This window comes from Manis pentadactyla, chromosome X (assembly GCF_030020395.1).
Source record: "Manis pentadactyla isolate mManPen7 chromosome X, mManPen7.hap1, whole genome shotgun sequence".
In the NCBI taxonomy this organism is placed as follows: Eukaryota; Metazoa; Chordata; class Mammalia; order Pholidota; family Manidae; genus Manis; species Manis pentadactyla.
In genome coordinates, this window is record NC_080038.1 from 24,738,664 (window position 1) to 24,882,842 (window position 144,179).

The 144,179-nt window shown below is 38.3% G+C and overlaps 1 protein-coding gene and 1 pseudogene across 6 annotated transcripts; one reads left to right on the top strand and one right to left on the bottom strand.

Moving 5' to 3' along the window:
* Window positions 1-18,739: 18,739 nt before the first annotated feature.
* Window positions 18,740-92,627, bottom strand: TAB3 (TGF-beta activated kinase 1 (MAP3K7) binding protein 3). 6 transcript variants are annotated; one of them, XM_036917963.2, is made up of 10 exons: window positions 92,394-92,611; window positions 67,208-67,317; window positions 64,667-64,787; window positions 55,289-55,480; window positions 50,020-51,475; window positions 49,010-49,170; window positions 36,017-36,110; window positions 32,928-33,011; window positions 26,403-26,504; window positions 18,740-22,889 (listed from the first exon to the last, which is right to left on the bottom strand). In XM_036917963.2, exons 4-10 carry the CDS (start codon window positions 55,388-55,390, stop codon window positions 22,741-22,743), a joined length of 2,148 nt encoding a protein of 715 aa, XP_036773858.1. In that variant the 5' UTR covers window positions 55,391-55,480; window positions 64,667-64,787; window positions 67,208-67,317; window positions 92,394-92,611; the 3' UTR covers window positions 18,740-22,740. The 6 variants fall into 6 exon arrangements, with proteins under 6 accessions (XP_036773858.1, XP_036773857.1, XP_036773855.1 ...); XM_036917962.2 differs by lacking the exon at window positions 92,394-92,611 and adding an exon at window positions 91,174-92,380; XM_036917960.2 differs by lacking the exon at window positions 67,208-67,317.
* An 8,559-nt stretch (window positions 92,628-101,186) lies between these two features.
* LOC118928586 (tRNA 2'-phosphotransferase 1-like) lies at window positions 101,187-110,605 on the top strand (annotated as a pseudogene).
* Window positions 110,606-144,179: the final 33,574 nt, after the last annotated feature.

The following is a 144,179-nucleotide window of genomic DNA, read 5'->3' on the forward strand; positions in this document are numbered from 1 at the left end:
GACACGGGGCTCCCTCAGAGGAGACCTAGACACCAGAGATGAGATCAGCAGATGCTTTTGTCAAAATAGCCATTTGTGAGAGTTACATCGAACTTGGGAACATGAAAAAGTAGTACATTGGCAAATCCTAAGTCCACACAGTTGAGTCATCTGCTGCCAAAGCTTACCTGATCCCACTTCTATAAACAGTCAATCATTTTTAGTTAGCTTTAGAATTCTAAACCATGGCTGAAATCCATGGTTTTAAAACCAGTTTTGTATGTGTGTGAAACAGTTCAAGAGAACATAAAAAGTAAACACATTTGAAGTTATGATAGCACTCAAGATGCATACACACACACACACTCTTTTATACCTACAATACACATTGCTTCATTTATTTCATTTCCATTTTCCCTGGGAGTATTTCCAACTGGGGAAGTAAGGCGTGGTCTATAAGAATTTTTATCAGGGCATAAACAATGATTCTGGGGGAAAAGTGGAAATCTAAGCAGACAGGGTCTATCTTTCTGTGTCCTGTATTTATTTTATGAATGGACAAAGATTCACATCCCAAACAGCACAAGGATATGTCATTTTTTTATTCAGGTATAATTGTCATACAACATTATATAAGTTTCAGGTATACACCATAGTGATTTGATTTTATATATATAGTGAAATGTTCCCCACAATAAGTACCATTAGCATCTGTCACCATACATAGTTACAGAATTTTTTTGTTGAGAACTTTTAAGATCTGCTCTCTTAGCAACTTTCAAATATGCACTAGAGTATTTTTAACAATAGTTGCTATTCTCAATGTTACATCTCCAGGACTTGTTTTATTTTATAACTGGTATTTTGTACCTTTGACTCCCTTTACCCATTTGGCCCACCCCCAACCCTCCACCCTCCACTTCTGGCAACAATCAATCTGTACTCTGTATCTATGACTGATAGGTTGGTTGGTTCCCGATTCCACAAGAAAGTGAGATCAACAATATTTGTCTTCTCTGACTTATTTCACTTTGCCTTAACACCCTCAAGGTCCATATATTGTCAAAAATGGCAAGATTTCACTCTTTATTATGGCTGAATAATATTCCACTGTGTGTGTATATATAAATATACATATATATGCATGCCATGTTTTTGTCATCCATTCATCTATTACTGGACACTTAGGTTGTTTCCATGTCTTGGCTATTGTGAATAATGCTGCAGTGAACATGGGGATGCAGATATATCTTTAAATTAGTTTTTTCATTTTCTTAGGATAAATACCCAGAGGTGGAATATCTGGATCATATGGTATTTCTATTTTTAATTTTTTGAGGAACATTCATACTGTTTTCCATAGTACCTGCACCAATTGACATTCCTACCAACAGTGGATGAGGGTTTCCTTTTCTCTATATCTTCTTCAACACTTATCTCTTGTCTTTTTGGTAATAGCAATTCTAACCATTGTGAGGTGATATCCCACTGTGGTTTTGATTTGCATTTGATAATGAATGATGTTGAGCATCTTTTCATGTGTCTGATGGCCATCTGTATATCTTTGAAAAAAATGTCTGTTCAGACCTTCTGGCCTGAATTGGATTGTTTTAATTTTTAATTGGATTGTTTGGCTTTTTGCTATTGTGCTGTAATAGTTCTTTACATATTTTGGCTATTAACCCCTACTGGATATATAAATAGTTTCTTGATTTGCAAATCGTTTTTCCTCTTCAGTAGGTTGCCTTTTCATTGTGTGGATAATTTTTTTTTGCTGTGCAGAAGCTTTTTAGTTTGATGTAGTCCCACTTGTTCAATTTGACTTTTGTTGCCTTTGCTTTTGGTGTTAGATCCAAATCACAAAGACTGATGTCAGGGAGCTTACTGCCTACATCATCTACTAGTTTTATACTTTCAGGTGTTACATACCTGAACGAGTTAATTTTTGTGTATGGTGTAAGATAGTGATCCAATTTCATTCTTTTGCATGTGGCTGTCCAGTTTTCCCAATACCATTTATTGAAGAGACTGTCCTTTCCCCCATTGTGTATTCTTGCTTCCTTTGTCACAAATTAATTGACCATATATGCATGGGTTTATTTCTGGACTCTCTGTTCAGTTCCATTGGTCTGTGTGTCTGTTTTTATGCCAATATCATACAGTTATGATTACTATAGCTTTGTAACATAATTTGAAATCAGAACATGACAAAGATCCACATTCCTAACATCACAGGTACATGTGAATTTGAATGCCATAGTTTTTAAAGAAATAAAGGGTGTTTTTTTCACTTTTTAAGTTTATTTTGCTTTTATGGTTTTATTGAAATATATTTGACATACGACATTGTATAAGTTTAGGTATACAACATGTTCATTTGATACATTTAAATATAGTAATATGATTGCCATTGTGGTGATAATTAGCAACTCTCATGTTGCATAATTATCCTTTCTTTCTAGTGGTTGGACTAATGCCATATTAAAAAAAAAAACTCCTAACAACTGAGAAAGGATTGACAAAATAGTTAATTTTGGTATGTTGGTGAGAAAATCTCCAAAATTAGTTTTAAAAATCAAAGTAGAAATTAGATTATGATTCCATTTTGTATTAATATGAGGTTTACTTGGATCTAATTAAGATTTTTGAAAGTCAGCATTACAGAGCAGTCTTTTATAGATAAGTTTGTAGGAACATTGTAAAAACTAGAAGATCCAACCTGGAAGCAGAATTCAATGACTCACTTTGGAGAGTAGGGTTATGGTTTGGGTACCTAAGATAATTTGATGTCTTTATAAGACTTTGATATCATTTTTAAAGTTCTTTTATTTTGGAATAATGGTAGACTCACAAGAAATAACAGAATAGTTCATAGAGTCCCTATCGAGTCCCTTCACCCAGCTTCCCCACAATGGTGACATCTTGTATAACCATAGTGTATTACCATGATAATCATGTTATATTACTAATGTTTTGAGTTCAGTTGAGACTTTCAGCAGAGGAAACAGATTGGCCAAATAATTTCATCTCACATGTAATGTCTTCTGGCTCCAACTGAAGAAGATTGCATAGAAAATAAGTGGTGACATGCTCATATAATGACCTTTAATCATGTAAGGGTTTATAATTTATGTATGCAAGAGAACCCTTCAGTAGTTAGAACGTATTTTGTTTAAGCTTCATGTGCTTTAACTTTAACAGTGCATAATGGTTAGCTGATCAAACTTTGATTCTCTTCAATTTCATATATCCTCAAAATTTTAGTTGAATGTATTCTAAATTCAGTTGCCTATAATTAATGTGGCAATCCTTAAGTCATAAGACATTCAATTCTGTAGAATAAATTGTGCTATTCTAAGAGATGATGTGGCAGTTTAAAAGCTAATGATACTCCTACAGGTTAATATCTCAATATAAATAATCATTATATTCACGACTTGATATCTGCTTAATTAAAGTATATATAAATATTTTGGCAATGCAGCCTATCCACAAGGATCGATGAACAGAGCTAAGGTTTCTAGTATCTTACTTTAGGTTTATAATCTACTCTACAGACATCTTAAATTCACCTTCCAGGCATGCTAAAACTTCAGTGATATGGGCTAGCAAAATAGAAGGGAAGCTGGTTCTAGGGAAGCATATTTTGCATTTTTAAACATTTTCCACAACTGATCCTTTAAACATGTTGGTTTGGTCTGTGCATCTGTTTTTCAGGGGGAAAAGAAAAACATAATCTGAAGGGAAAAGTCCCCAATTCAGAGCCCATCATTTGTTTTACCTTTATATCTCCAAAACAAGGTTAGATAATTCCAACCATATTTTTAAGAAATATCCTTTACACGGGGGATTTGCACTGAGCTGATCTCTTGTGGACAATGGTGTGCCAGTTCATTTGCCTGGGACTTGAGATACAGTCTGTATCAACAAAAAATATTTTTAAAGGATGGAGGAAACCTATTTGTGTTGTAAGGAAATCATGATATTGATTTTTTTTGGAGTATATGAGAGTGTGTTTATGTGCATATATATGTGTGTGTATAGTATATATATATATTAGCATTTTGAAATATGCCAACTGAAATATTTATTACTGAATAACTTGGATTTACCAGAAAGAAGAAATGCCAAATAATACAAGTTTAAATAATCTGAAATAGGTATTTCAGAAATTGTACCAGTGCAGCTGAAAATAGAAACCACTCTAGTTTTGCCAAAGGAAAATCATTTAGTGTAAGGAATTAGATGCTCCCCCAATCACTGGAAGCGATGGAGTAGAAGTGTGGGGGTTCTGTCATGGCCTTTCAGGTCACACTGATGGAATTCAGATTGAGAGAGAAGGAAATTTTAGAGACTCCAGATAAACATACAGTTTCTATACCCTTCTCCCAACAAAGCTAGTGTCTAAGTCATGTGTGGAATCTGGCCACTGCAAAAATTCCTGTTAGAAACTATCAGCCATCCCTGCTCCAAGCTATTTGTCTCTCCTCAACTATCCAAATCTCACATGACTTGACTGAACTTAAATTGCATCCAGTGCCTCAGTGGAAGACTGGGACATAAAATTTTCAAGCCCTTTCAATAGAAGGAGGAATACAGAAGATATGGAAAAGATGTCAAATGCTAAGTGACCATATCTGGGACAGAAGTAATATATATATGCATTTGGAAATACCGTATGTGTATATGTTAGGTGGTTTAGCATGTCCCCCCGAGTATTTCATGGAGCATTAAATCTGCAGATATTGATCAGGAAGAAATAGGATTCATGATCAAAAGCACTTAGAAATCTCTGCATCCCCATCTTTGGTGAGTCCTTCTGCACAATAGCCTATTAAAGACTCTGAGAAGGCGTGTAGCAGAGAGGCCCTCTTTTCCTTTCTGGGAAGTGGAAGTCGGTTATCAAGAGACTGTTACTTGCCACTTTATACCTTTCTGAGCAAATAGAATTTGATATAATGGTGAGAAATTATCTTTTATAAATATAAGACAAAAGAAGTTCATTTCCCTTTTATCTAAGGTTCAGATAAGAATACTAGGTGTAAGAGCTGGAGATATGAGCCCCATGGAAGAAGGGCCCCTTATGATATTTACAACAGAAGAACAATGCCAGTGTTTTTCAAAGTGAGGTATTTGGACTCCCTGTATCAGAATCACTTGGGGGAGAAGAGTGGCTTATTAACATGAAGATTCTAGGCCCCCCATGTGATCTACTGAGTCAGAATTCCTGAGGGTGGACCTAATTATTTCCATTTAAAAAATACAGGTCCCATAATTTTCTTTTTTCCCATTCTTTTATTGTGGTAAACTATATATAACAAAATTTGCTATGTAAACCATTTTTAAGTGTATGGTTCAGTGGCATTAATTATATTCACAATATTGTGCAACCGTTAGTACTGTTTCCAAAACATTTTCATCACTCCAAACAGAAACTCTGTAATCATTGAGCAATTGCTTCCATTTCCCTTTTCCCCCAGCCCCCAGTAACGTCTAATCTACTTTCTGTTTCTATTAATTTGCCTTTTCTAGATAATTCATAGAAGTGGAATCATACAACATCTGTCCTGTTGTGTTTGGCTAATTTTACTTAGCATAATGTGTTTTCAATGTTCATCTATGTTGCAGTGTGTATCAGAACTTTATGCGTTTTTTTATATTGAAGTATACTTGATACGTAATATTGTATTGGTTTCAAGTATACAATATAGTGATTCACAATTATATACATTACTAAATGCTCATGACAATAAGTGCTACCATCTGTCACCATACAAAGATATTACAAAATTATTCACTATATTCTCTGTGCTGTGTGTTTGTATCTCTTTTATCTCCTTCCCCTATTTCACCCGTCCCCCTAGCCCCCACCTCTGCTATGGCAACCACCAGTTTGTTCTTGGTATTTATGAGCCTGTTTCTTTTTGTTTGTTGGTTGGTGTGTTCATCTTTTTTTTTTTAGGTTGTACCGATAAGTGAAATTATATGGTATTTGTCTCTTTCTGACTTATTTCACTTAGCATAATACTTTCAAGGTCCATCCATGTTGTCACCAATGGCAAGCTTTCATTCTTTTTTATGGTTGAGTAACATTATATTGTATATATGTACCACATCTTCTTTATCCATTTATCTACCAATGGACACCTAGGTTGCTTCCATTTTGGCTATTGTAAATAATGCTGCAATAAACATAGGGGTGCAGATATCTTTTCAAATTCGTAATTTTGCTTTCTTTGGGTAAGTTCCCAGAAGTGGAATTAATGTATTTCTATTGTTAATTTTTGAGGAAACTTCATCCTGCTTTCCATAGTGGCTGCACCAATTTGCAATCCCACCAACAGTGTAGGAGGGTTCCCTTCTTTTCACATCCTTGCCAATACTTGTTATTTCTTGTCTTTTTGATACTAGCTATTCTGACTGGTGATATCTCATTGTAGTTTTGATTTGCATTTTCCTGATGATTTGTGATGTCGAGCATCTTTTCATGTGTCTGTTGGCTAGCTGTGTGTCTTCTTTGAAAAAATGCCTATTAAGGCCCTCTGCCCATTTTTAAAATCAAATTATTTGTGGGGTCTTTGGTGTTTAGCTGTATGAGTACTTTATAAATTTTGAGTTATTAATCCCCTATGAGATGTATCATTTGTAAATATTTTCTCCCACTCATTAGATTGTCTTTTCATTTTGTTGGTTTTCTTTGCTGTTCAGAAGTGAGGTAGTCCCACTTGTTTATTTTTGCTTTTGTTGCCCTTGCCTTGGGAAACCTTCATATTCAGAAAAAAATACTGCTAATGCTGACGAAGTTTACTACCAATGTTTTCTTTTAGGAGTTCGTAGTTTCAGGTCTTATATTTAGGTCTTAATCCATTTCAAGTTTATTTTTGTGTATGGTGTAAGTGATCCGGTTTCATTCTTTTGCATGTAGCTGTCCAGTTTTGCCAGCACCATTTATTGAAGAAACTTTTGTCCCTTTTTATGTTCTTGCCTCCTTTGTCATATAGTAATTGACCATATAAGTGTGGGTTTGTATCTGGACTCTGTTCTATAGATCTACATGTCTATTTTTGTGCCAATGCCATACTGTTGTGATTGTGGTGACTTTGTAGTATAACTTGAGATCAGGGAGGGTGATAGCCCCAGCTTTATTCTTCTTTTTCAAAATTGCTTTGGCTTTTTGGGGTGTTTTGGATTCCACACAAAATTATTTGCTCTAGTTCTATGAAAAATGCCATTGGTATTTTGATAGGGATTGCATTGAATCTGTATATTGCTTTTGTAGTATGGCCATCTCAACAATATTAATTCTTCCCATCCATAATCATGGAAATACCTTTCATTTATTTGTGTTATCTTCAATTTCTTTCATCAATGCCCTATATTTCTCAGGGTATAGGTCTTTCACTTCCTTGGTTCAATTTGTTCCTAGGTATGTTTTTCTTTTTGATGCAATTGTAAATATGATTGTTTTCTTAATTTCTCTATTTTCTAGTTCATATTAGTATATAGAAATGCAATGGATTTCTGTATATTGATTTTGTACCCTGAAACCACACTGAATTCATTTATTTGTTATAATAGTTTTGGTGGAGTTTTTTGGGTTTTCTATATACAGTATCATGTGATTTGCACAGTGATAATTTTACTTCTTCCTTACCAATTTGGATGCCTTTTATTTATTTTTCTTCTCTCATTACTGTGCCTAGTACCTCTAGTATTATGTTGAATAAAACTGGGAAGCAGGGCATCCTTGTCTTGTCCCTGATCTTAAATAAAATTCTTTCAACTTTTGACCACTGAGTTGATGTTAGCTCTGGGCTTGTCATATATGGCCCTTATAATGTTGAGGTATGTTCCGTCCGTATCCACTTTGTTGAGAGTTTTTTATCATGAATGGATGTTAAATTTTTGGTTTTGGTATCAGGGAGATGCTGGCCTCATAAAATGAATTTAGAAGTGTTCCTTCCTCTTCAACCTTTTGGAATCATTTGAGAAGAATATGTATTAACTCTTCTTTAAATTTTAGAAGAAGTCACTGTGAAGCCTTCTGGTCCTAGGCATTTGTTTGTTGGGTGTTTTTTGGTTACCAATTCAATTTTATTACCAGTAATTGTTTTATCAGATTTTCTGTTTCTTCCTGGTTCAGTCTGGGAAGATTGCATGTTTCTAGAAATTTATCCATTTCTTCTATGTTGTCCAATTTATTTGTAAGCAATTTTTCAAAGTAATCTCTTATAATATTTGTATTTCTCTGGTGTCAGTTATAACTTTCTCATTTCTGATTTTATTTGTCCTCTATTCTTGATGAGTCTAGCTAAAGGTTTGTCAATTTTATTTATCTTATCAAAGAACCAGCTCTTAGTTCCACTGAACTTTTGTAGCTTTTGGTCTCTATTTATTTCTGCTGATCTTCATTATTTTCTTCCTCTTACTGCCTTTAAGCTTTCTTTGTTCTTCTTTTTCTAGTTCCTTTAGGTGTAAGGTTAGATTGAGAATTTGCTCATTTCTTGAGGTAGGCCTGTATTGCTATAAACTTCCCTCTTAAAATTGGTTTTGCTGCATCCCAAAGATTTTGAACCATTGTGTTTCTGTTTTCATCATTCTCCAAGTATTTTTTTAATTTCCTCTTTGATTTCTTCATTGATCCATTGGTTATTTAGTAGCATGTTGTTTAGCCTCCACATGTTTGTGTTTTTTTCATTTTTTTCCTTGTAATTGAGATCAAGTTTCACACTGCTGTGGTCAGGAAATATGTTTGATGTGATTTCAGTCTTCTCAAATTTAGGGAGACTTGTTTTGTGGTCTAACATGTTACCTATCCTGGAAAATGTTCCTTATGCACTTGAAAAGAATGCATATTCTGCTGGTTTTAGATGGAATGTTCCATTTCTATGCTGATGGACACATTGTTTCCACTTTTTGGTCATTGTGAATAATGCTGCAATGAACATTGGTATACAAGTATCTATTTGAGTCCATTTTCAATTCTTTGGGGTATATACCCCAGAGCATAATTGCTGGATCATATGGTCATTTTGTTTAGTTTTTTGAGGAACCACCAAGCTGTTTTCCACAGCAGCTACACCAGTTTACATTCCCACCAGCATATTATGACTGTTCCAATTTCTCCATATCCTCACCAACATTTGTTATTTTCTGTGTTGTTGGGGTTTTTTGGTAGGCATTCTAATAGATTTGAAGTAGTATCTCACTGTGGTTTTGATTTGCATTTCCCTAATGACCAGTGATATTTACCATCATCTTAGGTGCTTATTGGCCATTTGTATATCTTCTTTGCAAAAAACTATTGAAGTCCTTGACCATTTTTGAACTGTTTTTTTTGTTAAATTGTAGGAGTTTAACAAAAATATTGTAGATATTAAATGCTTATCATGTATATGATTTGCAAGTGTTTCCTTCCATTCTGTAGAATGTCCTTTCAATTTCTTGATAATGTCCTTTGCACAAGTTTTTGGTGAAGTTCACTTTATTTGTTCTTTTGTTGTTCATATTTTTGGTGTCATATCTACCCTTGACTAATCCAAGGTCATGAAGATATACCCATATGTTTTCTTCTAAGAGTTTTATGACTTGGGCTCTTATATTTAGGTCCTTGATCCACTCTTGAGGTTTTTTAAAAAATATACAGTGTAGGGTTGGAGTCCAAATTCATTTTTACTTCTGGAAATCCAGTTCTCCCAGCACCATCTGTTGAAGAGATCATTCTTTTCCTCATTGAATGGACATGGCACCCTTGTTAAAAATCAGTTTGCCATAGATGCATGTATTTATTTCTGGACTCTTGATTCTATGAATGCTACCCTTATGCCAGTACCAGAGTGTTTTGATTACTGTAGCTCTGTAGTAAGTTTTGAAATCGGGAAGTTGAGTTCTCCAACTTTGTTCTTTTTCAAGACCATTTTGGTTGTTCAGGTCCCTTGAAATTCCATTTGAATTTCAGAATCATCTTTTCCATTGCTGCTGTTGGGAGGAAATAAAGCTGTTGGGATTTGACAGGGATTGCATTGAATCTATAAATCACTCTGGGTAATACTGACATGTTAACAGTATTAAGTCTTATGTGTGAACATGGGATGTCTTTTCATTTATTTAGTTCTTCTTTCATTTCTTTCAGCAATGTTTTATAGTTTTCAGTATACAAGTCTTTCAGTTCCTTGGTTAAATTTATTCCTAAGTATTTTTATTCTTTTAGATCCTATTGTAATGGAATTGCTTTCTTTATCTTTTTTCAGATTGTTCGTTGCTGGGGTATGGAAACCCGACTGATTCTTGTGTGCTATTCTTATACCCAACAACTTTGGTGAATTTGTTTACTAGCTTTAGTAGCTTTCATGTGAATTCTTTGAGATTTTCAAAATATATAGGATTATGTTATCTGAGAATAGAGATAGTTTATTTCTTCCTTTCCAGTATGGATGCCATTTCTCTTTTTCTCACCTGCTGCACTGGCCAGAACTTCCAATACAATGTTGTATAACAGTGGTAAAAGCAGGCATCCTTATCTTGTTCCTGATCCCCGCGGGAAAGTTTGTAGTCTTTCCCCATTGAGTACTATGATCGTTGTGGGTTTTTCAGAAGTGCCCTTTATTGTATTGAGGAAGTTCCTTTCTAAGCATAGTTTTCTGCATGTTGTTATCATGAAAGGGTATTGGATTTTGCAACATGCCTTTTCTATGTCAGTTGAGTTAATCATACAGAGTTTTTCCCCTTGTTCTAGTAATATGTTTTACATCGATTTTTCTTGTGTTGATATGCTCCTGCATTCCTGGGATAAATCCGACTTGGACATGGGTACAATCCTTTTAATATGCTGTTGGATTCAGTTTGTTAGTATTTTGTTGAGGACTTTTGCATCTATTGGACAAGGGATTTTGGTCTGTGGTTTTCTTGTGATGTCTTTATCTGACTTTGGTATCAGTATAATGCTAGCCTTATAGAGTAAGGAAGTGTTTCCTCCAATTCTACTTTTTGGAAGGGCTTTAAAAGGATTTGGTGTTGACTCTTCTTTATATAGCATTCACCAATGAAGTCATCTGGTCATAACTTCTTTTTTGGGAGATTTTGGACAATAGACCTATAATAATCAAAGACATAGAATCAGTAAAGATTTTTCTATTTCTTCTTGAATCAGGTAACTTGTTTATTTCTTGGAATTTGTCTATTTCATTTAGATTATCTAATTGATCTGTAGTTGTTCATAGTATTCTCTTATCCCTTTTATTTCTGTAAAATCAGCAATGTTCCCACTCTTATTTTTTATTTTAGGTATTTGTATCTTTTTTTTTCTTTGTTAATCTTGTTAAAGGTTTAGCAACTTAGTTTTTCTTTCCAGCCAGCTTTTGGTTTCAGTGTTTCCTATTTTTCTATTCTCTATTTTATTTATCTCTGCTCTAGTCTTTATTGTTTCCCTCCTTTTGCTAGCTTTTGATTTAGCTTATTTTTTTTTCTAGTTCTTCAAAGTGTAAAGGTTCACGTTATTGATTTGAGACCTTTGTGTTATTTTAAATACAGGCATTTATAGCTATAAATTTACCTCTGAGCACTGCCTTCAGAGACTCCTGAAAGTTTTGGTATGTTGTTTTCTTTTTCCTTCATCTCTAAGTTTTTTTAAATTTCCCTTGTGACTTTTTCTTTGATCCATTGGTTCTTGAGAATATGTTGTGAATTTTCTAATTTTCCTTCTTTCCTTATCAATTTCTGAATTCATGTACTTGTGAATGTTCTAATTTTCCTTTTATCAATTTCTAATTTCATTTCACTATGGTTGGAGAAGAAGATATTTTATATTATTTCAATCTTTTAAAATTTATTGAAACTGGTTGTGAGGTCTAACGTGATCTATCCTGGAGAATTTTCCATGTGTTCTTAAGAATAATGTGCATTCTGCTATTGTTGATTGAAGTGTTCTATGTGTCTGTTGGGTATAGATGGTTAATAGGGCTGTTCTAGTTCCCTATTTCTTTATTGATCTTTTGTTTGTTTTATCCATTATTTTAAAGTGTTATATTGAAATATCCAACTGTTTATAGCACTATTTTTCTCTTCAATTCTGTCAGTTTGCTTCAGATATTTTGTAGTAATGATAATTTTAAAATAGTAATGATACAATAATAGTAGGTAACAGCTTTTGCACATTTAGAGTATGCTGGGAACTATTCTATGTGCCTTAAATATAATAATTCATTTACTCTTCACAACAACCCAGTGAGGTAGAGTGCTATTATTGTCCACATCTCACAGATGAGGTGACTGTGCTTTAGAGAAAGTAAAGCAGTTTGTAGATGATCACAGATCAACTACATTGTAGGGAGAACAGGTAGTCCATTTCCACAGTGAGAACTTGTAATCATTAATAGTCCAAGCACTTCTCACTCCTAAAACAAAGACAAAACAGTGTCATAAGAATTTGTGTAGTGTAAAAAAAATAAAGTAGTATGTATGTGTGTGTGTGCTTATAATTGGAGGAATATGGTTATTTTAGAGAATGAACACAAATGGATGAGTTAATAGAGTGTTTCATTCACTGTGGCCATTCAGAAGGTAAACTTTTGTTCTTTGTACCTGAATGTTAATCCTGAGAGTAATTCATATTTGCTATTAGAACCTAGCATATTAATGGAGTAGAAAGACATGTTTATTTTTAATTAAAATTTTACTCTTGAGTACAAATTCTCCTAAAATGGAAATATTTTGTATAACAGCAGAGATTCTAACTTTTATGTCTGGCTTCTGAAAAACTTCTGTATAAAAAGTTTTAAAAATATGAATAAAAATGACAAGGCTTAATAAGCTAGGGAAGTTATAATTTTCTTGATTATCTGTGCAGATACTATAATTGTCTCTCAGATTTCTAATTCCAGATGTTTCCATACATCACTTACTCATTCTTCCTTAGACTTCTTGATACTTGTGCTTATAAAATTATTATGTGTATATCATAAATAACAGTAATTCCAAAAATTCAAGTAAGGTACAGAAGATAATCCCATCAATTGGATATTATTTTATCTAAACTATAGTTTTTAAGGAAAATCAATATCATGGAGGTCTTTCATAATTCAACCAGCCCCATTAGCAATAACTTGTTTCTAAGTCTTTATTGTGGCAAATAGTTTCTTGACAAACTGATATACATACTTCTTTGCACACCTGTCTAATGTTCTCATTGGAAAAAATTCCCAGAATAGGACCCACATTTAGACTTGACTAAATGTTGCCAAAATTGATCTGTAGCAATATAGGAAAGTCTCCAAGCGTTGGGAAGTGCTGGGTATTATATTTTTCATATATGTTATTCTAGTATTTGTTTCAGTAGATAACTTGAATTCGAGCCAAAATATATCAGTTAAGCATTTTATATATTTATTTGTATTGAAAGCCAGCATATTAGGTTAATAAGCATGTATTAGATTTTTTAGATAAATATTAAATACTAAGCCTAATGTGAATTGTACAAAGGCCATAGTTCAAATTCCTTATTCAGGAAAGTCTGTCCTACCACTGGCACTTTACTGTGAAAATGCTGAATTTGCTGCAAAATAGTGAAGATCTCTACAATTTACACTAAGTAGTTTTACTATGTCTTCTTTAATTGGTTCTTATGCTCTGAAGCCCTAAACAGAAAATTACAATTAAATAAATCAATACCAACAGAAAACACATCAGCTTTACGACAGGTGTAACTAAGAAACTATAACTAATGCAGGACAGAAATAAGAACTAATGTCACCAGGGTGTTTGATCCAGCAGTTTAGGAACTGAGTTTGTGCAACCAATTACTTAGTGGTCACAGATCAGGCAATGAAATAAATCAATGCAGAGGCCAGGTATGAAGAGAAAGAGTAGTAGTTAACTTCAACTAATCCTGAATTTTCTGTACCTATTAGCTAGGAAAAGGACCATTGTGTAACTACCACAATAACCAAATGCTGTGGTCTAATACTGAAGAAATTTTAAAATAGATGGTTTATAGACATTCAAATAAAAAATATGACTTTACCTTCTAATATCTCAAAATATAATTAATTTCTTGCCATTTATGTAAGTTAATTCATCAGATTTACATTATGCACTAAGTTTATATTTAAAAAATCTTTTTTAGAATTTATTCATTTTTTAAAAGGGCATTAACAAGCATATGAGAGGATTCTCTAAAGTTTTCAAGAGTAGATTTTTCTTATCTTCAGCAACTTACTCATCTATTAGAAATGAAACAAGCTGAACTGAGTTTTGAAATTCTCTTTTGGCAAGATAAAAACACCAAGTATATATTTGAAATTCATTTTGAAAATGGATTTTCAAACCAAAAGCACTGTGCATCATTTCCTCCAGAATACTGAGTTCTAAACAATTATCCAAAAGACAAGAAAGAACAAGTGTTGGTAAGGATGTGGAGAAAAGGAAACCCTCCTGCACTGTTGGTGGGGATGTCAATTGGTGCAGCCACTGTGGGAAGCAGTCTGGAGGTTTCTCAAAAAAACTAAAAACAGATTTGCCAATATGACCCAGTAATTCCACTTCTGGGTATATACCCAAAGAAAACAAAAACTCTTATTTGAAAACATATATGCACCCCTATGTGTACTGCACCATTATTTATAACAGCCAAGATATGGAAGCAACCAAAGTGCCCATCAATAGATGAATGGATAAAGATGACGTACTACATATATACAATGGAATATTATTCAGCCATAAAAAGAAATCCTGACATTTGTGACAACATGGATGGACCTAGAGGATCTTATGCTAAGTGAAATAAGCCAGAAGGAGAAAGGCAAATACCATATAATTTCACTTACCATGTGGAATGTAAACAAAATGAACAAAACAGAAATAGACTCAAGACATTGAGAAATGACTGGTGGTTACCATGGCAGGGTTGGGGTGAAATAGGTGAGTTAGAGGCACAAAACCACAATCATAATATAATTAGTAATGGGGATGAAAGTACAGCAGAGAGAATATAGTCAATAGTTCTGTAACATCTATGTTGGCAGATGGTAGCTAGTTGGGGTGAACATTTAATAATGTAGTTAGCTGTTGAATCACTGTGTTGTATACTTGAAACCAGTTTAATATTGTATGTCAACTATACTTCAGTAAAATATAATAGTAACAGAAAAGGAAAAAAGTCCTAACTGGAAGAGCTAGTTAGAGCTAGTATTTCAGAAATCTTCAAATGCATAGTTCCTGATACGGGACATTTCCATATGGAAACTTGTTCACTCAAAGCACTAGAAATCTAGAGCTTGGTTTCTTATGGAATGGACTTTCATTTTCTGCTTCTTTACATTTTTAATAGCTTTATAAGAATTTTGATATAATAAATGGCCTTTCCTACTGACAAGATCAAAAGTTTTTGTTGAGCTAAAAAAGTTTTCCCACAGATAACCCCCTAGGTATGGCTTTCCCCCTGTATGCTTCAAGTGTGTATGCCAGGAGAACTAGAGACAGCAAATGCCTTCTCACGGTATGATGCACCAAGTGTACCTACAACTGTGATAGGTCAATGTGCTGCCTTGGGCAGATCTTTATTCACTCCTATCATAAACATATGGCTTTTCTCCACTGTGTGAATCTGGAGATTGCTAGTTGTAAATTGTCAATCACGTGCATTACATTTATAGGTTTTCCTCTCACCATAATTCATGTGACTATGGGGAGGTGGCTGGCATTTTTGAGCAAAGCCTCTATCATGTAAGTCACATTTGTATGGCTTCTCACCTGTGACTTCTAACATGAGTTTTCAGCTGACTTCACTAGGTGATTGTCTTTACACACTTGTGACAGATGTAGAGTTTGACTCCTGTCTGTATACTCACACGCCTTCTCAAGCTGTTGGCTTCGAAAAGCACTTTCCCATACATGTTACACATCAGCTTGGCTTTGGAATATGGGTATCCCTGCTTATCTATCTACTGTGTTCCTTCCTCTAGTACTCCTTACAGCATCTCCTGGACCTAGAATTCATGTTTCTCGTGTGTCAGATCTTCAGCTCTTTTCCTTTGAATCCTACTTTTTCTATTGACCCAATTTTCTGAAGTTTCACTACCATACTTGCAGTTAAGAATTTCATAAAAATTAGTTTTCTTTGAAGGCAACCGTTGATCTTATGGATCCTTTTTGAGAGAGACACTGCTGTAAATTTTGCTTTGGAGTAAAAATTAGAAATTAGTTTTCTTTTCTGCTCTGATTCTGTAGAATGAGGTCCTTCTTCCAGAATACTGCATCTTCCTGTATGTTCACTACTTTTTAAGGAACTTTTAAACTATGGGTCACACTGCTCAAATCTTTTAATCCTTAACATAAAAGAAAGTGTAATGTTTTCTACTTTTTCTGTAGCTTTTTCTCAATTAGAAATTACTCAGTTACACAGTATATAGACAGGGAAGTTCAATGTTTTGGGCTCAGCATTTGTTTTTTGCCACCTAATATGCAAGAGCCAGTGGGTGCTGCTCACGAATTTGCTACTGGGTTAAAAATTGCCCCCTGTAACCCACAGCTGGGCCAAGCAGGTCTTCCCTCCATTGTTCACTGTGGTAGCTTGAAATTAACCTTGTGCATAATGCCACTTAACTATGTGGCCAAAGCACTCCTATTAGGCACCTTCCTTCCTTCTTTAGTGAACAGTGGTACAAGACAAAAAGCAAATGCCCCAATATCTGTGCTTCCTATCCAGGACACAGGTCCTTCCACTTGCCTGCTGCTCAATCTGGAGATCCTCATGGGCTGTTGCAGAGTGTCATAGACCTGCTTTGCTTGAACTTCATTGGTGGTTGGAATTGTGGACTAACTGACTGACACTGGGTGCTGCTGTCCTCAATGTATCACCATCAGCATCCTATCACTTCTGATCCCCTAAGAATACCCTTCTTGTTATCCAACCCTTAAACATTGTTTTCATTAGTTATTTCAGTAGAATTTGGGAAGCAAAACTCAAGTTGTAATCCTGAAATAGGAGACTTCCACCCATGTGTGACCATTTGATTCATTGTCAAAGTATAGAGAGAGTGCAAGCTATTTCAATATGCTAGCCCAATTTTCCTCCAAGTCCAATGCCGTTTTGAAATGCCTATCATCTAAAGCAGACTATTCTCAGTGATTTAAAAGAAATCACAGTTGGGGGATGGGATTTAGAAATGGCCATAGATATTAGTGGTTCTCAATCAAGGGAACAGAACTAAGTGAAAACAGCCTTTGACCCCAAAAGAATAAATGAATAAATGAGAGTCAGATGAAAGCAAAGTGATGTGGAGTATACTTAAATAGCATTTGAGTGTATATCAATGATATCTTAATTTAAAAAATAGCATTTTGTTCCAGAACTACAATGCAAAACTGTAGCAAGCTGGGCTGCCTCATCTGACTTTTCCTGCACTCTAATAAATTTCTTACCACCAGATTGTCAACAGCACACCGACCACTGTTCTAGAGGCAGAACAAGTGAGATGGCTTGACTGCTCTGAAGAATCTCTAACTAGTCAATCAAAAATCTCACCCACATATTATATAACCTATTAAAACCTTTGAACCTCTATCATGAAACATCACCTGAGCGATGTCTGAGAAAAAGGCCAACAAGCTGAAGTCAAGTCGGGACGTCTTTGGAGGAATGCAGTTGGGCAACAAACACTTGGGAGTCCCACAACCAACAGTCCCCCAAACTTCTGTATGGAAAACTGAGCTGATCAATACCTAAAAGGAAGTTCTTATACAGATACATAATGTAGTTCTCCAAGATGTGGGGAATGATGAGGAAGAGGGGAATTGGAAAAATACCTCACACAGTGGTTTTAAGGTTAGCTTTGATGCTCTTTCTATGCATTACTTCACCGTAAGCTGTGGTCGAGGGTAACCAAATAGCTAACAAGGGAAAGTTTCCTAAAGATGTCCAACTGAGGGGGAGGGAAAATTTATATACATAATTATCAATTCAAGTATTCCATTTAGGCTCTAATTTACACATGCTTATTAAAAAATCAGACTGCTTGGGAAATACAACACTGGTTATTAGACAACTGATTTTGTGTGATATGGATATATGGTTGGAATTTACTTACAGTTGAATTACTATGATGTCTAGGATTTTTTCAAAATAATAGGGAGTGGGTAGATAAGAATACAGATGGAACAGATTGCTCATATAGGGATAATTTTGGAAGCTGAGTGAGTAATGAGTAAATATGTGGCATCACGATTCTTCTGTACTTGTGTATATGTTTGCAAATTTTCATGAATTAAAAAAATTTAGTGGAAATTACTGACTTCTTTAAATATGCTTAATCACTGAAAAGGATGTCTACTATTATTTATTTGTGGTGATTTCTGTATATAAATTGGGGAAGTTGATGACTACAGACCCTAGCAAGATGAGGGTTAGGCTGTCTGTGAGTATTTGCTTTTGAAAAAGTAGCTACAAAAAAGATATAAAGATTAAAAAAGATAATTAGTCATCATTTTGTAGAGTAACATACTGAAGTAGAATGAAAAAGGTAGGTTCCTAACATATTCTTTTATATAAAATTTGCTTATAGATAAAACTTACCCAATTTTTAAATTAGAGCAATGTACAGAATACCTGAAATCTAACATTACTTCATGTGCTGACAGAGGAACAGAAATGTGGTGAAAGATTAGGTTTCTGACACAGTATATATACTTCAGTCCAGAAATATGAGTTCTGGAACTAGGATTAGTATACGATAAACCATTTCTCACTACACAGAAAAGATGCAGAATATAGTGTTTGCTTTTAGTTTATTAATTTATTTTGCAGGAATCTTTGACTTTCCGAATATATACTGTTTGGAAGTACGATGCATGCATAGCTTTTTAAAATGCCTTTGTACAATTTCACCTCAAAATAATCTGATTCACAGCATACACAGAAATCTAAGAGACAAGGTATTTACAAGATTTAAAAGTTCTTGCTGTTGTTTTAATGAAGAAAATGATCAATTCTTTTACAGTAGGGAAATATGGACATTGGGTGTCATTATAAATAAGAATTCAGAATTGTTCAGTCTCAAAGCAACTTTTCATGGCTTTAGACACTAAAATTAATTCATTCTATTAATCTCTGAATGCCCAAGCCATGCAAAATCTATTTGTATTAAATATTTGGGGATGTGAATAATACAAAAAAAATGCATGTCTGGTGAATGTGAAAATGTCATTAGAACTTCCTTTTACAGTAAGAAAATACTGTTAATTCTTTCAAAAAATACAGTAGTGGCGCAACACAGACAGTGCCCAATTCTGACTTTTTAAAGTAACATTTCAATTGTCATTTTTCTTTCTCTACAGATATACAGACACACTGTAACATGGACTCATTCCAAGTCTGGACAATGATTACAATATTAAAATAAATCGATTTTAACTATAAAGGGACATCTTCACATTCCAGGATACGTCACTGATATTTTCAAAGGACAATTTTTCTATGTTCTTATAGTCTTACTTTCTGTTCATACTCTCTAAGACATTACAATTACCTTTAAAATTCTATATAGAATTGAGTTGCCACAGAAAGTTGGATATGAACCCTAGATAAGTGGGACAAAGTAATGACAAAATTTAAGCAAACATTGATTTCTTTCTTTTAATAATTAAAAGGTACTAAAATTGAGACCAGCTCCTTAAAAATTAAAACTGCTTATCACACTTCCCATTTCTTTCAGGGAAATAAGCAAACAAATTAGCAACACTTTCCCAACCATCATTAATCTTCTCTAAAACTACCTTTTTTACAATGTATTTCTTTTGTTTCTTTAAAACCTCCCTGCCTCTACACTCCCCCTAAAGAAGGTCACTATCAATTTTACAGGCCCGGACAGTTTCTGGTTCCTCTATTACCCCCATCAGCTTATAAGACCTACTCCAAAATTTAAGAGGCAATATACTTTAACAAAATGGCAAATGTGTTTTCTAAAAACCCAGTTTACAAAACAGTGAAATAACGTAAAAAATGTATAGTCAGATCTATGTGTCAGATACACCAGACTAGTCTTATTTTAAGAAAAAAAAACCTCTTCATTAGACCTAAGTGCACTAACTGATGCAAAGTGCTGAAGCACCTCAGTAGGCTGCCTGCCACTCACAGGCCAATTGTCTGTATAGTCCGACTGGGAGATCTTTTGGAAAGGCACCTTGAAAGTTGACTGAATTCTCGAACTGCTCATAGGCAACAAGTAATCTATATATGGGACATAGTTAAATACATCCAATTTTTCAATGTCAAATAACCTTGCTTATTTGAAAAACTGAGTACAGCCTATGTTGGCATATGAAAGTTGTGCACAACCAGAAATGAACATACACAAACATCATTCAAATCAATTTCTGATACCCCACCCTCTACATCTATCCAACAGACTGGTTTCTCACTTTTTTCCTGGCAGGTAAAAACAATGATGTGTAAGATTTATCACCAAAGGACTGGAACCATGCATCTACTGTATGATCACAGCTTAGTAACCTGGACATAAGTTCATGCAATAGTTTTAAAGTCATCTACGTGGTTTTAATGAAGCATCAAACTGTTTTCATACACGATACTTTCACTTTCAACCGACAAGTGCCAAGTCATTGCTCCCACTTTGGCATATCACTAAGAATACTGGTAAACCTGTAGCTAGAACACCAAGCAGTATATGTATGTATTTCCCCCTATTTGTTACTTAATACTAAGTGGGGTTGACCATACTAATAAGAGATATGAAACCATACAAAGGCACTGGCATATTGCAAAACAGGAGGACTGATGATGGACTGTTGCTGGAGACTAACAGCTACCAGTGTTACAAAGGCCTTTAAAGAATGCTGTTTTCAGGTCAATGCTTTTAAGCCCATCTGCTTTCTCACCATTATTTTCACAGTTTTGCCATAGTTGTATGAGAGATGTCCTATCAGTGTAATTACATACATGCTTAATTTGAGACAAGTGGGTATTTTTTAGGGAATTGTTCACATATGAAACAATGTTTTTGAAGTTGTAGATAAAAGTGTGAAATTATGATTTTGATGGAAAACTATGATGAGTGATTATGCCTTTGGTTTCATTATGCTATTAAGTGCAGCTTATTTTTTCCAGGTCTGCCAAGATTATTGTTAAAAAAAGAATACAATGATAGCTTGAGAGAGAGAGAGAGTGTGTGTGTGTGTGTAGGGGGGATACCTGGTGCGGTAGAGTGGACATTATATCTCCACTATAATAACCTCAGGTAAAAACCCTTTAGGATTAGAAAACCTACCAATTTTATTGCTGTTTATATTCACCCAAGTAATGGGAAGATTCCAAAATCGAATTCTGAGCTAGCAAGGTAAGTCAACAATGGTAGAGACCTTGATTAAATGGCCTATTAATTTTCCAGTGGTGTACCCTAGTAAGTCACATGACTTTATATTTCTTCAGTTATTCATGTCCTAAAGTTCTGGTTTCATGAATAAGGAGTGCTTTTGTTATCACGTGAACTACCTGAACAAACTCAGTATTATCTCTGAATATAGTATGTGAAATTTTAAAAGGTCTTAGTTTCAAAGTCCTTTGTATTTTCCCTTCTCTTAATCATATTTCTTGACTAGCATTCTCTCCATCCCCAAATAACGCAGTGTGCAAGTTTATGGTATTGGCCAACTGTAATTTCCCTTGCACTGGTTTATTAACGTATGTGCAAATCTTTACTGAATAGCTAATATTGATTTTTTTCAGCTAGGTTAGGATTATGGCACAAAATATTATCTGTCCTGTAAACATTATGAAATGATCACAAAATTGGAGAGAAAAAAATCAGGCCCTATGGACTGCAAACATTTCTTATAGAACCACAGCTGTGCTCAAGATTTCCAAATGGATTTTGGAATGGATTTACATTTGGCATACATTCACTGTGCTAGTGGCAAAGCGCAGTTATATGAGGTCATTCATAAACTCATACTTTGTAAGGACTTGTTATTTTTAAAACCAGTGGCCTAATAAAAGCATGCAGTAACTTAAAAAAATGTATCTATTATGTGGCATAATTAGGTCTTAGTCACCAGTGTTGATGTAGCTTGATGAATCACTGTACAAGCAAAAGGGATCTTATCACCTCTGATTGTACTTTCAAACAAAGGGCACAGTGTGCCTAATTCCTGACTGCTACAAATCACATTGTAAAACATCTTCTGTTTGAAATTACCCCTGAAAAAAGCAGCAATTACAAATACCCTTATTATTTTGCCCGTCCCGCCCCCACCCCCCGAAAAAAGAATCATATTCTGGATGCTTTTTCCTGTCCTCTTCAGGAGGAAGCAACCGGAAGAAGCATGGGGAGCCTTGGTTTTCCAGAGAGCTGTGACAAGGTAAGTGCTCTGGGAATTCACAGTTTGTTTGCATAAACTGTAACATGTCACACCATGATTCAAAGTTCTCCTTTATAAAATAAGGGCCTCTCAGCAGTAACTTTAACAACTGGGATTCCACAGAAGAGCTCTTGACTTCTCTGTGTACATTCTCTCAGGAGTGAACCCTTTCCCAGTTTCAAGTGCCCCTTTCTATCTCACTCTGCAAGAGTTAAGAAAGGAAAAAAGACCTCCCATTTTTCCTTTAGTCAGCACAAGAGGCTACAGTGTCATCCCTCCTCCCCACATGGAATCTGAAATAAAAAGGCTGGGCAAATGAACAGATTCCCAAGGTTTCCTTTTCTTTAAGTGGATGCTCGAAGTTTCACTCTCAACCTGGTGCAGACTCTTTGGAATTCAAGTGTACCGTGGCATCTCACACTGCTCACAGCGATTTAGTGCTGGGTGGTTCAGAAAGGTGCAGCTATCACAATTCCACGGAGCCCCTTCATAGTCTTCGTCTCGGGGTTGGGTCCGAGGACTCTGTTTTGAGCCAGTAAGATGCTCTGAGGAAGTTAGGATAAAAAAGGAAAAAAGAGAAAATAGATGGAATTTTTTTCCAAGTATAATCCAAACTGAAATTAAAAACTACCCCAAAAAAAGCAAGGAAGGAAGTTTCCTACCTTACTTGATGTGAAAGCCAATTAGAACACATAGCTACTGGTAATACATAACTGAACAGGAAGTTTATGATATACGTATTGTTACTTTGTTCAAACAATGTACTTCCTTGCTATGAGAAGATAGACGGTGCAGCAGAGATTAACTTTCTAATTCATCATCCACAGATAGTGGTTATGCTATATTCCGGCCCATCAAAAAGACAGAAATGTTATATAGCATGTTATGTTAATTTTGTATGTTCCCTAAGTTTTCTCTGACTTCAGCCTGCTGTGTGACTCCCGGACCTAGCCATAGCACCTGCCATACTGTACTGAACATGTGGTTTTCATGTGTGCTTCCTTCCGTGAGCCCTCCAGCTCTACAATATGCCGGTGTTTAATAACAACGGTTCATCAATGGCCATGACAGTTCATAACAGTTTTTCCCCAGAATGGTACAAAGAGAAAATGAAGACTCTACAATTTTTCATAAAACTAAATTCATTTAATATAAAATATCTTTTATTCTCAGATTCTTTCCTATGTTTTTGGCATTAAAATATCTACCTGGCAACGTAAAGTGCTGGCAACTTTATGTAGGTCCTCGGGATTTTATTAAAACAAAACAAAACTGTAACCTTACATTCCCCCTAGGTTGTTCTCTCTGGCCTTGTGCTCAAAAGGCTCTTTGGCTCTAGAGTTTTTTAGGAACAGTCCCTGCTGAAAGTGGGGTCAGTGACTAGAAGGCTAACAATCTCTGGATGGAATTCTCCCTGGAATCTGGAGCATAGTCAGAAGACTAGGAAAATCCACCTGTAGAACACTGGAAATCCTCACTGTGAACTGGAAATGACATTAACATCTAAGGTAAGCAGCCTTCCTAAGCAGGTAAGAAAAGAAACTGAGATCTGGGGAAGCTTTAATCAGTTTCATTTGGAGTTATGCTTATTGTCCATTGAAAATTAATGAGCTCACTTGTAGTTGATCAATTGTCTTTCATGATAAATGGCGGAACACTTACTCCAGTGGTAAAGAGAACTGAGTTTCAGACTGTAAACCTTCCTTACTGCAGGCATAATAAGCCAGGCCCAATGAGGAAGGTGAACTTAGCCTTACAGTAGAACAGAAAACCACTGGGTTCTTCAGCTATTCCTATAAGTATAAAAAGGAGATGATGGGCTTGTTTCTCTGGCCTCAACTGTTGCTTTTAACTGCAGACTATCACCCACCTTGTATCTCTGGGCTCATGACTCCAAAACATGTAGATTTAATAACTGTTTTCTTTTTTTGTCTCATATGGAGGAATAAAAAGTACATTTAACTGTTAGCGCCATGTCCAGAAAAGATCCTCTCGCATTTAGTAGTCTTTACCTTATAAAAAACAGAATCTGAACACTGTAAACAAAATCTTATCTTATTGCTGTTAGTTTTTAATGGCAGGCTCTAAAAACTCAATTTGTACTTTTCTAGGGTAGACAACTTTTATTTCATGAAACTTATCACAGAGTGAGACCATTTAAGATGTTAAACCCTTAAGCCATTACATTCCACCTTTCTATGCTAACTCCAAACAGAGCCTTCAATCTTAGGTTGTGGAAGTACAAATATTTAAAATAAAAAGGGTTTTCAAACTCCTCTTTTTTTCTAAACTACATAAATGGCTGAAAAGCCTCTTCTGACCTAACTAGTACAGGATACTGGGGACTTACTTCACTGTTGAGTACAGTAGGGGAGGAAAGAATTTTTTCCTCTACCCTTCTGAGTTCTTGGCTGAGACCCCCTTATAATAAAAGACAGACTAACAGGAGAAAAACAGAAGCTTAATAACACGTATACCTCATATAAACATACACCCAAGAAAACCAAGTAACTCCCTGAGATGGCCAAACCACCGCCTTAAACACCATCTTCAGTTAAAGACAAAAGAAAGATGTCTGGGGGTAGCTATGGGAGGGCGCCAGGCAAGTAAGGTTTGTTAGTTATATTTAAATCAGTGCCTTTCTCCACTGATAGTATTCTCTGGTGACTTTGAGTCTGTGACTTCAAGTCACAAGACTCTGGTACAGAGGCACTTACAAATGGAAACTGCCTTTATAAATGTAAATACCCCTTACCAGAAGGTAACATCTATTCTGTTTTCAGAGCTTCTCTTACATCTGCAGTTTTTCAAAATAATCCTATGCCAAAGAGGCATATTTTGGGGGTGGCATTTTCTGCTCCCCTTTGGTACCACAACAATTTAAGTTGGAAAAACTTACTCTGAAGTAACTTATCAACATATATGTTTAAAAGCTACCTAATTTAGAAGTTGGTAAGACACTGCTCATTTCATCATAGGGATGAACTGCTTAAATAGATAAATCTATTTAAAACCTGAAAGACCTTTTAAAGGTCTGTTTTCATTTGATTAACAGGTGTGAAATCTTTTTTTAATGGAATATTTAAAATGTTAAGATACTTCTACACAAGTAAGAACTGAAGTAGGTTTTTGCTTTAAGACTAATTATTTTTAAGTGGATTAATTTTAAAAGGGCAAATTTCCATAAAAATGACCATCCTCACAAATATCACAAAGCACAGCAAGTAGAATATATAAGACATACTGCTTAAAAGGATGCAATTAAAATCTTCAGAAATTCTCAATATTTTCTACACAGTTTTAAAGAAAATGAAAAATTCATAGAAAAGCTGTTATTTTTCCAATAATGGGAAATATGCCAATGGTAAAGGATGAAGGATTTCTTTTTTTAATTGCAGGAAGTATAATGTAGTTTCATGTTTGGTTTGTTCTTAGGTTGGGATCTTTCCATCTCAGTTACATGACCTTTTTTCTGTAGTAAGGGGAATTTAAGAAATATCAAGTAGAATACTTGCACAAACTCAAACATATACAGTGTTTTTAGAAATCTTATCTCAACTGAGTCCCAGGATAAAGTTCAAGAAGCATTAAAAAACTTCAGTGAGAAGTTATATAAAAAGTCCAGAGCTTCCAAGTTCTTTTGAAATTCTTTAGTTGGCCTTGCTTTCTAGTATCTTACAGCAACCTATCCAATACGGCTACTCTGAACTGCGATGTGCAGTAAGTGTAAAACATACACCAGTTTTCAAAGCTTTATTAAGAAATAAAGAATGTAAAGTATCTCAATAATTTTATACTGACTTCATACTGAAATGCCAGTCCTGTGTACTGGATTAACATATATTGATATTAATTTCACTTTTGTTTTACTTTAACATAGCTACTAGAAAATTTTATGTATGTGGCTCCAGTTCTATTTCTACTGGACAGCACAAGCTTACAAATTCGTTAGATTAATTTTTAAAGGAAAAAAAAGCCAGCCCTTACTCGGGGTGACTACATGGGTTAACACAGGTCTTTGGACACTTTGCACAAACTCTGGGCAAACGAGTACAAACCATCTGCAACTGCTGCCTGGGTATCGTGGACGTCCGCCTGTACTTTGGAGGTCACACTAATTCTTCGGGCCTTCCTCTCAATGGTGCAGGGATCTGACGAGTCTGTGTAAGAAGCAAAGGCCAGGAAGAAGGGATCAAGCCACTCATTTCAAGAGTGGACAGGCTCACCAGGACCTCTCACAAGACATGCACAGTTGAGTGTTTACCATTCCTGTTATTTCATGTGACCTGTAGCTCTCCTGTGAGGCCAAGTTCCATATTTACTGCTGCTTTGACAACCTATCCAGAGTAGAAAAACAACTTTTTCCAATCTCTCCAATTATTTGGAATAAATGCCTTATTTTATCAGTTTCCCACTTTCTAGTGGGTCAGGAGTGCAAACTCAGTGATAGCAATTAAATGTCAATGTGAAAACAAAATTTGGGAGATAAGCAACTCCCTGATTAAGCAGGTTATTAGAAAATTATGGGTTGAAAGTACACTATCTACATAAGGCTAACCAGAGAACCCACTTTCAATAATGGTTAACATTAAACTACAGCATTTTATAATTAAATAGCAAGAATAGCAGTACTTGAAAAATCAGAGCCAACTCAAAATACTATATACTGATAACATATGCTCCATAAATATATACAATTTTTAAATGTCATAAATTCCAATTACCTACATGTGCAAAATCCTAGTACGACACTTTGCAACATGGACTGCAGGCATCTCAATTTCTTGCTAGAATACTGTTTCTATTAATTTATCCATTACTATAGTGTAAGCAGTCCTTTCTATTAAGTAGAAATGAAAAATGAAAGACTTCATATTATTTGCCCTGAAGAACCAAAGATTGCCTTTTCTCATCAATTCTGAGCCCATAAGCAGTCCCCTAGTACAACCCATCTTTGGAAATCACTGTTCCAGAAGCCAAAGCATGGGGCTTAGGCATTTAAACCCTTTATTACCAGAGTAATCAAAAGCAGAGTAAATGGTCTCCTTAGGCTCCAAAGAAGAAGGTCAAGTTCTGTTTCATAGGCTTGTAAAGCATTTTTAGAGGGTCGCATACCTCCTCTCACAACAACCCTGTAAAATACACAAGCTGAGTATTTTGACTGATCACCTCTCTGGTACACAGTGGATCTGAACAAAGTCAGGTGGCCAGGACAACCCTGACCAGCTCTCAAGTCACGGGACAACCAAGGTCAGTGCTCTCCCCACTGAGTTACCCACAACAGGGCGGGGGGAACTCTGTGAACCAGTTGAGAAGCTTATATATATGCACACTGTATTGCATAATTACAAAGTCCACTCCAAAAAAGTTTCTCTGTTTCTTTCTCTCTCTCATTCTGTCCCTTTAATTATCACACTTATTATTCAGATAAATGTCTATATTCCACTTGGACTTATACTGTATATCTGTAATAAATCTAAGACATTTTATTCTAACCACTAAACCAATTTCTACCAGTTATTAACATTTTACTTGCTTCTTAAATTTAAATAAGTGGTACCACAAGATAACCTGCATTAAACTAGATACTTTTAGGAAAGGGTAATAAAGAGAATCTGCAAGTGCTTAAAAAATTGATGTCATAGAGAAAATCAAATAGCTTTTATAAATCTGTTGTGAAAAGGCTTCCCAAAGAATTACAGAATTTAATCAAGTTCTCTTGTTTCTAAGTTTTAATAGAAAAAGGTGAAAGGTTTAAAATCATGTGATAGTGCCATTTTGTTGTATATATTTTATAAAGCTCAATTAGATTTTTACAGTAAAAATTCATTTATAGTGAAGATTTATTTTAGATGGCTTTCTAGTCCACTTTTAATTAAAACTGTGCATGTACAGTATGAGCCTATCTGGGCTAGGAGTCATGTCTTACCTTTGTAGCATCAAGCACCTACCTACATAATCATCCACATACTGAGCACTTGACCCATATTAAAGAAATTGACTATAACTGGAATCCTGTTACAACTATGTCTAAGGGAGTATCCAATATCAGTTTCAGCAAATTCTATTAGAATTAAAAGTACCACAGAAAGGAGCTTTTTTAGTGTATGATGAATCTTGGTATTAATAGCATACTACGAGTGCAAGTCCTACACCATAACCAGCTGGGAAGTATACCAAACAGGAACCGCCCACCTCAAATACACAGTGTTGGTCTCAAAGACAGAAAGCAGGATAACCTATCTGCAACACTAATATCACTACTACTAGAAAACTCTTGAGTACATGGGGTCCTGGCAGCTTGACCCATCATATTGCCTCAAGAAATTGTCCTTTACTTCTTTGTGAATCATAAATATGAAATGTAAACAATGAAATACACAAACTTAAGTGTATCATTTGATGAGTTGTGACAAATGCATATGTACTTTGGATAATACAAATCCCTACCAAGACTCAGAACATTACTCCTCCCAAGTCCTTTCCCAGTTAACTTTCAACTCCCAGAAACAACCACTGATCTGATTTTTTGCCATAAATTAGCTTGTTCTAGAAATTCATATAAACAGAATCATACAGTATGTATCCTTTCGTATTTCATTTCATTCAGTACTATGTTGGTGAGATTCATCCATCTTGTATGTATCAGCAGTTTTATTGCTGAATAGTAGTCCATGGTATGAATATATCACATATCATTTATCCATTCACCTGTTGAGGGACACTCAGTTTATTTCCAGCTTTGGGTTATCTTGAATAAAAATGACACACATCTTCTAATACACATTATTTTGGGGACATACGCTTTATATTCTCTTGGATAAATTTTCAGAAGTGGAATTGATGGACTATAAGGCAGGTGAATGTTTGGTTTTATAAGAAATGGCCAGACCATTTTCCAAAATGGTTATACCATTTTATACTTTCACCAATAATGTTTAAGAGTTTTAATTGCTCTACATCCTAACGTTTCATATTATCAGTCTTTGGAATTTTGGCTGTTTGGGTGGATATGAGGTGGTATTTTAATTTTCATTTCCCTAATGTCTTCTATCTGCTCAAGTTCAGCATTTTCATGTACTTACTGGCCATTTATATATATATTCCTTTTTTAAGTGTCTGCTCAAATGTTTTGACCTTCTTTTTATTAAGTTGTCTTTTTATTTTCACATTATAGAAATCCTTTTATACATTCTAAATACCAGTTCTTTACCAGATGTTTTGCAAATATTTTCTCCCAGTCTGTGGCTGCCTTTTCACCTTTTTAATATTGTTGAATTTTAGTGAAGGCTAATTTATCAGTGCTATTTCTTTTCATTGCTTCCTGTGCCCTGTCTAAAATAATCTTTAGCTACACCAAGGTTGCAAAGGTATTCTAATATTTTGTTTTGGAAGCTTTATAGTTCTTAGGTGTGTATGACCTATCTCAAATTTTTGTGTACCATATGAGGTAAACATCAAAATTTGTTTTTTTCCATATGTATATCCAGTGCTTCCAACACTGGTTATTGTTGAAAAGACTTCCTGTTCCCCAGTGGTTCCTTGGTGCTTTTGTCAAAAACTGGTTGGCAGTGTGAGGGGTCTACCTCTGGACTCTCTATTCTATTCCACTTATCTGTATTTTTCTCCCTATACCAGTAGCACACTGTGATTACGGTAGCTTTTTAGTAAGGAAGCCCTGAAGCTGGTTAGCATGATTTCCAACCTCAATCTTCTTTTTCAAAATTGTTTTGGATAGTCTAAGGCTTCTGCATTTCCATATGAATTTCAGAATCAGCTTATTAATTTCTACCCTAAAAAAAGCCTGATGGAATTTCAACTGGTACTGCATCCTAACTACAAATCAATATGCGAAGAATAGGCATCTCAACAATATTGATTTAATCATGAACATGGTTTATTACTCTACTTAGGTTTACTTTCTTTTAGCAATGTTTTGTAATTCTTGACGTACATATCAAACTTATTCCTAAGTGTGTCATATTTTTTGATGGTGCTGTTAATTATGTTTGTAAGTTCATTTTCAAATTCTTTGCTAATATGTAAAAATAAGTTTCTGTACACTGACCTTGCATCCAAGACCTTGTTAAATCCACTCATGTCCTAACAGTTGTTTTTCAATATCTATAGATTATTTTTTGCAAGCAATCATATCATCTGGAATGGCTATTGAATTTTGTTGGATGCTTTTCCTGCATCTAGTGTAACAACCATAAGCTTTTTCTTCTTTACTTTGCTAATATTGCATTCCTGAGCTAATCCCAACTTGGTCATGATGTATTATGTTTTTAAATATTGTGAATATTTTATTCAGTATTTTTTTGCTTTTATGTTCATGAAGGATATTGATCTGTAATTTTTTTTCCTTTTTGTGGGATGGGTAGGTAATGTCTTTATCAGGTTTTAGAATCAGGGTTCTGCAGGCTCCATTTAAAAAGGGGTGGGAGGCTTTTCTTCCTCCTCCATACTCTTAAAAACTCTGAGTAAAAGTGGCCTTATTTCTTCCTTAAATGTTTCATAGAATTGACGTGCCCAGTGAAACCATCTGGGTCAGGAGTTTTCTTTGTGAGAAAATTTGACAATGGTTTCAATTTAATCGATATACAGCTATTAGTATTTCCTATTCCATCTTATTTCTAGTTCTGGTAGGTTACATTTTTCAAGAAATGTGTCCACTTCTAAGATGACAAGGTTATGGGCATAAAGATGTTCATCACATTTCCTCATTATTTTAATGGATAACCCATCTTTTACTTCTGATTTTGGTAGTTTGTGTTCCTTTTCTTTCCAGATCAGTCAACTTTAGAGTTTATCTTTCAAAGATCAAACTTTTGGTTTTAACTTTCTCTGTTGTTTCTGTTTTCTAGCTTATTGACTTAGCTTATCTTTCCTTTCTTCTACTTACTTTGTTCTTCAGAAATCTAGTTTCTAAAGGTGGAATCTCAGGTCATTTATTTTAGATTGTCATGTCTTATATGAGCATTTAAAGCTATAAATTTTCCTCTAAACACTGACTGTAAAGAATTTGGTCTTGCCCAAAGAGAGGTCTAGCTTTGTCCCCAACTCCTGGGAGATAACCTCTAAAATTGAAATTTCCCAAGCGATGACAATGCCTTTGTTATTTATGGTGGGCCCTCCGGACCATACCTGACAGTTTATGCTAAGGAGGTGACTCATAGTGAACAGATTAGCCATCAGCTTGGTCCCCTGTTTCCAGGTTAACAACTTTTCAATGCACTCCCTCAAACAGGGTGCTTCCTCTGGGACAGCCCTTGAATCAATTAACTGAAGTTTGTTGGGTTACCAGTAGGAAATGCTTCCTTAGTAGACAATCAGGCAAAATCAAGTTTAAAGACTCACATACTATTAACCTAAATGGTTAAAGTGATCAATGATATATACCTCAGTGACTTTCAGCTTGAAGCTGCATATAATGTTGCCACAGTACCAAATCTCGTACTCGGCAATCATCCACTAAGATTCTTCTTTGTACCAATTTTAGAAATCAATAGGCTATTTTAAATATAGATCAGATGAAATATCCATGGTAGTATTACAATAAAAAGAACAGATTCTGCATTGCAACCTATAAATGAAATAATTAAAACACTATACCAAGCTTAAGATACAGAAACCTGTTCAACTAAAATTTAAATAATTTAGGTCAGGTAACATTATTTAGATAGAATTTAGATATTTCCTGATTTAATAAGAGTGATAAAATTTTTAAATATTATACCCTTAGTGAAGAATGCCTTACCTTTAAAAAAAATTACCTATTCTATATGTCTTCGTGATCAACCTATTTTGAGTTGCTTAAAGCAAAAAGGATTAAGATATGAAATGCATAATTTAGCTAAGTCTTGAAAATTCTATTTATAAAACAATACAGGCTATTAACAAGAATGGGCAGAAGAAGTTAGTTTAAATTCAGTGACTTAACGTTTAAATTTAAATTAATTTTTAAGACACTGAAATGCCAATTAAGCATTGATACATAAAAATAAGGAGGACAGATCTGATAACTTTAACATTACATGGAAATGTAACAATTATACAAAAATGATTCCTGTAAATCTTGTTCATGGAGGATTTATTTTGTCTTTAGTGATAAAATACCTAATGTCAATCTAATTATTATGCTCACCTGTTGAGTACACAGGATTCTTTTGTGGCCTGCCAATGAAATAATCTTAGATCTACTCCAGATCAAACTTTCCTTTCTAACATAAGACCTTTAAAATTCTCATTTTATAAGAATTATCTTTTAGGATTATAGTTTTTCCAGCACTGCATACATTTATAATAATAACTAGATAATACACTGTTTCAACTAAAAAAAAACTGTATATTCCATTTGATTACCACTGACCATAATCCCAGGAGTTACTAATTTTCGTGCTTTTTAGAAATTAAGTTTGGGAGCACTTCATTTATTGCCACAGTAACATCAATATGGTAACCTTTTTTATGCTGAACAAGTTAATGAGTAGCTCTAATGGAAGTTTCTTTAGCTAAATATGTAAACTCCCAAAGAATTTTCATATTTATTTCTATGATCTTTGTGACATTTCCCTACTCACCTTTCTTAGATGACTTGGGTGGTACAACTGGGCCAGGTTCTATGTTGTCATAAAAGTTATTCATGGCTTTTGGATCAAAGTTTCCTATAAAGAAAATAAGATCGCCAGGCATTTAGGGCTTTTTCCCATTATTTGAACTTTTTGTTAAGGAAATAAAACATGTATGAGGGGAAACTGTTTCCCAGGGTTTTAAAATTCATATTATATTCATATTCCTCCCACTGAAATTGTTTTATCATTGTGAGAAAAGACCAAAGCAATCTACCACACCAGTGTCTAACTGTAAAGCTAATCTCTTCAGGCAGGATTAGGCATGTAGTGCATTTAGGGAGGGAAATGAAAAAGAGAAATGAAAGAGTAATCAAACTGTTTTCTCTGTTTTGATTTTAATGAACAAATCATGAGAAGATTTAAATAGCTGACTTTTATGTCTTTCATAATTTACCTTAAAATTTTATCCATTATAAATTCAACTATGGAAGCCAAATTTATAAACTTACAAAGATTAATCAAGTTGTATATCAGCAGCTCATGGATTACAATCATTAAGGGAAGGAGAATCTTAAATTCTGCCTACAGACTTATCAATAATAAAAGATATGGTGCCAATTTCAGAATAACAGAACCCCTGAGAATTTTGTCTTGCACCCAAATTTTTGTCTCTCTTAAAATGTTCACCCCCTGATCTAGTAGTGTCTATTTCAGCCTCACCTCCTGCCATGATTCCTCCAAGGTCACTTTTGATCCAGTGCCAAGTCTGAGTTCTAACTTTACTTCTGTGAATCTATCACTGTAATCTGCTTGCTCTGCACAATTCCAACTAAGCTTTATAACTGCACCCATGCTTATTTACAAATGATGCTGTATGGTATTAATAGTTCAAATATATTGGATCTCTTGACTTCTCAACCTCATTTTTTTTTTCCCAACAAAAAGTTTTCTCATCAAAACCGAGAGTAAAACTGCTTTTTGGGCTGATCTGACTCTAGTCTAAATGTCCCCAAAAATGTTTAGTTTCCTTCTCTTCTTACAAGTTTAGATTGGAAACTCACTATTATTTTTCCAGAGCAATGGAAGAGTATAATTTAGTATAAAATGAGTATATCTTGATCCTTTAGGAAAGGAGATTTAGAAATGCTTAAGAACCCAAAAGAGCTCTTTGTTGCCCAATGGAGACCAAAAACACAGCTCTTTGCTTATAAAACCTTAATAGTAGTTTCATTTGCAGGTCCTATTACAAATGCTTTTATCCATTTGGATATGCTATTTTAAGATAACTTTCTGAAAGTCCTACCTCAGCTCGTGAAAGCCACAATGCTACTAGATATATTAATTGGATCTTTTTTGTTTTAAGATGGTGCATATGAATTTATTCAATTACTTAAATCACAGCTGATATTCTAATTGCTAGATCCCATAAGGCATACTATAAATATCCTAACCAAATGTTTGAATGTTTCTTATTTTGCTTCAAAGAACACACAAGCAGAAAAAGATAAAATCTTCTGATATAGTAGCAATAGTTTGTATAACTCCCACGTTATCCAAGGTAACTCACTGCTTAAAGCTAGTAGGCTGTAGAATGACTAGGCTTCTGAAAAGAGCTTTAAAGGGTACCAGACTATATTGCTCAACTTCACATGCAAATTCACTTCTGTCTATTGTGCAGATAGTTCCTATCTTTTGGGTTCCCCGGCTTCTGCTTAAGCTCAGCTAAAAATGGCAACGGGGTATTATTATATACTCTTAAACTACAGTAGAAGCTCCCTTAGCTGCCATAAGAATCGCAAGTGGTTGGGGGTAACAGTTGATTAAAACACAGAATAAAGAAAAATTACACATCAATTTTATTGTAACAGAACATATAAACATACCAACATTTTAGTGTTGGACCAAGACCTTTGCTTTGTATGTCTGGTGACTGAAGTTCTAGACTGTATTTCTAATATAAACTATACCCATCATGATTTAAAGTGAGGTCAACACACTTTTTCTGTACAGGGGCTGATTAACATTTTAGGCTTTGTGGACCTGTGATACAGTCCCTGTTGCAAGCCCTCAACAATGCTATTGAAACACAAAAGCAGCCCCAGACAACATATAAGCAAATGCACATGGCTGAGTTCCATTAAAACTTTATTTACAAAAAAAAGGCAGCAGGCTAGTTTGCTGAACCCTGATCTATAATTTACTGTTTTGATTTCTTTAGAATGGAGCAAGAAAGATACTTTAAAAACATTTGAGGAGAGAACTCTTTTAGATTTATATGATCCCCCCACCCCCTCCTTACCTTTTTAGTTTTGTTTTCACCCATATCTAATTCACAATCTCTATTTTTTTAAGTAATTTGCCTTTTTTTTTAATAGAGCAGCTTCTCCTGTTTTCATGTCAGTTTGAAAAACATTTATTACAGAAGTATAGTAACTGGCACACAGGTTTGGGAATAGGCATGAGTGATTCTTGGTAAGCAGACAATTCAGCTGACAGAACCAATAGTCATGGACATGCTGGAATGCAGCATCCTTGTCAGGAGTGTGCAGAAACTATGGGCTTCGTCAGTACATTTTACAGAGGAAATGAAGAACATCTCTAACCCGGTGAGCTGGGTAAATGAAAGTCAGTTAAGAGAGCTTCTACTGTGGTACACGTGTATAAGGAAGCCCCACAAAACAAACTCTAAAATATAGTTGGATTATTTTCATGTAACAGATACATAAAGCAATGGCATATAGAATTCATTTTAAAACTAAGAAATTCTGATTTGGGATCCCTATTTTTACAGTTATTTTAGATCGCCATCACGTAATATGACTCAATGTAAGTTTTAGAACTAAAACCCATCAGTTTACAAAATATTCAGAGGAAATGACTAAGAGGACAAATGCAAAGTAACAACATAGAAAATGATAAGAACTTCATGATGAAATTGCCTAAAACTATTTTTTGATCCCCCAAATCTGATCTATGACCATGGGATGGAGGGATCTCTTTACCAGGACTGTAAATCTGTAAAACCAAAATGATGGCTACTTAAGCAGCTTAAAATACCACACTATTACTTATAGTTTACCAAATAATCAAGTCTATACCTCTAGATTGAAGGAGGTCAACTTCTTTCAGTGTACAGTCAACATTTATCTGGAGTTGTCTGTTCATGCTTCTCAATCTTGTCATTTCCTCAGGCTAGTAAGAAAGGACCCAAAATAGCAATTGTGGGAAAGTCATTATCAAGCCCAACATTTAAGAACTGCTATTCATGTTAATCGTTCTGATTGGTTATTACCAAGAATATGGCCTTAGTCCATAAGAGGGCATGTTTAAGAAGTCGTGTATGTTATGTTTTTCAATAAACAGGCAGGTAAAATGGGGGCATCAGTATGCCACATATGAACACAATCTGCATATAGTGTGGCAGGTTATAATACTAGACTGTTCTATCATATAAACTACTACCATTTTAATCACAGAGCACTGACAATATTTCTGTTTTCACAGCAAGGGAAACTCTAAGAGTCAACCTTTTAAACAAGTACTGTTCATGATTTTAGCCTTGTCCAGGGTGGTAAAAATTACAACAGTATTAACACTAAGTGTCAGGCACTATGTTTACCAGAATTCTCTCATTCTTTTCCTCAAAATAATCTTTCAAAGTAAGTACTAATATCACTCCCAATTTATATATGAGGAAGCTAAGGCACAAAGAGGTTACATAATTTTACCAAGGTTATAAATGCTATTAATTGGTAGAGCTGGGATTTATATAAACTTTTTCCATAGAAACTTACACAGAAATCTTTGTTTTTTTCTAAATGAAGGGAAGCAATCTAGCACATGAAATCCCAGAAACAAATGGACGCCATTTTTTGCCAACTTTTTGTTTCCTTTCCAAGCCAGCCTACTCCCTTAGGCTTTTGAGGGGCATTCCTGAGACACTGAAATATAGAAAAACCCCTATTCTTTGATTAAATTAACCTTTTTGGAACCCTTTATTTTCTCTGACATTCTGAATTTTTTTACTATTTACATATATGTACAGTAAAAAACAAAGTTATGGCTTAGACTCCAAGACATGGGTATTTAAGCTTTCAGTACAACCCAGGTATTAACTCAGTTACTAAGGTGATTTCAGCTACATAAGATCTGCAATGACAGGAAGACAGAATAAAATCCTATTGTGAGGCAGAGCCAAGATGGTGGCGTGAGCAGAGCAGTGGAAATCTCTTCCCAAAACCACATGTATTTTTGAAAATACAACAAATATAACTCTCCTAAAAGAGAGACCAGAAGACACAGGACAACAGCCAGACTACATCCACACCTGCGAGAACCCAAAGCCTTGGGAAGTGCGTAAGATACAAGCTGTGGCCTGGTGGGACCCGAGTGCCCCCTCACCCCAGCTCCCCGGTGGAGGGAGAGGAGTCGGAGCGGGGAGGGAGAGGGAGCCCAGGACTGGTAAAGACCCAGCCCTAGCCATCCGCACCGGAGCGCAGACACACAGTGCATGTGTCAGGTGCTGGAAACTAGGGAAACAGGACAGTAAGATCTGTGAGTGGGTCCCCGCACCCAGCGTCCCTGGGACAAAGAAAAGCGAGTGCTTTCTGAAAGTCTGAAAGGGACAGGGACCCCACAGCTGGAGAGAAGGGTCCCGGGACACTTAGCCCAGCAGCTGGGAATCCCAGGGAACTCTGGGCACCCTAACCCACTGTGCAGCAGGGCGGCTCAGAAGCCCCTCACGGAGATAAATAGCCTCCCAGTCGTTTCCCGTCCAACGCGGCTCCGCCATATCGGAGCAGCAGCCCGAGGCAGGCCACGCCCACAGCAACTGCGGAACTAAACTCCATAGTGGTGGGGCAGGAATCAGAGGCCCTGTCTGTGTGCAGCTGCCCAGCACAAGCCGCTAAAGGTCGCTGTTCTCCCAGGAGAGGAAGGCGACAAACCAACAAGAAGGGATGTTCTCCCTTCTTGGGAACCGTCACTCGCCCCAGCTCCGCAAACTATCTCTATCGCCATGAAAAGGCAGAATCTAAGACAGACAAAAATCACAGGGACAACACCTGAGAATGAGATAGACCTAACCAGTCCTCCTGAAAAAGAATACAAAATAAAAATCATAAACATGCTGTTGGAGATGCAGAGAAATATGCAAGAGCTAAGGGATGACGTCCGGAGGGAGATTACAGAAGTGAAACAATCTCTGGAAGCATTTATAAGCAGAATGAATGAGATGCAAGAGGCCATTGATGGAATAGAAACCAGAGAACAGGAACGCATAGAAGCTGATGCAGAGAGAGATAAAAGGATCTCCAGGAATGAAACAATATTAAGAGAACTGTGTGACCAATCCAAAAGGAACAATATCCGCATTATAGGGGATCCAGAGGAAGAAGAGAGAAAAAAAGGGATAGAAAGTGTCTTTGAAGAAATAATTGCTGAGATCTTCCCCAAACTGGAGGAGGAAATAGTAGCTCAGACTACGGAAGTACACAGAACTCCCAACAGAAAGGACACAAAGAGGACAACACCAAGACACATAATAATTAAAATGGTAAAGATCAAGGACAAGGACAGACTATTACAGGCAGAGAGAGAGAGAAAAATGGTCACCTACAAAGGAAAACCCATCAGGCTATCATCAGACTTCTCGACAGAAACCTTACAGGCCAGAAGAGAATGGGATGATATATTTAATGCAATGAAACAGAAGGGCCTTGAACCAAGGATACTGTACCCAGCACGATTATCATTTAAATATGAATGAAGGATTAAACAATTCCCAGACAAGCAAAAGTTGAGGGAATTTGCCTACCACAAACCACCTCTACAGCGCATCTTACAGGGACTGCTCTAGATGGGAACACTCCTAAAAAGAGCACACAACAAAACACCCAACGTATAAAGAATGGAGGAGGAGGAATAAAAAGGGAGAGAAATAATTACCAGGCTGCGTTTATAATAGCTCAATAAGTGAGTTAAGTTAGACAGTAAGGTAGTAAAGAAGCTAACCTTGAACCTTTGGTAACCATGAATCTAAAGCCTGCAATGGCAATAAGTACATATCTTTCAATAATCACCCTATATGTAAATGGACTGAATGCACCAATCAAAAGACACAGAGTAATAGAATGGATAAAAAAGCAAGACCCATCTGTATGCTACTTACAAGAGACTCACCTCAAACCCAAAGACATGCACAGACTTAAAGTCAAGGGATGGAAAAAGATATTTCATGCAAACAACAGAGAGAAGAAAGCAGGTGTTGCAATTCTGGTATCAGACAAAACAGACTTCAAAATAAAGAAAGTAACAAAAGACAAAGAAGGACATTACATAATGAAAAAGGGATCAGTCCAACAAGAGGATATAACCATTATAAATATATATTCACCCAATACAGGGGGACCAATATATGTGAAACAAATACTAACAGAATTAAAGGAGGAAATAGAATGCAATGCATTCATTTTGGGAGACTTTAACACACCACTCACTCCAAAGGACAGATCCACCACACAGAAAATAAGTAAGGACACAAAGGCACTGAACAACACACTAGAACAGATGGACCTAATAGACATCTACAGAACTCTACATCCAAAAGCAACAGGATACACATTCTACTCAAGTGCACATGGAACATTCTCCAGAATAGACCACATACTAGGCCACAAAAAGAGCCTCAGTAAATTTAAAAAGATTGAAATCCTACCAACCAACTTTTCAGACCACAAAGGTATAAAACTAGAAATAAATTGTACAAAGAAAGCAAAAAGGCCCACAAACACATGGAGGCTTAACAACATGCTCCTAAATAATCAATGGATCAACGACCAAATTAAAATGGAGATCCAGCAATATATGGAAACAAATGACAACACCACAAAGCCCCAACCACTGTGGGATGCAGCAAAAGCAGTCTTAAGAGGAAAGTATATAGCAATCCAGGCATATATAAAGAAGGAAGAACAATCCCAAATGAATAGTCTAATGTCACAATTATCGAAATTGGTAAAAGAAGAACAAATGAGGCCTAAGGTCGGCAGAAGGAGGGACATAATAAAGATCAGAGAAGAAATAAATAAAATTGAGAAGAATAAAACAATAGAAAAAAATCAATGAAACCAAGAGCTGGTTCTTCGAGAAAATAAACAAAATAGATAAGCCTCTAGCCAGACTTATTAAGAGAAAAAGAGAGTCAACACACATCAACAGAATCAGAAACGAGAAAGGAAAAATCACGACGGACCCCACAGAAAGACAAAGAATTATTAGAGAATACTATGAAAACCTATATGCTGACAAGCTGGAAAACCTAGGAGAAATGGACATATCCCTAGAAAAATACAACCTTCCAAGACTGACCAAGGAAGAAACACAAAATCTAAACAGATCAATTACCAGCAACAAAATTGAGGTGGTAATCAAAAAACTACCCAAGAACAAAACCTCCGGGTCAGATGGATTTACTTCAGAATTTTATCAGACATACAGAGAAGACATAATACCCATTCTCCTTAAATTTTTCCAAAAAATACAAGAGGAGGGAATACTCCCAAACTCATTCTATGAAGCCAACATCACCCTAATACAAAAACCAGGCAAAGACCCCACCAAAAAAAAATACAGACCAATATCTCTGATGAACATAGATGCAAAAATACTCAACAAAATATTAGCAAACCGAATTCAAAAATACATCAAAAGGATCATACAATGGTATGAAGCCAACATCACCCTAATACAAAAACCAGGCAAAGACCCCACCAAAAAAAAATACAGACCAATATCCCTGATGAACATAGATGCAAAAATACTCAACAAAATATTAGCAAACCGAATTCAAAAATACATCAAAAGGATCATACAATGGGGACATACAATGGGGACCAAGTGGGATTCATCCCAGGGATATAAGGATGATACAACATTCGAAAATCCATCAGTATCATCCACCACATCAACAAAAAGAAGGACAAAAACCACATGATCATCTCCATAGATGCTGAAAAAGCATTCGACAAAATTCAACATCCATTCATGATAAAAACTCTCAACAAAATGGGCATAGAGGGCAAGTACCTCAACATAATAAAGGCCATATATGATAAACCCACAGCTAACATCATACTGAACAGCGAGAAGCTGAAAGCTTTTCCTCTGAGATAGGGAACAAGACAGGGATGCCCACTCTCTCCACTGTTATTCAACATAGTACTGGAGGTCCTAGCCATGGCAATTAGACAAAACAAAGAAATACAAGGAATCCAGATTGGTAAAGAAGAAGTCAAACTGTTACTATTTGCAGATGACATGATATTGTACACAAAAAACCCTAAAGACTCCACTCCAAAACTACTAGAACTAATATCGGAATTCAGCAAAGTTGCAGGATACAAAATTAACACACAGAAATCTGTGGCTTTCCTATACACCAACAATGAACTAATAGAAAGAGAAATCAGGAAAACAATTCCATTCACAATAGCATCAAAAAGAATAAAATACCTAGGAATAAACCTAACCAAGTAAGTGAAAGACCTATACCCTGAAATCTGTAAGACACTCTTAAGAGAAATTAAAGAGGTCACTAACAAATGGAAACTTATCCCATCCTCCTGGCTAGGAAGAATCAATATCGTCAAAATGGCCATCCTGCCCAAAGCAATATACAGATTCGATGCAATCCCTATCAAATTACCAACAGCATTCTTCAATGAACTGGAACAAATAGTTCAAAAATTCATATGCAACCACCAAAGACCCCGAATAGCCAAAGCAATCCTGAGAAGGAAGAATAAAGTGGGGGGGATCTTGCTCCCCAACTTCAAGCTCTACTACAAAGCCACAATAATCAAGACAATCTGGTATTGGCACAAGAACAGAGCCACAGACCAGTGGAACAGAATAGAGACTCCAAACATTAACCCAAACATATATGGCCAATTAATATATGATAAAGGAGCCATGGACATACAATGGGGAAATGACAGTTCCTTCAACAGACGGTGCTGGCAAAACTGGACAGCTACATGTAAGATAATGAAACTGGATCACTGTCTAACACCATACACAAAAGTAAATTCGAAATGGATCAAAGACTTGAATGTAAGTCATGAAACCATAAAACTCTTAGAAAAAAACATAGGCAAAAATCTCATGGACATAAACATGAGTGACTTCTTTCTTCATGAACATATCTCCCCGGGCAAGGGAAACAAAAGCAAAAATGAACAAGTGGGACTATATCAAGCTAAAAAGCTTCTGTACAGCAAAGGACACCATCAATAGAACAAAAAGGTATCCTACAGTATGGGAGAACATATTCATAAATGACAGATCCGATAAAGGGCTGACATCCAAAATATATAAAGAGCTCACGCACTTCAACAAACAAAAAGCAAATAATCCATTTAAAAAATGGGCAGAGGAGCTGAAAAGACAGTTCTCTAAAGAAGAAATTCAGATGGTCAACAGACACATGAAAAAGATGCTCCACATCGCTTGTCATCAGAGAAATGCAAATTAAAACCACAATGTGATATCACCTCACACCAGTAAGGATCACCATCGTCAAAAAGACAATCAACAACAAATGTTGGCGAGGTTGTGGAGAAAGGGAAACCCTCCTACACTGCTGGTGGGAATGTAAATTAGTTCAACCATTGTGGAAAGCAGTATGGAGGTTCCTCAAAATGCTCAAAATAGAAATACCATTTGACCCAGGAATTCCACTTCTAGGAATTTACCCTAAGAATGCAGCACTCCAGTTTGAAAAAGACAGATGCACCCCTATGTTTATCGCTACACTATTTACAATAGCCAAGATATGGAAGCAACCTAAATGTTGCTTGATCAGTAGATGAATGGATAAAGAAGATGTGGTACATATACACAATGGAATATTACTCAACCATAAGAAAAAACAGATCCTACCATTTGCAACAACATGGATGGAGCTAGAGGGTATTATGCTCAGTGAAATAAGCCAGGCAGAGAAAGACAAGTACCAAATGATTTCACTCATATGTGGAGTATAAGAACAAAGGAAAACTGAAGGAACAACAGCAGCAGAATCACAGAACCCAAGAATGGGCTAATAGTTACCAAAGGGAAAGGGACTGGGGAGGATGGGTGTGAAGGGAGGGACAAGCGTGGGGAAAAAGAAAGGGGGCATTACGATTAGCATGTATAGTGTGTGGGGCGCACGGGGAGGGCTGTACAACACAGAGAAGACAAGGAGTGATTTTACAGCATCTTACTATGCTGATGAACAGTGACTATGAAGGGGTATGTGGGGGGGACTTGGTGAAGGGGGGAGCCTAGTAAACTTAATGTTCTTCATGCAATTGTAGATTAATGATACCAAAAAAAATCCTATTGTGTTAAAAACACATGCTTTGCTAAAAACTAAATATTTTAATGTAAGAGTCAAGAAAAATGAGCAAAAAAGTTATCGTGATTCACAATAATGCAAGATCTTATGGGGTGAAGAGGTATTATCAGAATAACAACTTAATGTCCATTAAATGAGCAGGCACCAACGTTTATAATAAGTGATATAACAGCCAGAATATAAGAAGAGCTACAATCCCTTAGAATGCTAGGGAACACAAACAGTCATTTAGAAGTATTTATTAGAGATTGCTTTTCTTCTCATTGCTATAGGTAAACCATGTGCTATTAACATGTAAAATGCTTACACTTTGACTACCAGGCAATATTAAAAGAGTTTAAAACATACACGAGCATTTAAAGACAAAGCACGTGTTCAGGGGTTTCAAACAGTGATGCTGTCTTTCAAGGAATGTGTAAAAACAAAGTAAAAACAAAACAACCCTATTCTTTTCTTTCTAGAATCATACTGAGAAAGTCAAGTACCTGAAGGACCTGATCACTGTCTATTTATTGTGTGTGTGGGGGGGGTCACCCACAGTGGCCCTGAATAGTGCAGCTCTGTAACTATGTAAGTATTATAGGGTACTGTAGAGCCAAGAGGCTACTGCACATTTGCTTGTATCAACAAAACAAGCTCTAGTCAACATGTTCACTTCCAAAGACAGTAGAACCACTGTAACTCACTAAAAGTTTACCTGTAAGATACCTATGTCCTTTTTCATAGCTTCTGATTAAATTCAGGAGGGAAAATAGCTGTCTCTGAAAGCTACTACCATTTGTTTAAAAGTACACTGTATTTTCATGGATGTGGGGTTTCAAGATTGGCTGTAAGTCATTGTAAGAACATGTGACATTTCAAAGTGGAAATTCTAAGCTTTTTTTTTAAAGTTGGGAAGAATACCCTAAATCAACTATTTTGGCACTTTAAAAAAGCTGTCTCCGACACATGAAAAGATGCTCCACGTCACTAGTCATCAGAGAAATGCTAACTAAAACCACAATGAGATATCACCTCACACCAGTTAGGATGGCCACCATCCAAAAGACAACAAATGTTGGTGAGGTTGTGGAGAAACGGGAACCCTCCTACACTGCTGGTGGGAATGTAAATTAGTTCAACCATTGCGGAAAGCGGTATGGAGGTTCCTCAAAAAGCTCAAACCAGAAATACCATTTGACCCAGGAATTCCACTTCTAGGAATTTACCCTAAGAATGCAGCACTCCAGTTTGAAAAAGACAGAGGCACCCCTATGTTTATTGCTACACTATTTACAATAGCCAAGAAATGGAAGCAACCTAAGTGTCCATCAGTAGATGAATGGATAAAGAAGATGTGGTACATATACACAATGGAATATTATTCAGCCATAAGAAGAAAACAAATCCTACCATTTGCAACAACATGGATGGAGCTAGAGGGTATTATGCTCAGTGAGATAAGCCAGACAGAGAAAGACAAGCATCAAATGATGTCACTCATCTGTGGAGTACAAGAACAAAGAAAAAACTGAAGGAACAGAACAACAGCAGAAACACAGAACCCAAGAATGGACTAACAGTTACCAAAGGGAAAGGGACTGGGGAAGATGGGTGGGAAAAGGGGGGGGAATGAAAGGGGGCAGTACATATAGCATATATAATGTGTGTGTGGGGCACGGGGAGGGCTGTGCAACACAGAGAAGACAAGTAGTGATTCTACATCATCTTACTATGCTGACGGACTGTGACTATAATGGGGTTTGTGGGAGGGACTTGGTGATGGGGGGAGTCTAGTAAAGATAATGTTCCTCAAAAAAAAAAATGTTGTCTCATGGACACCAAGGTTGAAGACCAGTGATGTTCTTTTGTAGCTTGACCCCAATTACACATCTGGGACTCAAAGCTGTGAGTTATTCCAAAATCCCAATTAATCAGAACAAGACAAATGGGAGGAAAACCTTGGCTGAGGGGTAATTGGCAGCCCTCTGCTTACTAAAACCTAATTACCCCCTCTTCCATGAGGCTGGCTCACTTATGAACCCTACTAGCAAAAAGGTAACATTTCTAGCTCAGAACTCTCAAAGTACTTAACATTATTACCATTTAGCTGGCCAGCTTCTGATCTGTTGTCTTACATTCTTTTAGTCTCTCTCACACACACACAAATACATACAGGTTCACAGACAGATGTACATATATCTTTCCACCTTTGGATCTCTTTGAGATGGCATCTTCCACAGCATTTAACACAATGCTTTAAGAACAGCACATTGAGAAAAATGATGGCCGCAATGCACTTCTGCTTTCCTAGAAAGATGATCTCACTGCTCCTCTAAGCTTCTGCAACTGCACATACAGTCACAAATGTGTGTTCCACTCTCATTAGGCACAAGCATTTCTAACCAATTCTTTATATACTGCTTGATGAGAAATTAATCTGTATGAAAACTTGAAGGTAGCAGTGTGTGCTTAGTAGCCAAAAAGTCAATTCTCTATTACATAACCTACACAGGAGGAGGACAACACTAACCATTTACTAAGCCATCTACACCACAACAGGCACTTTACAACCCTGTCCCTTTATCATCTTGACACTAAAATGTACTTGTTTTAATTCCCTTTTATAAATAGAGAAAATCAAATGCAAAGAAGTTAGATATAGCACCGAATGCCACAGCTGTTCTGTCTCCACAGCCTATGTAGGAACTCCTTCAACAATTCATGGCACCCCAAATAAGTCTCTGAACAGAAAGGGAATTGTGACTGAATGCTTTGTTTCTTGGTTAATCTCCTACATAATTTACCCTTATGTTATACATCTTCCTAAAGTTAAAAACAAAGTTTTGCAAAACGCTTCAGATTTGTTGATGTGTTACTTATCTTAAGCAGATTTTTCCAGTATCTTAGGACCAACCTTTATAAGAATACTTGCTATTTATTGGACATTGCATACACTGTTTAATGTATATTATTTCATCCTAACAAAAATCCCATGAGAAGGGTATTCACACCTATTATAGGTAAGAACACTAGCACAGAGAAAGCCAACTTATCCAAGGATATGAGTGACACATAAGTAGCATAAGATTCAAATTCACACATGAATTGAGAGCCCACTGTCTGAACCATCGTGCATACTTGTCCCTTAGCCATGCATTCTAAGAGTTCTCCATTTTACTCTAGGCCCAGCAGTAGAAAGACATAGGAAGCACATACTCAAATTTCTCATCTCTCAAATATCATCACCCACATGAGCTACCAATTTCTGAAGCTGGGTGATGGCTACACAGAGGTTCATTATAATGTCCTGCCTATTTTATATACCTTTGAAATTATAATAAAAAGTTAAAAATGAAATGGCTGCCCTGGGCTGTAATTTAATAACTTCCCTCTTTTTCTAAAAAAGCTTCATCAATAAAAGCGCTTATCTAAAATCTAGGTGTTGTTTTTTTTTTGAAGCACTAACCTACGTTACATTAGATAGTTCCCTACTTCCAACATCAACAAAATCAACAGGGTTTTCTTCAGCAGGGATTATCACACAGCAAAATGCTGCTAAACAAAGCTTATATGGGTATGTTAGGGAAAATGACTTAAATGCTAAGAAAATTTGTTTATGCTCTACAAGTACCTAAAGGACTTCAACGTACCCAACCACCTAGAATAGGGCCACATTCATCAACTGTAAAAAATGCTTGTTGAATACAATTAATGTGAAAGGTAAAATGACAGTTTAGACCATAAAAAGCTTGTGATGTCACAAAATTTTAGGAGACTTGTTTCAAAATTTTCAGAATTAAGATGTTTAGAATTCATGTTCTTCAGTATCTCCCCAATCAGAGGATTCAATTAAGATTTCAAGTGGAGAAAAAAGGCAAAAATTTGATTTACATTAATATCACCTTTCAGTTAAAGATAGCTTTGTAATTCTCCAACTGTTTTAAGTAAAACTCTCCCTTCTCACTTCTAATATTGACCAAACACAGGGAGTTAGTCCGTATTAGAAAAAATTTCACTACATTATTAAATATGCCTGCTTATTAATCGCCTCAAAAACTTACACTGGTTCCCCTTTACTGCAGAAGAAACTTCAAACACCTTAACCTCAAGATCTAAAGTCCCATTCCACCTATGCACACCACCCTGTTAAGACATCAGAAATCTCACCTTAAGAAAACTGAATTTGCTGCCTCCTGAATGAAAGTCAGTCTTTGTCATGAATTCAAGCCTTTGTTACCTCATGTTCTTTTCCCTTCTACAAGGCCTTCCCCTTTCCTCTCTGCCTCTATAGCAATACTGTTTAGGGGAGTGGTTCCTCACCCTTTTTTCCTTCAATCTAACAGCCTATGAAAATCAGATGAAAGCCCTAGACCCACCTCCATATAAACACACATGATACTTTGCATATAACTTTGGGGATACACAGATCTCCTTGCAGCCATGAAATCTCAGTTAAAAACTTCTGTATGAAAGCATGGCTGCAGAAATGCTATCTGCAAGAGGCCTGACATACATGACCACTTCTCTCAATTTGTAAACTCACAGAGATTACCCTCAGCTTAGAGAGGGTAGGAAAATAAGAAATGGCTCTGTGGAAAGAACAGGGGTTAAGATGAGCCCTGAAGAACATAGGATTTATACATGCAGAGCTTTAGAGGGGCATTCCAGCAGGAGGATAATATGAGAGAGCAGAGAAGTGCATTGAGTATATGCAGAAACTACTTGATGTATGAGTTCTCTCACTACCTGTGAGCATAAACAGCACCTACCACACTATTAAAGTTATCTGTTGAGGGATCTATTTCTCCCACTAGTAGGCACGCACTAAGCACCTAACATAGGACCACATTCATCAACTGTAAAAAAGTGCTTGTTTTATGTATTATTCATTGAAAGGTAGGTAAAATGACAGGTTGGACCATTAAAAATGTGTGATGTCACAAGATTTTAGGAGACTTGTTTCAACATTTTCAGAATTGTTTAAGATATTTAGAACTCATTAAATATGAACCAACACTACTTTAAAAATGTTATCCCAGGACTCTCTTGTCCCCTCCTGGCGTAAGCCAGGAGCTCTGTCCTTTCTTTCACTTTATCTCTAAATAAAAGCCTGTACCTTGCTCTCCTACAAAAAAAAATGTTATCCCAATGTTTTCATTAGCACAGTTCGTGTTAAGACCACTGTCAATACTGTCATCTTAGTTGCTACAATCATTTACATTTAACAAAATTGCTCTTAAAATATCCTACAGTCAACACTTTCTAAAAATTCATACAGATCTTGTTCTAACTCACCTGAATGTACATACTTAAAAAAGCAATTTTTAAATCTTTGAAATGTGCACACACACACACACAATGCTTAGAAGAAGAAATGAACATTGAGAATTGTAATGTATATACTTGGTCATGGTAAACTTTTCATTTCTATTTTGACAGAAAGCAATTAATAGTAAATGAGATGCTGTACCTTGAGTATAACTGTCAGTTATTTGAAAATACTGATGAACCTATGGAATTCATACATGTAAAAAAAAATAAAGCATCAAATCGTTTTGATGAGAACTACTGAAGGCAAAAGTCCTTCATCTACTGTTTAAAATACCAAAACAAAAATACTCTGCCAGGGATAGAACCTGAAAGAAAAACAAATGACCCGAACAGCCAACATCCCCACCTTCCTATCCACACATCCCAACAGCTCACTTACCGTGGGGATTGCAGTGGTGCAGCTGACCCTTCTGAGCCGTCTCTGCATCAGGTCATGCTCCATACTGTTAACTTCAGCCTTCAACCGCTCTAGCTCCTCTTTCTCAAGTTTCAATTGCTTTGCTAACCTCTCCATCCTTGCTCGCTGATGTAACAGCAAAGCTGTACAGCATTACAGATAAAGTCATTGCAGAGAATAACACTCAACAAGTGACCAGGAAATTTCTATATGCATTACTAATGTATAAAATACTCATAAGGACCCCCATTAACCAACTTGAGCTGGCATTTACTCATGTCTTTCCAATGTTATTCTGCCTTATCCGTATCTGCCTTAATTTAGCTCTTGCAACTGCTGCTGAAATGATATAACCTATACATCCCTCTTTATTCTGTTGTCCTTAGTTTTCCTAAGATTCTCTTTAACTTTAACCTGTATGTGTTCTAAACAGGCTGAATACCAGGCATACTGAATTACAATCATAATTATTCCCAAGAATACTAAATTCTCAGATACTTTTAAAGAATTCTAGTCCCCTTTATATTTAATTAGGTCAACTATTAGCTAATCCAACAATGTTCTTCATTACCAATTCCACTTCTTGTTAAGTATATATTACTTAAAATACCATTAAACTCTTCACACCATCCTGTTTAGAAAAGTTTCAAATTCTCCCACCTTGATGACCTTTAGTCTACCCTCTATGACCCTCTTTTTCCCAATCTGCATTTTGTATTTTTGATATCAATTCACATGTCTATATTTTTCTCCCAATAAATGTTCTTCCTAAAAAAAAAATCTTAACAGGTCACTATTATCATGCCTACATTTTCGTATTTGAGAGTCTGTAGATGACTCTGAAGCACTAACCCTATTCTCAACAGCAATACTATTGCCCAATATTTAATAAACACTTAACATTTAAACTGAATAGCTAATATTATTTTATTTGAATAGGAGCTTGCTACCCTCATCACAAATACTCAATTTCATAAAAGGGTTCAAATTACCTTGTGTATACGCATAGTCATCCGATCCAGAACTAGAACTCCTCTGATATTTAAGGCTTCCCTTTTCTCCCCCAGAGCCTGGTATCACTGAAATGGGCTGAATAGGTTCTGGGGCTGCAGAACGCTCTTCTTGGTCCACTAAATTTAAAAGATTTTCAGTTGTTGCTCGGCCTACAGTAATTTTAAAAACCGTAGTTGGGTTTGGTATCACCCGAGGAGATGGTGAAGGAGTGCATGAAGGTCCAGTTGGCTGTGTATATGTAATATACACAGGATTAACACCAAATGGGGGTTTTGGTTGACTGGATATTCCTCTTGAAGGAGAACTTGAAGGTGGTGTGGTGGCTGTGTACAGTGAGTGCTGACTCCGTGGAGACGGCTGATTACCGATAGGTGAAGGACTCCTATTCATTGCTGTCCCAGGTCTTTGAGAGGGTTCAACTGTTATTTCTATCTTCTTCATGGATCCTTTGGGTAAGCCAGATGTTGTGTATGGGAGATAGGCTACTGAATGGCTTCCCTGTTTCTGATAGCTAGGAGGTCCTTGTTGATACAGATGGGGCGGAGTAGTTGAAGGACTAGGAGGCACAAAGACATGGGAACTTGGGTGGCCCAACTGGGAAGGTTGCACTTGATGCTGTGGAGAGCTAAAGGGTGAAGGACACTGAGAAGGAGGTGGTGAATGGTAAGCAGGTTGAGGGATCTGCTGTTGTTTGGGAGAATACTGAGAAGGTTGATAGTTCTGTTGATGTGGATAAACAGGTAAAGGACGTTGGCTATAATGAGGCACTGGGCCCTGTGGTGAGGACTGCCATGGCGTACTCTGAGGAGTTGGTCTTCCTGATGAACTCTGAGATGTCTGTCTAATATAAATAGAACCGGGAGACCCATAGAGATTGCTTGGAATTTGTGGAAGAATTTGTAAAGCTCTTGGTACAGTCTGTCCAGACTTTTGGGATACTGTAACAGTAATTGGATTTATACTATACCGAGGTATGTGCACGTATGAAGGAGGTGGAGGCGGCGGTGGTGAAGGCCCTTGCATAGCAGATGGATTCATTCCTGTTTGCATGGAAGATGGCTGTTGAGGTGGCTGTGAAGGAGGAGTAGCTGCACTTCTGTTCTGTTCATTCATAAAAAATGGATTGTAGTTGGGAGTTGCTGCCACAACAGCTGGAGCTGAGTGTGGTTCCTGAACTAAACATATCAGTTGTTTACCTGCTGCCTGCTGTGGATCAATATGTCCATCACTTGAGCTATGTACCAGAGTTCGAGCACCATTAAGTTGTGCTGCATCTCCTGGGTGGTAGCTACCAGGAGAATGGATACCCAGGTTAATATGCAAAAGGCGATTTCTATTCATCCTGTTGTCATCTGGACTATGGTATTCCATATATAAGTATTTGCTACTCTCCTGGGAAAGAGCTCGGCAACAGGCTTCAAGATTGTTGTGATTCTAGGAGAGAAAAATGTAAAAATAACATTGGCAAAATTAACAAATCCTAACAGTGGAAGTCAAGTTTTGCCAGAGAGTTATGCAAATATGAGTGCCATAGAATAAGTAGAGAATAGTATTTTAAGCACAAAAAGCTTCATGGTCATCTACCCTGAAAAGGAGATCTGAAATGATTCATATTATTTTACAGACATTTAATCACATGACTACTGTTACTGCTACAGAAATGTAAAGTACCTACTAATGAACACTGTGACTCAACTCCAAGTTTTCTGACTCCAGGACTCAGTTTATACTTGTTGCATCTCAACAAATTAAAACATAGGCCTAATCTTCACCACAATGGCTGCAATATACATACAAGTATAAGTAATATCTATCACTAATATTTAAACTGATAAACATGAAAACAATCATGCTTCCGTTTTCCAAAGGCACTGAAACCACAAAAGGAGAAAAACAAACTATAATAAGATTCCTAGTCAAAACAATAAAATTTCTAAAGCACCTCTCTCTTCTTTGAACCAAGTTTGTTCCTAAATAACTTCAACTGTCTATATCATTATGAATATTAAGCTACACAACAAAGTCAGTAAGAAACAAGTTACTTTATGAACTGTGGTTCCATGACTTTGTCAGAATTGTGGTAATTTCACACAAAACCAGCTATCGACTGCCTTTATGAAATTCACCATATGCCCAGTCTCAGAAGTTTTTTACCCTCTGAAAGGTAGCTTGATAAGTTTTCAAAATCATTTAAGTATTTGAATTTTTAAAGTTTTACATACACACACAAAGACAGTAATAGCAAGCTATTTTAGGCATTCCAATTGACAGTAGTCAAACTAGTAAAAGATTCCCTCTTTTTTCAATTTTAAGATATTATAAGGTAGTTTTCCATTAAAATGTAGAATTCACAACTATTTTGTTAGCCTGAAACACTATTAGTCATTGCCTTTGAAATAATCTACTTAAGTTTCTCAATTACAGTGGCCCTTCTCTGTAGTTCATAAAGAAACATACAGATATGCACATACATACATACTACTATATATATTTTAGGGAAAAGTACATTTTATGTAAAAATCAAAGAAATGACTCCACTTTTACTGAGAACCAAGTAAGGTTCAATCTAAAACAGGACATACAATGCCACAATTTTAGAGCTGGGAGAACTCTTAGGGTTCATCTACTCTAACTCAATTAATTTACAGATGACGAAAGAAATGCCTGGGAAGTTACATAGCTTGACATCAAGCACTTAACTAGTTAACTGGAAAGCGAGTTGTAGATTCTTGGTCTCCTGGTTCCCAGGGCTCTTTCTACTGTAAAACACAGTAATTTCAAGGGAGAGGATATTAGGCCAGAAGTACACTACTATATTGAAGCTTCAAGAAGTGATGCAAAATGAATTCTCAGAAATTAAAAAACTTGGCTCTATCAAAACTTGATAGATAACTCCTATCTTTTTCCTAATATAAAGCTTTTGATACAAAACTTCAAATACTTTTAAAAATATTTTATGAGCCTTAGAAAAAGTAATTGTTAAAATTTAAGAAGAAAATAATTAGAACTCAAAGTTTGGGTTTCTTCTGATCTTAACTGAAATTCATGTTGATCAAAGGAGAGAAGCTAGATATTAAGCAAACTTGGAGCCAAAGAATTCAAACTGCCAACTAGAAAATGTCACAGATAACTGAAGGAAAAAAATGTGAAAAGTGAAATCAAGTCTCTCCTTCAAGTTTTTCATAAACCTATGGAATAAGGTGAGAACAAAAACTAGAGTTTTATCTGGATCCTAAAGTAGTCATGGACACTTTACTATCTGACATTTTTATTCATGATCCTGAATTTTCATGTTTTCTACACTGAATTATGTACTTTAATTAGTACTGTTACAAAAAGGATCCAAATTCAAAATGACACAAAGTTGTATTTGTCAGCCTATCCAAATGCATATCTACAGTGACAAGTTTAGTAAATTTTCCTATGAAGAAAAATTTTAAAGCACAAATACAAGAGATTTAAGTATTATCTTTACAGAGGTATTTTTTTTAAATACCACCAGAAAAGATTGAAATGTCATATCTGACCTGCTACATGTCTCAAACAGGAAACAAAAAAAATGCATAAAAAAATTTATCAAACAGTAAATGTGAAGAATAGTTAAAATAAATCAAAATTATTTAGTTGTATAAAGAGGTCAGAATTTTTAAGACACATATGATGAACACTCTTGAAAGGCAAAAAGCATCATATGCTTAAAAAGGAATCCTGAATTGAAGGATGATAGCCCAGAGAGAGGGCTTAAGACTTGTGCAGTAAATGCAAACTACTGAGTCTCATATATTTTAATGTAAACAGAGAAACTTTCAGAGCCAGTAGGTGGTAAGTCTCTATACTGATAAACTCTATTAATCACAAGGAACAAAGAAGAAAAAGACATGTAACAATGTAAGTCACCAAATGTTCACTAGGTTGAATTTAAAGTTCTACTCTTACAGTTTAGTGAGATGAAGACACTAAGCCATGAAAAAGGTGAATATAGGTAACGAAAGGCTAATTAAAATTCAATTTAAAAAACAAACAAAAGAACACCAAGGTCCTAAGTGGGGGCAGGGGGCAGCTGGGAAAAGTGAAGAAGATGACTGTTTGGAAATGGTTTTAGAAACATAAAAGCCTCACTCATACTTGGTTTCAATTCAATGGGATATACCTTTGCTCTACCAGAGACAAAAATGGGGCTAAAGAGCAGAAATTCAGACTGGAAATGTGTGTTAGAAAAAACAAAGGCAGCAATAACACAAAAACTATTAGCTCAAAGGTCTACACCTAATAGAAGGGCTTGCAAACAAAGTAAGCACCTCTGTTATCACCACTGTTCTGTGAGTCTCTATTTGTGATTAATCTCAACTGTACAGGGTTGGGTTAAATCCCTAGCTGCTCACACTGCAGTAAGGTAGAGTTTGAACTGATTTTGTGTGTCACGAGGTCCAGTGGGCAAGACAGAAGTACTGCTCTCAAAAGTCAACCAAATGGGGAAATGCTATAACCCGAAACACACTGAGATCCTCCTGTGAAAGATAATGCAAAATTCAATCAGGGGAGTGTGAGGTCTATTTCTCTGTTGCCCCTTGAGTGAGAAGACTCATTCTATCAGAGATGAAAGATTTACTTTAATAGAAGACAACAAGAAAAAATGAATGTGATTAAACTAAATGAAGGGGCCTTATGCTTAAAATTAGATATTAGTGAGCATTTACCAAAGAGAAAAACAATTAGAAAGGGAGTGGATTCCACAGACTTTTAAAAATAATCTTGAAAGCATACAGTCTAAGAAGTTACAGTGACAAATTTAAGAGCCAAAATTCAATTCTAAGGATCTGGGGACTAATGACACAACCCAAAAAACTTAAGTAGGATGTGAATAGGTTATTTTTTTATTTTGTTACATGGCTTTACTCTTTCTCCTATATCAGTGGGTCTCAATGGGGGACAGTTTACCTCTTGTGGGACATTTGGCAACATCTGGAGACATTTTTGGTTGTCAGAACTGCAGGGATATTACTGGCATCTAATGGTAGAGGCCAAGGATGCTGCTCAACCCCCTACAGTGCACAAGGTAGACCCCCAGAACAAAGATTATCCAGCCCAAAACATCAGCAACACCAAGGTTGAGAAACCTGCTGTACATGTAACCCTCCATGAACATACACAAGAAAACTTAATAGAGTTCTAGCCACTACAACACAAAGCCAGCTCTAGTAAGGAAAACTGTAGCTTAAATATCACTAGCATTGGTGGGCCATCTACCTGTAACATGCATTGAGACACCACAGCCTCTGGAATCTCAGGGAAGCGTTGTCGGAGGTCATGGAGAACCTGCATATCAAGCTGTGGACTGCTCTGCGCCATGCCAGAACAAATGGTGATCAAGTTCCTCTTAGGAAATAGATGCTAACCAGCCTTCCAATAGTAATGATCTTCCAACACCGCAGTCATTTTCTAGTAAAATAAATTAAAGTATGGTTAAATGTAATTACACATTTCACTTTATTCAAATAGAAATCAATACATTAAAACAGAGAGACCTAAAATAAGTATACCTAATTTCGAAGTTGTAAAACTGATAAATTTAACTAAGCCAAAGACTTTTCTGATACAATATAACCAATTACTTACTTTAAAGACAACAAAAAAACATACAACTTCAGTTCCATTTTAATACTTAAAAAAAAGCAGCAGCTAGATTAAAAATGTATTTTTTAATCTGTATTATTACTGGGCAACCGTACTTTTCTAACCTTGAGAATCTACTTAAGTATAATCACTCGTGTTTTCCCAAGGGCTATACATCACTGTTCTAAAGCAGAGTAATCATTTTGATGTCTGCAATAATAAAATAAGGAAAAAAGGACTTGATAATTACACACAAAGCACACTTGTCCTGTTTGTCTCACATTCTCCCTATACTTTGAAGACGAAAAGTTTGAATTTGAAGTCTGAATAAAGGAAATCTAATGTGTAAATCAAACAGCGGGGCAAACAAAAATAGAGATTTAGAATCCTTTGTTTTCAAAGATGATGCTGGTGGCCCATAATTAGCCAGACCTGCCCAGCTAGGCTTTCACCTACTTCTGGTGCCATTGGCACAGGTGCTAAGATGGCAGGATTTGGGAGTACACTTTGAGAAGAGGGAACTGAACCCCAATCGCACTGTAATAGTTGAGTTAAGCACCTAGGTAAATAAGGCAACTAGTGAGGTAATGATGAAGTCATAAATCAACTGGCAGCATAAGGGCCAATTAACTGATCTTTTTGATATATATTTCCCATCTTTAAAAGGGGAAAAATGTAGAGTGTATGCCATACAATCTTGTAATATTTCTACAGTATTCACACACTGGTCAAATATTTTTAAGAATGAGAAGTAAACACTTGCATCCTCATAGGAGGCATGGGAAGTATGATTAGAAGATACAAGTCTAAACCATATCTGTAAGGGAGGGTCATCCCACACCAAATCTTTTATTTCTTGCAAATAGGCCCTGACACTTTAAATCATGCCATACTTGGGGCAATGCAGAGAACTACAGAGAATATTTTGAAAATAAAATGTTTAAGGAAAGTAATTACTTTTGCTGGTTTTCAATGAAGTAGACTGTTAAAAAAATAAATACTATGTATTACATAATACATCTAGCTCTCTTTCTTCTTGCCAAGCCAAGACTGTCAAAAGTTATTTATACTCTTTGTGTCTACAAGGTGGCCACAAAGAACCTACTTTAACACTCAGCCTAACCACAGGTAAGAAGAGCTATTAGGGACTGCTTTAATGACTTCTAACCATCAACACGGAAGAGGTCTAACAAACATGAGGAAAAATTTTAATGTGGGAGAAGAATATAGACACTTTCCAATCTGCACATTTATGGGTTTTCTGGATACTCTGTTTCCTGCAATTCATTCCTTAGTCTGCTTTAATCTGCTCATATCACTGTTACACTGAAATACTGTCTCCACCATCTCCCTGCTACTAAATCCAGAGCATGTATCTTCCGGTCCCTATGCCCCTTGACCTCTGCAACATCTGGTAACTACTGATTTGCTCATCAACTTTACAGCCAGAACTTTCTATTGTTCTTCCTGCCTCTGGTCTTGCCTTCCTCCATATCACAGTGTGTCTGTTTTCTAAGATGTAAATCTGACCATGTCCCTTCCACTCCCTGCACCCCAACTGAGCAGAGCTATGTGTGATTCTGTGTGTGCATATCCTGTGCCATCTCCCCTGAGGGCGCCCACGATCATCCATCTGCCAGACATACTTTTATACCTTCCTCCCTTCCCCCTGCTTCTCCAAGCCATAATGATCCTATGCATGTTGGTGCTGGTGGCACCTCCTCTGGGGAGGCTTTCACCACACTCCTCCTTCCTTGTGTGGTGAAATATTCCCCAAATATGCTCTTTTCTCTCCGTGAATATTATCGCTATTCATATTCACTCAGTTAACAAAACTAGACCCAAGTGTATGATTCTTCACTTCCTGTTCTTACACAACCAACTAAACTGAGTGTGAAATGAAGTGGGTCATGGTTTGCAGCCTGGTTCTACCATTTATTAGTCTCCTGGAAAGATGATCCTTATACCTTTGAAATGACATCTGTAAAACGGAAGTAACACTAGGGTTGTAGTAAGATTTAAATGGCAAACAGTAGTAAGTCAGAAACCGTTAGTTACTATTATTCAAGGCATTTCTGAGTATTTTCTCATCAACTTTACAGCCAGAACTTTCTATTGTTCTTCCTGCCTCTGGTCTTGCCTTCCTCCATATCACAGTGTGTCTGTTTTCTAAGATGTAAATCTGACCATGTTCCTTCCACTCCCTGCACCCCAACTGAACAGAGCTATGTGTGATTCTGTGTGCGCATATCCTGTGCCATCTCCCCTGAGGGCGCCCACGATCATCCATCTGCCTGACATACTTTTATATCTTCCTCCCTTCCCCCTGCTTCTCCAAGCCGTAATGATCCTATGCATGTTGGTGCTGGTGGCACCTCCTCTGGGGAGGCTTTCACCACACTCCTCCTTCCTTTAATCTTGCCTCCATGCCTCTCCTCTACCAGAGGAACTAGAAGAACACAGCAGGCTGGGCTTACCCTCAAGGATGTCAAGGAGCACCAACACCCTATACTAAAGCCACCTTGTATATCTCAAGGTCTTTCACTTAAAGCTGCCACTCCACCTAGAATGCGCTATTATCCCAGAGAATGGGGAAGTGCTCAAAAAATGATGGGAGCTTGTCATAAGGATTTGGAAATAAGCTGCTTCTAAGGAGGCTCCCACTGGCCAAATCTGTGACAATTTGAACACCAAAATAATTAAGGACAGTAATAAATAATAGGCCTATAGAAGAGAGGAACTCTAAGCCCACATCAATGGTTAAATGCACATATACATAAATGGGAGATGGAAAGACTTCTGCTTACAGTAGAAACCACCTGATAAACATAGAGGGAGTGCATTTCTATCATTTTAGTGTTATCAATATAAAAACCATTGATAAGATTTTACATACATTTTTTCAAACCCAGTCCTTGAAATCCAATGTGTACTTTATACTTAGAGTGTATCTCAATTCAAACTGGCCACACATTAAGTGCTCAGCAGTCACCTGTAGTTAGTAGCGGTTACCTTACTAGACCTGAGCACAGCTCTAAGGCTTTAGGATTTTCATTCAAGTGACAGGCTAATACCTGCAACTCTTAGATTCCATAGTTCAGTATATCCCTTGAGGGTATACAATTGACTAGGCCTAACACAGACTAGGTGTTCAATGAATATTTGTTAGGCAAAACGAAAAAAAATGGAATTCATTGGATTTAATGGTGAATAACCTTAGGTAATCAAATCTGCTTGTGTTTACAGAAATGGTAACAGTTCTCCCACTAGGGAGAACTCAATATTTGAGGGGCTAACCACATTCAGAACCCTTGATGACTATTTAACTGTCATCAGTAAAAAGCTTCTGAAGCACCCAAAGGCTTAACCTGAACTTTTCCTAGTGGTTACAAAAAAGTTTTATTCATTTCCCAAGCCTAATTTCAAGTCTTTAAAATATAAGAGCAATACAGTTGCCTTTTTATGATGAAGAAGAAAATGTGACAAGGGTCAACAAGAATGAAGAGGTTTGTGAGGTGTCAAGAGCTTGGGTTTCATACATATCCTTCAGAGCTCTTGGGAGCTGCTAGCTTTCCGCCAGCTTTGTCAGCCTTTAGAACTTCACGTGCTACCGAAGCCAAAGTTATCATTTATTTCATCACTGTTATTATCAGCTACCATTTACTAAGCCCTGAAAAGTAGCTCTGATTATCTCCATTTGACAAATAAAAAACAAACTCAGAAAATGAGTATATGGCAGAATTGTGACTCAAATCCAAGCCTGCCTTCTCCAGGGTCTGTGTTCTTTCTACTTTGTCGCTGGTAGGTGTCAAAAGACATGCCCAGTAAAGTGATGCTGAGTGCCCTTCTTTGGCTGGGGTAAAAAAGACCAAACCCTCATCAGTTTATCATTAAAATAGCAGGCCACAGCTGTGTGGGAGGTAGAACGTTAAGAGGGGAGGAAAGAATCCTTGTACAAACAAGATGTTTTAGGACATATAAGCAGCAGAAATAAAGGGAGTAAGTTGTCCCCTTTTTTTGAATGGTTACAAATACATGCCTCTGAAAAAGCATATTAAAAAACATCTTTAAAATGAAAATCAATGACTTACATACCCACAAAGATGGCTACCATTTGAAAAGATGATTAATAGTAGACCCACTTTTCATAACAAGTAGTCTAAACTGATGAAGGTGTATTCCGCTTAAGGGATTATGTATGCAATCTTCATAGTGGTTAGCACTCTGCTGTGTACATTCACTCACATAAGCACTGAGTGATGTGGAAATTCATTAAGTATTTCACAACACATAACACTCTCAAATTTCATAATTTCTTGAAAATTAAAAAGTTAAAATATTTCTTTTAAAAAAGCAATTTTTGCTAACTGGGAGGCCAATCTAACACCTGGTTTACAAACAGAAAATATTCCAGCCAGTAAGATGAGCCTGCTTCCTTAAAGACACTCAAAGTTTCACAGGAAAGTGCTACACATGGTTGGCATTTAATCCCATGGAATACAACTGAAGTGAAACACGGTCACGTGGTATATTACAGATTTGCATATGATACAGATCAAATCATACAATCTTGTCCATATTTGGACATATTCTCATCCAAATACAACAATGTATGCAACAACTATTAATTATATATTAACTACAAAATATATGAAACCAAGCAGAGGACTCAAGCAGTATCTGAACTGTACTGGCTAGGCGGACTTGACCAAACTCTTGAGATACCCTTGAAACACCTCCACTAAAACACAGAAGACCAGAGCTGTGGACTGCAGAGCTGTGTAGGTGGTAACCCCAGATCAAGGAAGAAGAAATACTGAAGAAATAAACCCATAATCATCACACAGTTCCAAAGCCACATAGGCCAGGAGATTCTGCAGGGTGGAACACTTACTGCCTGTCAGCTTTGCAGGGACTCCTGATTTCTGAAGACAAGGTAGAGACCGGGTGGGGCCTAGATGCTATGCTTAGCAGTGGAATCATTCTGAGGCTTCCTCCAGGGGTGTGCCTCCCCCCTAATTCAGAAGCACCAGCACCACAAAGGACAGTCAGTTCTGTCCCTGAAAAGGCAGCTATTGGGATTTCTCCCAACAGAATTCCTCCTCCCAGAGAGGAGGCTCCCCCAGAGTTCTGCTCCAATGCTGCAATTCTCCACACTCTAGAAAATGACCTTGACACCTAACAGCTTTGTTTCCACAGCTTTTTCTAAGCTCAGCAAATATGCAGGGTAGAGCTGTTACGGCCCTGAGTGTTTACCTCTGCCAGAATTTTAGCTCACTTCCTAAACTAACTATAGCAGAGGTTACAAACCAATGGTTTGTAGGCTGAATCCAGCCCACTGATCTGCTTGGTTTGGCCTCAGCAGTGGTTTAAAAAAAAAAAAGATTGAGCCACACTTTAAAATAGAGAAATTTTACATAAAAATCAGAATATCTAGCTTTTCTCTCAAATATCAGAAAATCTAGCAAAAGGAGGCAACAACTGGCTGAAGCTCAGGTATCACTGCCACCTTCAGAAAGGACACATACTCTCCAGCTTGCCTACTGCCTACACTCCCCAGGATGCCCCAGACACTGAGGCCTTCACTCACTGACATATTTGCTTGCTGGGTCTGACACCTGAAATGTGTTCCAGAGAAAGGTTTAAAGACAGCACTGTATCAGTCCAGACTAGAGTGTGGCAATGGTATGTTACTGATGCAGCAATTGTGGATTCGGGGATTTGTCATCATGCAAACCCGTCCCATGTGTAGAAAGGCGTTCAGCATCCTGTCCCTCCTGTAAAAATGCCAGCAGCACTCCCAAGTGGCACTTAGAGAGGTTCACAGTATCTCCGGCTGACAACCACTGCTAGCATGTTAAGTTTGGTGAAGTGAGCATTTCTCAGGTCTGAAAACAAGGAGCCTTGTCATGAGAGAACTTTTAAGGTTAAAAAATAAAGAAATCACTCATTTTTCTGAATGGTCTGGCACGGCTAATAACTGTTGAACAAAAACATGTAGAGTAGTATATACATTTGGAACTTTCATTCATTTTCTTGCTGGTTGGGAGGTTTTGGTTCTAGATAGTCTTTACTGAGCCATATCCACGGTCAGGCACTATGTTAAATGTTCTTAATCTCCACTATCACCTCATGGGAGAGGTAATAATACCATTCACATTTTACAAATGAGGAAATGTGAGGCTCAAAGAGGATAAATAATTTGCCTGTGGTCACACAGCTAATAAGCAGCAAAGCTAGGATACAAACTTAAAGTCTGTGTTCTTAACCATTCTTCTCATATGTTGCAGGCTATGTGGTAACACTGACAATGTCACAACTCTTAAAGACAGTGTAAAGTTTAAACCAAAACCTGCTTTTAAAACAAGGGTTTTTGTATGAGATTATCAATTCTTCAAGGTAAACAGCAACAAGAAGCGGCTGACTAAGCAGCATAGGATATGACTGTTTACTGGAAGAGGTATGGGTTCCCATTCAGGATTTTACATGTATGTATGTAAAGGTGAAACCAAACAAGGGAGAGATGGGAAATGGTAGTTATTTCCCCTAAATGATCCTTCCAAGTAAGTTCTAAAACAATCATCCCATAGGATTTTGATTACAGGGGAAACCAATTTGATATTGTCACATATTCACTGCATCTATCTCATATTCTATTCTTAAAAGAAATATACTGTGGCAAAACAATATGCATACTAAAAAACAATCAAAACCATTTTCACCTTAAATATAGCCCCCCAAACAAACAGAAGCATATTCAGATTAAATTTAAGCTGAACACCCCTACTCCCAAGTATCTGTTTGTTAGCTGACACCTCTACAGGACATATCATACATGCCATTCCCTGCCTTCCCCACTAACCTCATCAACAAAAATAAAAATAAAGGTACTGGGAATTTCCTCCCAATTCTGAGGTTGGTAACAAAGAAGTAGGATATTAAAAAATAAACAAAGCCTAATGACCTTATATAGTGGTACATAATAAAAAATAATTGATTCTCACTTATTAGAAATATTTTGTTCAATTAAGAATACTATGTTGACGGTTAGGGAAAAAATGGTATCTAGATTAGAGATATCAAAGGTTTCCTTTATAAAGTAATACCTCAAGAAGATTCTGGAAAGGCAAAACTATAGAGACAGTAAAAAGATCAGTGACTGCCAGGGGTTCATGGGAATGAAGGGAGGTTTCACAAGTGAAACACAGGGGATTTTTAGGGCAGTGATATTACTCTGCATGACACTCTAAATACATACATGAAATTATGCCTGTATCAAAACCCATACAACCTTATAACACAAAGAGCAAACCTTAAAGTTTACTTTATAAACTTTTGAATTTATAAACTTTTAATTTAACTATAAAAATTAAAGCTTAAATTTAAATTAATTTTAAAGAATTAGGCTAGAATGTGGCCAAACTCCTGAGACACCCTTGAAACGCCACACTAAAGCACAGATGGCCACAGCTATGGGTTGTGGAGCCAATTTTTAAATATCATTAATAGGTCAGGGGATCCCAGGAAAGGATAGAGACTATATAATACCATCTAACTCTATTATAAATGTAAGAAACAACATCACAGCAGGGGATGGGGGGAAAGGCACTAATCTAAGTAACTATGGAAATGAGTGGAATGTGTAAGAATAAAGGCAAACGGAACTATACATAAGCCCTGTACTCTAATAGATAGTTGTTTCCCATGAGGATACAGGTTAACAATTCTAATATTGTTAGCCATGGGGGTATCAGGTTAACAAAAGTGATATTCCATGTTGACAGATGGTAACTTCACTAGAGGGGATGAGGATTTAATAATATGGATAACTGTTGAACCACTGTGTTGTGTATTTGAAACCAATATAACACTGTATATCAACAATGCTTTAATAATTATAATAATAATAATAATATCAGTAATTGTTAAACCACTGTGTTGTATACTTGAAACCAATATAATATTGTATAACAATGACACTTCAATTTTTAAAGTGATATACATCTATACTGGGATTGAACAATTAAGTAAAAGGATGGTGAATGGTGGAAGCCTGGTTTCTCACTACTAGAGTTGGAAGTTACTAGACAAGCAAGGGGAGAAGGCTAGAATGATCCATGTGGTAATGGATTAGAGATGGAGACAGGAGTATGAACTCATGCTTAGTTTAATACAGATAAATATATAGAAATAGATACAGAAATATTTATGGATATACATAAACATACAGATAGTACACACAAGGTATTTCAGCTAAGAAGGCCTAGAAATAACAATATCCCAGTAGCAACAGCAACAAACAGACCAAGCACCCAGACCTTGATTTCCAATAGCATTTTCTGATAAAAAGAACCAAGACTTTGTGGAGAAATGGCTGATTCTAGAAGTGGGGCAGGATATATGGGATGAGCCTGGAGTATCTTACAGTGCCAGAAAGTAAGGAAGTGCTCAGAAAACACCCCCATGATGATGGGGGCATATCAAAGTGACATAGGAGCCAACCAAGAGAGTTCCCAATGGCCAAAGCTGGTGAGCAACAAAATAAAGTAGTATTGGATTATGACCCAAAGTATAAAATAAATATCCACGAACCCATCCCAGCATTAAGAAATGATTTAATAAATAAATGGGGAAGTGAGACAATCTCCCATGCAGAAGAATTCCCAATAATTTATGTAGAAGACCCTCAAGGAGATAGAGCAGAACTTCCCAGTACTTAATTAAGTATGGACTCCACATAGTAACTTCTTTCCAAAAAACACAGTAAAGAAAGAAGTCTAAAAAAAAAAAAGTAAACAGTGGAGAAACCTGACAAACACCTTCTCAGCCAGGTGACCAAAGTCAACATTAACAGTGACCAATCATGTTGATGGCATGTACCCTTGGTATGTGAAGAGAATGTTGAGAACAACACGTTCCCTCTAAAATTTTCTCCCTCAAAACCCATAATCCCAGGCTAACCATGAGAAAAAGGTCAGACAACTCTCAATTGAGTGACATTCAACAAAATACCTGATCAGTTCTCCCCAAAATTGACAACATCATCAAAACAAGGAAAGTCTGAGAAACTGCCACAGCCAAGAAGAGCCTAACGAGGTTAAGGCTAAGTGTAATGTGATGTCCTGGCGGGGTCCTAGAACAGAAAAAACACAGTCGGTGAGAACTAATGATATCTGAATAAAGTATGGACTTTAGTTAATAACAGTGTTTCTATACTAGTTAATTGATTTTAGAAAATTTACCATGTCAATGTAAGCTGTTAATAATACAGGAAACTGTATGCACGGTATATGGGAACTATTTGCATTATCTTCATAATTTTCCTGTAAAATTAAAACTGTTCTAAAAATGTATTTGAGATTCTTAAAAAATTACCACAAGATGGTTTATGAGCCCTGGCACAGGAATCTTATTTACATTTCCAGCTCTGAAAGCATATTCTTTTCAGCAGTCTGGAAACTTGACAAAATGAGGAGATAAAAATCCTTTTGCTAACTTCCCAACTCAATGTGGAAAAATGACCAAAACTCAAAGATTTCTGGTGCCTTAAAGTAACAGCAGATAGGACGCTAAACCACACATTTAGGGCAGGTGGTTCTTTCCCAGGTAAGATCGAAGTTTAATTTTCTTGCCTTTTCAGTCACAAATATCTTCCACAGTAATTCTACATTACCCCACAGAAGAAATAAGCAGTTCAGAAAGACAAAAATACGGTCCACAGCTTGTTTTCTTAAGGCGTTTGTAGCATATCAGGTTGTGACTTACCGTCCTGAGTTCCCCATTCCACTTAGAGGCTGAGGCCCAGGCCTCTCAAGTATGTATCAAACTTCAAACTGCATAACCAAAATAGTATTTAACTTTTTTAAAAGTGCTGACTATTTTATAACCCATTTCTGTTCCATGGAAAGCAATTTATTTATAGAATAGTAACCTTATTGGCTTATCTTGACAGATGAGCATTCTTTCTCTCTATCATTTAGAAGCATTTAGTAGTCCCACTTATTCAAGGTTTCCTTTCCATAGTTTCAGTCACCCTTGGTCAGTTGTGGTCGGGAAGCAGATGATTCTCCTGACACATGGTCAGAAGGTCAACAGTAACAACACTACATCACAATGTCTGTGTCATTCATCTTGCTTCATCTCATCAAGTAGGCATTTTATCATCTCATATAATCACAAGAGGAAGAGAGACCACATTCACATAACTTTTATTGAACTATATTGTTATAATTGTTCTACTTTTACATAGAGTTGTTATTGTTAATTTCTTACTGTGCCCAATTTGTAAATTGAACTTTATCATAGGTAGGTACAGACAGGAAAAAACAGTATATATATATATAGGATTTGGTACTATCCATGGTTTCAGGAATTCCACTGGGGGTCCTGAAATGTACCTCCCATGGATAAGAGGGGACTACTTCTTCATTCTCAATAAACCTAGTATTTCAATGTCACCTTTATCATTTTAGGGCAAATACTGGCTTCTATCAGAGACAGCATGGACACAAGTTTCTAATTACTCTCCTGACTCAACCTCATTTTGTAGCCACAGCAGAGATAAAATAACAAACTCTGGTTATACTATATATTTTCAGTGCTTTGCATTACTTTTTCTAATTTTTCAATTTCTCACTTTATCTTAAACATTACCAAAAAATTGAATTTCTGCAATCATAATATAAGTTGATCATGGGGACTGCTGGACCACTGTGATGTACATCTGAAACCAACATAATTTTGTATATTAACAACACTTTAATAAAAAAAACAAACTTCAAGTATGAGCAAGAAATTAAAGGCTAGAGAGGGCTTTAAAAACTTGCTAAAAATCCATTATACAACAGGCCTTATCACATCTTGTCCAGTGTTTAATTCACAACATATATCCACACATGTTATTATACTAGGAAACAGATGTTAAAAAGAGTGGTAACATTTTTATAAGGTAGAAAAACAAACTAACTAGAAATCAAAGCTGATACTGCTATATAGTCTTTCTTGATAGCTATACCAATGGCCCTAAGTAAGAATTATGCTATAATTTAAAAAACTATGCTTATTTGTTCATAATACTAGATTTATCACCTCTACAGCTCAGTTATTGAATATGGATCTGAGAGTAAGAAAAATTACAATAAAAACTAGGAAGCTGGATATCAGCATATGCACACATATCCAGTTACTCCTTGAGGCAGGTCTTTCAAGCTCCACCTGCTCCAACCACTGGAGTTCTGGGACCTGGGTGGGATTAGTCCCTTTTAGTCAAATACAATGCTAAATTACCCTTCCATCTGTTGGTAAGGTTTCTAATAGCAAATGAATTGCACAAAGAACTTGCTTAGGGTCCTGATTTAGGGCCTCAATCTAAACACATGATCATCTGAAAATCTTTTATTTCTTTTATACATGCTCTTAAATGCACAAAAGGGATGGGGATGAGGGGGCGGGGTAAACAAACATGTTAACATCAATGCACATTAGTTTCCAAAAAAGATTTTTGCTCTACTTTAACTACAGAAATACACAGACACACAGATATACAATCTGTACCTCCAGTTTTTTAATTGGCGAAACTTCAACTAGGATACCTCGTCAAGTTTGACATGCAACAATTCACAGTGAAAAACTTGAAAAGACTTCAGTCACTGCCCTAAAAAAAACTGGAAGATAAAGAGGTAAGAATCAAACTGTGAAAGGTATAAAGAAAACAGCAAGAACAACTGATTCAGTGCATGAATGACAGGTCACAAAAAAGAAAGCAGCAATTTGTACACCTTTACTACCTGAAATTTCAGTTAATGAAGTTTACATTTGACTGATAATAATAGAAAGTTCACCTGACTACCTGAACCACCTTGGTCCCCTTCCCAGTGAGTCACCTCTAGTGAGACAGCAAAAGCTCTTTTGAGGTTTTCACTTCATAGAGAGCTATCAAGAGGAACTTTAGTTGCATCCCTGGCAAATCTCAGGGGTGCCTTGCTGCTCCCCATGACATACTAGTTATTAATTTTTAATGGATTTGATCATAAAACTGTGCTGAGGCCCTTTAAGGGCCACAGGTCTTTAAATTTACATGCCTTTATACTGAGTTTGATTTATTATCTAGTAAAGTAGAGGAATTTTTAAAATTTCCACACCCCAAGTGAGTACCACACCCTCACTGCAGAGCCAAACAGTGAAAAAGGTATATATGGCTTTTTCTTTGTCCCCATGCTGCAACTTCTCAATAGAATGAGAACTGCTCATTCAGGACTGGGAGGCCCTCCCCATAACGTAACCCACAAAATCACCAATCTACCATTCAAGGATAATTTTAACTTCCTCAAGAAGAAAGAGTAACACTTGCTCATAAGCTGTAATGAAATAATTGGAAGACTCTCAGTTAAAGAAGAAAGCAGAGTCTTCAGTTCCCCAATGGGGGATATTACAATTCAAGAACTGATGAGCTATCTCAAGCTAGCCAAACAGCCCTACTGAACAAGGAGAAAGTTCTTCCATAGACAAATAATTCAGCTAATAATGGCACAAGTGACCAAATTAGACCAATCACAATCTAGTAACTTTTAAGTAAATAATTCATCCATGTAATGGTAATCAATGGATAGTAAAAGCATTAGGTGAAAAGTGGGGCTTCCAAAGGGTTCAGGCTGTTACCATCTGAACCCTCTGATGAATCAATTAAAGCAAGCATAAAAAAAACTTTTTTAGATAACTGAAAAAACTTGAACATGGACTAAGTATCACATGTGCTATAAAGGAATTATTACCAGGTTTGTTGTATATGATAATGCTTTGCAGGCATGTTAAGAACATGTGTTTTAGAGATACATTGCTTAGGGATAAAATAATGCCTTGGATATGCTATAAAAATTCTCAGCAAAAAAGAGGGGTAGACACAAGGTGAAGCACGTATGGGAAATGCTGATGACTACAGCATCAGAGGGTCACTGAACTTTTAATTTATGTATATCTGAAAATGTTCACAAATAAAATGTTAAAAATAAAAACAACCAGGAGTCACTACAGGATTCTTTAATGAGAAAAGGGCAATGTACTCAAAATAATACTTAAAAACTGATGATTTTCATTGTTTGGTACAAACTCTAAAGACAAAGAAGCTACAGATACAAAACTACTGAAAGGTTAAGACGGTCCAGAGATAAGATCCTAAAAATGTCAAAACCATTATATTTAAGTATCAATTTGATTTTAAGTTAATAAAATTATTATACTAAATAGCAATTATAGTGTACTTATCAACATTATAACTTATAATTATGATACATAAATTTAAATTCTTACTGAAAATGAATTATATGCAAGGCCCTGCAATTAAGTGATAAAACAAAAGTGTGAAGTCCATGCCCTATCTTGAAGCTTACTCTTAAGCTGGTGAAAAAGAATATACTCTGTACCCTGGTAACAAAGAGTTCAGAGAAAGGAGAGATGGGTTCAGGTACAGCAAGTTTACTGAAGAAGAACAATCAAAGTAAACAACAGAAAAGATGCAGGATTAGAAGAGAAGGGAAAAATGCAAATGTTCTGAATGAGGAAATTCAAAACATACAGGTACCATTTAGAGTTCCAGCAACATTTTAAAGCATGGCCTATCTGTGAGTGGGACAGGGGAAAATATTAATGAATAAACCTCCAAGAAGAGAATCCTTAGAAAGGGATACCAAATAATAATAATAATAATAATAATAATAATAATAATAATAATAATAATAGTTCTCAAAAGAAAATGGAGTAATACTAAATTTGAGGAGGCAATATCTTCATACCCTTAAACATATAATACCATGCGATTGACTATGCTCCAAGTAAACAAGGGCATTTGACATTCATTGGCCTAATGTAAGACAATTGTTCAGGTTATCATTATGAGGATGTTGAAATGAGATATGAGCACCAGAAGCAGAAGCACCACCATAATTTTAGGAGCACTGGCTCAGGCTATATTGCTAGAAAGAGGGTTTGAGGCAGGAAGTTTTTTGCTCTCCCTAAAATTCAGAAGACCAGAGCAAACAAGACTTTGTCTAGATCTTATCAGGAGTGACTAGAGAAACAAGAAAGGAAAGCTTACAGAAGATATCCACTAAGGGAGTTAGTTTCACCATATGAATGACAGGAAAGATGATAAATGCACTGGAAAGAAAAGAGGCATACCTTTCAGAAGTGGAAAAAATGAGACAAGTCTAAAGAGACAGAAAGGGACTGACTACATGTGAGAAGAGAAAGGACTAGTGATAAAGCAAGCTTTCCAACAGGGTAGCAGAAGTGGCAAATTCCAGAGCCAGTGGGACCATGTTCTAGAAATGAAGTGTAGTGGGGGGCAATGAGGAATGGGTTATGAAGGAGTAATCTCCCAACTGTCTCAATCTTTAAAACATGAGTCATGGCGTTATTACGTTATATGGTTTAGAGAAAGAAGAAAGCATAACATGACAAAACTGGGAAGTCAGTAACCTATCTACAGGCAAGCATTAACTGGCTACAATAGTCGAAATAAAGTGCTACTAATAGTTGTAGACAAAAAAACATATGCCATGCACCAGGCGTGCAGCTACAGACAAGTTACTTAACCTCTCTTAGGCCCTGTTTTCTAATTTTTTGCTTAATACCACACCTAACTATCACACCCCTAACGGCTGTTGTGGGAATTAATTTGCATAGAAGGAAAATGTTTGTAATCTCTAAGCTCCATATTCATTCATGAGATTGTTTGAGAGCTCTTATATGGGAGCAAATAGGAATCTCAGAACTGCCACATTTTTTTATTTCATAATGACAGATACATATTATGCATATGTACATACATATACATTTTATATATACATATAAAAATAAGGGTGAACTAGAAACCAATCAGTATATACACTGAATGCAACTGAACCTTGAGTCATCTGGTTGATTTAAGTAGAAAAACAAGTGCCATACCTAGAAGAAAATTTGAAAGGAAACTATTTCACTGGTAAAAGCAAACATAAAGTTAGTAGATTAATCATTTAAAAAACTAGTGTGACACCTCAACACCCGAAAAGCAAATAACCCTACTAACAAATGGGCAGAGGATATGAAGAGACAGTTCTCCAAAGAAGAAATTCAGATGGCCAACAGACACATGAAAAGATGCTCCACATCACTAATCATCAGGGAAATGCAAATTAAAACCACAATGAGATATCACCTCACACCAGTAAGGAAGGCCAGCATCGAAAAAACTAAGAACAACAAATGCTGGCAAGGATGCGGAGAAAGGGGAACCCTCCTACGCTGCTGGTGGGAATGTAAACTAGTTCAAACACTGTGGAAAGCAATATGGAGGTTCCTCAAAAAACTAAAGTTAGAAATACCATTTGACCCGGGAATCCCACTCCTTGGAACTTACCCAAAGAATACAACTTCCCAGATTCAAAAAGACATATGCACCCCTATGTTTATCGCAGCACTTTTTACAATAGCCAAGATATGTAAGCAACCTAAGTGTCCATCAGTAGATGAATGGATAAAGAAGATGTGGTACATATACACAATGGAATAATATTCAGCCATAAGAAAGAAACAAATCCTACCATTTGTGACTACATGGATGGAGCTGGAGGACATTATGCTCAGTGAATCCAGGCGGAGAAAGATAAATGCCAAATTATTTCCCTCATTTGTGGAGTATAACAATGAAGCAAAACTGAAGGAACAAAATGCCAGCAGACTCAGAGACTCCAAGAATGAACTAGTGGTTACCAAAGGGGACAGGTGTGGGAAGGCAGGTGGGGAGGGAGGGAGAAGGGGACTGAGGGGTATTATGTTTAGTACACATGGTGTGGGGGGTCACGGGGAGAACAGTGCAGCACAGAGAAGGCACACAGTGAATCTGTGGCATCTTGCTGCACTGATGGACAGTGACTGCATTGGGGTATGGGTAGGGACTTGATAATATGGGTAACTGTAGTAACTACATTGTTTTTTCATGTGAAACCTTCATAAGAGTGTACATCAATCGTACCTTATTAAAAAATTTTAAAAAAAATAAATAAAAGGGTTTCTTAAAAAACAAAAAAAACTAGTGTGAGCAAAAATGAACAAGTGGGACTATATCAAGCTGAAAAGCTTTTGTACAGCAAAGGACACCATCAATAGAACAAAAAGGCATCCTACAGTATGGGAGAATGTATTCATAAATGACAGATCCGACAAAGGGCTGACATCCAAAATACATGAAGAGCTCACATACCTCAACAAACAAAAAGCAAATAATACAATTAAAAAGTGGGCACAGGATCTGAACAGACACTTCTCCAAAGAAGAAATTCAGATGGCCAACAGACATATGAAAAGATGCTCCATATCGCTAATCATCAGACAAATGCAAATTAAAATCACAATGAGATATCACCTCACACCAGTAACGATGGCCACCATCCAAAAGACAAACAACAACAAATGTTGGCGAGGTTGTGGAGAAAGGGGAACCCTCCTACAGTGCTGGTGGAAATGTAAATTAGTTCAACCATTGTGGAAAATAGTATGGAGGTCCCTCAAAACTCTAAAAATAGAAATACCATTTGACCCAGGAATTCCACTTCTAGGAATTTACCCTAAGAATGCACTAACCCAGTTTGAAAAAGACATATGCAGCCCTATGCTTATTGCAGCACTATTTATAATAGCCAAGAAATGGAAGCAACCTAAGTGTCCATCAGTAGATGAATGGATAAAGAAGATGTGGTACATATACACAATGGAAATATTATTCAGCCATAAGAAGAAAACAAATCCTAACATTTGCAACAACATGGATGGAGCTAGAGTGTATTATGCTCAGTGAAATAAGTCAGGTGGAGAAAAACAAGTATCAAATGATTTCACTCATCTGTGGAGTATAAGAACAAAGAAAAAAACTGAAGGAACAAAACAGCAGTAGATTCACAGAACCCAAGAATGGACTAACAGTTACCAAAGGGAAAGGGACTGGGGAGGATGGGTGGGAAGGGAAGGATAAGGGGGAAGAAAAGGAGGGGAGGGCATTACTATTAGCAGACATAATGTGGGGGGGGGCATGGGGAGGGCTGTACAACACAGAGAAGACAAGTAGTGATTCTACAGCATCTTACTATGTTGATGGACAGTGACTGTAATGGGGTATGTGGGGGGGAACTTGGTGATGGGGGGAGTCTAATAAACATAATGTTCCTCATGTAACTGTAGATTAATGATACCAAAATAAAAAAAAACCTAGTGTGAAGGTTAAAAGGTAAAAGTAGTAAAACCTATTATATCTATAAAAATTAATAGATATAAAATATGACCTCATATACATAAAAGGTGAAGGGAGGGTAAAAATGTAATGCTTTCAGAATGTATTGTAACTTAAGCAACTATCTATATATAGAGAATGATATGTCTATGAACTTGATGGGAACCAGAGACCGAAAACCTATAACAGATAAACAAAACGAAGAGAAAGAAACCCAAGCACAATACTAAAGAAAGTCATCATATCACAAGGGAAATGAGCAAGAGAAGAAAGGAACAAAAAAGAACTACCAAAACAACCAGAAAGCAATTAAGAAACTAGCAATAAGAACATACTTTCAATAATTAACAAATATAAATGGACTAAATGCTCCAATCATAAGAAATTACTGAATAGATAAAAAAACAAATACCAATCTACATGGTGTCTACAAGAGATTTGCTTCAGACCTAAAGACACATGCAGACTAAAAAAGATATTCCATGCAAATGACAGTGAAAAAAAAGATGGGGTGGCAATACTTACATCAGACAAAACACAGACTACAAAACAAAGCCTGTAACAAAAGACAAAGAACATTACATAATGATTAAAGAATCAATCCAACAGGACATAACAATTATAAATATCTATGTGCCCAACAGAGCACTTAAATACATAAAGCAAATATTAACAGACATAAGGGGAGAAATAGGTAATAAAACACTCTTGATAGAGGACTTTAACACTCCACTTATATCAATGAATAGAGCACCCAAACAAAGTACTGATAAGGAAACAGCAGCTTTGAATGACATATAAGACAAGAGGGACTTAGCAGATACATACAGAACATCCTATTCAAAACCAGCAGAGTACATATTCTTTTCATGTGTACTTGGAACATTTTCCAAGATAGATCATGTTAGACCATAAAACAAGCCTCAATAAATTTAAGAAGACTAAAAGCATATCAAACATCTTTTCCAGCCACAAGTTTATGGAACTAAAAATCAATTACAGTGAAAACACTGAAAAAAAAATACCCAAAAATGTGGAGACTAGACAACATGCTACTAAACATCCAATGGGTCAACAAAGCAATCAAAGAGTAAATAAAAAAACACCTGGAGACAAATTAAAATGGAAACACAATGGTTCAAATTTTGTGGGATGCAGCAAAAGCAGTTCTAAGAGAGAAGCTTGTAGTGATACAGGCCCTACCTAAAAACAAAGCAAAACAAGAAAAATCTCAAACAATCTAGTGTTACACCTCAGGGTCCTAGAAAAAAACATAGCCCAAAGTAAGGAGAAGGAAAAAGAAAAAATAAAGATCAGAGCACAAATAAATGGAGACTAAAAATAAACAAAATTGATAAAGCTTCAGCCAGACTTACCAAGAAAAAAAGAAGACTCAACCATCAAGATATGAATGGATGAAAAGATGTAGTACATATACAGAATGGAATATCATTCAGCTATCAAAAAAAATCCTGCCATTTGCAACAACATGGATGGATCTAGAGGATATTATGCTCAGTGAAATAAGCCACATGGAGAAAGACAAATACCGTATGATTTCACTTATCTGTGGAATATAAAAACAAAGCAAAACAGAGGGAACAAAAACAGCAGTAGACTCATAGGCAGTGATAAGTGACTAGTGGTTACCAAGAGGGAGGGGCTGGGCAGTTGGGGGGGTGGGAGATAAAGGAACACAGTAATTCACAATCACATAGGGATGGTACTACAGCATAGAGAATACAGTCAATGATCCTATAACATCTTTCTACATTGGCAGATAGTAACCACACTAGAGGGGGTAAGGACTTAATAACGTGTGTAACTGCTGAACAACTGTGTTGTACATTTGAAACCAATATAAGATTATATATCAATGATACTTTAATTTTAAAAAATCCAATATGAAAATATCCTCCCCCACGAAAAAGAGGGGACTCAAATAATCAGAAATGAAAGAGAAGTTAAAATCAACAGAAATACAAAGGATTATGAGAGTACTATGAGTAACTACATGCCAACAAACTGGATAATCTAGAAGAAAAGAATAAATTCTTGGAAACCTACAATCTTGCAAGACTGAATCAGAAATAGAAAACCTGAACAGACTGATTACTAGTAACAAAATTGAATCGGTAACCAAAAAACTACCAACAAACTAAATACCAGGACCAGGTAGCTTCATAGGTGAATTCTACTGAACATTCAAAGAAGAGTTAACACCTACCTTTCTCAAACTTTTCCAAAAAACAGAAAAGGAAGGAACACTTTCAAATTCATCAACAAAATGAAAAGGCAACCTACTGAAAGGGAGGAGATATTTGTAAACAATATATCCAATAAAGGGTTATTATCCAAAATATAACAAACTCATATGACTCAACACGAACAAAATAAAAAATCCAATAAAAAAAGGGGCAGAGAACCTGAAGAGACATTTTTCCAAAGACATACAGAGGGCCAATAGACACGTGAAAAGATGCTCAACATCACTAACCATCAAGGAAATGCAAATGAAAACCACAATCAGCAATCACCTCACACCTGTTAGAATGGCTACTATCAAAAAAAAAATAAAGGTACTGGCAAGAATGTAGAGAAAAGGGAACCCTCCTACACTGTTGGTGGGAATGTAAATTGGTGCAGCCACTATGGAAAACAGTATGGGGGTTACTCAAAAAAATTAGAAATAAAACTACTATATGATCTAGCAATTCTATTTCTGAGTGTCCATCCAAAGAAAACTTGAAAAGGCATCTGCACCCCCAAGTTCACTGCAGCATTATTTACAATGGCCAAGATACAGAAACAACCTAAGTGTACATCAATGAATAAATGGATAAAGAAAAGGTGGTATATATAAATGATGGAGTATTATTCAGCCTTAAATAGGAAATAAATCTTCCCATTTTCAAGAACATGGATGCAGCTTGAGGGCATTATTCTAAGTGGAAAAGTCAGACAGAAAAAGACACATATTCTATGATCTCACTCTATGTGGAATCTTTAAAAAAAAGAAAAAAAAGCTCAAGAGAGAGAACAGACTGGTGATTACCCCTGGCAGGTGGAGGGGTACAAACTGGGTGATAGGGGTCAAAAGGTACAAACTTCCAATTATACAATAATTAAGTCATGGGGATGTAATGTACAGCATATCTGAAAGTTGTTAAAAGCCCTCATCACAAGAAAAAAATTTGCAACTACATATGGTGGCAGACTTTAACTAGAGTTGCTGTGGTGATCATTGCGCAAAATATACAAATATTGAATCATGCTGTACAGCAAAAACTGTACCAATACAATGTTATGTGTCAATTATACCTCAATAATAAAAAAAGAAACTTGAAGTATACTATTACTATTTTAAAAATGGAATCTGTAATTTATAGCTTTCCCACAAAGAAAACTCTAGACCTAAATGGCTTCACTGAATTCTATATTTAAAATAGAAATAAAAGCAATCTTAACACACTATCTTCCAGAGAATAGAAAAAACAGGTATATTCCTTAACTCATTTTATAAGGCCACCAAAACCTAACAAGGGCTATACAAGAGAACAAAATTAGAGGCTAATCTCACTCAAGAACACCCAAAATTCCCAAATAAAAGGAACAAGATAATGACCAAACTAGATTTATTCCTGGAATTCAAAGTTGACTGAGCATCAGGAAATCAACTGATATAATCTGATTCAAGGAGCAAAATTATATGATCATTTTAACAGTAGCAAAGCATTTGATAAAATCCAGTATTATTCAGGATATAAGCGCTTAGCAAACCAAGAACAAAGTGAAACTTCCTTAATCTAATAGAGTAACTGGGAAAAAATTAAAGCAAATATATTCAGTAGAGAAATGTTCAGTTTTCTGTTTGAGAAGGGGAACAAGACAATGGTGCCTTCTATTACCACTTCCACTCAGTATTATAATCTAAGTACTAGTCAGCACAGTAAGAAACAGAGTACAACATGAAAGGAACAAAAAGACTAAAGATAAATTACTAAAAGTAATAAATGTTCAGCACAACTGCTAGATACAAGGTTGATAAACAAAACTCAACTGCATTTTTACAAACAACAAAACGAAGTCTTTAAAAATTTACAATATCAAATATCTAGGAATAAAATTCTCAAAAGTTGTGAAAAACTTTCTGGACGAAATTATAAACATTACTGAGAGAAAATAAAGAGGACCTAATAAAAGGAGCAGTATATCATGTTCATGAATTAGAAAATATGATAAAGATGTTAAATCTTCATTAGCCTACGGAATGCAGCTTGTAATATTGCAATATCTTTGCATGGTGAAAGATGGTTAACTACATCATTTAGTAATGTACATACCTGTTAAATCACTAAGTTGCTCACCTGAAGCCAATATAATACTGTATATAAACTATATTTCAAGAAGAAAAAAAAGAGAACTCCAAAAAAAATCAAAGAAATGTCAGTTTTTTTTCTAAATTGCTTTATAGACTGCATGCAAAACCAATCAAAATCCATACAGGTTGTGTGTGTGTGTGTTTGTGTTGTGTAAAAAGTGACAAGATGACACTAAAAATTCATATAAATGTGAAAATGGCCAATGAGAGCCAAGATACTCTCAAAGGACAACTAGGTCAAAGACCTTATTCTACTGAACATCATGATTTATGATAAAGCTGTATTAAAGAAGACAGTATGGTATCAGTGCAAGGATCAACGGAACAGAAAAGACAGCTGAGAAACAGAACCACAGACATAGGGATATTTGATTTCCAACAACAGTAGGGAAAAAACAGTGTGTTAGGATGACAATCTATCCATGTGGGAAAAAAAATTATACTGTCCCCTTCCTCATACAAAGCACATAATAATCAAGTTTTGGTAGTTGCTAGATCTATATGTGAAAGCCAAAACAACAAAGCTTCTGGAAGATGAGAGAGACTATCTTCAAGACCTTGGGATAGGGAAGGATATTTTAAACTGAACCTGATACCTAGTTTAAAATAAAGGAGAATACCTATAAATCAGACTACATTAAAATTAAGAACTTTGGTTTACCAAAAGACACATTAAAAATGAAAAAGCATGCCCTTGCAACCAGCAAGGGCTCATTTCTAACACACAATAAAAAACTTCTACAAATCAGCAAGTCAAAATAGACAAGGCAGTAAATACAAGACACTTTTTTTTAAGGAATTCCACCCAAAGTAGTTACGGAAAGCACCTAGAAGAAGATTTAGTTATAAATACTGACACTTTCCCTGGGATTTACAAAGTAAAAGTTTTACTATACATTAACACTTAAAAACTTTTTAGTTGTTTTTGTTGTATTTTCAAAAATATATATGTTTTTGAGAGGAGATTCCCACTGTCCTACTCACGCCGCCATCTTGCCTCCGCCTCCACATATATATTTTTGAAAATACAAGAAATACAACTAATCCTAAAAGAGAGACCAGAAGACACAGGACAACAGCCAGACTACATCCACACCTGCGAGAACCCAGCGCCTTGCGAAGGGGGTAAGATACAAGCCCCGGCCCGGCGGGACCCAAGCGCCCCTCCCCCCAGCTCCTGGCGGGAGGAGAGGAGTCGGAGCGTGGAGGGAGAGGGAGCCCAGGACTGCTCAACACCCAGCCCTAGCCATCCGCACCAGAGTGCTGACGCAGACACAGTGCATGCGTGGGGGGCTGGAAACTAGGGAAACAGGACAGCAAGACCTTTGAGCAGGTCCCGAAGCCGGTGCCCCTGTGACAAAGAAAAGCGAGTGCTTTTTGAAAGTCTTAAAGGGACAGGGACGTCACAGCTGGATGGATGCATCCCGGGTCACAGTCCAGCAGCTGGAAATTCCAGGGAACTCCAGGCGCACTAACCCCCTGGGCAACAGCTCTGAGACCCCTCATGGAGGTAAACAGCCAAACAGCCCCCCGTCCATTACCCCTCTGGGGCCTCGCCATAGCAGAGAAGCAGCCTGAGGCTGGCCACGCCCACAGCAAGGGAGCTTCCTACATACCGGCCGGGCAAGATACAGAGACCCAGTCTACACGCAATTGCCCAACACAAGCCACTAGGGGTCGCAGTTGTCCCAGTAAAGAAAGGCCAGGAGCAAGTGGAAAGCCTTGGCTTTCCCAGCTGACATAAAGTCAATAGCTCACCATTGCACCTATCAACATGAAAAGGCAAAAATATTTGATCCACACAAGACTAACCCAGACAGCTTTGACATCTTCTACATCTTCCCCTGAGAAGGAACCTGGGGAGATAGATTTAACCGGTCTTCCTGAAAAAGAATTCAAAACAAAAGTCATAACCATGCTGATGGACTTGCAGAGAAATATGCAAGAACTAAGGAGGGAGAGAATACAAAAATAAAACAAGCTCTGGAAGGAATTCAAAACAGAATGGATGAGATGCAAGAGACCATTAATGGACTAGAAAACAGAGAACAGGAATGCAGAGAAGCTGATGCAGAGAGAGATAAAAGGATCTCCAGGAATGAAAGAATTTTAAGAGAACTGAGTGACCAATCGAAAAGGAACAATATCCAAATAATAGGGGTACCAGAAGAAGAAGAGAGAGAAAAAGGGATAGAAAGTGTCTTTGAAGAAATAATTGCTGAAAACTTCTGCAAACTAGGGGAGGAAATGGCCTCTCAGACCACAGAGGTACACAGAACTCCCATGACAAGGGATCCAACGAGGGCAACACCAAGACACATAATAATTAAAATGGCAAAGATCAAAGACAAGGACAAAGTATTAAAGGCAGCCAGAGAGAAAAAAAAGGTCACCTACAAAGGAAAACCCATCAGGCTATCATCAGACTTCTCAACAGAAACCCTACAGGCCAGAAGAGAATGGCATGATATACTTAATGCAATGAAACAGAAGGCACTCCAACCAAGATTACTGTATCCAGCACGATTATCATTTAAATATGAAGGAGGGATTAAACAATTCCCAGACAAGCAAAAGTTGAGGGAATTTGCCTCCCACAAACCACCTCTACAGGACATCTTACAGGGACTGCTCTAGATGGGAGCACTCCTAAAAAGAGCACAGAACAAAACACCCAACATATGAAGAAGGGAGGAGGAGGAATAAGAAGGGAGAGAAATAAAGAATCATCAGACCATTTTTATAATAGCTCAATAAGCAAGTTAACTTAGACAGTAAGACAGTAAAGAAGCCAACCTTGAACCTTTGGTAACCACAAACTTAAAGCCTGCAATGGCAATAAGTACATATCTTTCAATAATCACCCTAAATGTAAATGGACTGAATGCACCAATCAAAAGACAGAGTAACAGAATGGATAAAAAAGGAAGACCCATCCATATGCTGCTTACAAGAGACTCACCTCAAACCCAAAGACATGCACAGACTTAAAGTCAAGGGATGGAAAAAGATATTTCATGCAAACAACAGAGAGAAAAAAGCAGGTGTTGCAATACTAGTATCAGACAAAATAGACTTCAAAATAAAGTAACAAAAGATAAAGAAGGACATTACATAATGATAAAGGGTTCAGTCCAACAACAGGATATAACCATTCTAAATATATATGCACCCAACACAGGAGCACCAGCATATGTGAAACAAATACTAACAGAACTAAAGGAGGAAATAGAATGCAATGCATTCATTTTGGGAGATTTTAACACACCACTCACGCCAAAGGACAGATCTACCACACAGAAAATAAGTAAGGACACAAAGGCACTGAACAATACACTAGAACAGATGGACCTAATAGACATCTACAGAACTCTACAGCCAAAAGCAACAGGATACACATTCTTCTCAAGTGCACATGGAACATTCTCCAGAATAGACCACATACTAGGCCACAAAAAGAGCCTCAGTAAATTTAAAAAGATTGAAATCCTACCAACCAACTTTTCAGACAAAGGTATAAAAATAGAAATAAATTGTACAAAGAAAGCAAAAAGGCCCACAAACACATGGAGGCTTAACAACATGCTCCTAAATAATCAATGGATCAACAACCAAATTAAAATGGATTTCCAGCAATATATGGAAACAAATGACAACAACAACACAAAGCCCCAACTTCTGTGGGACGCAGCAAAAGCAGTCTTAAGAGGAAAGTATATAGCAATCCACACATATTTAAAGAAGGAAAAACAATCCCAAATGAATAGTCTAATGTCACAATTATCGAAATTGGAAAAAGAAGAACAAATGAGGCCTAAGGTCGGCAGAAGGAGGGACATAATAAAGATCAGAGAAGAGATAAATAAAATTGAGAAGAATAAAACAATAGAAAAAAATCAATGAAACCAAGAGCTGGTTCTTCGAGAAAATAAACAAAATAGATAAGCCTCTAGCCAGACTTATTAAGAGAAAAAGAGAGTCAACACACATCAACAGAATCAGAAACGAGAAAGGAAAAATCACGACGGACCCCACAGAAAGACAAAGAATTATTAGAGTATACTATGAAAACCTATATGCTAACAAGCTGGAAAACCTAGGAGAAATGGACATATTCCTAGAAAAATACAACCTTCCAAGACTGACCCAGAAAGAAACAGAAAATCTAAACAGACCAATTACCAGCAACGAAATTGAGGTGGTAATCATAAAACTACCCAAGAACGAAACCCCCAGGCCCGATGGATTTACTTAGGAATTTTATCAGACATACAGAGAAGACATAATACCCATTCTCCTTAAAGTTTTCCAAAAAATACAAGAGGAGGGAATACTCCCAAACTCATTCTATGAAGCCAATATCACCCTAATACCAAAACCAGGCAAAGACCCCACCAAAAAAGAAAACTACAGACCAATATCCCTGATGAACGTAGATGCAAAAATACTCAACAAAATATTAGCAAACCAAATTCAAAAATACATCAAAAGGATCGTACACCATGACCAAGTGGGATTCATCCCAGGGATGCAAGGACGGTACAACATTCAAAAGTCCATCAACATCATCCACCACATCAACAAAAAGAAAGACAAAAACCACATGATCATCTCCATAGATGCTGAAAAAGCATTCGATAAAATTCAACATCCATTCATGATAAAAACTCTCAACAAAATGGGAATAGAGGGCAAGTACCTCAACATAATAAAGGCCATATATGATAAACCCACAGCCAACATCATACTGAACAGCGAGAAGCTGAAAGCTTTTCCTCTGCGATAGGGAACAAGACAGGGATGCCCACTCTCCCCACTGTTATTTAACATAGTACTGGAGGTCCTAGCCACGGCAATTAGACAAAACAAAGAAATACAAGGAATCCAGATTGGTAAAGAAGAAGTTAAACTGTCACTATTTGCAGATGACATGATATTGTACATAAAAAACCCTAAAGACTCCACTCCAAAACTACTAGAGCTAATATCGGAATTCAGCAAAGTTGCAGGATACAAAATTAACACACAGAAATCTGTGGCTTTCCTATACACTAACAATGAACCAATAGAAAGAGAAATCAGGAGAAGAACTCCATTCACAATTGCATCAAAAAGAATAAAATACCTAGGAATAAACCTAACCAAGGAAGTGAAAGACCTATACCCTGAAAACTATAAGATACTCTTAAGAGAAATTAAAGAGGTCACTAACAAATGGAAACTCATCCCATGCTCTTGACTAGGAAGAATTAATATAGTCAAAATGGCCATCCTGCCCAAAGCAATATACAGATTCGATGCAATCCCTATCAAATTACCAACAGCTTTCTTCAATGAACTGGAACAAATTGTTCAAAAATTCATATGGAAACATCAAAGACCCCGAATAGCTAAAGCAATCCTGAGAAGGAAGAATAAAGTGGGGGGGATCTCACTCCCCAACTTCAAGCTCTACTACAAAGCCACAGCAGTCAAGACAATTTGGTACTGGCACAAGAACAGAGCCACAGACCAATGGAACAGAATAGAGACTCCAAACATTAACCCAAACATATATGGCCAACTAATATTCGATAAAGGGGCCATGGACATACAATTGCGAAATGACAGTCTCTTCAACAGATAGTGCTGGCAAAAGTGGACAGCTACATGTAGGAGAATAAAACTGGATCACTGTCTAACCCCATACACAAAAGTAAATTTGAAATGGATCAAAGACTTGAATGTAAGTCATGAAACCATAAAACTCTTAGAAAAAAACATAGGCAAAAATCTCTTAGACATAAACATGAGTGACCTCTTCTTGAACATATCTCCCCAGAAACGGGAAACAAATGCAAAAATGAACAAATGGGACTATATCAAGCTGAAAAGCTTCTGTACAGCAAAGGACAACATCAATAGAACAAAAAGGTATCCTACAGTATGGGAGAATATATTCATAAATGACAGATCCGATAAAGGGTTGACATCCAAAATATATAAAGAGCACACACACCTCAACAAACAAAAAGCAAATAATCCATTTAAAAAATGGGCAGAGGAGCTCAATAGACAGTTCTCTAAAGAAATTCAGATGGCCAACAGACACATAAAAAGATGCTCCACATCGCTTGTCATCAGAGAAACGCAAATTAAAACCACAATGAGATATCATCTCACACCAGTAAGGATGGCTACCATCCAAAAGACAAACAACAACAAATGTTGGCAAGGTTGTGGAGAAAGGGGAACCCTCCTACGCTGCTGGTGGGAATGTCAATTAGTTCAACCATTGTGGAAAGCAGTATGGAGGTTCCTCAAAATGCTCAAAATAGAAATACCATTTGACCCAGGAATTCCACTTCTAGGAATTTACCCTAAGAATGCAGCACTCCAGTTTGAAAAAGGCAGATGTACCCCTATGTTTATCGCTGCACTATTTACAATAGCCAAGATATGGAAGCAACCTAAATGTCCATCAGTAGATGAATGGATAAAGAAGATGTGGTACATATACACAATGGAATATTACTCAGCCATAAGAAAAAAACAAATCCTACCATTCACAATAACATGGATGGAGCTAGAGGGTATTATGCTCAGTGAAATAAGCCAGGCTGAGAAAGACAAGTACCAAATGATTTCACTCATACGTGGAGTATAAGAACAAAAGAAAACTGAAGGAACAAAACAGCAGCAGAAGTACAGAACCCAAGAATGAACTAATAGTTACCAAAGGGAAAGGGACTGGGGAGGACGGGTGGGAAGGGAGGGATATGGGAGGGAAGAAAAGAAAGGGGGCATTATGATTAGCATGTATAGTGTTGGGGAGGCACGGGGAGGGCTGTACAACACAGAGAAGAAAAGTAGTGATTTTACAGCATCTTACTATTTTGATGGACAGTGACTGTGAATGAGGATGTGGGGGGGACTTGGTGAAGGGGTGAGCCTAGTAAACATACTGTCCTTCATGTAATTGTAGATTAATGATACCAAAATTAAAAATTAAAAAATAATTTTTTTAGATGTCCATATTAAAATAAACTAGTTCTCCCATTCTTTCTCTAGTCAAAACTCGGAAGAAATACTTATCATTGAAAAAGTCCTGTTTAAGAAATCTTTGTCTACTCCAAGGTCACAGACATTCTCCAAAAACTAAGATATACAAACGTATGTGTCAATAGCAGAATACCTAGTGATGTATTCACACAGTAGGATATACAATAATGGAAAGAACAGTCTACAACTACATGTAACATATACATAAATCTCAAATTCACATTGCCCAGGAGAATATAGTGAGATTCCATTTGTAAAGTACAAAAGTAGGCAAAACTAATCTGTGATATTAAAAGTCAGGGAAATGGCTGAGAGGATAGGGTGGTAAGTGATCAGAAAGGCACACAAAGGGGCTTCTAAGTGGCTGGTAACATTCACTTTTCTTGATCTGGGTACTGGTACACAAGTGTGCTCAGTTGGTGACAATTCATTGAGCTGGTCACTACTGATACGTACTTTCCATATATATATTAAACAATAAATTATTTTTTAAATGTGAAGGAGCAACTATTTTTCAAAATTGGCTAGGGGATATGAGAGCAAAAATGTTAGAGGTCCACTGCTTCACATCAAAGCACAGAAACCAAATAACTAACAAAAACTAAAAAAGCAGGTATTAGACAACACCCTGATTACCAAAAAAGTATTCACTGAGATGTCAAACCAACTAGTGACTCTCAAATTTACAGTAACATTGGTTTGAAACTACTTGAACCCAAAAAGATTAATTGGTTTATATCTAGATTTAGTGTCTGGTGTTGATTTATGAAGATATAAGACAAGCAACTTGATCTTAACAGGTTTTTATTAAGTAAGAGGATCTTTCAAATGTCCGAAATGAACTAACAGATTCACACATCTAGTCATGTCTCCTAATATTACAAATGAAGAAACCAAGGTCTTTTGAAGTTGGGTGATTTGTCCAAGGTCTTAAGCATCTCTCAGTAAGTAGAACAACTGAAGTTATTTAATTAAGTTCACCCCTCTCCCACTTTTCTGTAAATTCTAGGGGATTTCCAGCCACCAAGAGAATTTGTTTACAGGCAGTGTCCCTCAATACACACTGTATCAACTGAAACATTTTTATCCAAACATTACCAACTCAAAAGTAATTTCTTTTTCACATATAACTAATAGCCAAAAGCTATTTCTGGGGCAGAAAAGATAAGACTTTCTAAAAGTAATTCATGATGTGCAACCTAACTGATAACTTTATGTTTACTCTAAATGATGCCTCTGACATCAAACTTAAGGCATGTGTGACAATTTAGAATGATAATAGCACCTACAACATATGGTGCCCCTGAAAAAGACAAAAAGAATGAAGCATGACTACAAACTGAAACCAATACATATAAACAAACAAGTGTGCTAAATTAGTGGCAATATATTACTGTACTAACTTAAATTAATTTCTTATTAAATCAATCACAAGTATTAAATTAATTTTTCCAATTCAGTCCAGTTAGCTTCTATATCCAATATGGAAAAAGTATGCTTTCTCTATAACTTTAGCACTTTTAAAAGGAAGAATGAGCTGTCATTTTGAAGCTAAATCCATTAAAACTGAACAGAACATATATCAACCCATTTAGTCCTGTGAAAATATATGTTTAAATTATAAAAATGCTTTCGTCTCTGCCCTTATCACCATAGCATTCTTTCCCCTATCATAGGTTTCTCTCCTTTTATTTCATACTGTAAAGTTCAGTGCCAAAATGAATCCCTAGACTTGCCCTCCCCAGGGGAAACACCTGGACTTTTGAGGACCTGCAGAAAACTTAAATCAGAAAATGGTTTTATGGCCACAGAAACTTATCTGGAGGTTTCAATAATATAAATTCAAACAATTAAAAAATGACTTAACAACTAAACGCAAAATGGTATCCTGGAATAGATCCTGGAATAGAAAAAGGATCTCAGTGGGAAAACTGGTGGAATCAAATAAAACTGCAGTTTAGCTAGTACTAATGTACAACTATTACAGTTATTTTTGACAAATGTACCATAGTTATATTTATATGGGTGAAGGGTGTAGAAGAATGCCATACTATCTCTGCAACTTTTCTGTGAATCTACAATTATTCCAAAATAAAAAGCTTATTTAAAAAGAAATGTTTTAGCAAGAACTGCCAAAAGTCAAGACTGTACCTCAATTCTAACTCAATCCCCACAAGGCCTAAATAGGTGATTAGGTGATGGGGCAGGTTCACAGAAGGGACTCTTTAAATGCTACCTATATCTCCAATATTACTAAACAAAATTAACCCCAGAAAAGCCTGTGGGGGTTAGGGGGGAGTGGGGAAGATGCTTACTTTAGGCAGGGATGAAAATGAAAAGCCATGAAACCATTTTTCAGTGGAAAGGGAGAACAATCCTATTTAAGCACAACAGATATGGGCAAGGAACAGCCAAGGAGAGAGGGATATTACAGAGGTCCTAAAACAGTAAAGCTTAACAATAAATATATAACATTCCTTATGCACTCACCCCTGGGCCAAGTGCTGTTTTAAGTGCTCTGTATCTTTAACACATTTAACCCTCCCAAGAACCCTGTAAGGTAGGCAGTACTTACATCTACATTTTACAGATGAGAAGTTCTGTGATGGGAAAGAGATTGGAGGGCAACCACTCACTAGACTATACAGCCTACAGAGGAGCCTAGCCTGGGAAAAGCTCCTGCCTTCTAGAGACCAGGTCCCACTACTCACCCTGTCCTTAGCCTCCACCAGAGAAGAAAGCCCTCTGCCCAAGGCTTGGGAGTCTTTGCTAGGATCGTGGAGGAATGTGACTCCACCACCCCTATATTCAAGATTGTGTTCATAATCTTTCAGTACTTGATGCACTCAGTGCATATTCTTGTTGAGACACTATTATACATAGAAGTCAGTTTTTACAGTACTATCAGTCTTCAAATTCAGATATGTTGGGCTGGCCTGGGTATCTGAAGGCCTTATGTGACATTATTTCTGTGGGAAAATGGTGCTGATTTCCAAAAAGAAAGCCTTACAAATGGACCATTTAGAAACTGTAGCTCCCTCTACACAAACTCTGGCCTTGTAGATGTCATAATAAAAGGCACCGTGGTTATTCAAATAATCCAGTTTTGCTCATACATCAAAGTGGCACAGTTCCTTATACCTAACATAATAATGGTGTCACAAAAAAAAATTAGCTCAGTATTTTATGGATTTCCTGCACTAGGGCCATTTTTGGATGTGCCCAGCAATGAATATATTGCCCTCCCTGGCCTCCCATAAGGTTTGCATTAAAAAATTACTACTGAATTTATATATAAGACATCTATAGTAATAGTAGTAATAATGATAATGACAATGTAGTAGGAACAAGAACTCTTTTTGAGCATTTACCACTGTTAGGCATGTTCTAAATACTATATATGTCTGCTAGCTCATTTAATCCTCACAAAAATCCAATGAAGTTAGCTATTAAACTATCCCAATTTCAAAAATGAGGAAACAGGTCACAGATTAAGCAACATGCCCAAGATCACAGAGCTAGTTAGTGTCAGAAGTAAGATTTGAACATTTGAGCATTTTACCCCTAGAGATATTTTTAACCACTGCATTCTGTGTATAATTACATAATTGGGTAAATTCTTAAAATAAAGAGTGCTTACTCAAATGCATTTTTAAAACACAATGGGTTTAGAGACAAAAAAAGACCAACTTTGCCTTTTATTAGGAATATGTTCTTCAACCAAGCTAAGACTGAACACAGTTATGGAGAACAAATTTAAAATGTAGTTTACTTTGCTTTAACCGCTTTGAAATCCCTCACTTATTTGTTTGAACATTACAAGCAGTGGTGACAGCATGTAACTTCAACAACAGACTAATAAAACTTTATTTTTAAATCTTCAGGTAAAACAAATATCCTGGCCATGTTTACCATTAAGTGAACTAGGGTAAAATAACTGCAAGGGTTCCAATACCCTTGAAAAGTTTTAAAACAGAAGCAAGAAATAGGGAGAACAAGATACTCCTTTTATGACAAAGCAGAACTCTGTTCTTCCCACAACACTGTAACATCTGCTGTAAGAAGAAACATTAACCTGAGATGGACTGAACTTCAACTGTATTTCAAAACATGTACTTATATTCAGGAATGCTTCACTGGCAGTTTAAAAATGCTATCAGTTTATCTCCAAGAAGAGCCATCTGATCGACATAACACATCTAATTTTGGATAGCTAAAGGTGTGCTCCCTACCATCCCACGAATTAACAAAAACTTCACAACCCCCAACAACTTCTGGAGAACAATCTGATTTTTAAATCATCCATTTGAATCTCAGAACTTGCCTTCCCTGGAAATAAAGTTCTATGTACCAGTTTCCAAACCAGCTCACAAAAGCTTAAACACCCACAAATAAGGTTATAGAAGTATAATCAAATACTGAACCTATATGGGCAATGTGTCTGTGGGGAAACCCATTCAGCTTTCAACTTAGAATAAAAACAACTAACCGCACCCCACTCAGCCCTGGAAGAAGACAAGAATTCTTCCCTCCCCTAACTGGGAGTCTGAGCTCCCCTAGGACCATGGGCACAGGCTTCCATGACCAAGGCAGAGCAGGAGGACAGGCAGGAAGCAGGGCAGCCGGCAGTGTATTAGGATTCAGAGGTAGGAGGATAAACGGCAGAGCAAGGGTGGAATGAAGGCAGCAAGACCTACCTGGGAAAGGATGAAGGGTGGGATGGCAGCTAAAAGGAGGAAAAACTGTGGGGGTTGGAGTGGGCTGCCGAAGAGGGCGAGGAAACAAGGCCTGCTCCACCAGCAGATGGGCTGTTACAAACCTTCCTCCTTAACACTTGGAAGAGGGAAGGAAAAAGAGAAACCTTGGCAAGGGTCTTGACACTGCCTCCTTCTCTGCAGCTATTCTCATTCTCCTTTTCAAGAAAGGAATGGATCAAGGGGTCTTGTCCAGTTTTTGATCTCCCAGAGCACCGGGATTCGGAGAAGGGTAGCAGACTTAGAGGAGTTGCACTGCCCTACTTGTCAGCATCCACTTGCCAAAAGACATCAGTGTGGCGAGACAAATGATTATTTGTGACCATGGTAATAAATTGAGGTTTATTATGTATAAAGTATGAAAATCAACTTCTACATACTTAGGAGACAATTTCCTGGTATCTTGTCTTTATATAGTGGCCATACAAATCATTTCAGAAAGGTTCTTTTATTTACCTGGTGAGAACTCACTCAGTTACATTATCACCTGTCAAGTTTTTCACCCCAATAGCCCAAATGCCATGAGCAGTTATTTCACAAATAAGGAAGTATATTTAACTGTTTCTTGGAAGTACAACTACAATGAGAAACTTGCTCATTTTGACCAAACATTGCCCATCAGGACTCCAAGGTATTCTTTCAAGGAAAGCTCCAAACTCCACATAACATAACCACACTCAGGTGAGTCTCAAGGAACATTTGGCTTTTTTCCTCTGGCCTCTAATGCCCATGTATCCATGAGCCATGGGTACTTACCTAAAAGCCCCCTAACAATTTACTTCTTAAAAGATGAAACAGCAAACCCCAAATTCTGTAACTTTTCCAGAACTTCCAGGCAGGGATAATTTAACAGGTAAACCTAACCAAATGACCCACTGGAGGATGAATACCAGACAGCCTTAGCATATTTTTTTAAAAATTTCATTAACTACTGTTACAGTTGAACTCACTCTTGGGCAGAGGTAATGGCCAAGATGTCAAGCTCAGCAGCACATCAAAGATGCAAGAGCAGAAATCAGTCGGGGACAAAAAGTGACCAAGGGCCATGCACTGTCAAGATGTTCCTGGTGGTTCACCAACATCTCAGATCCTGCCTGGGAACCTGGAAGGTCTTTCACTCCCTAGCCCCATAGAACATTATGTTGGATCCCAGAACAGTTGCTATATTTTCTGCAAACTACCAATTGGGTCCAAAACTTCTGCACTAAATTAAAGAGAAGAAAACAGTGTCTGTTATCAGGTACTCCACTTGTTGGAGAAGGTAGGTGGGTGGGTATGTGTGTATGCGTCCAAGCTATGATAAAGCAAATTCAGAACCCTATAAATAGTTAGTATTTTATTTTAATAATGCAGTTTGAAAAAGTTTTCAGGACCAGAATAGACAAAATATTTTATCTTTGAAGTACCTTGGGCATGCTGAAACTGGAAGGCAAAGTTACTGAAACCATGTGAATTTCACATAGGTCACTACCAGATACTTAGGAATCCTTATAATCAGCCCACTTCTGCTAAAATGTTACCTCTGACTAGAAAATGTACACATCTGAAAAGAAGAAAAAGCTTGAGATTATCTTTAGCCAAGGACACTGAAAGCTTTCAAGATTATCAACAGAATTGAAAGGTTTCTTTGTAACAAAATTTTCTGTTTTCATAAAATTTTTATCAGTCAGCACATACATTTACTCAGAGCACAGAAAAACACATATTCTAGAGTAAGACACTTAAGTTTGAGTTCTAGCTCTGCAATTTACCAGCTATCTGACCTTCTTAGGAAACTTACTGAGGAATACTGAAGGTTAGAGTCATTATCTGTACAACAGCGTAACAATATCTTTAGCACAGGGTAGCTATGAGGACTAAATGCAATTGCACAAAACCCACCTAGCCCAGTGCTTGAATATACCCGATGTTAGCTCCCTCATCCCCCCAACACAAACTGTAAAGAGTGTGGTATCTATAATTTCCAGAAGACTGTGTCAAATAAATACATAGAAGAAAATTCAGAGTGACAGAACACAGATTACGTTCTGTCAAATTGTAAGATGAAAATCACACATTTAGTATTTACCTTCACTAGTCTTACCTTGAATTAAGCCAGTTGTAAGGAAATGGGGGTGGCGGTGCTGGCTAAGATTGAAAAACTTCGTATCACATACTAATTTAAAATTATGTAGGTGTATATGCTTGCAATCTTTCAATATTCATAAAAAGACACCATCACAAAATTTATCATGGGTGATGATGCCCTTTGTAATATAATACTGAAAAAACGAAATCCCCGTCTCAGGAGCCCTTTCTTGATCGAAACGTTTCTTCTTATAAATGTTCTTATATACTACTGCAAAACATTTGCAAAGAAATAAAGTAAATCCTCTTACCCTTCCAAAATGAAAAAGTGTGCACAAGAAGCTGTTTGTCAAATTGTTCTTTCCCACTCATTCTTGTTCTTTTACAAACCAGAAGTATATACACCACATGCCAAAATTACTGTGATGGACAAACATCACTTAAGAACACATGGAATTGACAAGCTGTCTGGGACAAAGGTGACGAGTTTTCTTAAGCAACTGCAATTACGTTTAGTAAAAACATATGCTTTTCACCAACAGCATGAACTTTTGACTTTACATGCAGCTTACTTTGTAACACACCTTGTCTCCCCATCCCTCCCCCAAATCCTGCTTTTACGCACTTTAATGAGCTGGCAGGCAGTACTAAACTATAGAACTCCAAGTGTGAATGACTATAAACTGCTGGACCTCAGAGGACTGCTTGCTTGTGTGATCTTCTTTAAAAGAACACAGGCAATGTTTTCTCCTTGCTCCACACCTGCCAACAATCATCTGCAAATCTCTTTTAGAACAATTATTACCATTACTACTAACCTTCCCCTTCTCTATCAACACCCTCAAAAGCCCCAACCTGGATGCTGCTAAGTCCTCATCGCCAAACGCCTTGCTGAGGCGTGAAGTCCGTCCACGTTGGTTCTCTCTTCGCAACGTCCAGGTTCTGGCGAGTAAGAACATCCCCTCCATCGGGGGGCTAAGGCTAACCGAGGCCCCCGGCCACTCCCACTCTCCTCGGCCTCCCGGGGCGTCTGGGGCGGGCACGCCCGGCCCTGCGCAGACCTCCCGCAGCCCCGCAGTTCCCAGTGTCCGTCGCAGCCCCGAGCCGAGCCGAGCCCCGGGACGCCCACATTCGCGCGCACGCCAATCACCCGGGCGCCGGGTCACCGGGACGACCCCGGGGCCGCCCCCGACACCCCAGCCAGGGCAGGTGCCGGGCCTCCTCGCGGACACTCACCCGACACCCACTGCTCCGCGTCCGCCGCCGCCGCCGCCGCCGCTGGCTAGCCCTCCCGCCCGCAGCCTGCTCCTGCGGGGGGTCCGGGCCGGCGCCGCTACCCCGCCCGACCCCCCTCGGGTGCGCACCGCGCAGAGCCCGGATCCGGAGAGGAGACGCCGCCGCCGCCGCCGCCACCGCCCCCTTTCCTTTCCTCCCTCCTCCCTCAGTGCGTCCCTCCCACCGAGGCCCGCCTAGTATTTCCTGGATCCGGTCTCGGGGAGAGCTTGGCGAGCGAAACGCCGGCCTCAGGGTTCCCGTCGGGCGCCGTCGCTCGCCAGGTACAAAGATGGCGCCGCCGGGGACGGCCAAAGGCGATCTCGCGACGCTTCTCCCACAGCCACCGAAGGGCGGGGCCCACAATTAGGGCCGCCTGAGCGGGCTTCAAAGCAAACACTCCCCCATATCGGAAATGGGCAGTACCTATTACGGCGGAAATTTTTGCGCCTGTGCGCAGGCGGGCAGTGACGCATGCCCAGAAGGGTCCCTGAAATAAGACCCAACTCTCCGTGTTATACCTGTTTCCTCTAGAGGCGCAGTGCAGAGAGGGAGGGGGCGGAGGAACCCGGAGTGAAAGCCAGGGTAGGGCTGGGCAGGATTTGGTGGCGAAGTGAGAGGTGCCCTTTAAGGCTCGGTCATCCCTCAAGAGCCCGAGCGGCCAACACACTTTGTCGTTCCCGGGAGTCCTCTAACCCTTATCTTCTTCCTACCCTCCCTGTCACCGAGTATTCTTTGCAAAATCTCAGCTGCCCCTTCATCCTGCTGTCGGTTTGCACTATTTATTGAAAGCTTGCTGTAGGCTTGGATCTGGCTCACAGCTGGCAGCCACAGCCCTCCTGTTTCTCACTTCACCATCTATCTAACTTTCTGTTTCATTTTGGTGCTACATGAGCTTTCAAATCATATACTGTTAATTGCTTCTGTTCTTGTTTTATTTTTCCTCGCTCATTCATTTTCATTCAGTCAAACGTGGGTTCAGTTTTCTTTGCGCCAGGTACTGAGAAAACAGATGTGCTGTGACCTCAAGGAGCTATTGGCCTGGGGTGGAGATGAATGAGAAAAAAAAGGTGACAGTTCACAGTAAATGGTATGATAAAAATGGGTACACAGAGGAGTGACATACTGGGAAATGGGTCTCATGACATATATCAAAAAGAAAAATTTGTTTGAGGGGAGTCTCACAGGCATATGATTTAGTCCAGTGAATCCATCAGGGTGCTGTCAGGAAAACAGACCACCCTGATTGTTTTAACAGAGAATTTAATATAAAGAGTTGATAATTAGATAACTGAAGAAGCAAGAAGAGAACTCAGTGTATCACAGAGATAGCAACTGCAGGAAGCAGCTATTATGCCTAGAGCTAGACGGACCAACGGAAGAAATTCGGATTATTACAATTTAGACGTCTAAGTGAAGGGGTCTTGTGGAACTGAAACTCAGACCTCTGAGGAGGGAGCAGCAGCTGCTGGCGCTGGTGTCTCTCAGCAGGACTCAAAATGCTGAGTCTGCCAAGTGTGAGGAAAACTGCACACTGGATCCAACCGGTTAGATCCAGTTCAGAAGGCAGTGACACTGTCCTTCTGCAAGCTTCCAATCTCCCTCTAGCCTGGGGATGAGAATGCGACATGTAGAGTCAAACTGGACCCACATTCCAAAAACAGAGCAGCTCCAGTGTTGAGGGCCACTCGTTTTGGAAGCTGGATGTGGTCAGAAAGGCAGCCATTCACCTCTGGTACTCATAGTAGGGACCATTGTCTTATAACACTCATGGCAATCCTGCTTCAAGTTCAGGGTTTCATACCAAACAGAGCTGCCCCAGCCAACTCATAAACCCATGAGTGAGAGATAAATATGCTTGTAGTATAGCACTGAAGACTTCAGCTTATTACATGACAACAGTGAGGAGGACTTAGTTTTCTTCTGTCTTCTTGCCCCACCATCCCTAAAGTGCTGTTCTGGTATATTTACTCTAGAATGGCTCAACACCACATCACATTCCAGTCATCAGACTGGGGAAGGCCCATCCATTTCCTTTACGGGCATGACCCAGAAGTTGTTAACATCACTTAGGTTTACAACCTATTGGCCAAAACTTTAACACATTACTGTATTTACCTGCACGGGAGACTGGGAAATATGGTCTTATTCTAAGCAATCTTGTACCTAGTTAAAAATTCTATGACTCTAGAAAAAAGGTTATAGGGAAAATCAGCAACCCCATGAAATAATAAAAACTTAGAACTTCATTTAAAGTGGTATCTTGTCCTCTTTCCCATTTGGGTCCTGCCAGTGTTGAGAAGCTTGAAGTTAAAGAAGCAAGTATAATCTCTTTCTGTTCCTTGGCCTTCTACTTCTCCTCCCCCATTTTGCTAACCACAGTTTCTTCTCCTCCAAGGATGAAGAGGGTGGGAATGGAGATGAGCAAATTATTGCTTTACAGGCAGAGCCATAAGATGACTTTGTCCTTTCTGGACATGGCAGATGCCTAAAATTGGCGCTTCCTCTCTTGGTTTCTTTTGGGGGCTCTTCTTAGGCTCCCACTGGCAAGATTTGATGACACATCCCAGGACACAAATGATGCTCCTTCTCTGTCTGGCCTCTCTCTCATCAGCTCCTGGTCTCTCACTTTTTGATGTTGCTCTTAAGTCCTCCCTTGGTTGTCCATGCCTTCTGTGTGACTGGCATCCAAATGTGGACTCTCTTGTAGGGTGAGCATGATTCTTCAGCACCCACTTCATGGCTGATATAGCCATGAAGTTCTTTGATATGGACTCAACTTCTTCAACCTTCTCAGCCCCTGCCTCTTGTGGAACACCTGCAACTTCTTATTGCCAGGATCCACTTACCCATTGGCGGAGCCTTTGGCAGGGCACAAGCAAGAGGCTCAAGCTTTTTTGTTTTCTGTGACATTCACCTGATCCATGGGAAACTCAAGAATCCTAGACATGCTGACCAACAGACGTGCTGCCTGTCATTGCTGCTCCAGCAAGCTTCCAGTCTTCAGAATTCTGGCAAGTGGCAGGCCGCAGGGTCTGTGCTGACTCTGGCCTGCAAACTCCAAGGATATATTTAGATCAGCTTTCCCTAAAATTGTCTGGGTTGGGCCTACAGATAGCTGCAGTTCAGTAGCCAAGCAGCTGGAGGGCGATACATCTTGAAGACATTTCTAACTCAGCTCTTGGAGGCCCCCTCACTTGGCTTTGCCTTCCCCATCAGGAGAGAAAATCTACAACACTCCCTCAAAGATGATTACTAATAAAAATCTCCCTTTTAGTCTTTTTTGATTTAGGCTAGAGGAAGTGTTTGGGTGATAGTCACACAACCAGTTTTGCCACCTGTTGGTGAGCCTTCAGGGAAGGGCCTCAGAGCTCACTTTAGAATGTGGTAGAACTCAGCATGTATTTTCTTTAGCTGTATCAGATTATCAGATACATCTGATATACTCAGATATTTTTGGCCTCATTTTTTGTATCTATCACCACATAACAAACCATTCAAAAACATAAGAGTCTAAAATAATAACCATTTTACTTGCTTATTATGCAGTAGGTCAGCAATTTAGGTTGAGCTCAGTTAGGCACCCCTTCCTCTGGTCTCACCCAGGGTAACTCATGGTGACAAGATAGTAGCTATTCATGGGACTAGCAAGGGCTTCCTCTCACCAAGTCACCACACATCCACAAGGTATGGTCTAAAAACTAAGACGTTAGCTGAACCTTTAATGGGCCATTTCATTAGTCTGACTCCTGAACAATGAGGTATATGATGAAACCAGTGGTTCTCATGGTCATGTGCAACTCCTTTGCAGTAACATAGGTCCCTTGGTTTTAGGCAATACTGTATGGGATACCATGTCAATAGATGACTATTTTTTAAACTCTTGAATGGTAGTACTGCTGGGGGAACTGTAGATAGGAAAGGTGAATTCATAATGAGAGAATGAATCAGTTCTGGAAAGAATGAAATGCTTTCCCCACAGTCACACACACACACACCCCATGTGAAAGGGATCCAAATTAATCAGTTTGCCCAAGTGGCTCACTGGTCTCCTTGAGAAATGGTGCCATACTGTGGCTCACTGTTGGTTTTTGCAAGTGTTGGGTTGGGTCAGCAGTAGCTAATTGAGCCTTAGAGAGAGGGAATCCTTGTTGGACCTGAAGAGTGAGCCTGGGTTCCATTGACAGGACCTTGCACTCCATTCTTGTAGAGGAAGCATGCAAGGAACCTTGTTGAACCTTGTAGGTAATAGACTACTTGGGCTGCTTCGTACCAGGCAGTATGGATTTGGGGTGTCAGCTGTTCATAGGCAGTGTCTGGGACCTTGAGGCTAACGAGATGTTACAGTCCTGTGAGAGGAGGAGGTCCCATGGAAAGGTGAGTTTGGGTGCAGCCCATCCCTCTTGGAGAAAGGCAGATTTCTGGTTCCAGTTAGCTTTTTGCCTGTGACCCAGCATCATGAGTTCTCGGGATCACTTTCAGACAAATGTGCTCTCTGTAGCAAATATTCTACTTAAATCATATTAATTTTCACTTCTGTTGTAAATCCTTTCTTTGATTTTTACTTTGTGATTTGGTGATTCTTAATGGGAAAGGGGATCCTCATAACTTGAAGTTTTCCCTATATTCCACTCCCTAATTTGCTTCCCACCTAAACTTCACTTAGCAATTGCCCCTGTACTGGCCAGGACCCTAAATAATGAATATGTCAGAACACCTTCTGAGCTTGCTAGAACTAAGGGCAGCCTACTCTAATTTTCCCTATCAGAACAACAAGGAACAATGGAATTGAGTTCTCTTATCCAAGACACTTAAAAAGGAAAAATAAAATTACTATTCAGAGGACAAAAAAGAAAGAGACACTAGTTGCCCATCATCCATATCCTTTCATCCCTGGTGCCATGGCAGGATATGCTTATTATCTCACATTTCGGCATTCTTTGACTTGGGAGTCATGTAACTGGTGGTGGACAATGGGTTAGGGCTCCTCCTGAAACATAATCTACCTATACCCACAAGGACTTCTTGGGGAACAAGTCCGAAGAATAGGATTGGGTCTCAGGCCATCATTTGAACTGGATGGATATGATACACCAATCTCAGCAACTTTAGCTGGTGACCAGGATTAACCCTGTCATATCACTCCCTTTCCCTATAAGTCCCCACTCCTAAACACCTGTGCCCCCATCCAGTGGACAGTTCCCCATTGGTCCATTTCTACAAAGGCTGTCATCTCAGGAGTCATAACCTACCTCTTGGAAGAAAAAGCTTAATTAAAACTGATTCAACATCTCTTTGCTGTTTGTAATAAAAATTTAATTAATACTAGGAACAAAAATATTTAGAGGGCCAGTTCTTTTGACCAGTACAAAGTAATCTCTAATTCTCTTTCCAAAAAGTGCATTTCAAATAGAAAACATGCTCAATATCTACTTCTAAATAAATTCACTGTGACTTTCAGTTTATCTTTTCTTAATGCTAGATAAGCTCAATCACGCTCTAAGAGAATCCTTTGACAGTTGCCCACCTTCCTCAACTCTCAAGTTGAACGAATCACAAATAGATTTCCTGAGAAAAATCTCTTCTCTAGTAAGCCAGCAAGGTAGGTTTGCTACAGATCCAGTGGGTGGATAAGAGTGGTAAGTGAAGACGGAAAAAGAAAACACAGTTCTTAGCTAAACAAGTAGAAGAGAATGGGTTGGTGAATTAGGAAGAGCTCATATGGAGTGATTTCATGATGATTATCTGACTGCTAAAGAACATTTGTAGTGGATACTGTGGTGCTCCACCAAGATCCCCTCTTCAGGGCAAAGCACTTACCCCTGAGTTGCTGGGGCTATGGGTTCCCGACAACTAACATCTATACCCCTCACTGGGAATTGTCTTTCCTTCAGGGATCTGCCTCACAAAGGTTATGTACTTTCTCAGTGAGTGGCCCACAGCCAATGACTGGCTGATATGGAAATAAAAAGCCTTGGCATTCTTTCATTAATTTGGGACAACTCTGAAGAACCATTCAAGCTTCAGAGCTCCATGTTAGATAGCCTGAAGCCTTGGTTGCAACTTCATCATGGCTTCAGTATCTCCATCTGTCCAGTCTTATTTTCCTTACTTCCTTACAAATGTATTTCCCAAGAGAATTTCTCAGTAAATCTTTTGCAGTCAAAAAAATCAGAAAAATCCATTTTGCACTCAGAAAATCTGTTTCCAGAGAACCTAATCTAGGACCTCTGTATAGTAAACCTATGTATGCTGGACTGAGTTGTTACATTGTCTAACATCTACCAATCCTTCTTCTAGAAATTGTCCCTGATTTCCCTTGGTGGCACCGTAATTGGATCAGGAGTGGGCACGTGACAGGAGGAGCCAATCAGATGCAATGAGACTTTTGCGGAGACATCCTGGGAAGACACTCAGACACTCTCCCCGTTTTTTCTAGAGGATAAAGATCTGGAGCTGCTACAGCTATCTCTTTACTACAGTGGGAACTCCTGTCTAAAGAATGGTGCCAATCCAAAAAAAGTGAACTGACAGATGAAGAGAGAAAGGAACTAGGTTTGGAGAATATGATTTGAACTCCTACATCATGCAGTACTGAAAAGCAGCCCTACCCCCCATACTATTCAGTTACATGAACTAATATATTTTCCTTTCACATGAGCCTGTAGATTATAAATTTTCTGTTGCTTGCAAACAAAAGCTTTTGAACTGATATGCCATGAGTGAGCGAGTGTAAGAAATAAATGGCTTGAACACTCAAGACCATGATTGAATATAGGGAAGAAAAAGTGACCAAAAATATTCATAGTCTGTATTAATAAAATGAATTCTGTCTTTTGCCTACTGCTCAGTGCTCAACATATAATAAGTGCTCAAGACATAAATGCTCCATAGGCATCTGTTAAATTAATCATAATTCTACAAAAGGAAACAAACATAGAGAAACTCAGGTGACACAGTGAGTTTGAACAGAGGCAGGATTTAACATCTCCTCACCAAAAGTTATTTATGGATTAATACTGCTTATAAAATATTGTAACTGAGAGTCTTCTTTGCTTTTAGGAAGACGATAGCCAACCCCTCGATACACATAAAAAAAATAGCTTCTGTTTAGCTACTTTGTCTTCCTCAAATGATCTTGAGGTCTTTCAGAACCAGGGTTTCCTTTCCGTAATAAGCATGGAATAGTACAAAGAGACATTTGACAGATGAAAATTGAGATTAAGAGAACTTCCCAAGGTAATAGGTAACTGGTGCAGCCAAGATGGGTATTTAGCCCATCCCTTCCCAAATGCAAAGAGCTTTCTGCCAGGAACACCAGAAACAGCAAGTGTCATTTACTCATAATCTTAGAAATTCATTCATTGTTCAATATAGATTTCTTGAGTCAGGTTCTGAGGATACAAGAGATGAAGAAGACAAAGTCCCTGGCTTGGAGGTATTTCCAAAATGTCATATACACAAATAGGCCTAAAGAAATGAAGCAAATGAAGCTCTAGCTCATACCTTTGGTATTCTAGAAACTATGGGTCTAGAGGACATATTTGGGAGAGTGGGGATTGGAAAGTTATGGGAAGCACATATGTGTCTGGGGAGAATGGCCCCAAAAAGGTCACGTGTAAACTCATAACAAAAATGAGTTAATATATGCTCAGTTTTAAATGAAATCATAATTATTCAAATTAAAGTTTATATGATTTTAATTTTATCAAGGAGAAATTATGTACAGAATTTTTAAAACTCCTTTTGGTACCTAAAATGATCACTTGTTTACTCTCAAATCTCATGCCCAATCAGAAGTGATGTCATCAAAAGAACTCTTTCTGAACTTCTCATTCTGTAAACTTCTGACCCACTGTCACGAGCTCATTGCCAAGGAAACCAAACGTGTGATTTGAGGGTTGGAACTTTCTGCCACACACCTAAACCTCTGGGGAGGGAAGAGCTACTGGAGGTTTAATCACCAATGGTCAATGATTTAATCAATCATGCCTACTTAATGGACCCTGTATAAAAATGCAAAGAGATAGTGTTCAGAGAGCTTCTAGGTTGGTGAACATTTGGAGGTGCCAGGAGAGTGGCCTTCCAGAGAGGGCATGGAAGGTCCATGCCCTTTCCCCATACCTTGCCTTAGGCATCTCTTCCATCTGGCTGTTTCTAGGTTATATGCTTTTATAATAAACTGGCAATATAGTAAGCAAACTATTTTTCTAAATTCTATGAGATGCTCTAGCAAAGTAATCGAACCTGAGAAGGGAATTGCTGGAACCTCTGATCTATAGCTGGTAGGTCAGAGGCACAGATGACTACCTGGACTTGTGATTGGCATCTGAAGGTGGAATAGGGGGGCAGTTCTGAGAGGCTGAGCCCTTAACCTGCGGGAATCTGATGCCATCTCCAGATAGATAGTGTGATTGACTAGAACTTAGTCATATGACTACATCTAACCATATGCAATGGAAACACATTGAATGGATTTTGGTGGTCAGCTGGCAGACTCTACCACAATAGTGTATGTAAAATTTTCTTGCAGATTCTTACTTTCCTTATCACTATAACAAACATTTTCCATTTTTCTTCATGGTGTTCATTATTATGGTAGATTTGATTATAGTTAAAAATATTTGCTGGCCTTTTCTTCTGGAACCATCTCTACAGAGCCAATTCCTGGTAGGCCTCCCTCTATGAGCAGTACCTGGCTGATTAATATCAAGCAAGGTCATATGACTTGCTTTGGCCAATGGAACTTGAGCAGAAATGGCATATCCCACATCTGAGCGTAAGCTTTAACAGCTATTATATTATTCTGTCCTTGCTCTTTTCCCACTGCCTTGAGACCAACATAGGGCTGATCCTTCCAAATGGGTCCTGAGATAAAGCAGAGCTGCAGCTAACCTGTAAAGGATAGATAACTAAGTGAGAACTAACCTATGATAAATCAGAGATTTGGGGGACCATCTGTTACCACAGAATAATCTAGCAAGAGCTGACTGATAGAATAATTAGAATGGCAGCATATTATTCCATTGTGTTATGTATCCTGATTTTTTAGCTCATAATATTGAACATTTAGGTTGTTTCCAATTTTCTGCTATTATCAATAATGCTTAAATGGACATTTGTGTGCACAGTTTTTGTTGTTGTTTCTGTTAAATTACTTCTTTAGGCCACATCTTTAAGTGTAGAAAACTTGGTTAACACATATGATTGTTATTGCTTACTCCTCAAAAGGGTATATTGTGTCTGTGTATTAAGTCAGATTACAGCAAAACCCGCAGAAACCTCTCTAGTGCTTTTAACAGATGGAAGGTAATACAGGAAATTGACTTTACAAGTAATGGGGAAGCTGAGAAATCTGTGGTGAAATAGCTCAGAGATTGGCAATAGTAAAAAGATGCTGCTACCCCTAGGGATGGAGGGACACTTGGATAAGGTGGTATTACCAGAGCCCGGAAACCAGGGCCATCTGGAGGGAACTAGAACCATGACTGGGTCTGACTGGTCAGAACTATCCAGTGGTAGCTGGGACCATCAAGGGAGGTTTCATCTGGCAAAAGCTGTATCCACAGAAGATACTATAAAAAGCAGAAAGAGAGGAAAAAAGTACATTTAACTCTTTCTTTTTCTTACTCTCCAATCTTCTGCAAGTACTACCCATTGGGCAAAAATACCCAGAAGCCAAAGAACAAAGGAACCTGGGAAATTTAGTTTCCTATGATACAGAAGAGCAAGAGCGAGAGAAAGGCAGCAAGGTATTTGAGAGCAAACTGGACAGTAATGAATGTAAACCAGTTTACCAGTAGTTCCAGCATTGCATGTTATCATCATTATAAATGTTGCTTTGGCATGGGAGGCAGTACAGTTTTCAGTTGAGAGTGTTAACTCTGAAGTCAGACATCCCTGGGTTTGAAATAATGGTCAAAGCACTTCCTAAGCATGTGCTCTTGGGCAAGTTGCTTAAACTCTTCAACTCTCAATTTCTCATAGAAAAATTGTTGTGAAGATTACATAATATAAAACATTTAGTATAGTGTCTAGCACCAAATAGGCCTTCAATAAGCATTAGTTGATATAATTGCTAGTTGTAACATGAAATTAGTTAACCTAGGTATAGCAGGAAATTAGTTAAATTTTCACTCCTTTGATGTCTATATAGGATATACATTTTCGAGGTGATTTTCCTTAGCCATATATATTTCCCCAAGAATCAGTTGATGGCTTATTCTCTTAACTATGGGGCATAGGTGTTTTTCTTGTAAATTTGAATGACTTCTTAATATGGTATTGTGGGTAAAATTGTAATATTTCCAGAGTCTATCGCCTGGCCTTGGTGCAACTCCCTATCAGTATGTGTTTCCCAGGGGTGGAAAGAAATAGTCCATCTCCATATCAATAGATGATTACAAGGGTGGGGGGAGTGAGGGCATATCTGGACCGGAGAGGTTTGGTGGGGTCCCTTTTTGCAGCCGAATCACGAGAGATACAGGTGAGCAGAAGTGAATGACTGCTTGTGCGCAATAAATGGGTTTCTCCCCTTAATTTCTCCCTTTGACTGACTTAGGCTTCAAAGGTTATTTGCCCCAGGCTGGGAACATATTTTCCTCCCAGAGTTATACCTGGCAGTAGCTGGCAAAACCTCTAAACCCAAAAATCTGTCTTCATGGGTGTGACACTTGGGCAGGTTGTCCCTAGAGATGGTAGGGAGATATCTAGAAATACCCCTGTGGATGGTAGGGAGGCCCAGGTGGCTGCTGCCGTGGGGGGTGATGACTCACCCTTCCCTCAGGCAGTGGTGGATGGTGCAGCCTCACCTGGGAGCCCCCATCTGTGGGGCTTCCAAATGGGGGGCCCCTAGTGGGTAATTGGTCTAGGGTAAAGCACCTCCTAGATGGGTGGGCCCTTCCCCAGAATTAGGGAAGGGTAGAGACACCAGAAGCTGTGGAATTAGCCCTCTGTGAGATAGAAGACTGCTTGGAGGCCCTGAGTGGCCATGTAGCAGCCAGGATTGTGGGATGCTTGTTTCTCAAGACAGTGGAAAGGGTTATGGAGGAGAGAGAGACACACTATGATGCAGCTTGGTGGAGCTGGGTGATGACCTATGGGATGCCCTTAATAAAGAGAGACAGTTACTGAAAAGATGGGTCACGCTCCTGGAAGACACATTAGCAGTGAGGGAGGAGGCAGCAGGAGAATCTGCGTTGCAGGAGGCTGTGGGGGAGGGGAGGGGAGGGGAGGTGGGTTGGAGCCCCAAGAAAGTAGAGGAGATGTCAGGGGAGGATTGCGGGTGAGGCCGAGGGCTGAACTGTTGCTGAGGCCACCACATGAGGCACCAGCTCCTGCCATATTAAAGGCCTGCCCAGTTTTATTTAAGAAAATACAAACACAACAACTGTGGGCTCCTCTGAGGGAAGAGCAGCTCCCTCCCCAGGTTGTGGAGCACTCTATACCTGTATACCAGGGTGATATACTCCACCCCTACACCCAGGATGAGCTGGCCGACATGAGCATCCAGTTTTGGCAGAAGCCACTGGAACTTCTCCCTACATGGCTTTTGCATCTTTGGGATATGGGGTTGGAAAACATTGTTATGTCGGGTCCTGAAATGGGTAGAATGGCTTCCCTCACAACTCACCCTTCCCTCTGGCAGCAGTTGCAAAGTTCCAGTCACACCTCAGTAAATCAAGTGCTTCTGGATTGGCTGACAGCAGCCCTCAAGGCAGTTTGGCCTAATCAGGGTGATTTACCATACTTACCCACTAGCTGGAAAATATATGCAGAGCTCCAGGAGGTGTTACAGGAGTTGGGCATGAAAAATATCATCTATAATATAGACCTCCAGGGCCCCGATGAGGAGTTGTTAACTGTAGGAATAAGAAATCCGGTGCTTCATACAGCTCCCCCATCTCTCTTTGGGTCCCCAGTGACTATTCTTGCCCCCCACATAGGTCAACCCTAAGTGAGGCTACTCATACTTTAGCAGATCTGGGGGAGGTTGAAACAATAAGAGCACGGAAGGAAGTACAGGCTATGACTGAAAGGAGAGGTGCAAAGGGCCCCATGAAGGTCTAGAGGACCCAGATGTGGGTTGAGTTGATAAAGGTGGGGGTAATGAAAGAAAAACTTAATCGGCAGCCCAATAGGATCTTGTTAGAACTGTAGCACTAATTAAAGCCAGAGCAGCAGTTCTAGCTACTGAAGTTCAGGACACGGAAGCCGGAGGCAAAGCCTTGTGTCTGGCCTGTATCCCTGCAAGACTTGATGGAGGGTCAGGCTCTGCCTAGGCCCTCACCCCCACAGGAGGACAATTGGGCATTGCAGTTTGACTGAGGGGGTGGGTCAAGGCTCCCACCTTGAGGGACATGGTGGGGACTGGAGGCCACATGTACAATTAGCAATTCACTTGTCCCCTGTGAATGTACAATGTGTCCTGGTGCTGGTGGGCACAGGAGCTGAATGTTTTCTGATTTACGGCAACCCTGAGCATTTTCTGGGCCCCTAGATGTGATAGATACTTATGGGAGTAAGGCAATTAGAGTGAAGAAAGCCCAAATCCCATTGGGGATAGGGTGTTTACCCCAAGAAATATACTGTGTGCATTTCTCTCACCCCTGAATATATTTTGGGGAGTTAATGTCCTGCAGAGCCTGTGGTTACAGACCACTGTAGGTGAGTTCAGACTGTGGGTATGTGTGATAAAGGCAGTTCTGAGGGGACATGCTAAGCACCCATCTGTAGCTCTGCCTGCACCTCAGCTGGTGGCAAATACTAAGCAGTATAGATTGCCTGGGAGACACAAGGAAACTGGAGAAACTCTACAGGAGTTGGAGAAGGTGGGTACCATAACGCCCACTCATAGTCCTTTTAATTCCCTAGTGTGGCCAGTGAAAAAGCCAGATGGCTCCTGGTGTATGACCATGGATCACAGGGACTTGAATAAATTCACATTCCCTTTGCATGTTGCTGTCCCCTCTATAGCAGCCCTTATGGACAGCCTGTCATGAACTAGGGATGTATCATTATGTTGTGGACCTTTCAAATGCTTTCTTCTGTATTGGCATAGCAGAGGAAAGTCAGGAACAGTTTGCCTTCATGTGGGAAGGCCAGCAGTGGACATTCACTGTCCTTCTGCAGGGATACCTCCACAGTCCCACCATCTGTCACAGACTTGTAGCCCAGGACTTGGCCACATGGAAGACATCGCAAACAGAGTGGCTGTATCACTACATTGATGATATCATGCTCACAACTGATTCTCTTTCAGATTTAGAAGGGGCAGTTCCTAGACTGCTGCAACATCTACAGAGAAAGGATAGGCTGTGAACAGCACTGAGGTTCAGGGACCTGGTATTTTTGGGGGTTGTCTGTTTGGGTAAAACTAAAATTACCCCAGAAGTAGTAATAGACAAGGTCCAGGCTTCCTCTACCCCTACCACAGTGGCAGTATTACAAGAGTGTTTGGGTATTTTGGGCTACTGAAGAGTGTTTTCCCCGCACTCGGCACAAATTCTACAGCCTGTATGCTGGTTGGTACGAAAGGGCATCAGGTGGGACTGGGATGAAACATGTGGAGCTGCTTTTACTTCTGCTAAGCGAGCAGTCAAGGTTGTACAGGCTTTGCGTGTAATGGACTCATCAAGGCCCTGTGAGCTGGATGTTCATGTAACTGAAGATGGTTATGGATGGGGCCTTTGGCAGTGGCTTGAATGTATGTGCTAACCTATTGGAATCTGATCACAACTCTGTAAAGGAGCAGAGGTCTGGTACACCTTGACAGAGAAGCAACTGGCTGCTGTGTATCATGCCTTATTGGTTATGGAGCCCATCACTGGAAGAGCTCTAACCAAGGTAATAACCACTTATTCCATCACAGGGTGGGTGTGAGACTGCACCTAAAGGCCACGGAGTGGTGTGGCACAGATGCCTACTCTGGGCAAATGGGGTGCATATTTACAGCACTGTAGTGCCCTCTCTGATAGCCACTTAAGTGGAGAGCTCCAAGACTTATTGGGGCCAGTGACATAAACCAGTGGAAATCAGGACGAACTTGCTTCTGAGCCATTGGTAGCTGAGAGTCCTTATCAGGAGGAAAAAGCCTCTGTACCTGAAGATCCTTGGTATACAGATGGCTCCAGTCATGGGCAGCCCTTGAAGTGGAAGGCTGTGGCTTTCCACGCTATTACTGAGACAATATGGATGGAGGATGGAGAGTGGGCTGAGTTGTGGGCACTATGGCCTGTGATCACCCAGGAGGCCTCTCCTATAGTTGTCTGCCCTGACAGCTGGGCCGTCTATTGGGGCTTGACTCTGTGGCTACCGACATGATACCATGCCAACTGGATGGTTGGTCACTGGCCTCTTTGGGGGCAAGAGTTGTAGCAAGACCTATGGGCCTCTGGTCAGACTAAGACAGTTACCATATATCATGTGACTGGCCATTTACCTTTGGCATCCCCAGGGAATGAAGAAGCAGAGGCATTGGTTACATCAGGTTACATTAGGATTTGTTGCATGCAGGGCAAAAGACAATGTGGGTTGTAGCCTGTCAATGGGTCTTGCATTTGACCTTTGAAGAAGTCAGCAGAGACCAAAAGTAGTGCCTTGTGTGCTCTAAGGGGGACTTACACTGAGTCCCGCAGCAACATGGGACAATAGTAACAGGGATGATACCTCTTGTCAGGAGGCAAATAGACTATATTGGGCCTCTGCCCATATCAGAAGGATATTGGTATACCATGAATTTTGTGGACACAGTTACTGGACAGTTGGTTGCTTTCCCTGAACATTGTGCATATCAGCAAATGACCAAAAAGAGCCTAAAGCATCTCTTTGCAGCCTATGGCCAGCTGCAAGTGATTGAGAGCAATCAAGTCACCAACTTTACTGAACATGCATTACAAGAGTGGGTGCAGCAATTAGGAATAAAGTGGGAGTTTCATGTACCATATAACCTTACCAGGGCAGGCATGATAGAAAGGTACAGTGGTTTGTTAAAATCTGGCCTGAAGTCAGACACCAATAGTCTATGGAGCTGCTCAGTTCACTTATGGACAGTGCTATGGCATTTGAATGAGAAGCCCCGAAAGGGAGCCTTGAGCCCTGTGGACATGCTAACACACATTGTTGCCTCTCTTATGCAACTGTATGTGCAAACCAAAGAGGAGTTATTGAAGCCAGGATAAGGCCAGCAGAGCAACATCCTGCTGCCAGCCCCAACTGCATTAAACCCTGGAGACTCTGTTGAGTGGACGTGGCCCTGGACATTCCAACATATGGATCGGCAATGGCTGGCCCTTCTGGCACCTTGGGGATAAGGCCTGGAGGCTGGCTTCCTGTGTGTTCCTGGAGTAACAGCAGAGTGGCCCCCAAAGATCATGGTAGTGTACCCAAAACGTCCAGAAGGTAAGAGCATCTTATGGGGAAGTTTGTTTTATCTTCCTGGCCAGTGCATGTACGTCCTGTAGCCCTCCCTATATATTGACCCATCTGTAACTCCCACAGGAAGGGGAATGAAGGTCTGGTATACTAGACCAAGATGAGATCCCATTCCTGCCACTGTCCTATCAGAGGACCACTCTCTTGCATGCATCCTACATGATAGACAAGATTTACCTGTGCTGTGTCACTAAAACATGGATCTTATCACCCATAAGATTATTTTTTTCTATAATCTGCTTGGCCTAGATCTGCCCCCTGGCTGCAGCTGCCACGTGATGATTGCTCTGAACTCCCTACCTGTTCAGCTACTGGCACCTGTGGGAATGGGCAAGCTATGGACTTAATCTGCATAAGACTTTGAACCTAACTGAATCCTCTGGCTTGAGGATTATCATGATTTTATTGCTTTTGTTATTGTTTGTTATTAGTCTGGTTGCAGTGCTCTAGTTTTCTTCCATAGGGGCCATTGAGGAAGATGGGGAGTGAGCAGATTGTGAGGCAAGATTTCTGGAGGGGTGGGCTGTGGGTAAAATTGCAATATTTCCAGAATCTCTCACCTGGCCTTAGTGCATCTCCATATCAGTAGGTGTTTCCAAGGGGTGGAGAGAAGTAGTCAATCTTCATATCAATAGGTGATTATAAGGGTGGGGGGAGTGAGGGCATATATGGACCACAGAGGTTTGGTGGGGTCCCTTTTTGTAGCCAGGTCACAAGAGACACATGCAAGCAGAAATGGATGACTGCTTGTGCACAATAAATGAGTTTCTCCCACTTTATTTCTCCATTTTACTGATTTTGGCTTCAAAGGTCATTTGCCCTGGGCTGGGAACATATTTTCCTCTCAGAGTTACAACTACATACATCTCTAAGTGTAGGATTTCTTGAGTGATGTGTGATCCCTATGTCAGGTTCAGATGTGTCTCCTTGTGATCCTGTACTGTACAAAAGTAGGGCAAGTGATATGTACCATCCACAACATAATGGAGTAAAAGTGAGGTGACAAGAACAGAAACACTGATATTGGGAAGGAAGACGTATAACCACTCAGACGTCATCGGTATGTGTCAATTATTGAGTGCTATTGGCTTGGAAATGCAAAAGCTCCTTGCCCTAACATTGGATTAAATTCCTTAGTTAGCTCATCCGCCAGCCCAAAGTTCTGCCCTCTTAAAGGAACCCTTTGTCCATTGTCCTGTGTGGCTCCATTCTCCTCCTTCCAGAAGGTTCACTTCCATTGGTTATTATGGCCACACATGCAGTGGGCCTTTCCTGGATTGCTCAGTTTTCACGGCCTGTTACCTGCTGAGCAGTTTGGGGGTCCTAATAATGCTTAGAGGTGAAGGGGAGCAGAATTTGCCACCCAAAATTGCCTCTTTGGCATAAGGATTTTCTTGAGCTGATTATTTCTAAGAAACAGCAGACACAGGAGCTCTGAAAACCATGTAGAAATTACCCTTTTGTAAGAAACATTTACATGTATAAGGAAAATCTCTATTTGTAAGGGTGTCTCCCTCTCTGTACCAGGAAGGGGAGGGATGACTCTAAATCTCTAGAAACCCAAATCAGTGGAGAATGTAATGACTTAAATCTGCATAACAACCATACCTGGATTACTATGCTTTGTTTGATCACCTCCCATAAGTGGCTCCCCACTCCCAACATCTTTTGTCTTTAGCTAAAGATGGTATTTAGTGGCTTGGGCCATTTTGGGGAGTTACTGTTTTCCTGGGTCTCTCCCATGTACACAGGAGGCAAACATGTTATTAAACTTCTGTTTCTTTTTCTCCTATTAGTCTTTTATTACGGAGCAGGGGGGGGGGGTGTCTCAGCCAAGAACCCAGAAGGACAGAGGAAAATTATTTTTCCTCTCCTACAAAGGCTGTAATCATCATAGGCATTTGCAAGCCAGCCTTTTGGTTTCTTTGGCTTTCAGATTCTCTCCAACATTTAATGCACTTCTTGTCCATTTGCTGCTTGTCAATTACACACAGAAGAAACTACCCAGGGGTCACCTGCAAGGGCATGGGGAGTCTGTCTTGGCCAGGAACTCTTCTGGAGGAAGGAGGCAGGAAGCAACAGGGCCTAGGGATAGAAGGGCTCACAGACTCAGGGAATCTGACTGAGATGTGCAAATGTCCAAGGGTCTGTCTTAAGCCCTGTGCCATGGGACATCCTGTGGGCACCCTCCTGCAGCTGCCCTAGTTTTGTAGCTTCTCAGCTGAAGATGTGCAGCTTGTGGTGGATGCCAGTAGGAAGAAGAGGTTTACCCTTTTGTGGTGGGGGTGGGGCATGGTTAGAGTCACCCCTGCAGATAACTGAGTTGGGGCTGATGATTCTGGAGATGCCATAGACCCTGCCCCTGATGCTCCACCATGGCACATTCTGGAAGCATCTGGCCATCTATCCAGCTCAAGGGCCTGTTCTGACAGGGAAGGACCCATATCCACTTGGCCCCATGACTGCCTGGGATTCTGGCATTATTAGTGGGGCCAAACAGCAAAGTGGCCATGTCCATCAATAGGACCCTGGCCCTGACAGATGGATTCCCCTTCTTCCCCTTTGCCAATGGGCTGATCCTGACTCTAGGAAATGCTGCTGGCTTCCTGCTTACCAAGTATGTCAAGGAGGCCTGCAGCTATGCCCTTCCCTAAAGCATCTTTCCTTGGCTGGTAATGAAGAGACAAGAGTGTCAGAGTAACCCCAAGCACAGCTCCAGAGGAAGAATGATGATCCAACAATAAAATATGTATTAAAAAAAGAAATGTAAAAAGATAACAAAAAAGAAACTCTAGCTAGAAACATAAAAAAATTTTTTTTAATAAAATAAAGAAGAGTTCTTCCAGGCAAACTCTCTTGCTGTTTCACTGTTCTCTGTGCTGACTCATCTTCCTCTTGTTCAGTTTGATAGCTGTTACTTATGCTCTTAACAGGTTTCAGTGGAAGTTAACTTTCTTAATATGTCTTTCTCTTTGTTCTGGTTCTCATTTACTGGTCAAAAAGGAAGGTGACTGAGGAGCCACATTATTATCTCTCACCAAGTCTTCCTTTCCTGTGGCCATTTTAAACTGCTTCACTGTTGAGTTGCAGAAAGCAGTTGTGTTTTTCAATTTTGTGGAGCTCTGAAATGGCAGGCCACAGGCAAAGAATAACTCTTCACAGAGCTACATTCTCTACCACTTTTTGTTGCTGCCTGGCTAGCTGTAATGAGGTCCATCCCTCTGTAGGATGTTACTAAAAATAGTAATAAACAGTGGACACTTCTCAATGTTATAAATCTTTCTTACTTAGCCCAACCAATGCTATTGCTTTCAGTGCCTATGAGCTCCCTTCCAAGATCTTCCTGACCTTCGTTAATCCTGTTTGTAGCTAAAATTTCTATTTCCTTAGGAGAAAGAGAAAATGGATGTTGGGGAGAACTTGCTCTCTCTGCCTCAAATGCCTATTGATTCAGACAGGTTCCTAATTCCACCCCATAAAGTGAGTCAGCAACTCATACAAGGCACGTGGCCAGCAAAATAGAAAACTGGCACCCTCAGATTGCCATATCATACAGTATCAAAGGACTCACTATGAAAAAGGAAACCAGACAGCTCCCCCCCACCAAAAAAAAATTGCAGCTAAACTTTTGCTAGTTTTGATATGACTGGTATAAATGCTCAAAGATTATCTTATAACTAGCAATGAAGCTGACTTTCTGGGCCTGTCAAAATCTTGACCTTGAAAGTGTAGCGTAACAGCTACACAGTGACTTTAAAAACTGTAAAGATGAGAAAACCCACGCACCATTATAATTTTTCAATATGGTTGTCAAGATTGTTGAAGTTACTTCTAATTTTATTCTCTTCTAGGTACACTTAATATGGATTGGGAGTTCATAATATATTCTAAATACCTCATGATGTTTCCTTCCTTCTTACATTAGAAAATAAACCTTTAAGGGGAATGAAAAATTAATGATTGTCATGTTGGGGAGGAAAAAAATTCCTCTACCCCTTGAGGTTCTTCTAGATGGTCTAAGAATCAAATCGACATGAGACTAACAGGAGAAAAAGCTAAAGTTTAATTATATACATGTGGAGAATCCATAGACATAGATTCCTAAGACAGTCACAGAGAATGAGGTATATATGCTATCCTGAGCCAAGGAGAAGTGGATACGGTTCTGGGACTTTAAAGGAAAAGGGAAACAATTCACAGGAATATTAAACAGTAAATGTTTAGTAAACAAATATTGGCTGGACCACAGAAACAATGGAGCGCAGAGAAGAATTTTAGCAGACTTTGTCACATCTCTCCTTGTAAACCACACCTAGCTCATATAATACCATAGTTTTCTATGGTGATAGCCCATTTCCTGGCGCAATTCCCCTGTCTAAATTCTTTTTATGCAATTGGGGAAAGGGAGGAAGGTCAAAGTTTCTTTCTGAGTCCTTAAGGGTCTAAAATGTTTTCAGCTCTGACAGAATCTGCATGCCACAAGGGCACATCTTGGGAGGACTTGTCCTCTGCCCCTACAGTCACAAAGAGATTTTTCTTTCTCAGCGTGTTCATTTTCTTCATTATTTGTCATTTTCTTGATGCCCATTTTGTCTGGTAAATCCACTCCAGATTTCTTTGTCTCTCGCACTGAAGATAACTTTATTAATTTACACTGTCAAAATACAAATTAAATACCAATTTTATTTGAGAATGGAGACAGTGACTGTTCTAAACAGAAGTTCTGGAACAAAGTCAACAGACTTTGAGAAGTTTGTATTTTAGTTATTTATACTTGTATTAAATATTAGAGACTTTGGTCTGTTTTGTTCACTGCTATATATCTGGTACCTAGAACAGTACTTGGTGGACTTGGTGGAAATAAAAAAATATTTATTGGATTAATAGATTAATAGATTTTTCTTTTTAATAATCCTAAAACACACTGGAAAGTATTTAAATAAAGCAGTTGGAAGAGAGTAGGATCTTTTCAATTCTGACAAGGAGATGGCATGGTAGGATTATATAATTCATACTGTTAAAATTCACGAAAGGATTTATTTAGTAGGAACACAGCTATGGACTGAAGGTTTATATCTACCTCTTCCCCCAGAATCATATGTTGAAGTCCTAACCCCCAATGTGATGGTACTTGGAAATGGGATCTTTGGGAGATGATTAGGGCTAGATACGATCATGAGGATGGGGTGCTCATGATGGGGTAGTGGCTTTTAAGAAGAAGAAGAAGAGAGAGAGAGAGAGAGAGAGAGATCAATCCTTTTCTATCCATTTACATGCACTGAGGTAAGGCCAAGTGAGGACCTGGCAAGAAACTGACCATCTGTAATCCACGAAGAAAGCTTTCACCAGGGTCTCAATTGGTTGGCACCTTGATCTTGGACTTCCCAACCACCAAAATGGTGAGAAAATTAATTTCTGGTGTTTAAATCACCCAGTCTATGGTATTTTGTTATAGCATCCCAAGCAGACTAATATACACTCTCCAGTGCTTTGACCTCTAATCCTCTATGTGGACATCTTGGCCCAGGTGAGGTGGATTGGATCACTAGTGAGGAGTGAGTACTGTTTTTGTCTAGAGTAGTGTAACTCCAGGGGGTGGGAGGAATCTTTCTCCCAGCCCAGGGCAAATTACCTTTGAAACTGAAATCAGTCTAAGGGAGAAATAAAGTGGGAGAAACCTGCTTATTGCCTACAAGCAGTCGTCCACTTCTGCTTGCCTGTGTCTCTCACCACCCAACTGCAAAAAAATGGGACCTCACTAAACTTCTCTGGTCCAGTTATACCCTCGCTCCCCCCACCCTTGTAATCACCTATTGATATGGAGATGGACTACTTCTCTCCATGCTTGGAAACACCAATTGATATGGAGATACACAAGGCCAGGTGAGGGATTCTAGAAATACTGCAATTTTACCCACAAGCAGAAACTGGCCTAAATTGCCTTCTTCATGTGTTCTTTCTCCTGAGTCTGAACTTGGTTTTTGCTCAAGCTTCTCAGGAAATGCAAGTGGGAGTAGGGAGCTTCTTTCTAGTTGGGGGAAGGGGATAGTGAGAGAAAGAAAGGATGTGGCCCATTTATCATCACCAGTCACAAAAAGAGGCCTAGAGTAAGAATCTTGAAAAAGAGAATCCAGAGGAAAAGAATCTGTATACAGAGAATCTCTGTACCTGGCTTGTACAGAGTCATTTAACTTATCAGCTAATCATGGAAGCTGGGATCATTGATTTCAATCCTCTCATCTTTGGTAATATATTTAGTGCTATAACTTTTCCTCTAAGCACTGCTTTAGGTACATCCCCAAATTTTAATATGCCATATTTCATTTTCATACAGTTCAAAATACTTCCCAATTTTTCTTTTGATTCCTTCTTTGCTCATACATTGGAGTTGTGTTATTTGGGGATTTTCCAGAGATCTTTCTGTTATTGATTTCTAATTTAATTCCACTGTAATAAGATAACACATTTTGCATAATTTGAATCCTTTTAAATTACTGAGTCTTGCTTTATGGCCCAGAATATGATCTATTCTAGTAAATATTCCATGTGTACTTGAAAAGACATGCAGAGTTTAAACACATAATTTGTCCAAAAGTTTAAAGTATTACCTCTGAAAAAGAGATATTTTACAAAAGCTAATGCTTACAAAACGTGCTATTCACATAGTTTACTTGGTAAACAAGTACATTCTGCTGAAGAATATTGGTAATCACTTATTTTTAAATGATAGTTTTGAAGACTAAGTATGTATGTAGACTGTCTAAAGATTATCTCTTAGTATTAGGCTTCTTGAATTTATTTCATGAACTTTCAAAAGCAATCTAAAGCTTGATATTTTTTGGTTGTGGATTGGATTGAAGGTGTGAATTTCCCTCAGCTCTTCTAGGGAAGCACTTTTGAATTCATTTCCCTAACATGCACTTGCCCTCCCCAGAGCAATTTTGGAGGGAACATTAAGTGTTTTTAATCAGAGCTGTGTGGGAGCCCATTTAATCACTGTGTAATACAAGATGTTAAAGGAACATCACTTTGCTTAAGGGACTTACTGTTTGAGAATTTCATTTAAACTGGATCTTCTCTTCTCTGGCTTCCCATTTTGAATTTGTTTGGTTAAGATTGAACTCAATATTTATTTTTGGTAGCTATTCTGCAGTGCACCCATACCACCCATCTCCAGTATATTCATTCTTTGAACTGTAAATGGAAATTCACATGTTTGGGGTTTTGCTTTGCAAGTTATAGTTGTCTCTTACAATTCCCTTTTCATTTGAAAAACACCAGAGTAGTGCTGTGTATTTTCAGTCATATTCTCTCTAGTATCAAATGTCACAGCTGGGTTGCATGAAGGTTTATTTATATTATAATAGCATTTCCTTTAGATCTCAAGGGGCCTCTATCTCTAAAATCACTTGTCTACAGGAACTTCAGGGAGAATAACTTGACCTTTTTAAGAGTAAACTTTTCAACTGAGTATCTCCCTCTGGATCTAGGTTCTGAAGGTTCTGTGTGTGTGCACGTATGACTTGAGCTTTTAGGTTAATGTAGAGTCTGACTTTTTAAAGTGATATAGTGTGTCTTTGATTTCCCAAACAGAGAAATTTTTTGTTGATTATGATGAAGAGTAAACTGTGAGTAATGTGATAGGATAATTTATAATATTTATTCTTCATGCAGTTCCAGAAAGTTGGTCAACTCTTTTGTGCTTCTTTCCAATTTTATATTATAGTTATAGCCAGAAATAGGGTGACCAGCTGTCCTAGTTTGCCAGGACTTGGGGAGGCAGAGTTCCTGCCATATAGAACTGTCAGTAGAAAAACTGGGATAGTCCTGGGCAAACCAGGACAGGTTGGTCACCTTTGGCCCAAGTCATGTACAAGACTCCCCCAATCCTGGACTTTTTTCTAAACCCTGAGTTTACTGAAGAGAAGTATCCCGGAGGGCCAAAGGAGAATGTGATACCATATTAATGTAAACTTTCCATTGAAATATAACATATACATAAATGCACAAATCCTAAGTGTATAGCTTTAAAAATTTTTACCAAGTAAACACACACATGTAACTAAGATCCAGATCAAGAAATAGAGTATTTCCAGAATCCCAAAGACCTCCTTGGGCATTCTTTCAGTCACTACCTTCTTGAATAATTATGTAAGGGAGGAAAAATTATGTTCCTTCTACCTTTCTGAGCTCTTGAATGAGACCCCTGGTAATAAAAGACAGATTCAGGAGAAAAAACACTAAGTTTAGTAACATGTGTACCCCCTATGTATATGGGAGAGACCCAAGAAAACTTGAGTAAAACTTTCTGAAATGGCCAAAGATCCCACCTTAAATACCATCTTCAGCTAAAAATGAAAGAAAGATGTTGGAAAGGGTCGTGAGGTAGAGGGGTATGGAGGCCAGTTTATGAGAAGTTATCAGGAAAAACACAGATTGAAATGCAGATTTAAGCCCAAGCCTTCTCCATTGATAAGAGATTCTTGTGATTTAGAGTCATCCTTCTCTTCCTGGTACAGAAAGGGAGACACTCTTCCAAATTACACCCTTATAAATGTAAATTTCCCTCACAAAAGGTAAATTCTATAGAGTTGTCCTGTGTCTGCTGTATTCTCAAATTATGCCACCTCAAAATTATCTTTGTGCCAGAGGCATATTTTGGGGTGGCATATTCTGCTCCCATTCAACTATTATCCTCACTTAAAATACCTTAGTTTAGTTTCACCTGTTTAAAAAATCTATATAAATGGAACCATACACTCTGTACTCTTGCTTCCAGTTTCTTTAATTTAACATTAAGTTTGTGAGATTCATTCATATTGCTGTGTGTCATTTGGTTTGTTCTTTCCTGTTGCTCTATAATATCCAATTGTATGACTATATAGTGATTTACTTACCCATTCTACTTTTGTTGGACATTTGGGTTGTTCCCAGTTTAGGGCTGTTATGAGCAGTACTACTATAAATACTTTCGGTGGTGAGGAGAGAAAGGGAGCAGCAATTGGCAGAATCTCAGGGAGGGAGCAGCACTCAAAGGGGTTGGTGCAGAGTGGACAGAGATCCTAGCCATGGGGTTTTTCACCTTTGCAAATTCTGTGATCCATGCAGGCACAAAATCAGGGGATTGCTGACCTCATGGGCAGCTCAGTTTTGGACAACAGAACAATCAGCCACAATGAAATAAGGGTTAGGGGCTTACATGGAGTTAGCCAAACTGGGACATTAAGGGCATAGTCCTCCAGATTGTCAAGGCTACCTCAGAATTCTGACACCAACTTCAAGTGCAGGGGTTTCTTTCTGTGTTTCAGTTTTATTGAAATATAATTGATATGTAGTACTGTATAAGTGTTCAGAAAATGGGAATTCATGACCAGGATCCTCACCTGGCTTATACATAAAGGAGCCTGCTTTGTACATCTATGGGCAGCAGGATGTTTACCAGTGACAGAGCCACTGGTCAGCCATGGGAGTATCAGCCGAGGGAAAGGAAGGAGAGCAGAGAAGGGAAGCAGGAGAGAATTGAGGCTGGCAGAGGGAAGTCATGGAGCCCCAGTGCTAGAAAGCCAGGGAGACTGAACCACCAGCAGGAGGCAGTGTCTGGAGAGAGCTGTGCAAGTGGAGGAGCAGAGAGCTTAGTGGGTAAAAAGAAGAAGCAGGAGAGAGAAGCCACGGACCCCCAGTGCTAGGAAGAGAGAAGAGAGCCCTGTGTTGGGGAGCAGGAGGGAGCATCACTGGAGCCACAATAGAATGAGACCTACTGCCATGAGAACAAATGAGGTATGAGCCCCTTTTATCCCTCAACTTGCCCTTGTGTTTATGCGGTCCTAATGAATTCATAGTCAACTTACCTAGGATGGGGAACCCCTCCTCCCATAATAACAGTAAGTTTAAAGTATACAGCATAATGACCTCACATACATATTATAAAATGATTACTACAATAAGTTTAGTTAACATCCATCATATAGTTACAAAAACATATTTTTCCTTGTGAAATATATTATAACTGGGAGTGTGTACATTTTGACCCCCTTCCTCCAGTTCCTCTATCCCCTACCCCCCACCTTTGGTAACCACAAATCTGATCTCTTATACTATGAGTTTGGTTTTATTTATTTTTAGATTCTACACACAAGTGAGATCACACAGTATTAGTCTTTCTCTGTCTGACTTACTTCACTTACCATAATGTCTTTGAGGTCTATCCATGTTGTTGCAAATGGCATGATTTCCTTCTCTTTTATGGCTGCATAGTATTTTGTTCTAAAGATATAGATATACATATACATATAAAGATATAGATATAGGTATATTTCCCTCTGTCCATTCATCCATTGATGGACACTTAAGTTGTTTCCATGTCTTAGCTATTGCAAATAATGCTTATGTGAACATGGGGGTGCAGATAACTCTTTGAGATCCTGATTTCATTTCCTTTGGATATATACCCAGAAGTGGAATTGCTGGATCATATGGTAGTTCTATTTTTAATTTTTTGAAGTACCTCATATCATTTTTCATAGTGGCTATACCAATTTACATTCCTACCAATAGTGCACAAGCATGGGTTTTTCAAAACCACCTTTGGGGTGGATAATTCCCCAGAGAGATTCACAGAACTCACTGAAATCTCTTATACTCACAGTTACATTTATTACAGGAAAAGGTTATATTAAAACCAGCCAAAGATGCATAGGGCATGGCCTGGGAGGGTTTCAAAGGGTTATAAACTTAAAGCTTCCATTGTCCTCAGGATATATTACCCTCCTGACATCAACACATAGTAATGCTCAGAGAGCATTGCCAATAATGTGCCCTGCATGTAGTCAACATAGGAAGCTCACCTAAGCTTTGGTGTTCAGAGTTTTTATTGGGGCTCAATTATGTCAGCATAAGTGACTGAACTGTGGTTGCATTCAATCTCCAGCCCTACCCCCCATCATCCGGTTAATCTTTCTGGTGTGGCCAGTCCACAAAGGAAGACTCTCTAGTGTGACTAGCACCACCCTGAGTCATCTCATTAGCATAAACTATCAGGTGTGGTACAAGATGCTCACCAGAGAAACAAAGAGACTCCTATCTCACAAGATGTCCAAGGGTTTAGAAATTACCTCCAAGAGCCAAGGCAAAAGCCAGACTATTCTTTTTGCAAGGCCAAATTCCTTACTACACAGGGCCTTTCCCCTTTTCTCCACTAGACTCCTAGATTCTGAGCGGGGAGTTATTCCAACAATCATCTGCTCAGTGGGAAGAGAGGCTCAAAACAGAATTTAAGGTGATTTATAGAAAGCAAAGCAACGTCATATTTCCTGTAACAGAATAGTATTTTGAAATATAAACCAATGTGTTTTTCTTTATACCCAACATCCCTTCCCTTATTAAAATAAGCAGAAAGAGAGAAAAGAGAGTCACTTACTTTTGTGCTATAAAACAGCCTTCTGAAATTCCTTGTGGAGCTGATAGTCATGAGAGAAAAGATTTTTGGACTGCAAGATCCTAAGTGGCTTGGGTATCAAAAGCAAGGCCCTAAAGGTTTCAGCATACACACAGAATGATCTAGAAGAAGACCCGATCAATCAGAACCATGTAAAACTATATAAAGGCTTCCCAGGACTTGAAGAGTGGGGAGTCAGAGAGGACAAATAAACTTGCAAACGTGTGCCTGAGTAGGGGATCTACACTCTGCCTATACTCTCTCCACCTCCACCTCGGCAAAAAGAATGAAAAGGCAGAGACACCATCAAAAGTTGCCTATTAACCCACACTCTCAGTGCACCAGCCACAGCCCTCCCATTTTGGTCGTTTCCCTGTGCTTTCTCTGACTCCACTGGCCAGTGGCTGCAACTCTGTGTTGTATGGTATTTTTCCCCCCAGACTATTCTGCTTGGCACAGTAGGACAGAAGGGCCAGGGAGTCAACTCACTGAGAACAGCCCTCAGCCCAAACTCTCATAATCATTCCCCCAGCATAAATTATGTCTCATTATTAATACCCCAGCTTTGTTTCACTTGGGTGGGATAATTCTGAGGTGTGTTTTTTATATAATACCATTTCTCAGAGTTGCCTCTTAGGGTTAAGTGCCAGGTGCTTACCACAGTATTTGGCTTGATAATACACTTTATCTGCTTTGCCTTCCTGGCAGCACTCCCCATCCCCATAGGTGATTCCTGTACAGTTCAGATGAATTACTTGCACTTGAATCCTTGTCTTAGAGTCAGTTTCTGGAGGTGCCCAAGCTAAGGCAAAGCTCTTTCCATTGCTTAATGTTCCTTTTTAATAGGCTCATTAAGAGTAACGGGAAAAGAGAAGATGGTTCCCCTATACTTATTAGATTTCTTTGTGGTTCCTTGCAATGAATTCTCTGACTAATAGCATCACTGAGGGCAGACACTCAGGGAAGACAATGTCTTCACGTGCTTTGTAATTTTTTTCCCGTGAGCTCGTTTTCAGTGGGAATTATCTCCCATGACAATCCTCCATGTGCCTTGAGTTGAGGTGGTCTCTCAGTTGGATGGCTTGTACAATTCATAGATTCAAGATCAGTTTCAAGTAAGTTTCTCAGTAGAGGAAACTCATACTCTAAGGTGGTACAAACTTGTACCCACTCCAGGAGAGGTCATGTTTGGGGTTCCAGGTTCTTACAAGTAGCTCTATTTCCTCCAGTGGCCCGAGATGGGCACCCTGCTTATGTATATTCTACTTCTCCTCTCTGACCAAGGACAGAGAAACCCTCCCCTAGTGCCCACGTTCATTTAGACAGTCTAGGTCTGGTTTCCTGATTTGTCCTGTTCCTTTAGCCTGGATTCCAGTCTTGTTTTTGTGTCTACAGCCCAACCCCAGAATTGCGTCTCCACACCCAATATTCCAAAAGCTGCTTGGCTTCAGTTCCACCTCACTGCTATGATTCTAATATCCCTTGTTCTTCTGACACCTAGGGATTTACTTTTGAGCTCAACTATGTTTTAAAAATATTTTTCATATCTTTTGTAGCATTTCTACAAGTTAGGAGTAGAAGAAGGGACTCTAGCATCTCTCCAGGCAACAATAGTTACCGTGACACAAAGCAGCACAAACTCTCAGCATGTCACCTTGCTCACAATGAACACAATTTTTCACATTATACAAAGTAGATTAGCTCTTCATCATCCATTCTGGAATAGGATTTGGGCTTTACTTTTATGTATCCTAGAGGCTTCCCAAAACAAAAGAGCCCTCAAAGAGAAATTCAAGCCTCTGCTTCAAGTACTTAGGCTGTATCTCAAGATTTCAAAAGATCTTATGGTCAATGTATGTGAACTATTCCTTTCTCCAGAAGTCTCTGCAAGAAGAAAGCTCTTCTCAAACACATGGGCCAAGATGGGGATCTACCCTTGGCATGAGGAGAGATAAGCAGCATAAGCTATCTCTCCCAATTCTACAAAAAACTAACCTCAGAGGTCACAGCTCCAAAGAGCATTTTGAGGACTAGCATATTTGTAGTCCACAAGGAAAGGCAGTTTGAAATACATTATTTAAGTTAGAGACAAGATTGGTTAATGTTGAAAGGACAATGAAACTGCAATTTGGGGCCTATATTTTCTATTGGACCAAAAAACCATATAACTTCAGAGTCTGAGCTCTTGATAGTAAATGGCAGTTGCATGTGGATATATCCGCTCGATGATTATATAATTCTTGGGTGATCCTGTCAGCATCCCAAAATGGCTTTGAAAGGACATGTAACTCAATTTCCCCCTTTATTTCCTAAGTTGCAAATAATGTCTCTTAACAATACCTAGGACACCTAGCTATGCAATGTACTAGCTTTGGACCAGTTACCTAAACTTCTTAGGACTCAGTTTTCCATCTGTAAAATTGGGGTAATAATATCTGTTTTGCCTAATTATTTAATTCTTTCTTGCTTCCCAACTAATAAAGACCATGCGGGGATGACTCCTGGTAAGCAGAAGATGGAGTTGGGTGCCTTTTACACTTGTGACTGGGACAGAGATCTGAGGGGGCCAGGGTATGAGCCAGGAAATGGACCGAAGTCTGCATTACTGTATCTGAGGGATGGAAGCCTGGAAGGGACACTAAGCGAAAATGAGTAGCCAATATAAGGAGTAGGCAAAAAGGACCAGAGATGAAGCCAGGAATGCATGACAGCCAAAGTCACACATGAGTTTGGAGTTCAAAAAATAAAGTGGTAGGAGAAGGGAAAGTAGCAGCTTTTGTTCTTTTCAGTTTTGCCAATAGTACAGGATGGACTATCCTTGGAGATGACAGTTACCCGTGGACAGTGAATAGTGTAAAGGTTAATGATAATTTATGCTGACACCTTGTTTCACATCTAAAAAGAGCAGGTGCTTCATAAATGGTAATGAATATAGTTTTTAACTACTTTTCTCTCAGTGGAGGTTGTAGGTGAGGTAGTTTTCTTTAAAGAGAAATTATGAGAATAAAGGTCTCTATGAGCTACTCACTTAGTATAGAAGGTATTCATATTCCTGGTGAAAATGAGGTGGACATCTGGTGTTTTTGCTTTCTCTGACAAACGAGAAGATGTGCCACTTGCATCTTCCTTCAAGAAAGAACTTGTTCATCAGCTGCAAGGAGTGCGTTTAGCTGACAGCCTCTAACTTCAGGATCTGTCCCTGCACATAATTGTGAAGCCCTGCTCTTCCCAGGCAAAACCTAACCAATGACTGAGCATGTGTGGCTATAAAGGCCTGGCCATTTCTGCCAAACATAGGTATTTGCTAACAGGTAATCTTTGTTCTGAGCTCCGTGCTGGGTTGGGTGAGACTGTCAGATCTGCACTGCAATCTGAGGCTCTCTCTGCCTGATTCTACTTTCTCCTCCATTTTTTTCATAGGTGTTAGATCTGCATCACTGTCTGAGACTTTCTTGGTTGATTCTGCTTCTCCTCCCTTAATTTTCCCCAAGAGTAAAACAGTAATTTTTTGTACTCCTCACTCTGCATCACTGTTTGCTTCCCAGAGGACCTGAACTGACACAGTTGGTACTAGAAGTGTTCTGGAAAAAGCAAGAAAGAAGATGGGGGTTGGTGACGGGCCACTCACCACCTGTCTGGCAATGAGGACCTCATCCTGGGTAGTATGTAGGACAGGGAGAGTCCCTGTCCTAATGCTGTGGTCTAATTGCTAAAACTTAACCCTGGTGGTGATTCAACAGAAGACTCTGATGTAACAGCATGTTCAGGCTGATGCAAGAATTTGAAAAGTCCAAGGGTGGGAGGTGGAGGATAAGGAAGCAGGGAGGTGGCAATGCATATTAGAACAATGGGATTGTCTGCTTGCTATTAAGTTGCAATGACACCTTACAGAGAGATAAAGAAAAACTGAGGACAGTTAATGAGCAATTGAAAAATAGGTGGGAAGGCCAGAAGACTTCTTTGGTAGTTTGCAAAGAGGGCCTTATCTCCTGCAGTGGGAGAGCCAGAAAAAGCTGAGGACAAAACTCAAGATTTAATAGTTCTATGCACTAACCTTCCAAAGATAATTGAATGATCAGCTGAAGCAGTCTTTTATGACAAAGTCAAAGCCCTATCTGGGGCAACCTGGGACTCTGATATGTGGGATGAGGACATGTGGGTGGATGCCCTGGAAGATTTTGGCTTCCTAGTGTTAAAAAAACTAGACTAGGCGGAAGACAGGCGTTGTTCGTGCCAAGGCCCGTGTCAGCAAACAAAAACTAAGTTTCTATGCTTGGCTTTTCCAGGAAAGGAAGGCCTAGTTCAGCCAATCAGTGCTTGCTTGCTTAGAACAAGTTACCTGACCTGGATCCAAGACTTCCAAGGGAATGTAACCCTGCTCTAACCAATAAACAAATGCCCAGAATAACTTCCTTGTTCCTGCTCACTTCGGTCTATGAGACCCTCTCAGATTGTGCAACTCTGTGTTTCTCCTTTCTGTCTGCTAGACTGGATGCTACCCAATTCATGAATCATTGAACAAAGCTAATAAGATCTTTAAAATTTACGCAGTTGAATTTGTTTTTTAACGCCAGACTCTTTTGGACCCTGAGAGCCTGCAGAGGTGGCCTGCCCCTCCCTATTAAGAGCTAGCATGCTCCCTGGCTCTAGTGTAGAAAGATATTGCAGTCTTCTCCCCCATAAGCTACCAAGGCCCCCTTCAGGATCTGCCCCACTTTATCTCCTTCTTGCCTGGACAGCAACTAGGATCATGTGGCAGCACAACTCAGCTGGGGAAGTGCTGGGCTCGATAGAGGAAGAAGGAGACCATATCCCAACAGAGCTGTAAGACCTGTAAAACATGTGTTGGGAATTGCTGGGGGAGTAACAGTGGACTGGATCTTGAGGGTGATTGATCAATGGGGCTGAAAACTATGACTAGATAAGGGAGAATTTAATGACTTGATGGCACTCTCTTGGGGTACCCAGGCAAGGACCCTGACGGTGGGGCAAACTCACTATTAGGATGGCTTCTAGTTGCCCACAGAAAGTGGTAGCCCATGCTGAGCAAAGTTGAAATGCCTAAATTGCCATAACAAACTGTAGAGCAAGGAATTAAGAGTCTGAGAGTAGTGGATAGACAGGAATGCATATGTTATATGAGAGCAGATGACTCACCAGTGGATTATGCCCCGTGGAAAAACCCAGACAGCATACCATTCACCAAGACGATCAGAAATGCACTGGGGAGCTAGAGATCAGCATTACTGAGGCATTTAGTGGTACCTTCCTCTGCATGCAGGCTAGGGTTAATATGGAAAGGCTGTCACAAAGCTTGGCTTATTGATAGCAAAGGGAGATGAGGCAGTGGGACTCAAAGGTGATAGAGTCCACAGAGGCCAGGTGACGGTGCTTTACCACCAGAAGCCATGGGGGTACAATTATCATCATGACCAGAAGGATTGGAGTAGCCACCAAAGGGCCTTATCTAGAGAATTGCCAAGATGATTAAAAAACTATAGCTCCCTAGGGGAAAAAACCAATAGGCATACAACAAGGGTGCTGCTTAATATAAACAGTAGTTTCCCCTTCTCCATGGGGAACATGTCACAAGACCTCCAATGGATGCCTGAAACCACGGATGGTACTGACTGACTCTTATATGTACTGTTTTTTTCCTATACACACATATATAAGATAAACTTTAATTTATGAATTAGGTACAGTAAGAGATTAACAACAATAAAAAAATAGAACAGTTATAACAATACACTGTAATAAGAGTTATGTGCATGTGGTCTCTCTCTCTAAATATCTTACTGTACTGTGCTCACCTTTCTTCCTGTGATGATGTGAGATGATCAAATGCCTAGGTGATGAGAAGTGAAGTGAATGACGTAGGCATCCCGATGTGGCGTTCGGCTGCTATTGACCTTTGAGTGATACGTCCGAAGGAGGATCATCTGCTTCTGGACCACAGTTGACCACAGGTAACTGAAGCCCCAGAAAGTGAAACCTCTGATAAGAGGAACTACTGTATAATGAAAAGGAAGCAAATGTAGATGTGTGGAAGGCTTAGAGCCAGTTTTTAAAAATGAAACCCATTTAATGAAGGGGTAGCCATGTCTTCAGGTCTCCAGGTGGAAGGAACCTGAAACACTCTGGCAAATATAGACCACAATGATTCCCCCCAGTGTTTTCCCAAAGGAACTAGCCATTGACTTAGGTAGCTGTACACTTGTAAAGGGGAGCAGAATTTGCCGCCACAGAATGTATCTCTTTGGCATAAGGATTATTTTAGAATTGTTATTTTTAAGAAACTGCAAATATAAGAGAAGCTCTGAAAACCAAGTAGAGCTTACCTTTTTGAGAGAGACGTTTATATGTACAAGGGGAATCCCCATTTGTAAGGGTGTTCCCCTCTGTACCAGGAAGAGGAGGATGACTCAATCTCTAGCAGCTCTTATCAATGCAAAAGGTAATGACTTAAATCTGCATAACAACCACACCTTTGATTACTGTGCTTTTCCTGGTCACTCTAATAACTGACTCCCCACCCACAACATCTTTTGTCTTTAGCTGGAGATGGTATTTAAGTTGGTGGCACAGGCCACTTCAGAGGTTACTCCATTTTCCTAGGTCTCTCCCATGTATACAGAAGGCATACATTTTATTAAACTAGTGTTTGTTTTTCTCCTGTTAACCTGTCTTTTTTACAAGGGCATCTTAGCCAAGAACCTAGAAGGGTGAAGGAAAATTATTTTTGCTCCACTAGAGTTGGGAAAGGGTAATATGCAGACATTCTGATGATGATTGGGCATAGGCTCTGAGTTAACATTGATATACAGAGACTCAGAGCGTCATTATGGCCCCATGTTAGAGAGGAGGCATATGGAGGGCAAAGTCTAGCTTACAATGTCTCTGCTTTCTCTATGGACCTACCTGGAAGACATTTTCCTAGTCTCTGAATGTATAATTTGATGTATACACTTGACAATTGGTTTAACTCCCGCATTGGTGCTTGGCATGATGGGGTAAGAATAATCATAGTAGATCAAGTAAGATCATAAGTAAGACCAAGTGGATGAAACCAATCCTTCCTCTACCCTCTACTCCTGCACCCTCACCCCCAAGCAGCCAAGGTAGTAACTCAAAAACAGTTTGTATCACAGAGGATGGTGATGTGAGGGCCAAAGGCAGGCTGCTCTAGTATGTGCCATTTGGGCATATTGATTATTTTAAATTAAAAGTTACTTAAGAAACAGCCAGTGCAAGAAGAACACTCTGACCTCCCTTTGTCTCTAGAAAGCAGGAAATAAACCTCTCATGTGAAAGGTACCTTTCCTGTATCAAGAGGTAAAAAGACATGCTTATCGTCAGAGATAAGGAATTCAGAGTGGAGAAGACTATATAAACAAATCTTGTTATTTGACCAATTTACAATGCCAGACCCAAATCCAGTTTAGAATTCCTTACTATCTGAAGCTCTACAGCACAAGTTTTCTTTGTCTTGTCAATCCCTCCCAGATTTATTGTCTCTTTGTCTAAAAAGTATAAAAACTGCCTGCTTTGGTCATTAAAAAACATGTAATTAAAAATTTTTTTTCTCTCCTGTTAATCTGTCTCATGTCCAGCTAGAACCTTGAAGGGTAGAGGAAAATTTTCCCTCTCTTTAGGATCTAAAAGGATCTCCTAAATCCTTTAATTTTCTGGTCTGGCCCCAGGAGAAACTGGATGGATTCTTGGGAGTAATCATGGACTCAGTATAGTAGGCGCAACCGCAGCTGCCATGACAGACATGGTACCTACATTAGAGCAGATTAACATGGCCTCAGGTACATGATATGCAGCCATTGATTTGGCAAATACATTATTTTCTATCAGTCAGTAAAGTGGATCAGAAACAGTTTTCATTTACCTGGAATGTACAAACTTGTGCATTTATAGTTTTGCCACAAGGTTATGTTAACTTGTCTGTCCTCTGTCATCACATGGTCCAAAAAGATCTGGGCAGTCCCACAGAGTATCACATTAATCCATTACACTGGTGACATTATGCTGATTTGGAAGGATGAGGAAGAAAGTGGCCTCCAGTAAGCTGGAGGCAAACGTAAGTCATATGCACCTTAGAGTGCGGGAGATTAACCTTATACTTTAGTATATGAAAGAGAAATAAACTTCAGTTGGGTTTAAGCTAATGTTTTTTGAGTTGCTGTCACTTGCATCAGCCTTATATAGGGAAAATGGAAGTTCCGTGGCCAGGATTCTCACCTGATCCTAACCTACTCACACATGTGTGCATGCAATGATGTAATACTTAGCCTACTGCACAAGGGCATGTTTGTATACCACTGGTGATAAGCCATTATTGCCTGTGTTGTTATAAAAGGAGCTCCACTCAGTACTAAGAGCAGACTGCACAAGGGCATGTTTGTACACCATTGGCCGTAAGCCATTATTGCCTGTGTTGTTATAAAAGGAGTTTCCCTTGGTACTAAGAGCAGAGGAGAGCAGAGCCTGGAGTGGAAGCAAGGCCTGAGATGGACTTGCTACTTGCAGACTGCCCTGGAGGCAGACAGGATTCTAGCACTCAACATACCACTGTGAGAATAAAGCTTTGTATAAGCCCCCTTTTACCCCAAACATTCATTGTCATTTTCCGGTCTTACCCGATCTAGAGTGAACTTGCCCAGAGCTGGGAACTCCCTCCAGCCCAGAGTTACACCTAATTGTGATATAGTACCATTTGTCCAAAATAATTGTGTTTCAGAGTAATTGATCTTAAGAAGTATTTCTAATGGTAATTAAATAATAATTAATTGCCTATTGACATTGTTGTAAGTTCATGTCAATAAAGCAACATACTGATCTTTCTATTCTACAATGGTAATTAAAGTGAGAGGGTATGATTCTAGGTTGTCTCAAAGAGGATTTTATAAATAGTCAGGATACAAAGTGAGGGGAGGTGTGTAGAATGCAGATCTATATTATGCCACTTAAAATTATTGACTTATCTATCAGGAGGCCATTTGGACAGGCCCTAACTCTCACAATGGTGCTAAGGCAGGGGCCTTAATAAGTATGACTAGTCAGGCATCTGTATTAAGATCACTGAGTTGACATTCATACCTGACAGTCCATGGTTAAGGAGCAGTCAGTTAAGTTAAACCTACAAATAACTTATTATTCTTAACAGATGTCCCCAACAGCTTTAAGAGAGTACATTTGTAAACATTCATGCCTGCATAAAATATTGTCTGGATAATCTTATACATAGTATTTGTCAAGTGGGAATGGATATTGAATTCAAATTGAGTGATCAGCAGACCAATAGGTTTATAGTTCAGGTTGAATTAGAGGATCATCCATAAAATTAATTTGATACTGTATGAAGAAGCCTTACCAGGAACACAGTTTAAAAGAGTTTAATAAAATTATAGGCAGTTGTCCTTGTATTATAAAAGCTGAGTCAAAGAAGTTTTCTGGGTGTCAACTGAAATCTGACCATGTTTCTTCAATCTCATTTGCCAGATTCAAAATATGGATTTATTATGTCCTCTGAACTACATTCATTAGTGCTTACCAAAGCCTAACCTGGAATGATTGTATAATAAAACAAGGACATAGTTTACTTATGCAATTTCTTTTACCTCAAACATTATTATTTTACTTAAGTAATTTTTTATGCAAAAAGTTTGTAATAAGGGTTAACTTTAGTAAGACCTTCCAAGGTGACCTCTTCTGTATCTCATTTCACATGGTACCACAGTAAACTGGTTAAGGTTTTGTTTTGTTTTGTTGCATCCCAACAGTACTTGTCAAACCAGAAACTGGAAGGGCGGGGCCCACATTTACCAAAACCTGAAACATGACTTTAATTTTCATTGGTCTGTTATTAGAAACGAAAGGGGAAGTGTCAATCAGGGAAATTTCAAGAAACAGCAGGAAATTGCCAATGGAATAAAAAAAAAACCTCGTGCTCTGGATTACTTTTCTCAACCTTTTAATCTTCAAGTAGACATATTAGACTTAAAGACAGGCTAAATCACCAGTGGAAGTGAAAGAGAACTGTACACCTATGGAGTTCAAAATACCTGTAAGAAAATGTTTATCACTGTCCTCAAGGGTATAGACAATATTTTCCCAAGATCTGTCACATTTCCTATGACTCAGCAAAATGCCATTTATAATTGTAAGTAGTTTGTTGAGAAATTTTGCATTTAAGCAAACACAGCTCTCTTAAGACAACTAGCTTATGGAAAAACAGCCCTGGCTGCCCGTCAGCTGGGATGTTTAAGTTTCCAAAGTTCCATACATAAAGATTATTAAAACTGAAATACAGAAAAACACAGTCTCAGACACACTTGAAGTATAAATTGGAATATATTTTTCTGAAGGATGACTTGGCAATTTGTAATGAAGCTTTAAAAAGTCCATTTCTTTTATCTAAGCATCTTCCTTTTAAGAATTTTTTTTGAGAATATAATCTCATAATTGAATAAAGATATTAGCAAAATAATATTTATTGTAGTTTTATTGATGACAATGAACTATTGGAAACAAATATATGACAATACAGGATCGGTTAAAATTGTGATATAAATGTATAATAAAATATTATAAGCCATTAAAATATTTAAATATATTCATTAACATAAAATATATTCATGATATTGTTGAGTGAGAATAGCGTGTAACAAAGTATTACAAAGTCTATGAGCTCAATATGGCTTAAAAGCTGAACTTATATATTTGCATATGTATATATGTAGAAGATGTCTTGGAGTTTACAGTAGAAAGTGTTGGGAAGGAAGAAATTTCCTTTCTCCCTTGAGGTTCTTCTAGCTGGCCTAAGAATCAAATTGACATGAGACAGATTAATAGGAGAAAAAATCTAAAGTTTAATTACGTATGGAGAAGCCATAGACATGGGTCCCAAAGACAGGGAGAATGAGGTATATATGTTATCCTGAACCAAGGAGAAGAGGGTAGGGGTCTGGAACTTCAAAGGAAAAGGGAAACAATTCACAGGAATACGAAAAGAGAAAATGTTTGGTAAACAAAATATGTGAGGGTTCACACAGAAACAATCAGGCACAGAGAGAAATTTTAACAGACTTTATCACATCCCTTCTTGTCTACCACCCCTAGTTTATATTATAATGTAGCCATCTGTGCTGACAGCTCTCCTCCTGGAGTAGATCAAAATCTTTTTTATGCAGTTGTGTGGTGGGGGAGATCAAAGTATCTTCCTGAGTCTTTTGGGCCTAGATGTTTTTTTTTAAGGTATCATTGATATACACTCTTATGAAGGTTTCACATGAAAAACATTGTGGTTACCACATTCACCCATATTATCAAGTCCCCTCCATACCCTGTTGAAGTCACTGTCAGTGTAGTAAGATTCCACAGTCACTACTTGTCTTCTCTGTGCTACACTGTCTTCCCTGTGACCCCTCACACACCATGTGCACCAATCATAAACCCTCAATCCACTTTTCCCTCCCTCTCCACCCGCCCTCCCCCACCCCTCCCCTTTGGTAACCTCTAGTCCCTTCTTGGGTGTCTGTGAGTCTGCTGCTGTTTTGTTCTTTCAGTTTTGCTTCATTGTTATACTCCACAAATGAGGGAAATCATTTGGTACTTGTCTTTCTCTGCCTGGCTTATTTCACTGAGCATAATACCCTCTAGCTCCATCCATGTTGTTACAAATGATAAGATTTGTTTTCTTCTAATGGCTGAATAGTATTCCATTGTGTACATATACCACATCTTCTTTATCTATTCATCTACTGATGGACACTTAGGTTGCTTCCATAGGGCCTAGATGGTTTTTAGTTCAAAATAATCTGCATGTCATAGTGGCACATCTTGGGGTGGCCTTCCCTTGGTTCCTACAGTATTAACTGATTATTGCTAGGTGCTAGAAATATTTTGTTATGAAATATTGCAAACACACAAAGTTATAGAAATTAAAATAACAAATACTTGTGTACCTAAAAATTGGCTTTATCAAGTATTAATATTTTGCCATATTTGCTTCAGATATGGTCTAAGTAAAGAAACATTTCAGAGACCGATGAAGTCCTCCTCCATATTGACCCCTCCAACCTGTCCCTCTTTTTCCCTCTTCAAGTTCACCCCATCCCAAATTTGCCAAATGTTATATTTTCCAGAATTCGATATTTAATATATATAATACTATGACTATTACAACTTCATATATGTATATACATAAATAATATAGGTATTATATGCATTACATGTATATAATATATGGTATTGCTTGCATTTTTAAAGCTTTACGTAAATGTTATTATAAAGTACAGGTCTTGCAACCCCATTTTTTTTCTATTAATAGTGTTTTTAAGATTTATAAATATTGATATATGTAGCTCTGGGTCATTTAAAAAGTTAATATGGCATTCTACTTTTTGATGTACCACAAATTCATCAGCTATGGATGCATATACAGGTTATTTCCAATTTTATGCTATTACAAACAATGCAATTCAAATAACAGATAAAAATTCTTTAGCATCTCTTTGTAACCATCAATGTAATAATATCTTTTCACTATATTCTTAGGAGTAGAGTGAGCCCTGAATTTGGAAACTTAGTAGTAATCAAAGAAACAACAGATATTGTAACTGAAGTCAGCACAGTTTAGCCTTAGGTGACTGATGCACCATCTATGGATACCAAATCTCTCTTATTTTCTGTAGCTGTTCTTTTACATACTTTAATAATGGTTAAACTTATTTGCAGGTACCCAAGCATTTTTGTGATTGTTGCCGATGGAGCTCTCTTTTTAAATACTTCTTAGTTTTATGGGTAAAAAATATATAACCTTTTTTTCCTTATATACAACAGGTCAGCAAATTTACCAAAATACTAACGATTGCCATGATTACTGTTGTTTTCTTTTTGTACTTCTTCCCTTCAGTTTCATTTTCTTGTTGCTGAAGTTGTTCCTTTAAAATTTATTTTAAGGACAGTCTGAGTCTGTGTTAAACTGTCCCTCACTCTTGAGTTAGAGTTTTGTAGTCTATTGTCAGAGTGTCATTCTGATATATGTAATAATCTGGTTTGTTTGTTTGTTTTCTCTCTGGTAGCTGTAGCAGACTATGTGACTAACAACCCAATTCTCTCTTCTTGGGTACAGAGATAAACTACATTTCCCAGTCCCCTTGCATCTAAGTGGAGCCATGTGACTAGTAGTTCTTACCAATGCAATGTGAGCAGGAGAGATGTGTCACCCCTGATATGAGGCAGTTAAGAGCTGGTGTGTGTCTCATCTACACACTCTCGCTTCAAGGTCATGTGGAAGGATTTTCTTCTTTTCTCCCCCCAGCTTTATTGAGATATCACATTGTATAAGTTTAAGGTGTATAATGTGTTGATTTGATTTACTAATATATTGCAAAATGATCACCACCATAGAGTTAGCTAACACCTTCATTACATCACATAATTACCATTTCATTTCATTTTTGTGGTGAGAATGTTTAAGATGCAATCTTTTAGCAACCACCAAGTGTTTAATACAGTATTATTAACTATAATCAGCATGCTGTACATTAGATCCCCAGAACTTATTCATCTTATTACTGGAAGTTTGTACCCTTGACCAACATCCCCACATTTCCCCCACTGCGAAGCCCCTGGCAACCACCATTCTAGTCTTTGTTTCTATGAGTTCAGCTTTTTTAGATTCCACATATTAGTGAGATCATGTGGTATTCGTCTTTCTCTGTTTGACATATTTCACTTAGTATAATGCTCTCGAGATCCATCCATATTGTCAACAATAGCAGGATTTCCTTCTTTCTCATGGCTGAATAATATTCTATTGTATATACAGATAACATCTGGAAGGCTTTTCTTGAATACCCAATAGGTCTGTGATACAAACAAGAAATATGCCTTTTATTTTATAAGCCACTGAGATTTGAGAGTCATCTGTTACAGCATCTGGCTTTACTTACCCTGAGTGGTAGAGTAGGCAATGAAGATTTTCTTTCAATCTTAGATATTTTATGTTTCACCATAATATATCTGATTGTGGATTTATCTTTATTCTTCCTGGTACTCAGGATACTTCATTTTTTAATAAAAACAGTTTATATTTAAATCATTTCATGTATAAAAGTGAGGATTCAATTCTTTAATCCAGGAAAATTCTCAAATATTATTTGTTCAAACATTGCTTTTTTTTGCTACATCCACTTTCTCTTCTCCAATCAGACATTATGTAACCTTACAGTGTATTCTTCTCCATGTCTCTTTTCTTCTCTCTGATCCTTTTTTCTGTTGTGGTAAAATATAGGTAACACAAAATTTACCATTTTAGCAACTTTTAAGGCTTAGTACAATTAAGCGCAACTCAGTGACATTAAATGCATTCACAGTGTTGTGTAACCATCACCACTGTCCATTTCCGGAACTTTTTTCATCATCCCAAACACAAACTCTGTACTTGTTAAACAGTAAGTTCCATTACTTCCTCCTCACAGCCCTGATAAGCTCTATTTTACTGTCTCTATGATTTGCTTATCCTAGATGCCTCATATAAGAGTAATCATACTATTAAGTCCTTCTGTGTCTGGCTAATTTCACTTAGCACAGTGTTTTCAAGGTTCATCCATGTGGCATGCATCAGCATTTCTTTTTTTTTAAGGCTGAATAATATTCCACTGTATGTACATATCACATTTTGTTTATCCATTGTCTGTTGATGCACACTGGGGTTGTTACCTTTTTGCGATTGTAGATAATGCTGCTATGAACATGAGTATACAAGTCCATAGGAATCTCTGCTTTCATTTCTTTAGGGTATAATCGAGAAGTAGAATTGTTGGATCATATGGTAATTTTATGTTTAATATTTGTGAAACTGCCAAAGTGTTTTCCACAGAGGCTGCACTATTTTATATTCTTACTAGCAAAGCACAAGGGTTCCAATTTCTTCACATTCTCAACAACACTTATTTTCATTTTCTTAATAATAACCATCCTAAGCAATATGAAGTGGTAGCTCATTGTCATTTTGATTGGCATCTTCCTAATGACAAATGATGTTGACCTTTGTTTCATGTACTTGTAGGCCATCTGTGTATCTTCTTTGGAGAAATGTCTATTCAAGTCCTCTGCCCATTTCTGAATTGGGTTTTTTGTTTTTTGTTGTTGGGTTGTGTGAGTCTTATATATTCTTTCTGATACAGTTCATCTCTCTCAGTGCTGCATTCTGTGCGTGAAACCTCCAGTACTATTTTCCAATGAACTAATTAATCCATTTGTTAAATGAGTACAGCTTGTTCTGTTCCATCTATTGAGTTTCTTTTCAGTAACTATACTGTTTCATTTCAGATAATATATTTTTCAGCTCAAGAAGTTCTGTTTGTTTGTTTTTGAATCTTAGCTTTCATTTCTCTTTTCACTATGCCCAGGCTTTCCTTTAAATACTTGAACATAGTTTTAAGAGTTGTTTTAGAGTCTTTTTCCATTAAATCCATCATCTCTGTCATTTCTGATTCTGTTTCTGGTGACTGATTTTTTTATCCTTGTATGTATCACATCTTCCTGCCTCTCTGCATGTCTAATCACTTTTTTATTGGATGCTGACCATTGTGGGTGGTAGGTCTTATCTTTTGTTTTAAAAAAAGGTTATTATACTGACAGGCATTTAAATTACAGATCTACTTAATTGTTTTGAGGCTTGTTTTTAGCTTTATGCATGTGGATTTAGAATAACTTTACTGTTTGGCTAGTTTAGCCTCTCTACCAAAACACGATCCTCTGAACTCAACACCAAAGGCCTGGATGTTCAATATGAAATGTCTCTAGCTGGTCAGAAATCAAACATCTCTCAGCCCTATGTAATCTCTGGGAAATTGTTCTGATTACAGCTCCAATTTCTCTTTTGCCCAACATCAAGTGTTTTCACCCTATGCATGTGTAGCTTAATATTCAGCAACAGACTCAATGGACCCCCTAAGTTTTTTGGGGGGGCTATTTCTTTACATATCTCCCTCCCCACTACTCTGCCCCACAAATTACAGCCATCTAAGTCTTCCTGAACACTGTCTGTCTCTTCAGTTCAGCAACACTTCCCTGCTGTGCTTGGGATTCTGCACCATGGTCTGGAAATTGCCTCTAGGCAGAAAACTGGGGTGATTGTATGATTCCCCACCTTTGTTTTCCTTGTGTCCTTATGGTTCTGTACTGCCTGTTAGGACAGTTTTGGACTGGTGTCCAAAAATTCTCATCTCATATATTTTGACCACTTTTGTAGTTGTTTATGGTGGAAGGGTATGTTGAGCTGGAAGTAGAAACCTCAGTCTTGGAGTTTTTAAAGCCACATTACCTCATGGAGAGCTTGGATATAAAGAAAAACACTTGTCCAGTAATTCAGGTATGGTGTATAACTGGAGAAAATCTTGGTTAACTGTAGCTCTCCTGAGTTATTGAGAAAGATAAGCTTGGAGAAATTAAATTTGGAGGTGATGAAAGACTGGTTTGGAGACCCTGGGACAGTTTCAGGTGCCATATGGGACACAGGGTCTCCAATGTAGTAAATGCCATTGATACTCTACTCCATATCCTCTTGGCTTGCCTGAGTCACTTGAGGCTGTGGACATTCCCAGCAAGTATGTCACTCTCCATTGCCAAGTACCTGTATATTTCTACTGTTCTGCCAAGGGCTTTCTCTGGCACTGCAAAAGCTAGCTTATATTCATGTAGTTACAACCTGTACAGGGCAGTTGATGGCCCTGGGGACAACTCTCAACCCAGGGAAGATAGGCATTGCTGGGTAAATTCCTTAGTGTCCTCAGCCTCCAAGGGGATTGTTTTGATGGGTGTTCCATACCTTATCTTATAGGATCCTCAGCACAGTTGGGCCTTAGTTGTGTACAACGATAACCTTATTATTAATAAATCCTTCATAGGCTTTTCTCTCTCCCTTTTTTCATCTTCCTCAGTTCCATACATGTGCTTCCAGGAGCATCATCAAATAAAGGATCTGCATCAGAATCCTTGTTTTAGGATCTGCGTTTAGGAAAACCCAAGCTACGACCATCTAATTACCGTTTATGGTATAGACTCTTACCATGGTAGACCTCCCCCAAAGACTATGTTTCTTGCTTCCAATTACAAAAGTAAATGCCAAGATTAAATGTATAGATTCAAATACACATTTTTTCTTACCCATTCAGCGGGTCTCCTGTCTACATCCTAAATGAGTGGTCCATCCCTGCAGTTGATAGAACTGGGCCTATACTCAGATAGAAAAGCAGGAAGGGGAAGGCAGGGTATTCATTTGGTTGCAAATTTCAGAAACCTACTAAGAGTAACTGTCTTATTCCTTTCAGGTTGCTACAACAAAATATCACAGATTTGGTAGCTTATAAACAACAAAAATTTATTTCTCAAAGCTCTGGAAGCTAGAGAGTCTAAGATCATGGTGCTGGCAGATTCGGTGTGGTGGCTGGTGAGGACCTGCTTCCTCTTTTATAAAGTTACTAATCCCATTCACAAGGGCATCTCCCTCATGATCTAATCACTTCTCAAGGGCCTCATCTCTTAATATCATCACCTTTGGGGGTTAGGATTCAACATTAAATTTGGGGGAAAACACATTCAGACCATAACAGTAGCTTAATCTGAAAGGAACATTTATTGACTTGTGGAGTTCCGGGATGTACCTGGGCCTCACGAATATTTAGAATCAAGGGTATGATTATTAGTATTTCTGTTTTTTTTCTCTGAATCTTATCTTTGCCGCTCTCATTGCTTTTCCTGGATTTTTCTCTCATTGCAGATCAGCTCTCTTCTCTTTTTCTCTCTCTCATCCTAAGACCTAATGTTTATTAAGCTTCTGTAATATTATGATTGCTTTACCTGGAATATTTCATTTTATGTTCAAGCAACCTTATGGGTTCAGTGCTTTCATTTTCCCAATATTTCATCTGTATGATTGATCATGGGTAAATCACTTAAATTCTCTGGGTCTTGTTTTTTTCATTTATAAAATGGAGATAATGAGGATACCTACAATATGGAGTTGTTGTGATGATGAAACCAGGTAAGTGCAATATCTAGCACAGTGCTTTGCCCTCAGTAAGTGCTCAATACATATTAGCTACCATTGTTATTATGGGTGTCATCTTCAAAGTCAATCAAGTAGATGCAACTAGCCCTTCTCCCTTCCATGCCCTCTGTTTACAATAACGTTTCTTTTTCTTTAAAGCTGCATCTGATTCTTAGAAGTCAGATTATATCAGGGTAAAAGTGTTCAAAGCAGAAGGAATAAACATAAAATATCAAGCACTGTGGGCCCCAACCTCCCTAGGAATAGCCTGACACATGATCAAGAGTGAGAAAGGTTATGAAAAGGTCCCGCAACTTGTAGAAACCCTCTGATATTTCCTGGGCATCGTATTTCCGATTTCAAGTTGAATGTCACACACTTTCTTCTTCATTTTAATTCAAGACCATGGACTAGTTGGGCTGACTGTGACCTGAATGTGTTAATAGTGTGGTTGTTGTTTTTTGAGGAAGTCGTTTTATAATTAATTGTGTGTGACACAAGAAGAAAAATGAAGCCTAAAACTAGTTTTGATGCCTAGAAGAAAAATCAGCTACTATTATAGCTAATGCAAATTTCTGCAAAAGGGAGTCATGCCCTAGAGAAATAAGGTATTTTGTAAAGAATATCATGTCCAAGCAACTTTATAAATTTGGATTTTAAGGTCATTAATTGTGAACTGCTTTGTTTTTCCTTTCCCCCCCCAAAAGTTTGAAGAAATACTAAGTTCAACTAAGATGATGTTATTCCTTTATGAAGACATTAGTTGAAATGTCATCTTATATTTTCAAAGAGCTTTAGAGTTTTCAAAGAGCATTTATTTTTTCCACTTCACTCTCTTTATGACCTCCTAAGTGAAGCAGAATATGCAGATTATCCATAGACAACCAAGTGAATAAGAATGCATGATGATGTATGAGTAATTCCTGCTTGAGACCAGGTAAAGAGTCCAATAGGGGTTGGAAGGGGTGAGATTTGTGGGGTGGCTCTGGGGTTGGAGGGCACGATGCAAGCTTCCCATGGGATCTGAGGGTGGAAGGAAGGGTGCCCTACATCTCAGGGGAGCCGGCAGGCAGCAAGCCCCTCAGAGGAGCCTCTCGGGTAGGAAGGCACCAGTGCAGGGGATACTGATTCTGAAAAGGCCCCCAGCAGATGCACCTGACGTCAGCCTCACAGAGCACTGCCATCAGCCTGAAGTGGGGAAAGCAGCAGAGTGTATCGAACCTCCCAAAGCCTGGGAAAGTGCCAGGGGTCAGGATGGAGAAGAAGCAGAATTGTGTCTTGGTGGCCACAGGCCATGACGGGCTCATTGTCTTCAGCAATGAATGCCAGAACTCACAGACAAAGACCAGATGAGCAAGTTACATTGTGATCCGTTCTGGTAAAAGACAGGACCTCTGCATCTAGAAACCTTGTTCACATGGAAGCTTGATTTGTAGCAAGTCACCCAGAGAGGACCTAGATTATTGTTGTGGAGAAGAAGTTAGGGATGCTAAACTACTCAAAAGAGTCTGGGTTTTAGCTGGAAATGTCTGAGTTCTCTTGAATTGGCAAAATGAAGTTTTATACTGCTGGCTGCCTTGGGGGCTCAGTAGCTAAAGTAAATACAGTTAAGCAGAAAGGAAGAAAGTTACGTTTTTAGGTTGTTTTAAATAAAATCTATTTAAAACACATTAATTAATTAAAGGATTTCTATAATGATTACTCTAAACAGTGAAAAATTGTCTCATAATTAATGAGTTTTCTAATTTCCACTACAACATTTGCACGTCAGATTTAAAAGCTACCTTTTTACATGCTCAAATTTTGGGATTATGAATTTAATGTCCACTCCTTTTGTGCACATTTCCCTACCTCATGGAAGAAGGTCTTCTGCTCTTGGAGGGGTGGCAGGCAGTCTATATCTCTCTCTATATATGTCTGTCTCTATCACTGTCTCTGTCTTTGTCTCTATCTCCATCTCTATCATCTCTCTCTCTTTTTCTTTTTCTCAAGAGTTCCTGCAGTCTCTAAATTGGCTCCATCCCTGGTAATCTCGGTATCTGAGCCAGATATTTATCTTTATAAGATAAAATATATTTTATTCTTTCTTTTAGCTCATCTGCTCTGGTCCCTGTCATTTGCAAATGAGATTCTTGGCTAATCGAAAAAAATCGAACAGAAACATTCAAGTCTTACATGAATAAAACTACAGCACTTTGCATTATGTTCTAGAAGAAAATTTGAGTAAATGGAGAGATATAAAAAATAGGCATCCCAGAAGACACCTTTCTATTTGGGAGGGATCCTCTATTTAGTGTAGCATTGATGGACTCACTATGGAAAAAAAAGGAGGGAAACACGCCCTCTTATTATTATCAGGAGGACATGAGGTGGGGGGATGAGGAGCACATGACAGGTGTTCAGCCAATGAATGCTACACTCCTTGAATATTGAAGGAGTGATACCAAGATTCAGGAAAGTTTAGAAATCATTCATAGGCATGGTGGTCCTAAGAGCCCAGCACCAGTGGTGTGTGGTGCTTGCACTAGTATCTACGTCCAAGCTATGGTGGTCCCACCCTATGGTGACCTCCAATGAGTCACATCCTTGAATAATCCCTTCCCTTTGAGTGTGGGTAGAACTTGTGACTTGCTCCTAGCCAATGGAATAATGCAAATGTGGCAAGATAGTCACTCCCTTGCTTCTGTTACATCATATAAAACTGTCTTAGAAGACTGGATAAAGAAATGTTCCTGCTGCTTTGAAGAAGCAAGCTATTGTATCATGAGAGGGCCAAACTCTAGGAGGAAGAAGCAAACCCTGGCCAACAGCTAGCAAGAAAGCAAGGACCTCAGTCTTGCAACCACAAGACACTGAATTCAGCCAACAGCCGTGTGATCTTGGCCAAGGACCTGGAGGCTCAGATGAGATTGCAGCCCTGGCCAACACCTGGAACCATGTTTAGTGAGACCCTGAGCAGAGGACCCAGTTATGCCATGGCTGGTCTCCTCATCCAGGGAAACTATGAGACAATAAATGTAGGTTGTTTTAAGATACTACATTTGGGATAATTTATTACACAGCAATAGAAAACTAACAGGCTAGCCTTACTCTTCCTGTGTTCATTGTCTCTCAGCTTCACACTCACTTTTCACTTCTGTCTATGTACACCTAGGGTTAAAACCCTGCAAACTGCATTCCTCAAACTCCTTTATTAGCTGGTTTTCTGTTAGATTCTGCTAATGTAAAGTAATGGCAGAAGATTTGAAGGCAGGGGAGAAGTCATTTCTCCAGCTTTTGGAGGAGGTTTTGGGCAAGAAAAGCACAGAGAAATCAAGTGAGAGTAACTGTAGAAATCTCTGGGCTCAGAAGCATTAGTGAGAGCATGGGATACTGGTTTCCTGTTCAGCAGTAGCAGGGCAGTTTCAACACTAGTAGTGGCAAGAGTGGTGTCTCCAGAAACTCGATAATGAGTGCAGGCTCATGGACCCCAGCCCAGAGGCAGTGGTTCCATAATGGTTTCTGAGCAACACTGCTGCCCATGGTGACTCCTCTCTTTCTCTTGGGCCTCCTTTTTCGTTTTGCTCTTTCAGCACGTTCAATACCCATGTAACCAACTCTCTATACTATATTCCCTTTGTTTGAATTCCTGGAGTGTTTTCTGATTTTTCATTGGAACAGTGACTTATGCAAAAACTTCAGTTATACATCTTGCTGTCAGGTCTCCCTTGGTTCTTTCTTGACTTCCAGATTCTGATTTTTGGGAGTTTTGGGGTTCTAGAAGATCTCTAATATTATTGCAAAAAAATGTTCCTTTGTATTTAAGTTAGCCAGAGTCTGTTTCTGTTGCTTGCAACTGAATATCCTGTGTTACAGAAATTTCAATATTGTACAGTGTGTTAGTTTCCTATTGCTGCTGTGAAAAATTAATACAAATTTCGGAGCTTAAAACAACACAAATTTATTGTCTTACAGCTCTGCAGGTTAGAGGTTCAACATGGGTCTCACTGGGCTAGAATCCAGGTGTCAGTAGGGAGGCCTTCCTTTTTAGAGGATTTTGTGGGAGAATCCATTTCCTTGCCTTTTCCAGCTTTTAGAGGCTACTATGTTCCTTGGCTCACAGTCTCCCTCCTCCATCTTCAAAGTTAGAAACATTGCACCTGTCTGACCTTTCTACCTTAGTCATATGTCCCTGTAACTCTATTTGTCTGCTTCCCTCTTTCACTTTTTAGGACCCTTATGATTACATTTGGTCCACTTGGATAATTCAGAGAAATTGCCCTAGTTTAGGGTCACCTGATTAGCAGCCTTCATTCTACCTGCAACCTTAATTCCCCTTTGCCATATAGCATAATACATGCACAGGTTCTGGGCATTAGGACATGGACATCTTTGGGGGAGGCATTCGTTTTCCTATCACATGGAACTGTCATTTTCTGTCAGAATTAACCTATAAATTTTATGTAATGCCTGTTATAATCTTGATAAGTGATTCTAAATTTCATGTAAAAGAGGTAATGTACAAGAATAACAAAGAAGTTTTTGAAAAATAAGAATAATGATGGGGGACTTGCTCTACTAGGCATAAAACATGCTATAAAGCTAAAGTACTAAAAATACTTTTGGCATTGGTGGGCGGTAGAAGATGGTGTTAGGAAAACTGAAAACTTATTGGTGAAAAGTAGGGCCTGTTTGTACATCAAATACAAAATAAATTCCAGGTGAATAAAATATGTAAATGTTAAAAAAACCTTAAAAAGTGCTAAAGTACACACACACACACACACACACACACACACACACACACACACACACACACACACATACATATACACAAAATCTCCAAGTGGGGAAAATTGTTTTAAAAACCTGGAAACCAGAAAAGAAAATATTGACATACTTGAATACATGCAAATTTAACACTGCTGCACATTGAAACATACCATAAACCAAGTAACCAAGTGTATTTGGTATCTACTCCAAGGCTGGGAGTATATTTCAAATATACATGTTAAAGGATCACTGTTGAGACAATTTTTTAAAAATGTATGTGTGTAATTATGTTGTTGCAGAAAAATATTAGAAACAACCTGAGTGTCCATGAATAATAGAAGGACTAAATAAAATATAGTACATGTACCTTTTGTATAGTTTTAAAAAATGTGGCAGTTCTATGTGTCCTGATAGGGAAATAAGTGAAAGAGAAACTTGAAACAAATATATCTAGAAGTATCCCATTTGTGTAAAACAAAAAATATATCTGCATTTAAATAAGACATAATTTACTATAATATAATGCAATCTTTTATGTAATATATGTTTGGAAGTATACACACCAAATTGATACTTTTTAAAATCTTGTAAGCCTTTTGATTCATTGAATTTTTATAATAAGCATGGGTTCATGTGTTATATTCATGACTTTAAAAATAATAACAAAAATGCTTTTTCACTTGATTAAAGAAAACCCAGTAGAGAGAAAATAGATGGGAAAAATGTCTTAAAATTGAACAGAAGATGTTTTGGGACAATAAGATCTTGGATGCATGGATAATACTTTTATGCCAATTTTTCATAAGGGAAAAGATATTCTGAATGGAAAAATAAGAAAAATGTTTAATGACAGCTAATTTAAGTTCGTCTCTGCTTGGTGCCAGCTAAGGTAGTAAAAAGAAAGAAACACGTTAGGCTTCGATGTCCAAAGGCCTGTGTTCATACCCTTGTTATTATATCTTATCCTGTTTGAATTTAGGCAAATTACTTATCATCTCCAAGCTTTAGTTTCCTCATCCATATGATAGATTGATAATAACACTATTTTATAGGATCATTTTGAGGGTTCAATGAGCGAATGTATTTAAGTATTAGGAACATTGCAAGTGCTCAGCAACCATTAAGTTTCTTTTTCACCATTTTTCAGGCTGCCTTACAGAAGGAGCACCCCTCCACAGTCTTGTGCTGGCCTTCATTTGTTTTCCTTAGACTAACTGGTACTCCTGATTTGTGTGTAATTACAGTAACAGCTTCATTTTATATAATGCTCTGATGTTTGTAAGAATTCTCACATACTATACCATGCACCTTGAATTCCTTGTATTTCTCGATTGTGTGAATTTCATTTTAGCTTCCTTCCACTTGGGATCTCAGGAGTTAACAAGGTGGTAAATATATTACGAGGAATGTTTTTACAATAAGAAAATTCCAGTGTTATTTCCATCCCCTCATTTTGTAGAGCCCAGCTTGCTTAAGTGTTCTGCTTAAGGGCTACTATATCAGTTAGCTTTTCCTGTGTAACAAAGACTCTAAAATCTAGTGGCATTTATTTGGCTCATCATTCTGAATGGCGGTCCTTATGGTCTGAACCAGGCTCAGCTTTTCTTGACTGGGCTCACTTCAATGACCTTGGCTGGGATGGCTGGAGTAGTTAGAACATCTTTCCACATGGCCTCTTAACCTGCAGCAAACAAGCCCTGGTCTCTTCACATAGTGGTTGGTGTCAGCTGCCAAAAGCAGCAAAAGTAAAAGCTGCAAGACCCCTTGTGGCCTAGACTGACAACTTATGGGATGTCTTTTAGTTGCATTCTTATCGCCAAAGCGAATCGTGAGAACACCTATGATTGCAAGGACAGGGAAACAGACCCCACTTTTTGTTGGTAGAAGCTATAACGGAAAGGGGAAGGATTAAGGAGATCTTTTACAATCAGTTCATGATATATAGCTATTTAGTGCATAGACTTTGATGAAAAGTCACATCTGGGGGCTGTTGATCCAGCAATTCCACTTCTGGGAATACATCCAAAGGAAACAAAAACCCTGTGTTAAAGAGATATCTTTA

Bases quoted from the DNA above. Each gene is read 5' to 3' on its own strand.
- TAB3 (XM_036917964.2), bottom strand. From the start codon at position 55,390: ATGGCGCAGAGCAGTCCACAGCTTGATATGCAGGTTCTCCATGACCTC. The intron at 26,505-32,927 runs GTGAGTAGGGAA...CTTCTTACACAG, and splicing joins ACCCAAGTCATCTAAGAAAG to ACTCGTCAGATCCCTGCACC. The intron at 22,890-26,402 runs GTTTGTACTCGT...TAACTTCCTCAG, and splicing joins CCAGGCAGCAGTTGCAGATG to AGCATCTTACTGGCTCAAAA.